The following is a 111,169-nucleotide window of genomic DNA, read 5'->3' on the forward strand; positions in this document are numbered from 1 at the left end:
ATCAGGAACGCCTCCCAGCCTGGGCTGCCAGTGGCAACTTCCTCAATGCCATGCTTATGTTAGCCTCTGAGAGGCTTAAGACCACTATTTTGAGTAAACCTGCACCCCCAAACCATAAAATGTGGGGAAAAGAGCTGGAGGTTTTGCCTCCAACCAGTCCATTGAGATTACTGCATCGACAGTCAGGATAGTGCAGCTTCAAGGCAAAAATTGTTACCGCTTGATGTGGCTTTGATAGACCAATAAGCGATCCACATTAAATTTACAAAATGTGTACAGTGGCAGCAGAATTGGGCACAAATGCCATTTTGAGCTCCTGAATGAAAGTGATATAAATCTAACAAATTACTTAATTCGTTTAAAACATGGATTGTCTTGTTTTTCTAACACATGAAAGAAAAAGCCTCATCTGGGCCAGTGACTTTGTGTGCTGACCAGCCCCGTCCTCCTTCTGTCGCAGCATTTTCTGCTATAAAAACCTTGCAACTGCTTTTTCCTATTCACGAAGGGAGGTCTGACCATTCCTATTTTTCTCCTTGCACCACCTTAAGCAGAAGCCTTCCTTTGCTTTCCCGACAGGAACAGAGAATCTGGCAGACTCAGCCTCCATCTGCGTGTGAGGAGAGGGTTAGTCATCTCAGCACTCTGGCTCCAATTCATCCCTCTGCCCACCCATCTTCCCTCTGCAAACTGCATCTGCCACCTCCAACACGCTGCTTGTCTTCAGAGTCTCCACAAGCAATCTTTCAAGATCAAGAAGAGTTGTCTCCTTAATCACAGCTCCCCGACACTTCAGCTCTCAGTGTTTCTATAGTCCTGAACTACAGACCCCTTTCTGCAGCTCTTTTGCCTTTCCTAGATTAGCACGTGGAACCCAGTGTGTGCAGAACTTCCCAAAGGGGCACGGCCTTGTCATCTGGTTCCTTAATTACAGACATCTTTTATTTGTTTGACTGTATTCTGTACACAGGATAGGAAGCCATAGTCTGGACAGTGAAACGGCTTGGCAAGGAAGTGAGACAAAGCTTTCTAGACAGCCCGCATTTATTCAACCTATATGCTGAATATATACTAAGGGGAGCTGGATTGGAAGATGGTGAGCGTGGTTCTTAGACTGGAAGAAGAAACATCAGTTATCTGCACTCAGCTGGTGGCACTACTCAGAGCTGAAAATGCAAGCTCTATTAATGAAAGTCAAGGAGCCCAGTGAAAAAAATGGGACCAATATTAAATATAAAGAAGACCAAACTAATAACAGCAGGTACAGCAACCAGCCCTAGAACTGACAGTGAACATATCAAAGTGGTGGAGAGCTTCTGCCTTTTAGGATCAACCATCAACAGTCAAGAAATATACTGCGGACTCAGCAGAGCAGCTATGGAAAGGATTCAGGTGCTGTGACATATCCATACTTACAAAGATCAGAACAGTGCAGGCAGTGATATTCTCTGTGATGCTCTATGGAAGTGAGAGTTGGACTCAGAAGAAGCAGGATACAAAGAATATTGACGCTTTTGAACTCTGGCTTTGGGGAAGACTCCTGAGAATACAGTGGACAGCCAAGGAAACAAACCGATGGATCATCGAGCAAATCAACCAGAGCTCTTACTCAAGGCACAACTGACCAGGCTCAAATTATCCTACTTTGGACATGTCATGCGAAGACCCAACTCTCTGGAGAAGACTCTAATGCTGGGAAAGGTGGAAGGAAAGAGAAGAAGAGGACAACCAGCAGCGAGGGGGATGGATTCAGTTACAGGGACGATGGGGGCACATCGGGAGACCTGAAGGACCCAGTTGGGGACAGATCACCCTGGAGAAAATCTATCTGTGTGGTCGCTAAGAGTCGAGACTAACCTGGACCAGAGAGCTTCTGGGACTGAGGGGGGACCCGAGCCTGTAGATATCTCCCTGCTCCTAGTCCAGCTCCTTCACCACTGCATTGCAGTGATTCTTCGTGTGAGCCCAGCTAAGACCCTGTTTGTATGGTTGAATCCTCAGGCTCCTACCCTCTCTGCCATTTCTCAACACTTGGCATGGGACATCTGTCTACGATGGCTTTTTCCACCCATTTTCTGGGTTTCTCCCATACGTTCCTCTCTATATTAACCAACCTAGCTGAAGCCATGACAACCTCACAGAGATTATGACCTCATTGCACTAATGACACCAATTACACAGTATATATCGTTTGCAGCATGTTGCACCTGAGACAAATTACATTACCTTGTGCTGTTTGCACAATGACCTCATCTGGGCTTCCACCAGACACCAAGAGTGGGTAGCAAAAAATCATCTTTTCCCAGGCAGCATTTCCAAAGCCTGGGGTGCAGCTGCCCCCTCAATTCTTTAACAATGCCTTCTGGGGTCACGGTGAGAAAATGAAGATATTTGGAATGGATGCCGTTAGCCTTTTATTTATTCAAAAGGCCTATAAATGCGCGAGGGAGACGGAGCCCAGCCGGAAGGTGAAGGAAGTGCAGGAAAGCACGCCTGGATCCCTCTGGGAACCACGTGGGGGATGGAGGCCTGCCGCCACCGTGTCATCTGCAAAGGTGCAAGCAGGCGCCGTTGATTTTTGGCAGCCAGCCCCCGCCCCACCCCCCGAGGCGCTCTGCACACCTGCAGAGGTAAACTCCTAGCTGAGGAACGTGGCGTTGGGACCGCTCCAGCGACGGATGAACTGAGCCACTTCACTGTGGCTGCTGGGGGGCTGTCCCCGGGTGGGGGGTGGCGCCAACTGAAGCATTCAGAACCCACAAGGGACAGTTTCTTGGCACCGAAGAGGCCATCTGAAAGCGCCTTAACCGAACAATGACAGCAAATCCTGTTTTGTGCGGTAGCCTGTGCAGAGACGCATTCTCAACCATGTCAAATTCCGCTACTTCAAGGATTGGCCTCCTCGGATTTAAGCCCCCTCTTTTTCATGAAGATGTAAAAACATGCAAGGTTTCTTTTATCCAAACCTATCGCCACTTTTCCATATCCCGGCCGATCATATAACAGGCAAGCGTTCCCCTTGCCAACAGCAAAAATAGGCTTGTGGCACCTTAAAACAAACATTAACTGTTGCTAATAGCTTGAAAAGGGGGAAAGGTAGGGGCTCTAAAGGCAAGAAATAAAGGTAGCCATTTCTCTATAAATACGGTGTTGCCACCTTCAGGGGCGATAGGGCCAGGTTTAAATGTAGCTCGTTCCTCAGATTCCTTCCCCTCCAGTTTAAAGAAATCCTGTGGCGGGCCTGTGTTAGAGATTGGCTGGCTGGATTGTGTGCTCAGCAGAGCCGTGTGGACATCACAGTCAGTGTAATTAGATTTAGGTACGCACATACCTGCTGTATTTCTCTCATAGCTGCAAGGCTGGAACTCAAGGACACCAGCTAAAACCCCAAGACTACAATATAGCTCCCAATGGGGCAGAGGGTTGTCCTTACAGTCAACTCCAGGAGTCTTCATAAACATGTCCAGATTGCTTCCTTGGAACCACTTTGCCCCTGCCTTCCCTGGAGATGTTTTCCACCTTCCCAGTCTCACCACCACCCCGGGATTTCCTGGTTAGTCTCCCATCCAAGTGCTAGACAGATCTGACCCTGCTTATCTTTTGGAGATCTGAGAGGTTGGCCATCCAACATATGAAACACTCTTGTATTAACAATAAAGTGCACTTACGTTTTAGTCTTGTTAGGGTCCTGCATATTTCTCTAGCTTGGTCCATTCCCTTTTTGGAACTTCAGCAGAGGGATCGAAAGTCCTTCACCTGCATTGCAGCCCTCCACTGTAAAGCAATGTCTGAAACTGGCAGTGGAGAATTTGCCAAACCTACCACTTCATAGCAGAAGGCTTGGATGTCTTGGGAAAAGCTTAGCTACAAAGAGCAGAACCTTAGTTTCCTGACCATTCCTTTTTTTATAAATTATGTTGAAGCAGCTGACTGACCCCCCATCCGCCCAGAGCTGCTGGGTGTCAGGCACCATATAAATTTAATAATTATTTAATAAATTATCCCCACTTTGGGGTATCCATTGAGGCATCCCCTTCATGGATCACTGCCTTGTCGTGGTGAAGGGGCTTGCGTAACTCAGTGAAGCCATGAGCTATACCGTGCAGGGCCACCCAAGACGGACAGGTCATGACAGAGAGTTCTGACAAAATGTGGTCCACTGGAGAAGGAAATGGCAACCCACTCCGGTATCCTTGCCAAGAAAACCCCATGGACAATGTCAAAAGGCTAAAAGATAGGACGCCGGAAGATGAGCCCCTCAGGTCGGAAGGTGTCCAATATGCTACTGCGGAAGAGCAGAGGGCATTTCCAAGTAGCTCCAGAAAGAGTGAAGCAGCTGGGCCAAAGCCGAAAGGACGTTCAGCTGTGGATGTATCTGGAAGCGAAAAGAAGGTCCGATGCTGCAAAGAACAATATTGTATAGGTACCTGGAATGTAAGATCTATGAACCAAGGCAAGGTGGATGTGGTCAAACATGAGATGACAAGATTGAACATCGACATCTTGGGAATCAGCGAATTGAAATGGACGGGAATGGGTGAATTTAATTCAGGTGACCATTATATCTACTACTGTGGGCAAGAAACTCTTAGAAGAAATGGAGTAGCACTCATAGTCAATAAGAGAGTGGGAAAAGCAGTAATGGGGTACAACCTCAAAAACGACAGAATGAGCTCAGTGCGTATCCAAGGCAAACCATTGAATATCACAGTCATCCAAGTCTATGCCCCAACCACTGATGCCGAAGAAGCTGAAGTTGACCGCTTCTATGAAGACCTACAACACCTTCTAGAACTAGCACCAAAAAAAGATGTCCTTTTCATCATAGGGGATTGGAATGCTAAAGTAGGAAGTCAAGGAGTAATCGGAATAACAGGCAAGTTTGGCCTTGGAGTACAAAATGAAGCAGGGCAAAGGCTAATAGAGTTCTGTCAAGAGAACAAGCTGGTCATAGCAAACACTCTTTTCCAACAACACAAGAGACGACTCTACACATGGACATCACCAGATGGTCAATACCGAAACCAGATTGATTATATACTTTGCAGCCAAAGATGGAGAAGCTCTATACAGACAGCAAAAACAAGACCAAGAGCTGACTGTGGCTCAGATCATGAGCTTCTTACTGCAAAATTTAGGCTTAAATTGAATGTAGGGAAAACCACTAGACCACTCAGGTATGACTTAGATCATATTCCTTGTGAGTACACAGTGAAGGTGACAAACAGATTTAGAGGATTAGATTTGGTAGACAGAGTGTCTGAAGAACTATGGACGGAGGTCTGTAACATTGTACAGGAGGCAGCAACTAAAACCATCCCAAAGAAAAAGAAATGCAAGAAAGGAAAATGGCTCTGTGATGAGGCTTTACAAATAGCTGTGGAAAGAAGGAATGTGAAAAGCAAGGGTGAAAGGGAAAGATATAAACAACTGAATGCAGATTTCCAGAGAACAGCAAGGAGAGATAAGAAGGCCTTCTTAAATGAACAATGCAAAGAAATCGAGGAAAACAGTAGAATGGGGAAGACTAGAGATCTCTTCAAGAAAATGGGAGATATCAGAGGAACGTTTAGTGCAAAGATGGGCATGATAAAGGACAAAAAAGCCAGGGACCTAACAGAAGCAGAAGAGATTAAGAAGAGGTGGCAAGACTACACAGAACTATACAAGAAAGATCTTAATGTTCCTGATGTCCAGGCTGGTGTGATCACTGACCTTGAGCCAGACATCCTAGAGAGTGAAGTCAAGTGGGCCTTAGGAAGCATTGCTAACAACAAAGCTAGTGGAGATGACAGTATTCCAGCTGAGTTATTGAAAATACTAAAAGATGATGGTGTTAAAGTGCTGCACTCAATATGCCAGCAAGTTTGGAAAACGCAACAGTGGCCACGGGATTGGAAAAGGTCAGTTTATGTTCCAATTCCAAAGAAGGGCAATGCCAAAGAATGCTCAAACTATCGCACAATTGCACTCATTTCACATGCTAGCAAGGTTATGCTCAAAATCCTACAAGCTAGGCTTCAGCAGTACGTGAACCGAGAACTACCGGATGTACAAGCTGGGTTTCGGAGAGGCAGAGGAACTAGAGATCAAATTGCCAACATTCGCTGGATCATGGAGAAAGCACGAGAGTTCCAGAAAAACATCTACTTCTGCTTGACTATGCTAAAGCCTTTGATTGTGTGGATCACAACAAACTGTGGCAAATCCTTAAAGAGATGGGGGTACCAGACCACCTTACCTGTCTCCTGAGAAATCTGTATGCGGGCCAAGAAGCAACAGTTAGAACCGGTCACGGAACAACCGATTGGTTCAAAATAGGGAAAGGAATACGACAAGGCTGTATACTGTCACCCTGCTTATTTAACCTATATGCAGAGTACATCATGAGAAATGCCAGGCTGGAAGAATCACAAGCCGGAATTAAGATTGCAGGGAGAAACATCAATAACCTCAGATATGCAGACGATACCACCCTAATGGCAGAAAGTGAAGAAGAACTAAAGAGCCTCTTGATGAGGGTGAAAGAGGAGAGTGCGAAAGCTGGCTTGAAACTCAACATTAAAAAAACTAAGATCATGGCATCTGGACCCATCAATTCCTGGCAAATAGAAGGGGTAGAAATGGAAGCAGTAACAGACTTCATTTATTTGGGCTCCAAGATCACCGCAGACAGAGACTGCAGCCATGAAATTAAAAGACGCTTGCTCCTTGGGAGGAAAGCTATGGCAAACCTAGATAGCATATTAAAAAGCAGAGACGTCACCCTGCCGACAAAGATCCGCATAGTCAAAGCTATGGTTTTTCCAGTAGTAATGTATGGCTGTGAGAGCTGGACCATAAAGAAGGCTGAGCGCCGAAGAATTGATGCCTTTGAACTGTGGTGCTGGAGAAGACTCTTAAGAGTCCCTTGGACTGCTAGGAGGTCAAACCAGTCAATCTTAAAGGAAATCAACCCTGACTGCTCATTGGAAGGACTGATAATGAAGCTCAAGCTCAGATACTTTGGCCACCTAATGCGAAGAGAGGAGTCTTTGGAAAAGACCCTGATGCTGGGAAAGACTGAAGGCCAAAGGAGAAGAGGACGGCAGAGGATGAGATGGTTAGATAGCATCACTGAAGCAATGAGCCTGAAACTGAGCAAACTCAGGGAGGCAGTGAAGGACAGGAAGGCCTGGCGCGATATGGTTCATGGGGTCACGAAGAGTCGGACACGACCTAACGATTGAACAACAATTGAGGCACACCTAGTACACATTCCTGGGCAGAGGGTTGGACTAGATGCCCTCTGCAGTCCCTTCCAAGCTTTATCTACAATGAAACTGGGTACACCGTTCCCACCTCACCTGCTGCTCCTGCAGATCAGGTGTTTACAGCGAGGGGAATCGTTGGGCTGGTTTGAAGGAACACAGCACACCCATCACAGAGACCCTGACTGCCAGCACGTCTCTGCTTATTATCATGGATCTCAGAATAACATTCTCCAGACGGCCCTCCCTGAGCCCAAGTTTTAAATTAATGATAAATATTACAAAGCAAGCAGCTCGCTGGAAGCAACCAAGCTTTCGGTAGCCAGATCTTCCCTCTGACCTCCCATTTTCAAGGGGAAGATTTTTCAAGAGCTGCCTGAGCTCTCGGCCGGAAATAAGGCCCTTGCTGAGTCCTTCTGCTACTGTTCCACGCTAAGGACAGACTCAGCTAGTGAAAACAGTGGAGAAGGAATGTGGGGGAAGACCCAGCCACTGATGCAAACCCTTCACAGCTCTCACCCTGCATGTTTGCTCACCTGAGAAAGGTCTCGAGGCTCTAAAAATAGCTGCAAGTCTTGATCTCTTAGGAAACCAACATCTGCAGCAGTTCCCACAAGACAGCACAGAAAAACTACCCAGAAGAGGAGATGCCTCAGTGCAGAAGGAAGGTGACAGGCTCTGTCTCAAACAACTGCCCAGAAATGCTTTCATTGCATTTGTCCCCTCCAGCGCTTCTTCTTTAAAAAGGCATTTGGAGCTTTCGTAAATAGGTTGATCACACCCCCAGCTGCATTTTCAGTGTACTTGGAACTTAATTCCATGTACAACCAAAGGAAGAATATATAATTGTTGTTGTTGTTCCTTCCACAAAGATCTTCAGGCATACAGGGGGGAAAGGAAGTTCTCCGTAAATAAAACGAGAGCTGAAACAAAGCCTCCAAGTTGACACTTTCCAGGGAAATACCAAATTTGGTACATGACCACACGAACCCCCAGCCAAAAGAGAGAAGAGCCCATTCATTCCTTTTTTAAAGGAGGCAGGTTGGTTGCGTCTTCACCTGGAGAGCACGCTGTTGGAGACTGCCGGCCTGCAGAGATCAGGAGGGTCCCCGAGAGACCAGTGATAGCTTTGAGTTCATTTGCTAAGCCTGGTCATACAGAAGATAAAGCTGTACGTGCAGGCCACCAGCATCCTCAGACAAGGCTAATGCTAACCATGTTTCCTGCTGGCACTTTGCCATGGCACGCCCTTGCCCTGGCAGCCATGGCGCTCTGCAAGAGAAGGCAAGGTTGGTAAGCAGGATCACCCACACTGTTCGCAAATAATGCAAATGATGTCCTTTGCAAGTTCTCTTTCTCGTTTTAAGTAGATGGTTTTTATTTGTGAACACAGAGATGAAGTACCAGGTTGAGCCACTTGAACCTCCCTTGTCTGGGTTATTTTGTTGGCAACAATGCAAACAGTTTAGCCTACAGCCCTGGAATTTCCTGCCAGTGTCCTATCTAAGTACTAAACCAGTGTTTTTCAAACTTGGGAACTTTAAGATGTGTGGACTTCGACTCCCAGAATTCCCCAGCCAGCATGGCTGGCTGGGGAATTCTGGGAGTCGAAGTCCACACATCTTAAAGTTCCCAAGTTTGAAAAACACTGTACTAAACAGACTGAGATCAGCTAAGGATTAACCCTGGGAGGGAGGCTGAGAGAGGAGGAGTATCCCAAAGTTTCCCAGGGCACTTGCATGTCTGAAGATGAACCAGAAGCTGGGTCTCCTTGGCCCCAGCCCAACATTTAACCACTACAGCCTATTGCCACCCACGAGCAAAAAGATTAAAGTGAAAACAGTTCATTACCTTATCATCACCATATTTACTACAATAAAACCTTGATTTTTATGGATCTCCGTTCAGCAGACGTCTGGGGCAGCAGACAAAATCTGATGTCAGATTTTACCCAAACAATGGAAAACTCTGTTCTTTAGTGAATCAGTCCAGAAAATGTATGCAACTTACCTAAAGTTTGTACAAATTATGCAAATTTTAAATAAACTGTGTACATTCTACCTAAATTATATGAGTTTGCTTTTAACAGACTGGCTACCCACTACCAAGTGGACTGTCAAATCGAGATTTTACTGTATTCCTATTTAAAAATCCCTTCTCAAAACAGAGGTCACCTGTCTATTTAATGGGCTCAGATTTGTAGTGAAATTTGGACAGCACCCTGAAGCACGAATCAACCTTGCAACTGCTACCTTCTGAGTCTCACTGCAATGAAACAACAGCAAAGCACGCATTTTCCAGACCTCAGATATAATCCAGATATATAATATATGCTGTGAACTCCTGACGATACTCTTGGTACGAAGCTCCCTTTCCAGTCTCCAAACCACAGTCAAGTGAAGCAGCACCAACTGAGTCCCCCTTTCTCCACCAGATGAAGAACTGTTGCTCCAACAAGGTGGATGGGGAAATCCATATGCTGAGCAGCTCCATGTGAGCATCGGACCAAGAAGACTCGGAGCATGGGTCTTGCACATCCTGAACTGACCTATTTCTCCATAACTTCTCAATCAGCCAAGGCTCTGCATTTCTATGCAAGCGTCTGGAGGCTGCGAGGGGGTGGATGTGGACCAAGGGACTGAGACTATTTCCTGACATGATGGAGACATCATGGGTGCGGGATGGATCTCAGGTACTTTTATCTCCTAGAGGGCCACAGAAAGAGCAGGGATGTACTTCAGAGGTTCTCCTAGACCAGTCTTTTTCAAAGTTGGCAATTTTAAGATGTGTGGATTTCAACTCCCAGAATTCCCCAGCCAGCAACACTGGTCTTGACTCAAACATCTCAGTGACCTCAGTGGCAGTAAATGCACCAACATACACCCTTTCCTGGACAATCTAAGTTAGTTTTATCCATGTTTGGCAAGTTCACAGTTAATTACTCCAGTGTGCTCTCTTGCATCTTTTGCAGAAGCTCCAGATGGCACAAAATGAGACAACCTTGGTCACCCATCTGTTACACTCTGCTCTATCAAGCCAGGTTCAAGATTATGCTTCATGCAAGGCCCTAAGCAACCCATCCAGAAAACACCCTTTAATGCTAGAGACCTGGTCAATCACCAAAATCATCCAGAGAAGTCCCGCTGCGTGAGCCACAATTGGCAAGGGTCCCCTTGGGGGTTTAATTTGAGGACTGACTTCGTGATGTGTCTCCTACACTGCGACCATACGCTTGTCAGGTTCGGTCAGCACGAGGCTTCAGGGAAGCACGGGGCTGCAGGGAAGCTCGCAGCCAGACCACGCGGAATCCACCGGCGGTAGCTAGCGGGGAAAAGAGGAACCGAAAGCGCCGCTAATTAACGGGCCACCTGCGCCCAGCTAAACGGGAAAACCGCAGCGGAAGTTTTTAACTATAAACTGATAACGGCGCGAGCCAGCAAGGAACGGGGCCGCAGGCAGCGAAACAAGATCGCAACGCAGCACAGTACCCGCGGGCTTGCACGTAGCGGGGAGGAACCAACCCAGCCGGAGGGGGACTGGAGATCAAGGACAATGGACTCTGACCGATCCTGCCATCATGAACAATCAAGGGGGATTATTGGGGGCCCATAATCCGCAGCTGCAACGTGATCGCGGGGCGGGAAAAAGCGCGGGAAGGGGGGAATATAACAAGTGATGCAATTGTACCAAGCCAGTCCTGGCTTTGCTTGTGACTACTACGTTACGCATGAGTAAACCTTCTTTGTGAACCACACGTGTCACGAGAGTTTCTCTGTCGAACGGGGCAAGCCTCACATAAAGCCAGGACTCATCGTTAGCGCTACCCGGTACCACCGAGGAGTGTTTCTTTTCTCAATACAGGCATGACCAGCGACGAGGAATCCGGGGGTCAGCTGGAGCGCGAGGAACCCAACCTCGAGGAGGAGCGGTCAGAGCCACCCGGGAGCGACGGGGCAGCGACCAGGGCCGGGCGCCCTCCATCCAAGCGGTGGTCGATGGGCGTGAACCAAGGGCCAGACGGTTCAGGTGTCACGATGACCCGAGGTTCCGGGTTCCGGAACCGCGAGTGGAGTGAGAAGTTCGCCCGACTAGAGGAGAGAGTCGAGCGGCGCCTAGACGCCATGGAAGCGATGCTCCAGACCCTGCTACAGAGAGTGGGACCACTGACGGTGAGCGATGGGGCGAGCAACAGGGGTGGCGGTCCGGCACCCCCGCCGGCACCACCCACGGCGCCCCGGTCGGAGGACCAACGGGCGGCAGACGCCCTGAGACTTCGAGGTATCACGGGGAAGTTCTCAGGGGACCCCGAACAGCTGCCGCACTTTCTGACGCACGTCAGGGGGTTCATGCAGAGGGGTGGTCACCTATTCGCTAGAGACGAGGACAGAGTATCCTACGTGGCCGAGCTGCTAGATGGCCAAGCAGCTAGCTGGGTGATCGGACTGTACGATGCCAACGCGGCGGAGCTACGGAGTTTCCCGGACTTCATGCAGGCGCTCCGGGACAGATTCGAGGACACATTGAGCGCCAAGCGGGCGGAGGACGACATCCTGCAGTTCAGACAGCGGGGCAAATCGGTATCGGAGTATGCCCTGGAGTTCCGGAGATTGGCAGAGAAGCTCACGGACTGGCCGGAGTCCCTGAAGGTGAAGTATTTTAAGAGGGGGCTCAACCCAGAGATCCTGGAGCGGGCACTGGGACGGGACGACCCGCCCACAGTGAAGGATTGGATCTGGCTGGCCGGAACGGCGGAATCGGCATGGCGGCAGATCCAACAGAGCGCGAGACGACGGGACCAGACGAGGGACCAGCCGAGGGAGAGAACCCCCGAGGAGAGGCGGAGCAGTCGGCGGCAGTCCACCGGGGGGCGAGAGGTGACCAGAGCCCCAAACCTGTGCTTCCGGTGCGGAGGCAGAGGCCACCGAGCGGCGCAGTGCCCGACGGAGCGGGAAGGAGCCCCACCACGGCCCGAAGTCAAGCCCCCGCGTGCGACCGGGAAAAGGACCGGCGACCGACCGCGGAAGGGGGCAGTGGCGGCGGTGACCGAGAAAGGACGCGGGGGGTGGTCGACCCCGGAGACGGCGTCCTCCGGAGAAGACTCGGAGACGGCGGGAAACGAGGCGCGCTCGCACTGAACGGCGTCCCAGTGCGAGCAGGGGAGTCGAGACGCGCGGACCCAATAGGAGATGAGGACTGCCCACCGTTCCGGGTGAGAATACACATCCGGGGGGTAAGATCCGGAGGGGAGGCACAGCTGCGGGCGCTACTGGATTCAGGCTGCACCCACTGCTTGATGCACCCAGCGGTGGTCTCGGGGCTCGGACTACAGCTGAGGCGCCTCCGGGACCCCATCTCATTCAGCTAGCTAGATGGCACGCTGGCGGGGGGGGGCCAGCTCAGTATTACACCGAGCCGGTCCAGATGACGATCGGGAGCCACCGGGAAGAACTGAGATTTGTGGTGGTCCCGGTGGCCGACTACGCGGTGGTACTCGGCTTGGCGTGGCTGCGGCGGCGGAACCCACGAGTCGACTGGACGGCGGAGGCAGTGCGGTTCGGGGTCGACAGACCGGCGAGGTGCGAGAGCAGAGGGGACTGAGCCGTGGAGACGGAGGTGGCCGCAACCACCGGCGGGCAAGTGGAGGGTCCGGTACACCGGGAGACGGGGCGAGAGCAGATGGAGCCTGAGACCCAGGCGGCAACGGCAGCAGCGGCAGCGCCGGGACCCCGGAGACCCGCCACGATCCCGAGGCGTGGGGAGGCGGCGGCGACTGACGAGACGACCGCAAAGCGAGAGGCCGGGCCCGGGGAACCCACGACGGGCGGCAGAATCCCGAGGCAGTATCGAGACCTGGCGGCAGCGTTCGGGGAGAAGGAGTCCGACCAGCTCCCACCACACCGGCCCAGTGATTGCGCCATCGAGTTAGAGCCAGGAGCGACCCTGCCTAAGCCGAAAATGTACTCCCTGTCAAGGAGGGAGATGGGGGCCTTGCGGGAGTTCATAGACAAGAACCTAGCGCGGGGATTCATCCAACCCGCGAAGTCACCATTAGCGGCCCCGGTGCTATTCCGGGAAAAGAAGGATGGCTCGCTCCGAATGTGCGTGGACTACCGGGGGCTGAACGCAATCAGCATGGAATACAAATACCCCCTCCCCCTGATGAAGGACTTGATGTCGCATCTATCTAAGGGGAGGGTGTTCACAAAACTGGACTTGTGCGAAGCTTACTTCAGAGTCAGGATCCGCGCAAAAGATGAGTGGAAGACGGCGTTCAACACGCCGCTCGGAAGCTACCAGTTTTCCGTGATGCCGTTCGGATTAAAAGGGGCCCCGGGGGTATTCATGCAGCTAATAAATGAGGTGCTGCACGACCTACTCTACCGAGGGGTCCTGGTCTACCTGGACGACATCCTCATCTACACCGAAACCCTGGCGGAGCACGTGAGCCTGGTGCGCACGGTGCTCCAGAGATTGCTGAAGGCACAGCTGTACGCAAAGCTATCGAAATGCGAGTTCCATCGAGAGCAACTAGACTACCTCGGCTACCGAATATCCAGCCGGGGAATCGAGATGGACCCGGCGAAAGTAAGGGATGTCCTGGGCTGGGAAGCGCCGCGAACCCGGAGGCAACTCCAAAGCTTCCTAGGGTTTGCGAACTTCTACAGACAGTTTATCCCGAACTTCGCCCAAATCGCCCTTCCCCTAACCGACCTGCTAAAAACCAAGGGCACTGGGAAACCCCCCAAGCCCAGCATGGCACTTGCGTGGACTGCAGAATGCCAGGGGGCGTTTGAGGAGCTAAAACGGCGGTTCACAGCGGAGCCGATCCTGCGCCATCCCGACCCGGACCGGCAGTTTATAATCCAAGTAGATGCGTCAGACGTGGCAACGGGGGCAGTCCTGCTCCAGCCCAGCCCGGAGGGGCCCATCCACCCATGCGCCTACGCCTCCCGCAAATTCACCGAGACGGAGAGGAGGTGGATGGTGTGGGAGAAAGAGGCGTACGCGGTCAAGTGGGCACTGGCCACGTGGAGGCATCTACTGGAGGGGGCAGCTGAACCGTTCGAGGTGTGGACGGACCATAAGAACCTCGAGGCCCTGAAGACCCCGCGTAAGCTATCCCCCAAACAGGCGCGGTGGTCCCAATTCTTTGGGAGGTTCAGGTTCACCCTAAAACACATCCCCGGGAAGCGCAACTTCCTAGCAGATGGACTGTCTCGCATGCCCCAGCACGCCAGCCTACAGGAGGAGATCGTGGACTCCATCATCCCGGCCAGCAGACTGGCTGCAAAGGCGGTGACCCGAAGCCAGACCAAGGGGGAGCGACGGGACGCGGCGTCTGAAGTAAGGCAAGGGTTCGCGGAGGCGGCGGAGCGGGACGCTTGGCTCAAGCAGAACCGAGAGGCGCTAACCAGCCAAGAGGGGTTGTGGTGGTACGAAGGAAAGCTGTACGTGCCCGAGGGTTGCCGATGGGAGGTCATGGAAAGAGCCCACGACAGTCGGAGCGCGGGGCATTACGGCTTCGTGAAGACGCTCCACTTAATCCGGCGGCAGTTTTGGTGGCCCACGCTCCGGAAGGACGTGGAGGCGTACTCGGGGGGTTGCCCGGTGTGCGCGACGGCGAAAGGGGCTAAAGGCAAACCTAGAGGGCTACTCCAGTCGGTAGCGGAACCCGACGGCCCATGGCAAGAGGTCGCCATGGACTTCATAGTGGAGCTCCCGGAGAGTAAGGGGAAGACCGCCATTTGGGTGGTTACGGACTTATTCTCCAAACAAGCGCACTTTGTAGCGTGCCGGCGAGTCCCCATGGCCGAGGGGTTGGCGAGACTGTTCGTGCAACATGTTTACCGACTACACGGCGCACCTCGACGGATCGTCAGCGATCGGGGCGGCAACTTCATCGCGCGGTTCTGGAGGGAGTTCCTGAAGCGGGTGGGGACGAAACAAGCCCTTTCTTCCGCGGCGCATCCGCAGACGGACGGAGCCACGGAACGCCTGAACGGGGGGCTCGAACAGTACCTGCGCTGCTACGTGGGGCACCAACAGGACGATTGGGCGGAGCTACTACCATTTGCGGAAGTGGCATACAACAACGCCGTCCACAAGAGTACCGGGTTCTCTCCGTTCAAAGTAGCCACCGGGAGAGACTTCGTCCCCATGCCGGAGTTGCCTCAGCCGGAATCCCAGATCAACTCCCTGGACGCCTGGTTCGCCCAAATCGACGCGACCCGGCGAGCGGCGCACGCAGCATTGCAAAGAGCCAAAGCCGACTACAAGAAACACGCGGACCGCAAGAGGCTCCCCGAGGAACCGTGGAAAGTGGGGGACCAGGTGTATCTGTCAACCAAAAACCTAAAGACGCACCAGGCATCGAAAAAACTCAGCCCGAGGTTTGTGAGGCCGTTCCCCATTGTAGAGATCATCAATCCGGTGACCGTCAGGCTGACGCTCCCGAAAAGCCTCGGGAAGATCCACCCGGTGTTCCATTGCAGCCTGCTAAAGCTGCACCAGCCGGGGAACGCCTGGCACAAGGCAGAGGGAGTGCCACCACCCATCATGGTCGGGGGGGAGCAGCACTTCGAGATCAACCAGATACTGGACGCCCGGAGGCACAAGGGGCAGACCCAGCTCCTAGTGCAATGGAAACATTTCCCCAAGTCCCACAGCAAATGGGTGAGTAAAACCCACATAAGGGCGCCGGACCTAGTGCGGGACTTTTACAATAAATACCCCGGGAAGCCGAAGTAGAGCCGGGGGGGGGGAGTTGTCTTCAGGGGGGCGGCATGTCAGGTTCGGTCAGCACGAGGCTTCAGGGAAGCACGGGGCTGCAGGGAAGCTCGCAGCCAGACCACGCGGAATCCACCGGCGGTAGCTAGCAGGGAAAAGAGGAACCGAAAGCGCCGCTAATTAACGGGCCACCTGCGCCCAGCTAAACGGGAAAACCGCAGCGGAAGTTTTTAACTATAAACTGATAACGGCGCGAGCCAGCAAGGAACGGGGCCGCAGGCAGCGAAACAAGATCGCAACGCAGCACAGTACCCGCGGGCTTGCACGTAGCGGGGAGGAACCAACCCAGCCGGAGGGGGACTGGAGATCAAGGACAATGGACTCTGACCGATCCTGCCATCATGAACAATCAAGGGGGATTATTGGGGGCCCATAATCCGCAGCTGCAACGTGATCGCGGGGCGGGAAAAAGCGCGGGAAGGGGGGAATATAACAAGTGATGCAATTGTACCAAGCCAGTCCTGGCTTTGCTTGTGACTACTACGTTACGCATGAGTAAACCTTCTTTGTGAACCACACGTGTCATGAGAGTTTCTCTGTCGAACGGGGCAAACCTCACAACGCTAATATTTCTTTTAGGTCTCTCTTCCTCCAGGCCTTCCCTGCATGAAAGTTGCAAAAATGAGCATGTTTGGGTTTAGCTTTCCTTTCCTCCCCCCATCATGGAGCGCACGCGTGCGTACACACCAGGCCACTGCAGCACACTCTGCGCAGGGCTGCTTCTCAAGACGACTCAGAAAATTCGGTGTGCACAAAGCAGAGTGGCTCACCTGCTAAACAATGATAGCAGATTCAACCAGCTGTTGCACTGATTGCCAATTTGTTTCTGGGTTCAGTTCCAACTACTGGTTATCACCTTTAAAGCCCTGAACAGGCTGGCTGCTGTTACTTTATTTTATTTATTATTACATTTGTATGCCACCTGACTCTCAATTATTCTAGGCATTTAATGACCACGTTTAATGACCACTCATTCAGCAACTGTTCGAACTTACAACAGTGCTGAATGACCGGGACTTAGGGCCAGTCCTCGTATTTATGGCCGTTGCAGCGTCCCCCTGGTCATGACATGATCACCATTTGCAACCTTCTTTCCCGGCTAGCAAAGTTAATGGGGAAGCTGGCAGGAGGTCACAAATGGAGACCATACAAGGTCCTCACTTAATGACCCATGGTGATTTGCTTAATGGCAGCAAGTGGAAGTGCCAGGATTTCCATCGCTAAGCGGTGCGGTCACATGATGTTGCGCTTTACAACCACGTCGCTTAGCAACAGAAATTCCAGTCCCGATTGCTGTCGTTAAGTGAGGACTACCTGTAGTACTTATAGGACTGCCTCTCCTGATATTGTACTATCTGGCCATCCTTGTGTTTTTTTAGAGGGGCTTGCTCAGAGTCCCCACCCCACATGAAGCGAGGGGGACAAGAGCCCAAAGATGTGCTTCTCTGATCGCTGCCCCACTCTGTGGAATGCCCTGCCTCTCACAGTATAGAACACCCCAAACCTTCTGGCCTGTGGAATATTACTTAAGATCTGGCTGTTCTTGTGGCAACAGGATTAGGGCTGCCTGCAGAGAATCATTAGACAATTATACTCCTTGATTTAATGTGTTGCTCTGGGTTATCTATAAATTGCCTGGAATCTAGGGAAATAAGTGAGCTGTAAGGGTGTATAATAAAATATATTCCTAAATTAATGCATATTAAGACTTTTTATTATAAACCACTTCAAGATGCAGTTGTGTGACAAGTGGCATGGAACTACAAAAAATAAACAAACAATCTGGGCAAGTTATTTGATGAGCTGGTTTTTGCTTCTGCTTTTATATTCCTTCCTCATCTTTCATTGTGCATGTTTTTTAAAGCTTTATTATTTTATCGTGTCCTTTATATTTTACAGTCTTGTAAACCACTTCAAGATGCTTTTGTACAGGAAATGATATAAACTACACAGTAAAATCGCAATTAAACAGACCATTTTGGGAAACGGGTGCCTGTTGAATTCAAATTCATGTCATTTGTGTCAAATTAAGTAATTTGCTAATTGAAATAAATGGCATTGCTTACAGTAAAACTTTGATTTCATTAACATCAGTCTATTTATTTATTTGCCAATTTGTATGGTCATCCAACTCCTAAATTGCAACCATGGGTGGCTAATATAGGAATAAAACAGAAAAAAAAATCCAACAAATAAAAAAGACAGAGAACATAATACAACTGAGACCAACCCAACCGTTTCCAACCATTATAAAACGGGCTCACCCAGCACTCAAAAAATTGGCCCATTATACTGCAAGTCTGCTAAACTGAGGTCAATTAAACTGAGGGTTTATCATAATTAGTAATAATAACAACAGACAATGAGGTGACAGGACAGACTGTAACACTCAAGCTATAGGTGGGAGAAATTATGGTTCTGAAGATTCCTCTATGCAGTCCGATTGGGCCAATACAGAAAATGAGTTAATAAAATGAATTAATATGCCCCCCAGGAGAAAAAAAACTAAATCAAGTAGGAACGTTCCAGCCTATCCATTCCTTCTGCTTGAATTACTCCTACCTTCTGCAACAGGGTTAAAAAAATAAATCCTACAGAAAGGCATACCATCTATTTTCCCAGCCCTACTGTAACTCACACAAATCCAAGTTTTAAAGGGCGGAGATTTGCCACCCGAATTGTCCCCTTCCTCTGCCAAGACCTGCTCAGGTGGCCCTCAAAGGGGAGATCGCTCAGTACTATGTTAGAAAGGGGCCGACACTGTTGTCCTAAGGTCATTTTGGATTTTTAATGCACACACACTTATCACAATAATTTACAGAATTCGCCGTCAACAGGCGGCGTGGACTCAATTAGCGGAAAAAAAAGAACATCCTTTTCTGAACCGTCCAGTGATGTCTAACAAAGGGTGGGAAAAACAACCTGGCTGGATTGGATGTTCCTGGTTTGAAAGCAAGATATTCTGCCCATCAAGCAACACCCATTTCCTCCCCAGCACCCACGTGACCCACAGAAGAGGAGCTGTGGGGAGACCAGGCCAAGGGGGAAAGGCCGCACGCGCTCCCAGAAGGAAGCATTTTCACATCTGCCTTTTGCAAGGAAAACAATTCTTCGAGAAGTGCTTTTCTAGGGCATTCGGGGAAGGCAGGGAAGGGCTGGCTGAGGCCAATCAAACAGGAAGCTGAGCAACTGCATTCAATTCTCAAACCAGGCAGATTCCAGCGAGACAGACAGCCCAGCCCAGCCGCCCTCCTGAGCGTCCTAAAGCCCCATCCAAGAAGAGGCTGCTCTTGGCCATAATGCCTTGCCTTGCCAGACATTTCACGTGCCCTAAAGGACAGCTCTTAACTGGGGAAATTCTTATTAAGATTCCTCTCCATGTTCCACGGACATGCAAAAATACAGCCTCGGAGCCCTGCACAGCATCACAGATGCCCCAAACTGCTGGGGTAAAGAAGATGGAGAGGCTGCAGAGGAGGGAGGAACAGAGGCTAGCCTTGTTAAGAAGGGGGAAAGGTGACAGTCCCAACGCTCCCCCTACAAGATTTGGTTGGCAACAGAAAAGAGAGGCCCTCGTTTGGGGTTCACTTTATTTAATACACGGAAGAGAAGGAAGAATGGTGTGGCCACCCCGGAACAGGACCTAGAGGAGACTCCAGCACCTTCACCCTTCCCTTTCCAAGGGCTGCGCGGCCTCCTGCTCCATCAATTATTTGGCAGGGCTCCGGCAGGCACAACAAGGAACACAAAAGTCTCTGTTTGGTTTCATTTCTTTCTTAAAGTCCATGGATCAGCACAAAAAAAGAAATTAAAAAAAAAAAACAAATATGGGAAATGCAACCCAAAGGCCAATCCAAGAGCCTGAAACAGGCATTACAACCTGGCGGCAACATCGCACGGTGGGGCAGCGAACCACAAAGAGAGTGATACGGCGTGGGCCTGCAGGCAGGTTCCCTTATACAAACCGCTGGACAATGACGGCGTTCAGGAGGTTGGCTTCCTTCAGAGTCTGGTCCTCATCCGAGAGCTCTTTGTTCGGAAAGGTGGTCATGAGGACAAAGCCGGTGGCGGCCATAGCCGGCCGGGCGTCCACAATGAAGAGCCGAATGTCACGGATCCTGCCCGGAGGAAAGGGAACAGGGACTGTGCTCATCGGTTTCTTTTAACAATGTTTATCTATTACTCTAAACCAGTATTTCTCAACCGTGGCCATTTTAAGCTGTGCGGACTTCAACTCCCGGAACACTGCTCTAAGCCATAATCCTTAGTGGCTGCCTTGGCTCTCAAAGAAACCCAACTAACCGTATTTGGCCTAGCTCAAGGGGTGAACCGAGGTTCTGAATGCATTCACCTACCACACCAAGCCTGGTTTGTGGGACATGCAAAGGTGCTGAGCCCACATCAAAGAGATGACTGTCCAGCCCAAACTAGTCTGCAAGGAATTAATTTAAGCACGTGGAATTGTATTTATTTACGGTCAATGTCCAGCGAAGTAACTACAACAGTTAAACCAGCACCTAAAAGTAGGCCCAGATACTTTAGCTCAATAAGAGCAATAAAGCCACCCTATAGACCTGCCAGTTAAAATTTAAAAGGATAAGAAGTAAGCGAAAGAGAATGAAACCGAACCATACAGCATGGAACAAAACAGATAAAATAAAAATAAAAATAGGGTAAGGTTAAAAGGAGTTCCTTTTCCTACTCATTGCCCATCAGCCGTGGTCTTGGCCCAAAATTCCGGCTTAGGAAAGAGGGCAGGGCACATGTTTGCTGAATGCTGATATGCTTAACAAGAGGCAACACAAACAAACAAACAAACATACATATATATCGGTCACTTCATTAAAACGAAACAAATTCAGCCAAACCTGTGCTCTGCGCAAGAGGAGACTGACATTCCCTTGTTACAAACTGTTAGAGACATATAGACAGCATGCGTTGGGGGGAAAAACACGACTTCAGTTAATTCCTGTACCCGTGTGTGATCTCTGTAAAGATGGAAAGAACCCTGGGCACCGCTGGAAGTTCGTCCCCATGCTTCGGCTGGTCCGACCGCTCCCCCTTTGCCCTGCCCACCCCCACCCCCGTTCCGCTCCCCCCATACCTGTGACTGTGGTTGAATTTCTGTACAAGCCGCCCACCGTCAGCAAGCCGGATCTGGATGTTGGTGGTGGGCTCTGTCTCATCGATGGTGACCAGGGATCTGGCCTTGGCTTCATTTTCTGCCTGCTGCGAGGGTGAGCTTGTGCCCAACACCTGGGGGGCAGTGCTGGGGGAAAGCAGAGAAGACGGGGCATTGTCATAAGTCTGCCTTGCAGAATACTTGAGTCCGTTACAGGGGATATGCGCTGAAAACTGCAAGGCTCGCTAGCTGAGCTGTGCTGTCACAGAACTGCCACAGCTGAATTAAAGCACCTGGGATGGACTGCAAGGAAAACTCCTATTTCTCTTATCGTATTTATCCTATACAGTACTTTTCAACTTGTAAAATTAATCGCTGCAATTTTATCAGGAGGCTACGTCTCAGTTGCCAGAATCAGCAAGCATGAGCTAACCTAAACCAGCCATCATCACGGGGAGTACAGCCAATTTCTTAGCATTTTGCAAAAAAGTCTTCTCCTCTCCTGCCCATCCATTTCACCCGGGCAATGTGACAGGAGTGGTGATTCCAAGTGACCCTAACCTAAAAATATGGCTTGGCACCCAGGGACCTGCAGAACCACCTTCACCCAGCTGAGCCAGTGCATCTGAGATGTTCTTCCCAGGAAAAGCTTCTGGTTGTACCCCACTTTTGTGAGGTCAGGAGAAATGAAGAAAAGGAGGCATAATTTGTCAGTCACCGCTCCAGCCTTAGGTTGGAGCAGTGTTTCTCAACCTCGGCAACTTTAAGAAGGGTGGACCAACTCCCAGAATTCCCCAGCCAGCATGGATGCTGGCTGGGGAATTCTGGGAGTTGAAGTCCACACATCTTGGTCAGGTTGAGAAACACTGGGGCAGAGCCTCCCCTTGGAATTAAGATTCACACCAAAATCAAAGTCAGTTACCACCCCTTAACAAAACGCCCATTTTTTTTACGAAGGAGAGGCGGTCTGCTTCCCACTCAACAGATCAGAACAACTATCGCCAACAGAATTGCTAAATTTTTCTATCTGCAGCGATTTCCAGATGAAGACAAAAGATCTCCCTAATCTTGGAGTGTCAACCCTGACTGCTCATCGGAAGGATCGATAATGAAGCTCAAGCTCAGATACTTTGGTCACCTAATGTGAAGAGAGGACTCTTTGGAAAAGACCCTGATGCTGGGAAAGATGGAAGGCAAAAGGAGAAGAGGACGGCAGAGGATGAGATGGTTAGATAGCATCCCTGAAGCAATGAGCATGAAACTGAGCCAACTCAGGGAGGCAGTGAAGGACAGGAAGGCCTGGCGCAATGTGGCTCATGGGGTCACGAAGAGTCGGACACGACTTAACGACTAAACAACAACAACAAAAATCTTGGAGTGACATTTTGTGTTTCAATTGCGTCCTATTTCTACTCTGTCTTATGTTTTATATTGTTTTACTGTATTTTATTTAATGTCTTCCTTACGCTGGTTTTAAGTCTTAACTGTTTAGGTTTCATGACTGTTATACTGTCTTAGCTGTATTTGGTCAGTTTTTGAATTTCTTTTATTTTTACTTTGCTGGTCATGACCATACATAATTAAATTTTAATTTGACTCATACTATCCCTCTTAATATTCTGGAGGCTGCTTATGAAAGGATTCTTCCCAAAAGCACTGGCTGTTGCCAATTTTTGAAATTTCAATTTAACCGTCCTCCATTCTGGCCTTTTGCTTCTGTTTTATCATCATAATCAGTTCTACTTCTTTACCATGGATATTTTAATTGGCTGCATATTGTTATTCGATTGCTGCGAATCCCAAGTCTTTTTGATTTGGTTCTATACGCATAAAATAAACGAATGAAATATTTTTTATAATATAGCACAAGAGTGCCGTTGAAAGAACCTGGTCAGCTGACACCCCACTGAGAGGCCTGAAAACTCATTCAGCTATCTGGTGGTGAGGAAAGTGGGTTCAGGCATCACGTCATTTTCTGGCCACACACAAGGTTCCACAGACAGACCTTGTATTTGACTGGGAAAGCAATCAAAGATCTTGCCTTTCACTTATTCCCATATTCTATAAAATTGAGAATAATCCTCAAGGAAGGAGCAGGAGCAGGAGCAGGGTGGAGGGGGGCTGCCTAAGCAGCTCCAGAAAATCCCTCTCTAACCATCTTCTCAGCAATGCACCTGAACATGGGATGAAACCTAAGACCTTATCTGTGCAGGAAATATGTAACTAGTTTAGTCAGAAGGACGGGTGCTGATTTTATTTGGAATTCTGTATGCGTGACTTTCAGCCCACCAAGGGTTCCAAAGGGAGCTGGGGGTTATACCCAGGGTCTGCTGCACAGTCCAGCGGAGGCCTTGGCCGCTGCCTGGGATAGGAAGGCGGCCAAGGCCTTGGATAAGATCGCACCCATGCGACCTCTCCTAGCCCATCGAGCCCAACACTCCCCGTGGTTCACGGAGGAGTTGAGGGTCTTGAAAAGGATTCAGAGACCTCTAGAGCACCGCTGGAGGAAAACAAAGACCAAACACAAGCTAGAGCCACAATTAAGGCCTACCTTGTGCCAGGTAGAGCAGCAAAATGTCTACATTTCTTCGCTCTTATTGCATCTGCAGAATGCCGCCCAGCAGCCCTGTTCAAGATGGCCCAACTCCTTTTGGGAAAGGGGGGCCCAGTGGCCCATTTACAGGGGCGCGCAGAGGAATTTTCTGGGCATCTGGGGGATAAAATCGCTTGCATCCGGTCCCAGTTGGATACCAAGCGTACAGCGTGGTCTATAGAGATGCCCAGGGTACGGACTTGCCCTGTTAGCTGGGAACAGTTTGATCCTGTTGTAACTGAGGAAGTGGGCAGGGTCCTCCGAAGGGTCAATGCCACCGTTTGCCATCTAGATCCATGTCCCTCCTGGCTGGTTAAGGCTACTCAGGAGGTGACATGTGGGTGGGTCCAGGTGATGGTGAATTCATCCTTGAGGGACGGAGTGTTTCCAGCAGCCTTTAAAGAGGTGCTGGTGCTTCCACTCCTCAAGAAGCCATAACTGGACCCCACTACACTGGACAATTTTCGCCCAGTCTCCCACCTCCCCGTTTTAGGGAAGGTGGTTGAGAAAGTGGTGGCACTGCAGCTCCAGAGGATCCTGGAGGAAACGGATCATCTGGATCCCTTCCAGTCAGGTTTCAGGCCCGGATATGGGACGGAAACAGCATTGGTCACACTCATGGATGATCTCTGCCAGGAGCGGGATGGAGATAGTGCAACCATCCTTGCTCTTCTTGACCTCTCAGCAGCTTTCGATACCATCAACCATGGTATCCTTTTGGGTCGACTTAGGGAGCTGGGAGTGGGTGGCACAGTTCTGCGCTGGTTCTCTTCCTTCCTCCAAGGTTGATCCCAATTGGTGTTGATAGGGAGCGAGAGGCCCAGCCCCTCCATTGTGGGGTGCTGCAGGGTTCGGTTCTCTCTCTGCTCCTTTTCAACATCTACATGAAACCGCTGGATGAGATCATCCGCCACCATGGGATGAGGTATCATCAATAAGCAGATGATACGCAATTATACATCTCCATCCCGGGTGAGGTGAGTGATGCCGTGGCCGCCCTTTTGCGGTGCCTGGAGGCTGTGAGGGTCTGGATGGGGAACAACAGGCTTTGGCTGAACCCTGGTAAGACGGAGTGGCTGTGGGTTAATGGCTCCTCTGTATCCAGGACTTTGTCATCTTTGGTGCTGGATGTGGTGGCACTGCCCCAGACAGACCCAGTGCATAATCTGGGGGTCCTCCTAGACTCACGGCTCCTGCTCAAAGAGCAGGTGGCAGTCGTGGCCAGGAGGGCCTTTGCCCACCTTCGGCTGGTGCACCAGTTACGCCCCTTCTTGGATCAGGCGGCTCTCCAGTCAGTCATTCATGCCCTGGTCATCTCTCGATTAGACTACTGCAATGCGCTCTACATGGGGCTACCCTTGAAAAGTATCCGGAAGCTACAGCTGGGTCAAAATGCAGCTGCGTGGATGATATTAGGCGCCCCTAGGATGGCACGTGTAATACCTTTGCTGCGGGAGCTGCATTGGGTGCCAGTCTGCTTCCAGGTCCCGTTCAAGGTGTTGGTTATCACCTTTAAAGCCCTACCTGGCATGGGGCCAGGTTACCTGAGGGTCTCATCCCCATTACATCAACCCATCCCACCCGGTCAGGCAGAGGGGGCATGTTGCTGATCCCATCAGCAAGGGAATGTCGGCTGGCGGGGTCCAGGAGGAGAGCCTTCTCTGCCATTGCCCCCACCCTTTGGAATGTTCTCCCCCAGAGGTGAGGCAGGCCCCCACCCTCCCAGCTTTCCGAAAAGATTTAAAGACCTGGCTCTGTCAGTGTACATGGGGTGATATGGGCTCTACCCGCCCCTGGGGGTGGTTAGCCCCCTGACAATGCTCCCTGGAATTATTTGCCAATTTTCTATCTTCTTGGAATTTATTTATTTCTAGGATTGTTTTTAGGTTATATTTTAATGAATTTTTATCTTGTTGTAAACCGCCCAGAGTCGTTTCACGAGATGGGCAGTGACAAATTTGGTGAATAAATAAATAAATTTAAAAATCTTGGTTTTCTTATATCCCCCATTCCCAATAAACTCCTTTTCACATCTAGAAATTTGGCTTCATCAGTTGGAAAGAAGAATTTCCCACTAAATCCTTCTCCACCTGCAAGACAACAAGGTGGCCCAGAGCCCCTTCTGCTTCAGGACTGGTATGACATTGTCTTCGTGTTGCTCCTTCCTGGATTTAGAGAGGAACACCCGAAGAACCTTCTTTTCTACGTCCCAAGGGCTGAACTGAAGGGAGAGCTCCCATTTAGAAGGGCTAAGAACTCTCTGCTGGAGAGACCAGGTGTCAGTAGGTTCAGACTGGCTGGTCTCAGCCTATCACAATTATTATGCTAGGGACCTCTTGGAAGATGGGGGTCAGCCAATGAGGTTTAAATAATCCCCTTCCCACACGTAACTGGGAGAAAAAAATTATTAAATAATATTAAAAATAATATTTATATTATTAAATACAATCCATAATTAACAATTTAAATAACATGATTATTATTAATATTATGTTCAATATAATAGTATTATTTTAAGTTTTATATGCCGCCTGACTCCCAGCAACTCTGAGCAGTTTGCAAATTGTTAAAAACATTTAAAAACACAAAACAATACAAAAACAACACAAAAGAACAGAGGTGGCAGAGGAAACAAACCTGGGTGGGAACAAGAAGAAGGAAGAAAGGGGCATCAATCGTCCTGGGCAAAGGCCTGGGCAAAGAGCCAGGTCTTCAGGGCCCTTTGAAACACCAGTAGGGAGAGGGCCATTCAAATGTGGGGGTGGGGAAACCTAATTCCAGAGGGCAGGCGCTACAGCAGAGAAGGTGCGCTTCCAGAGTCCTGATAGATGGCACATTTCCCTCCATCTTCATATTTCTCTAGCATTTTTTTTTAACAGACTCAAATGACACCCTCCTTAGATGCAACAGGTAGTTCTTGGAATCCTTCCTCCTGCAACGAGGGGGGGGAGAAGCACCCACAAGAGGGGACGGATTGACAGGCATCCTGTCTACTTACCTGCCTAGCTTCTGTCCTTCTCCAGTGAAAGCCCTGAAGGCACCCCTGGGCTTCACAAATTCCTCATCACGATGGTCCTCCAGATCCAAATTCACCTGCCCACCACGTGCCAACCGACGGAGCTCTGCAGGGACTTCTCTGCAAGAAAGAAAAGGAAGGAAGGCCGCTTTGGGGAGAAGTCCACTAACCACCCTTCCCAAATGAAGGAAGAGTCAACTTGATTCACAAAAAACGCCATTACTAGGATACACAGAATCCCAGGAAGGTCAGGTCTGAGCAGCTGGTGTGGCCTGATGCCAGCTATGGTTCTGACTCCCAGTGCACCAGTATTACCCCCGACGGATGGATTCCAGGAATTGAGAATTGGACGGATCTTGATAGCTCCTCAGCTCTCCGCTGTCTAGGCTAAATCCGCTTTTCCACAGCTTTAGGACTACATGAACCTACAAAAAAACAGAATTAAGCCTACAATGTGCAGAACCTCTCTGCCCAAGCAGTACAATGCCACCTTAAGCTAAGTCACAAGGCAGTACCTAAGGCTGCAGAGACTCTTTCAGCCAGATATTCTTGACTAGCTGGCAGTTAAAGAAAGCCATTTAAAGCCAAGTATTTGTTATCAATAAATCAATTTGATATGCAGACGCTAAGAAATGAGGGGAATAAGGAATTAGAGGTTCCTACATTACCTAGACAATGGAAGAGTGTCTTAACTTCTATAGCAAGAGTGTCAGTGGATCTTAAACTATGACTTACACAACAAAAAATAATATATAGAATTTATTGGACTCCATTACGTTTGTATAGAAAAGGACTAAGACAGCATTTTGTCGGAGATGTAATAATGCTTCTTTAAAACACATGTTTTTACAATGTCCTATGCCTATTAAATTTTGGGGGAAAGCAATAGACTACATAGATGTGACTGTGTGACAAAAGTTAAAATTTTCAGAGGATAATAGTCTCTTGAACTATATATCTAGTGCATGGAATCTGACATCTGGACAAGGTAAATGGATTCTCCGTGCCCTTACGATGGCCAGAAGACTGATACTGCGACACTGGAAAGATAAATGTGCGGCCCCATTCACTCAGTGGATCGAAGACCTGATTGCACTTGCTACTTATGAGCGGATTGCCTAGAAACGTAGACTTTGTACGGACAAGTATAATGGGACTCATTTATCCAAAATACAATGGGTTAAAAAAAAGTGTGATAGATACATTAGAAATAAATATATTTATGCTTATTATACTTGCATAATATTTGTATTAAATAAGCATGTATAGAATTGAAACTTACTGTTTTAACATGTTTTGTTTTTGCTTTGTTTTTACCTTCTTTTTAAAGCACCTGTTATGTGTGTTTTCTTCCTTCCTTGACAATGTATGTATTTCTATCATGATTATTTTTGTGTCTTGTTCTTTCTGTTATTATTTTAAAGACAATAAATCAAGCAAGCAAGCAAAGTATTTTGCTCCCTATAGACTGGATTAGGGGCTGTGCTAGGCCTAAAGTAAAGAGTTTTTAATTCATAAACATCTTGTATCCAGTCAGGCCGTGGTCTTCCCCAATCCAACGACTCTCCCCAGGGCTGGACCTTTTCCTAACCCTGCCTTACCTTGCAGGCATCCCAAACTCCACAGACTGGCACCGGTTTCTAAGTTTGGGAGCCTCAGACCTAGAACGTGCTATCGCCGTGGATTCGGCTCAAGGCTAGAAATACTCACATCTTGGGCAGCGTTCTGCCTCATTTCTCCTGCAACGTAAGCAGACTCTTCCTCGGGTGCCGCTCCCAAGCGGTACCCGCCTCCTGCAAAGGGCTATAAGAGAGGAAAGAACAGGAATCTCGGAATGAACAAGCAGCCGCCAACCAGTGTGGGTGGCCTTGCCCAGCTCTTCTCCACGAAGCCAGGACACTGTTTAAAGTCCTATCAGCCTTCATTATACGGGGCAAGGTGATGTTCTTTCAGATCCTCCAGCCTCCAAATCAAGCATTTAGCAACATGAATGCCAAAACACCTGGGATTTTGTAAACCCTTCTTAGAAGTAGCTTGTTTGGCCTTTTCGGTCCTAGCAGCATCCACAGGAAACAGATTATAGAAGATTAAGTACACTAGCTAGCGACCAATGCTTTGTATTCCTGTAACTCTGGAGATTATACAATTCATCTTGGCACCTTGTTGCTCCGTTTACCTAAAGCTCCTGATCATGATTTCGACGTTTCACACTCTTTCTAGCTTCTGCATTATGCTCTACCCCTCGCTGCTAACATTGTTCCTGCTCCCAGGTATCCTCAGCCAGGCCACCCCCCTCTGTGCCGAGCACAACCCCACTAGAGGCACTCCTTAGGGCCACCTGAAAGCAGATCGACCCATCCAAACCTACCGCCAAAGCTCTCGTGCGCACCTTTGGCCTGCTGCCTTCGCCAGGGCTCTTAGCTGCTCGGTCGACAGCCACTGCTCCATGTTCTTTGGCTCCCCGGAACAAATCCTCCACCAGCTCATTCGGACTCTTCTTCCTTGGGGGACCAACAATCTGCTGCCCGCTTCGTTCTGATCCACCAGCATAAAATCTAAACAAAAGAGATCAGGACTTGATCCCATGAAGGTGAAGTCCTCATCCGAGGCCCTTTTCGAGAAGCACAGCGTGATTTTCTGCAATGCAAACCGAACTGCTAATACAAGCATGAGGAGGTTTGAAATGAAGCAAGTTCCATCACTTTAGCTCTGTCCTATAATGTCCCCCATCACAAACTATGGATTCGGGGGGGGGGGGGGCATAGGAACTGACTAAAGTAATTCCTATACAACACATTTCCACCTGATTTTCAGCAATGTTATTTGCCAATATTTAAATGAGTTGGGAATACTATTTTGACAAAGGGATTAAGGAAGATTTTCATCCAACGTGATCCAGGTTTTTTGGAGCATTTCTGGTTATGGCATAATTTTCCAGCCACTTTATCTTCTTTTTCACTTTTACTTCTTCATTATGCTCGTGATTATTAATGTTGAGTTTAGATTACATGGTTAGTGTTGTATTCCCTTTCCTCTTTTAATTTGTTCAATATAATACATTTTTTCTTAAAAAACACAGCCAACAGTAGAAAATTTAGGGAGTTATAATCTGAATGTATCTGGAGGCCATGTGTCTGCTTGGAGAAGGCAGCCTTAAAACAACTGTGCTTGTTAATTCTGCAATGTGATTATCCTGAGTATTATGAGCTAGTTTTGAGTTCATAAATCCACATGTTTTATTTATGTGTTGATTGATAAAATTACTGCATTACTTGATTTTGGACATACAAAACATAATGTTCTATTTGATGCAGTGCATCTGTTCTGAAAGGTCTTTGGTAATGATTATAATGGTTCGCTCCCATTCTCTTCCCTTATTTTACTGTGAAATGTTATAAGCAGTACTACTCCCAATATTTAATGCTCTGTTGCATACAGGTCCTATCGTTTTGTGAAACAGAGTACAGCAGTGTTTTTCAACTTGGCAACTTTAAGATGTGTGGACTTCAACTCCCAGAATCCCCCAGCCAGAATCCCCCAAGAGAGCATGCTGACTGGGGAACTCTGGAGTTGAAGTCCACATATCTTAAAGTTGCTAAGGTTGAAAAACATTGAAGTACAGGAAAAAATATTCTCAGCATCCTTCACTGACACAGTTCAAAGGACTGTTCTTTTTCTTAGAACCAAAGAATCAAAGTTATATCCATGGCTGTCAACCTGCCAAGATTTCACAAGCACAAAGAAAACACCCGTTGTGGCTCTGGACATAACATTTAATTTCCTGAGAATTGCTGCTCTCTTTCTCTGATTTTTGAAAGGTTTGGGGATGTATGAAGTATTATGCAAATATAGAGGACAGAACAAGGCAGTGCATTATTAAAAAAATTAAAAACCATTTCAAAAACACCCAGTTCAGACAGGCTGCAGAACTGATTCTTTTCTTGGTGCAGAATTCTAATTTATCCATGAGCACAAAGCAACAGAGGCGAGTCGTACAGCAGCGATACAATCCTGTCGACCCTAAAGAGAGCAGAATCATTTACTATGCAAATTCTGGAGGGAATGCCCTGCAAACAATGGCAGGAAAGGTTGCACCCTGGCACAGCAATGCTTCAACAACTGACCAGGCAGAGGAAATCTGCTCTCGAATAACATTTTTATCACCAGGAACATTTCCAGAGACATACTTCCCCACGCGGACCTTTCCAAATTCCTCATTCCCCCACCCTAAGGAAGGAGGAAAATCAGACATCTGACCAGCGACTAACCTTTGTCCTTCTTCTTCTTCCTCCTCCTCTTCCTGAGCATGAACAAGATCACGGAATGATGTTACCCTGTGGTCGCTGGAGAAACAAAAGAAAATATCAGATGAGTTCGCTGCCTCCTCCAGGGGGGTTTCTCTCCTCCGAGGCTTTAATGGTCTGATCCTGCAGCCGCTGTGCAGGATGAAAACGAAAAAGGGTCACAGCATAACACCTAAACTGTAGCTGTAATGCAGAAAGCACAGCTGAAGCAGCCACCAAAAGGTTCTGGGATAGTATCCCATGTAACACGGGCTGCCAGCTGGGTTCCAGGTCCAATTTAAGGTGCTGATTTTCACCTATAAATCCTTTCATGGCACCCGGATTCCTGCAGCACCATCTTCTGCAGCCAGCTTTGGCCCGATCAGTTCAATCAGTGTTTTTCAAACTTGGCCACTTTAAGATGTGTGGACTTCAACGGCCAGAATTCCCCAGCCAGCATGAAGAAGAATTAAACTGTATAATGTGCTAGTGATTCCTATGCTTTAATACAAAAGTCACTGTCTTAACTAGTTTCTAAAGTCTGCATGGACTTCAGGACCAACTCAGTACAGGTATAAAAATGGCACAAAAGCATGTTCCATATACCAGTGTTTCTCAACCTCAGCCCTTTAAGGTGTGTGGACTTCAACTCCCAGAATTCCCCAGCCAGCATATGCTGGCTGGGGAATTCTGGGAGTTGAAGTCCACACACCTTAAAGCAGCTGAGGTTGAGAAACACTGCTCTATACCATCACATCCTCAGCAAGCATCATTTCCCCAGAAGCCCAACATCTGGGAAATTCCATTTCCTTGAATCCTAGAGATCCCTAGCAGATTTTTCTCTGCTCTCAAAGACACCATTCCAATGTTTTCCAGCAGAGAAGGACGCCTTGGCATACCAGCATCTAATGTTGATCCTCGCAAAGACAAGAAGGTTAAGTCACCTGGGTGTGGTGCCTCTGGTAACGGAGCTGGAAGTTGGTTGCGGGAGTGTGATGATGTCTTCATCGCCGCCATCTTCGTAGAAACTGGCCAGGGCGATCTGAAAAGAGGAACGGCATCATGCTTTAAGAAAAGACATCTTCCTACAGCGCCTTCCAGGAGAGGGAACCAACCTTCTATTATCCATGTCAACTTCAGGACGGGGTGGGACAGGAATGTCCCTTGGAAAAATACTGTCTGGATAAAGTTTTGGTGGCGGTCGCTGCCTGTGTTGTGGCCCAGGTAAACTGGCTAGGCCAGGATGAAGCACTGGGGGACACCAAGGATGAGAACAGCATTAAGAACACTGCTGCCCATGGGGTGAGTATGCCTGTGTGTGTTGAGACATGTATCATGACACCGTGAAGCCAAATCTGCAAATTATGTACTGGTATCAGACACTGGACACAAGTGTGTAGTGGCAGGGTTTGCACTCTGACACTGCTGAGCAGGGGCCATTCCTCTGACATAATCTCCCCTTGCTGTGGATGCTCATGCTCAAAAAGCTTCCAGCCGATTGGCCCAAAGCTGATGTCACGCCTCCTCGATAACGTGTTCTTAGCAAAACCTTGATTCCATAGCAAAAGGATCTGCATTCCTCAAAAAGTCTCATTCCCCCCCAAAGAATTGATGGAACAGTGTTCAACAGCCTTCCCCAACCTGGTTCCCAACGTGCTTGACTGCAACTCTCCATCTGGCAATCCTTCCAGCTGTGAAGTAAGCCAGCACAAACACCAACTTATCTATCTTTGTAAAAGTGTTTGAACTACATATTGGTTGGTGGCAACCACTGGGGAAGCTAAAGGGGTTGGGCCCCACAAACTAAACAGCTAAACACACAAAACCCAACCTAAAGGGACTTAAAAAGAAAAGGAACGTTTGCCGAAGGTAAACAGAGTGCCACTGCAGAGCAATGGCCCAAGTGGCAAAAGAACGAGGAAAAGAATGAATTTCCCATCCTTTAGTAAAGAAAGGCCTTGAACCACCGCCAGAAAAAGAAATGCATCCATAAGGAGGCAAGAAGGGACAGGAGAATTAGCAGAAGGGCTTAGCAACAAGATGAATGGTAGATGAACAGAGAGGAGGGGGGGAAAATAAGCAAGTATAACCAACTAATTGGCTGGGCAAATGACTTACTTTGGAGGGAAAATGATGCAGTAGGGTTTCACTGGGAGATGGATATAACAAGCACTGAAAATTCAGGGAAGTCATTTAGACTTGCAATGGTCATTATCACACTGCTCTATTTCCTTAGGAGTAGAGACAACTAAAGTTGAATTGCACCCACTCTGAAGGGAGCATGCACAGGACTACCGTCGCAATTGGCTTTTGCACTCAACTGGTGGCTTTTCACTCTTACCCCAAAAAATGGCTATTTTCTAATATATTTTCTATGGTCCTGGTTTTGCGGGAGAGAAAAGAGAGCTGAATTCAGTTATGTTACAGGTCATCAATTATGATTTCTCTAAGCATAGTCTTTCTCAACCTTGGCAACTTGAAGATGTGTGGACTTCAACTCCCAGAATCCCCCAGCCAGCCATTCTAGCTGGGAAATTCTGGGAGTTGAAGTCCACACATCTTCAAGCTGCCAAGGTTGAGAAACACTGCTCCAGCATGACAACAATTTCGGCCTTTTTTTGCAACCCTAACCGCATGTGACTATTCTCGTTTGGACAAAGCAATTCTTCCCCAGGCAAACAGGTTTCTTTTATTTCTCAAACCAAATGGAGAGAGGATATTTTTTAAAAAGATGTTCTGTGGAACTAAAAAGTCACACGCTAAAAAGAGGTGTTGAATCTCTCACTTTGGAAAGATACAAAACAAGTGCTTTAAATGGTATCTAGATTCTATTTCTGGCAGAATCACCCTACCATATTAATGACTGAATGTGGCGTACAGCCATATTTGAACCAGGAAAACAGGCTCTGCCATCAAAATCACTGGATGCATTCATGCAAGATGCTTAACCAGGTCGGTAAAAGATCTAGTGCCTGCATTCAAACAATGTGCTATGCTTAAGGAGTTACACTTCTGGATTTGTGTGTTGTGTGAAACCAGGCTGGGTGGTTTGATTATGGCTTAGGGTCTCTGTTGGCATAAACTGTGGTTAATTGAACCACATTTACTAGCCTAATTTTCTGGCTTCATACAATGCACTGGAACGTAGTTTAACCTTGTAAACTGGATTCTCATAACGCACTGAGCCACAGTTTAGCAAACTACATTTTAGCCTCACACGTTGTACAAACCAGCCAGCATGTTGTGTGAAACTGGAGAACTGAGTAAACAATGAAGCATTCTTATAGAAGGAAGGTGACATCCAATGTTATTTAAGCAATATTCTGTTTGTGTTCCTAAAATACAAATTTTATCTCAAGTGCGGGTCAGGACAGTACATTTATGTCTTGATTGGTGGGATACAAAGAGCGATATGTTGGTTGGAAAGGTAGTTTCTATATTAGAGATCCCACCTTCCATCAAAGAGTATAAGCGTGTTTGGGGTAAAACGGAGCTTTGATTGCACTTGGGACACAATATAAACCAAGTGCGCAAACTGAGTGGTCCTGCTCTTACTGTTAGCAGGCAATGTTGCATATGGCTGTAACACAGCCTGTACCGGCGTTTTTCAAACTGTGTTCCAGGGAAGCCTGGAGATCTGTGAAAACTGACAGAGTTCCATGAGAAACTAAGGGCAAAACTTTTTTAAAAGGTTCACTTGAACATAGCTAGGGGCATCCACAGCAAATTTTCCAGGCAGGGCTTGTTCTCCTATGAAAAAGCTCCATGGCTACCCTTTTGCAGATTAGGGATTCTGGGAATTTTAACTTACACAGCTTGAAAAATTTTGAAAATCCCTGCTCTACAGCTTCTCTATCTTACTAAAAAGCACTGTGTGGAAGCCTCAATTATCCATAATGGGCAACAGTATTCGTTATCTCCGAACCATGGCATAGGGAAGATTGACACTTGGAATGTAGGAGCAGTAAATAGTAAACAGCATGAATTAACAAATGAAATGAAAGAAGGGAAAATAAAAACCTGTAAATCTCTGAAACTAAGAGAAAGGGGGATGATATCATAGATCTAAATGATGGCCTAACCTTGTGATCAGAGTTTATGAATACATGCAAAAAAATAAAGCTGCAGATTTAATTATGAATGAAAGGGTAAAATATATGTCAGAAAGTATGAACTGGTGTCACCTAGGTCAGGGATTTTCAAACTTTTCCAGACCACAGTCTTGTTAGTCAAAAAATAATTCACCAGACCCTCCTGATCAAGAGGTAAAACAATAGAAAAATGCCTGTATTCAAGATATTTTTTTCTTTTTTTCTTTTGCTGTTAGTCACTCACAGAACCTCATTAAATTTTGGTGGAAGCCAAGGTTCCCCAGACAGAGATAGAAAATGGATGCTGAATGAATGTGAACTGAATAAAAGAGTGAATATGAAAGAAGGTATTGAGGTGACTTGGTCATATACAGAGAATGAATGAAGATAGATATGGAAGAAGAGTGAAAGTGAGCGAGAGGAAGAAGTTGTGGTTGGATGGAACTGACGACATGCTCCAAGAGGAAGGTAAGAAGTTTAAAGAATATAAAAAGCCGTGTACAAAGAACTGTAGGTATGTGGGGGAAGCAAGGATGGTTTGCCAGGGTAGAAGATATAATAAAGTATAGAGAATGCTATCAGTATAAACCAAATTTAGCCATATTCCATTTTTTTAATCACATGCCTTTCTTTTTCTTACTATTTCTTACCCTTTCTGCGCTTTGCATAACATTCCTTATCTTGAAAGGGATAGTGTGGTAGGGATGTATTTACGTGTAGACCTGCAGTTTGGAAGCATGCACATGGAACTCTCAGTTGTCCCCAGTTGTCTTTTGAGGTTTATCCCCACACTGGGAGACATCTGTGTTTTTAAGGCCTGTTTCAACCATTGCAATAAGGTCTTTTGGTTTCAGCTTAGCATCTTGCATGACACCCAACCTACATTTTGCTCCTAGACTGGTTTCACTCAATACACTTAACCTGGTTGCCAAATAAATATTTTGTTCTGGATTCTGACAGTACATTGAACCCTAAAGTAACTAAACAGTCTGAGTTTACAGTACACGAAGCCACAAAAAAAGCTAGCTGAAATAAAACTAACCAAGATTAGCCTGGTGTTCAATTACAGCTGCTAGGTCTCCACTTGACCTGATTAAGCAGGATGCGCAACCCCATGACTTCAAGTAGTGCAAAGGAGCACAGCTTCTATCAAGAATAGGTCCCTGATAGGCCTCAAATGATTCCAGTTGTGCTGGAAGGAACATCAGACACATATATGTTCAGATATTTTTCCACAAGGCTATACTGTTCTAGTCGCTGTATCTCAAGCTATCATCTTAGTACATATGTTGGAAATGCAGAACCAATTGTAGCATTTTTCAGAAGAATTTAATGGAGTACCAGCGGCTGGCCTGGGAGACTCCCTCACTCTGGGCATGGACATAATTGGAAGAGTCTCCAACTCCCTGGGAGCAGAACCTTCGTAACAAAAACCAAACCAGTTCTTCCTGAAATGCATGTTGCCAAACTGCAACTAGTTGCAGCTGATGCCATGATGATCCAAGTGTTGCATCTGGTCCAGGCCAATGCCAGCTTCCCTCCGTTTCAAAGACAGAGAAGCAAACCTTTTTCAACTGCCAAATCTTTCTCAGGGATCTTCCCGGTGCAATCACTTTTAATGGGGTTCGATCTGCTCTTTGGGAGCTGCATGACACATGATTTTTAAGAAGGGCTGGAACGTGACCTGCAATTTTAATGATGAGGCAACCCCCCCCACCAAAAATGGGTGGGGAGCAACCACGGCCCTCCCTCGCCTCCCTCAACTCTTTGCAAATCAAGCCCCCAAACGAGGCTGCCTTTCCGGGGGGCGTGGGGAGGCAGAGGCCTCCCCAGGCACCTAAACTGTACTACATATCCCATTATCCACGGACTGGCTGTGCTCAGACAGGGCAAGAGAGGGAGCTCGTCCACCTCTTCCTACCATCTTGCCCAGCTGCCAGCAGAGGGCCCTGCGGGGAGGGGAGGCCTTCCATGCAGAATGGGGGGGGGAGTGTCCGAGAGGGATGAAGGCGGGAGAGGGCCGGGGAGGGGAGGCAGGCAGGCAGGGGCAGGACCGCCCCCGAGGCCCCCACTGGGAGGCGGGTGATGGGGGTCGAGGAGGGAGGGCCTCCCAGTGGGAAGGGTCCCGCCAGCCCCTTCCGAGCTCGGGGAGGGGAAGAGAAAGGCGGGAGCCCGACCTCCCCCCGCTCCCCTGGGAAGGTGCGGAGACTCAGGGGACTCTTCTCCCGCTCCCGCCGAGGCTACCTGCAGGTCCCCGCCCGCCGACTCCAGGAAGAAGCGCGCCCGCTCCTCCTCGGCCCCGGTCACGGCCACGAACTCCCTCAACGCCTCCTCGCGATCCGCCATCTTGCCCGGTGCAACCGTCAAAGCGCTCCGCCCGCGCCGCTCCAGCCGCCAAGCGCCGTTCGCTGCTTCCGCCCGCCCGTGAAGGCCGCTTCCGCCCCTCGAGCCCTTCCTTGTGGCTCACTCAAGCCCCTCCGGGTCGAAACAAAAGCCTTGCGCGTAGCTACCGGCCGGGGGAATAAATCGGAGGCTGTGGGATTGGGGAGGTAGATATGTCGGTACTCAGATTGGGCCGCCTTAATCTCTGCTGTCTGTCTGGGAAGTCAAGGAGTTTTATTCCCTGCAGATTTGGAAAGTGGCATCTTGAGAAGCATTGAGCTAGATATAAAATGTGCACCCACAGCTAAGAGAAGCATCATTTTTGCAATGAACTGAGCATTTCTGTTCACATGACCCACTGAATCACAAATGAAGGGGCTAGCTGGGTCAGCATGTTGCGCAATCACAGCCTAGGCGTGCTCATGCAGACATTGTCTCTTGCTGCGTTCTCATGTTCTGCTTCATGTGATTTGTTTGGTTTGGATTTAGCTACTTGTGTTATCAGTTTATTCTTCATGGATTGACTAATTGATTGATCACTTGATTGATTATGTGCCATCAAGTTGGTGTCAACTCTTAATGACCACATAGATAGATTTTCCACATGATAATCTGTCCCTAATCTGGTCCTTCAGCTCTTCCAACCTTGCTCCCATTGCCACTGTAACTGAGTCCATCCACCTTGCTGCTGGTTGTCCTCTTTCCTTCCACTTTTCCCAGCATTATGGACTTCTCAAAGGAACTTGGTCTTGACACTGATTATGTGCCATCAAATCACTGTTGACTCTTAGTGACCACATAGACCTTCTCCAATCCCCAACCTGGCCCTTCACGTCTTCCAACAGTGCCCCCATCGCACATGGACCCCCAACAGTGAGTCCATCCCCCTTGCTGCTGGTCTTCCTCTTCTTCTCTTTCCTTCCACCTTTCCCAGCATCAGAGCCTCCTCCAGAGAGCTGGGTCTTCGCATAACGTGTCCAAAGTAGGATAATTTGAGCCTGGTCAGTTGTGCCTCGAGGGAGAATTCTGGATTGATTTGTTCAATAACCCATTTGTTGGTTTTGTTGGCTGTCCATAGTATTCTCAAGCATCTTCTCCAAGCATCAATATTTTCCTATCCTCCTTCTTCAGAGTCCAACTTTTGGTTCTATAGAGTGTCAACTAAAGGGTTACTTCCATTTAATTGAATTCAAATATCTATATACTGCTGAATATATACATAGTACATCTGTATTAGTACTATTAAACCTAAATTTATGAAAATTTTATACAAGGTTGTATGGTGTTTTGTATTCCAGTGGTATATCCTAGTAAATCCTATTTTTCAGAGTACATATCTTTGTATCATTTTAATAGGTTTAAACAAGAAAACCTGTGCAAACATATACATGGGAGAAGGAAGCACCAGGTACACCCCCTCCAGCTCATGAATGAAAGGTGGGGCAGAAATCTAATAAATAATCTGCATCCGTTTGATATACAAGATCTTGGAGATGTGTGAAATGTAACACGCTGCCCTGAAAAAATTGATAATTGATTCTAAAATTAGTTCCTGTAAAATGTGGTCTCCTAGGCATCAAAGAACTTCTCTTTTCAAAAACGCATTCCCCAGACACTGCCATCACTTCTCTCCTTTCATTATCTCCCCCACCAGAGAAGGATCTTGGAATATTTTTGTTTTGAAATAGTGTTTATTCTTATTTGGACTTATTTATATTGCTTGAAAGTTGCTTCAGGTGGAGTTTCTTCCTGAAAAGTGAAATATAAACAATTGTAATACATAAATATTTGTTTTCATCTTCCAGTTGTGCAGGTACATTCACTCAGTCACTTTACATCTGGAAGGGCTGTTTTAATTGTAATCTGCCTTGAATGTTCTTTCTGAACAAACAGGCAGCATGTCAATCTCATAAAGAAAAGGTGCCTTCTGCATTGTCGACTTTTCAAGCAGGCACTCCGAACTAAAGCAGAGGCCGAGTCTATATTCCTATCTCTATGTTTTTGGTTTTTCATCCCTCAAGCTCCGCCTGCGCATCACTCTATCCTTTTCCATCTTCCTAGGGAAGTCCCGCCTTTATTCATCGCAAGAGGTGGGAGGGCCGGCGCATGCGCCCCGAGGGCGTGCGATCGGCTGTTTACGCCTCCGCAGCGTGTGCCGCCGGCGGTTGGTGGCGGTAGCGGTGACGTAAGCGGAAGGCGGGACCAAGTGGGTGGAAGGGGAAAAGGGAAGACACGGAGTCCGGCAGGCCGCCGGGATGATCCTCTGCGGTGGCCGGAGACCATGGCCCAGCCGAGGCCGCCACGGCTGCATGACAACGGGGGACGAGGTACGTAGGCTGGCGCTTGCTCCGGAGCTGGGCCGCCCGCCGGCTCACGATCTCAAGGGAGGGCGAGGCCTTCGCTGAGGTAACTTGATGCTGTGAGGAGAGAAAGGGGGCGTGGTCCTGGAGGACCCGCCCGCTCCTCCTCTGACGGAGCAGCAGGAGCCAATCGGAAGCGGCGGCTCCGCGAGGAGGCGGGCAATGAGGGACTTATTTGCCCCCTCCTTTTCCCAAGACTCAGAGGCAGCCCCGGGGAGGACGGCCGGGCAGGCAGAAGTTCAACCGGGCAAGCCTTTCGGCTGTTAAAGCCTCTGCTTCCCGCAGGGCGTGGTTACCAGATGGCTTCTCTCGCACGCCTTGTTGAGAGGGGGAAGGAGGCCGCTGCCCCCTCCTGTTGGGCCCCCCCGCCCCGCTGCCCAGAACGTGGGGCAGAGGCAGCTGCCGTCCTTCCGTTCCTTTGAACAGTGAAGAATCTGCTCCCCTGCGGCCCGGTGCTGCAGGTGGCAGCGCGGCCTGCCAGCCTGGCGCGCAGACATCGCGGGGGACCCTCAAGGGCGGGAGCGGAGCGGGCGGGGAAGCGCCGGCGCTCTTCCTCCCGCCCACCGCAGGCCGGCCGCAGGCCTGCGCCGGGGTTTCCAGGGAGCCGCCTATTGTGGCTTGACACGACCCGCTTAGTGGCAACCTGCAGCTCTTGGGGCTGAGATATGGCCAGCTGCAAACCCAGTTCGGGCCATCTGTCATATCTAACCCAGGGCGTTCTCCTCAGAACCCTTACTATCATTATTATTATTCTTCCCGCCTTTTTAATAGGTATTACTCAAGGCAGCAGACGCGTCTAAAGTTCCTCTGTCCCTGGTTTCCTATTAAATCTTTTACACACGCGACAGTTTGTTTTTGCTGGCCTTGCATACTGAGGGGGGAGAACTAGAGTCCCCAGCTGTCCACCAAGGGGACGCGGGGGGGGGGGAGAAAGAGCGCTGCCTCCTGCAGGCGCCAAGGCCGGAGGGCTTCTGGCCTGCTCTACGGACCCTCCAGCAATTTAGCGGTAAACGCAGGTGAGGAGAGCAACAGGGAGTGTTGTAAATCAGTTAGGATTTCCTTGGCAGAAGCTGGAATCAGCATATTGTCAGGAGTTTTGCACTTTGGCACGTTTCTTGCTCAAGTTGCATTTTTAGGCGTTGAGCCTTTGCTGAAAACAAAGAGTAGTGTTCTAAATTTCCAGGTCTGAATGTGTGTGTGTTTTTAATAGCCATTTCAGTCACTGTAATTGTCAGAGGAAGAGTTGATGCTCAAAAGGCACTAATTCCTTTGATGCTAAGGAAATATCTGTATCCACGCGTCTTTGCAGAACAACTGGCCAGAGTTTTATGGTGGCGGTGAGCTGCCAAGTTGAAATAATACAGGTAGTTCTCGACTTACAACCACAATAGGGAACAGAATTTCCATCACTAAGCAATGCGGTTGTTAAGTGAGTCGTGTCCAATTTTACGACCTTTTTTGCCATGGTTGTTAAGTGAATCCAGCTTCACCAATTGACTCTGCTTGTGGGAATTCCCCTGGGAAGGTTACAAATGGCGGTCATGTAACCCTGGGATGAAAGGAAGGCACTTTTTTTCAGTGCTGCTGTAACTTCGAACGGTTGTTAAATGAATGGTTGTAAGTCAAGGACCACCTGTAAGTGCAAAGTACCCTTGACCGTTTCAGGTTTCTGCTTCTTTCCATCCATTGGGGAAATACAAGGATCTAATGCTTCTCTTGGCTTCTAACTATCCATGAACATTACCTTCAATTCAAATGTTGATACTTACCTACATTGATAAGGGGCTGCAAACAGTAAGAGATCATGCTCATTGAGAACTGTGAACAGCTGTTGAAGCAGGGGTGTCTACAGAGGGGGCCAGAAAAATCAAGTTGGTGGCCAAGATAATGCAATCAAAGCCCCCTCCCCCCTTTTTTAACATGTGTCATGCATGATGCACATTCAGAAGGGCTGGGGCTTCAATTACACAGCTGCAGCTGTCATCTTGAGGTTGTTGACCCCACACCCCCAGCAGCCCTGCATTGAAGCAACTAGAATGGTTGCCTGTCAGCTACTGGTCAAGTTTAGAGCTGACATCAAAAGCCTTAAACAAGTTGGAGTGACGTCTGCTTCTTGGGTTGCTTTTCCTTTTTTGGGGGGCAGGTTGGGACTATTTTCCTTTTTTGGGGGGCAGGTTGGGACTATCTTCTATTAAGTCTTTTAGGCACGTGATAGAGCAGTATTTCTCAACCTTGGCAACTTGAAGATGTGTGAACTTCAACTCCCAGAATTCCCCAGCCAGCCATGCTGGCTGGGGAATTCTGGGAGTTGTCCACACATCTTCAAGTTGCCAAGCTTGAGAAACACTGTGGCAGAGGCTGATTTTTTTCACCCACATCTTCCTTGGGTGAATGTTGTTCCCTCCCCAACCTCTCCTTCCTTTTAAAATACATAAATTTCATGTTGAATGTTTTTAACTAGCCATCATTGTATTTGTTTCTATCTCATTTTCTCTTTTATTTTAATTACATACACTGCTTGGAGGTGTTTTCGCAAACAAACGTGGTGCTGAAATGTGTTCACCTGATGACATCCCATAACTGACCTTGGGGACAGCATCTTCACTTTGATGCTAGGAACAAAAATACCATGCTTTTCCATTAGCAGGGCCCTAGAGAAGAACAGGCAGTTAGGACCGGCTGATCCTACTGTAACTCTGGTGCTGCTTCTTTCTCGTGGGTCATTAAGCTGATGGTTCACTACGTTGCCTTGCTAGCCCAGCAAATAAATCCGTAATTCTCTGGCCGAGATTTGAGAAGCTGAATGCAAAGAATCGATTCAGATAGTTGACAGAAACGCCAACTCTGTTTCTGGCTCCGGGCCTGCCCTTTGCTCCGGCAATCTTGCAATTGTGACTCCCAGCAAATGGTGGCTATTGACATTTAAAAAGCCCTGTCACGAGATGACTGAAAAGCTTTTGGAGCATTAGTACAAGAAAGAGCTCCTGTCTCGATGTGATTTATTTGGTGGCTCCGTTGGAATTGGCAGAGCTATTAGCGAAAGGCATAATGTTTGAGTGAGAAGAAAAAATGGAAGGCGCTTTAAGAAACCATTGTAGATACGTCAGAAGGGCTGTCATCCTTAGAAGGTGGAGCAGAAGTTGTTCAGGGTTGTTCCAGGAGATAAAAACAACAGGTTTAACTGACAACATAGTAGTATTGTTGAACAAGAGCTGTTGAACAATGGAAGAGATTGTCTTGAGAGGTGGTACATTCTCCTTCACTGGAAGAGTTTAAACCAGTGCTTCTCAACCTTGACAACTTGAAGATGTGTGGACTTCAACTCCACACATTGTTGAAGTCCACACCTTTTCAAGCTGCCGAGAAGCACTGGTTTAAACAGAGGCTGGGTGTCTACCTGTCAGGGATACAGTGATTCCTGTGCTAGGCAGAGGGTCGATTAGGCTGGTCTATGACTGTAATGAAGATTGATTTGGTTTGACTGGGTGATCCCTTCCAACTCTATATTTGCGACTGTTTTTTTTTTTTTTAATTTGGCATTTGACAGAGTTAAAGAGAAAATAATTTATAAAGAAAAAGGAAGGCATACTGTATGTTGTTCATATAACTTTATAACTTCACATAACCACCCAGCGTCTCTGGAAGTTGGGCAGCATATAGATTTAATACATAAATAAATCTGGTTCTGAGCTTCACTGATCTTCTGTGCTCTGGGTTTTGGATTTTCTTTCTTTCTTCCCCCCCCCCCCCCTTGGATTCTTTGGATTCTCTCTTTTTTAAAAAAAGAAAAAGTATTTCAGGCATGTTTTTGCTGGCTACATTGACAGCTGCATTGCCATAGCTCGCTAACTTTTTTTTAGTTGTAGTTAGGATTGACTTTTTAGGTGGTTTTGTATGTGGTATGAACCCAGAAAATGAGTTAATCCAGTAATCAGGATAAACATATTATGCAAATCTTTGATGTCTATCTCATCTTGTGTCCTATTTTTTTTCTCTACATGCTACTTCTGCTGTCATCATATATTGCCATGTAGCAACTAGGGGAGACAGCGTTCATCTTCCTGTTTTTCAATTAGGAATGGCAGAAATGGAAGACAGGATTGAAGTTAAAAATCCCAATGATGGGATTTTCCTATAAAGCAAATTCAGCATGGTGCTATAAGATCATGAGATGAGGCTTAGCTGAAAAGAATTCTCCTGCTTTAGGCATCTCCCAAATTGCAAAGCAGTTTTTGGGCTGACTAAGGTCAGTGAAACAACATTATAGCATCAGTATTCGTCCTTTTACAATTTGTATTTAACCATTTTTCTGTTCATTTGGCCTACTTATTCCGAAATGTATTTGGGTCAAGTATCCTGATACGTTTCAGTGTTATATTCTTTAGAACTTGTGAAATTCACACCATCTCACCACCCACAGCTGGACAGGCCGGATAGTTACATATTCCAGTTTTTAAGATGCTTTTGTAAATATCAAGGATTCAAATAATTTAGGTTAGTAGGTGTTCTAACAAATCCAGGCTAAATGACAGTAGTTTCCAGATTAAACCCTTCCAATCAGACTGTTTGAATATGAATTCTAAAAGTGGACTTTAGGGATGAAAGTAGGACAAAGGGAATGTTATGAAAGAGGCTTTAAATGCAAACAGGTTGTGCTACTTTGTTCTGGACTCATTCAGGCTATTGTGGGGGGTTTTTTTCCAGTAGTTTCCTTGTCCTGGTGATGATGAAGCATGTAAAATAAATAGGTGATGATTACCCACTTTTTCCTGGCTTTAATCGGGATGTGTAGCTGCAAATCGTTATTTAAATGCAAAACATCTAGGCCAGTGTTTCTCAACCTTGGGAACTTCAAGAGGTATGGACTTCAACTCCCAGAATTCCCTAGCCAGCATGGCTGGCTAGGGAATTCTGGGAGTTGAAGTCCACACATCTTCAAGTTGTCAAGGTTGAAAAACAGTGGTCTAGGAGCATTGGATACTTTTCACCTTTGCTGCTTTACATTGTTAAAAATAAATTAAATCTCATTTTTTTATAAAAGGTGGATGCTGTGTTCCTAAAAAAGCATTCTTCTAAAATGGGAATGTTTGTTTTGTCAGTTGCCTTTATGGTTATGAAGCAAGGATGTGACTACATTCTGAAAATCCATGTGAGGTGGCTAGACTGATGTCTGTTGGACTTCCTTTTTGCCCCTGGCGGGCTTTGATGTTGAGTTGAGGCCAGTGCCAGTTGGTGGGAGAAATGGGACTTGACTAATTCGTACTTGGGTTTTACTGTATGTCTCTTTCAGATTTTGACGCAAAGCAAAAGAGAAAAATAGCCGAGATCTACCAAGTGCTAAACAATGAGCCTGTTGACATTGCTCCCCTCCGGCGCATGGCTATCAGCGAAGGAGGTCTCCTCGTGGATGAGATTCGCTGCAAAGTATGGCCCAAACTGCTCAACGTGAACATAGATGACCTGCTCCCTACACCAGGTGAAGGCCCCTGGCTCTTGCCACCACCTGCCAAGCCTTGGAGCGTAGGGGTGGGGTGTGAGCCCACCTACATCGAGGGCGTTCCAGCAGATCTCTCTTCTGTTGCTTCTCATAAACTCATGGTTGTTTTTTGACAGCCCTTCTGACATGTGTAGGCTATGAAAAGCAAATCAGAAATCACTAGGATCTTAAAGAATTTAAAATGTCCAGAGTCCTGTAAGAGTTTCCGTAGTTTTAGGCTGTACAGATGGCAATGTCTATACAGAGTCCAAGTGTGTATGACGGATGGCATTGTCATGGTTTATTTTTTTCAGTGAAGAGGAAGCTGCTTTGCAGAGATTATAGGGGGAGAGCCGTGTTAGTCTATGGTGGCAAAAAATCAGGAGTCTGGTAGCACCTTTTCCAACTAACCAATGTTATTAAAAGGCACAGGTTTTTGTGAGCTGCAGTGTGTGCCTTTTAATAAAATTGGTTAGTTGGAAAGCCAAACTCCTTGTGATTTTCTGCTTTGCAGAGATGTCGGATGATAAAGCGGTTCTCACTTGAAGTCTTTATGGTTTAATTGCATATTTTCTTAGCTTCCGAGCCTTTCTTTGTAAGTATAATTAACTGTAACATCCTTTGCTGTTCCTCTTAGAGGAAGAACTTCGGGAGAATAGCAAAGATTATCAGCAAGTATTGTTGGATGTGAGGCGATCCCTCCGACGTTTCCCTCCAGGTATCGTGAACAATCAATCCTCTTTCTGACCACGAAGCTCCTGAGTGTCTTGCAGAATTACTTCAGTTGAGACAGGCTCATTTACTGCAGCATCCCCCAGAGAAGCATAAGGGTTACAGTTCTGCAGCAGCCTGCTGTTCGTTCTGCAGCTCTGCTGACTCTTCCTGCAGAACGGTTGTTCCCAGGCTTCCTTGCTAAAAAACCAGGAGAGCTGAATGTTCTCATGTTACAGGATCCCTTCCCAGCTTAACCTAGCACTTGCGATATTGTGGCTATAGCAACACCCCAGTCAGTCTTTAGAGAGGCCTTCCCCTGGTTTATCTGCCTTGGGTTTCCTCTTGGCCAGTGGGGTATTGCTTCAGCAGTGCTAAACGGGTTGCTTTTAGCTACTGATTGCAACGTGTTGGGCTGCTCTTAAACCACAAGTTCTTATCATGCTATTTGTTTGCTAACGCACCCAAAGTAAGTCATGCTTAAAACTGCACTAAAGGTTTTGGTACACCCTGTATAGAAAAAGGACCAGGTTTTTGTACTTGTTACTCACCGAATCAGGAACTGATCTGGCAGCCCAGGGCATTTGGAGCTGAAACATTAGGAGCCTGTTTGTAAAGTGTAATTGTTGAACCATAATTCTTCCTGCACAATGGCTAGTAAAAGTGTCTCCCATTTGGATTTGCAATTCAAATCAACTAAATACAGAAACATACTGTACAAAGTGTTCATCTGCTGAATGTGACTGGGGATTGCCCTCACTCGGTAATGTGTGCAGCATTGCATTTCCCTGTCCTGCTGCTCTCAGAGCCCGTTGCGACTTGAGATGCTAGAGCAGTGTTTCTCAACCTCAGCAACTTTAAGATGTGTGGACTTCAACTCCCAGAATTCCCTATCCAGCCATCTTAGAGCCAGATATCTAAAACCTTCTGCCTTTGCCATTTCTCTTTCCATCTGGGCACTGGAGCTATATTGATGCTTCATGAGGCCAAGGCTGTCTTTTGATTGGAGGAAAAATAAATTATATGGGAAGTGTGCTCGGATTCCTTGGATCATAGGATATCCACTATCAGGCAGGGATGCTGAAAAACTAGCAACAGCTGACTAGACTTTGTTGCAGAAGAATCAAGGACAAGAAGCAACATTTTAAGCAAACAGCGCCTTTGCTTTCACAAGTTCAGCCGTGCAGGAATTGTGTGCCATATTTTAAGGATGATGATGGGAATGACGACATCATAAACCCAGAAATCTCCTGTCAATTTTACTTGCTGCTCTTTAGCACGAATCCAGAAAGATAGCAATAGGTCGTCAGTCCTAGCCTGGCAGTTCCTATAGGGGAATAGGATTCGGATAAGCTGGTTTCTCTGCTTCTTCCTTCTTGCATTGCCTCCCTGTGCTCACTCATTCTCTTTCCCTCCCCCTAGATATGCCAGATGAGCAAAGGGAGGGACTGCAGGAAGAGTTGATAGACTGCATCCTGCAAGTTCTGCAGCGCAACCCACAGCTCCATTATTACCAGGGCTACCATGACATCGTGGTCACATTTCTTCTCGTCGTGGGGGAGAGAGTGGCCGCCACCCTTGTGGAAAAACTTTCAACCCATCACCTCAGGTACCCTTTTATCTGTCAGAATATCTGTAGCTCAGTTTGCAGGCCTAATCATAGCTCCTGGGTTGCTGGTCAGCATGAACATTTGGTTCTAGAGACAGGGTTTGGTTTCTGGTTTTTGCTTTTTAATATTGCATTGCTTACTATAGAAACCAGGAAACAAACATAGATACAAAAGAAATATGAGAATGAGAAAAGAAATAGATCTAATGCAGTGCAGGTATTATACAAAATAGCTCTGGTTTAAACAACACATACCCACGCAGAATAATATTTCATCTTGAATCTTTCCAATTCAAAAGCAGAGAGTAAACACATCCTGTGCTCTCCATCCTGCATTTAAAATCCAGAATAGCAATATTTTTCCACTCTAATGCAACAATCCTTTTTGCTACACTCGTGTATAATATGATCCAAACTTCTTTCTAAATCTTTACATAGCATATTTTTGGTATCTAGTTCCAACATCATGTTCACATCTTTAACCCTTACTTCCTTTCCCAAAACCAAATGAACAAACTTCTGAACTTTAAACCAAAACAGGACAACCGTAGGACACACCCAAATCATGACTCAACATCCCCTCCACTAATAGCAAAATGGCTGACCATCGGCCTTTCCTAAACATCCTTTGAGGAGTACAATAAACTACTATTTTCTTGAATTGCAGTTTGCGTCACTTGTACTGTGTCCTTAGTGTTGTTCCTTCTCAGTGATGTCGGGGGAGGCAGGGTGCGGCTTCACCATTGTTGCATTATAGCTTGGCTAATCCTGTGTTGGTTGCAGGGATTTTATGGATCCAACGATGGATAACACCAAGCACATCTTAAATTACCTGATGCCCATTATAGACCAAGTGAACCCGGATCTCCACGATTTCATGCAGAGGTAGACTAAGTTTGGGGACTTCCTTTTCTTTCAAGTATCCAACAAACCTGGGGCCCTGGAAATCCCGTTGTTGCTGTAACTGGAACTGTGCTGGTGGTTTCCTTGGTGCTTGTCCTGCAAGGTTCTTGGTAGGAGAAACAGAACTTGGTGAATGCTATGAATCTCTTAGTGACTTCCAGACCTTCCCTACTAGTATGATCTGCTGGATTCTGGTTCAACCTGGGCCACCTTCATAGAAGATACCATGCACTCTTGTTCCTAAATTGCTCTTCAGATCAGGAATTCCTGTGTAATATCTAAGTGAGTTATCCTGTAAGCGTGTTAGAATCAGCATGTCTTCAGTGGACAGAATAGTAAAAAACACTCCATTCTTTTCTCATCCAGATTTCAACATCAGTTGTTCACAAGCGTGGAAGTTTTTGTTTAGTCCCATTCCCAATGTTTCGTGCTAAGATGTGGTTTGAGGTAGACATATTTTGTAAATTAAGTCACAGTGGCTAGATTCACAGATTCTGCAGAGCTCTCAGACCCATTGCCTGAACCACAATGGTTGGTTCACACTGTACATAAAATGTGAGCAAACCACATGTCACTTAGCACAGAACACGACTCTGCAAAATAATTTTTTCCACCAGGCTGTGGATTTGTTTACTTCTTCACTCCTGCTGCTTTGTAAAATGCCCTGAAATGCAATTTTTAAAAAATTTGTTTGCATATTTGAAGCATTTTAACATGCCTATTTGAGCACAGATATACCCATCAGATAATGTATACCATAAAATTCACAATCCAGTGACATTTCTAATGAATTTTAAATCTCTGGAACCATTATAAGAAAAATATTAACCCTTGGTTTTAAAAATGCCTATTGGGAGAGAGAAATGTTAGTTGTACCTTCCAAAGAGAGGATATTCTAGGATCTCTGGAACCAAGCCAAGGCCTGTTTTGCAGAATACGTACTACTTATGCACCAAAATGTTTCACAGAGTGAAAAGAGGCTGAAACTGGGATCCTGGGTCACCAAAGAACAGTGCAGTCTGTTTGTGGGAACTGTTGTCTCTTGATAGAGCCCTTTCTGGGCCCGACACTCCACAGCCACCAGCAAGACTTCCTCTCTCCAGCTTCAGTCATTGGGATGGTGCGTGGGAAGTTTTTCCGAAGCAAGGAATTTGGGGTTTGGTCTCTGAAGGGAGTTGATGCAGCTTGCCTGGTGCAGCAGTCCCTTTCTAAAGCAGGACTGGGATGTCAGGCAGTTGGGCTGGATAGCTGGTCTTGGGGGTAGGGTTGGTAATCATTTGGGAAACTTCTGCTGCTTCTGAATGTGATTTTATAGGGACACATTTAATTTTTATTAGTGTTAATGTTTTGAACTGAGCAAGAAGTTCCTATGACTCCTTACGGAGTCCCCCCCCAAGAATTTAACCTCAAAATTGGGGTGGGGGTAGCTGTGGATCCAACTGGTACCTTCTTTTTCAGGCTCAACTGGTGTTTCCCTTAAAAGAAAAAGGGAAACACCAGCTGCAGCCGTGTCTATGCTCTGAGGAAAGGAAAAAGAGTCAGATCTGTTTCCTGGGTGGCAGGCTTTTCATATGGAACTTTCTTTCCTTTTTTGCACAGGGCCGAAGTGGGAACCATCTTTGCCCTCAGCTGGCTGATCACTTGGTTTGGACACGTCTTGTCTGACTTCAGGCACGTGGTGCGGTTATATGACTTCTTCCTAGCCTGTCACCCGCTGATGCCCATCTACTTTGCAGCAGTGGTAGGTGACAGCAGGGAAAACGAATTGGACCAAGCATTGATTTTAAACGGAGAAGGAGAAGGAGAGCCATTGTGAATAGGACCAAAGTTTTATTGGTCTCTAGTCCTGTGATCCCAGAGGGGCCAACCAGGAGCCTCTCAGAACCCCAAAAGGAGGGCATGAAGCATAACAGCATCTGACTCAACCTTTTCATCAGGGAACATCCCCTTCCCTTCCCTTCCCTTCCCTTCCCTTCCCTTCCCTTCCCTTCCCTTCCCTTCCCTTCCCTTCCCTTCCCTTCCCTTCCCTTCCCTTCCCTTCCCTTCCCTTCCCTTCCCTTCCCTTCCCTTCCTCCATCTTCCTACCTGAACTTACAAGACACGCCAGTTAGAACTGACTCGGAGTGGCATACAATTTTCTGTCAGCCACGGCAAAAACATACAGGAGAAAATAGTATCATCATATAAGATAATCAATAAAATCACCTATATAAGAGCCAAAAACAACAGCTCAAGGAAAAAAATATCATTCGGACCCAAGGCCTGTTTAAATAGTGAGGTCATATATATAGTCATCATGACTATATAGTCTTCATAACCTTATTTTCCATGAATTTGGCTTGTGCATTTTAAAGCCGTCCCAAGCAATAAGAACTGTTCCAGCTTATAGCAACATATTGTACACGTGGGCGAGTAGTGGTTTCTTTTATCTCTTCTGAATCTTTCAACATTCAGGTTTTAATTGATGGTATTCAGATGTTATTTCTTCACAGCTGCCTTTTCCACACCCTAAACTTCAACATTTCCACCAGGTCCCCCTTTATACTTGTCCTTCCTTCTGGAATAAAAAGCCTCAGCCTTTCATATCTGCTTCTACTGAACTTCACTGAAGTTTTTTTAATGCCTTTTCCCCCATTCACAGAAGAGAGATGCTGACGTGCAAAGCGGATATACCACGTCCAGACATGATTCTGCCCCACTGAAAAGGGCAATGTAAGGGATGTCCATGCCTAGTAAGACAAGGGAAGAGCCCTTGTGGTAGGCTTCAGTAGAAGCCTTTGGACTCCTTGTCATAGACCAGGAAGAGGGAAACGCTGGTGCTGCCAGTTGGCCAAAGTGAGTTCCTGGGTGCTGCTTCTCTTTGCAGATTGTGCTCCATCGGGCATCAGAAGTTCTGGCCTGCGACTGTGACATGGCTTCCGTCCACCATCTCTTATCCCAGATTCCCCAGGATCTTCCTTACGAGACACTCATCAGTCGGGCTGGAGACCTCTTTGTTCAGTTTCCCCCATCAAAGCTTGCTCAGGAAGCTGCTCAGCAGCAAGCCGAGAGGTGAGGAAAGGCCCCTGGAGTTTTTGCCAGGCAGGGTCCATGCCGCCATCCCTGAAGGAGGACTGAGATGAGCCTTAGTGGCACTCAGTCCACGTGTTTGCTCCTTGCCCTTGGAGAGTAAAGAGAGAGGAAGGGAGGGGGGTTGACATTCGGAACACTCTGTCCTCCTATTTCCCTTCTTCCCAGTAAAAGCCCTGTGAGATAGGTTGAGATGGAAGAGTGCGAGCTGCTCCCAGGGCTGAGGGTGGACCTGAACCAAGGTCTCCCGACTCCTGATCTGGGACCTTCTGGAATAGGTCCTTTAGAACATCCTAGAAACTGATTTCAGCTGCCATTCTTGGGAGCAGAACCAAAGTGAGCCTCCTGCTCAGACCAGGATTAGGATTAGGAGAGCCAGTGGAATGTAGCGATTAAGGTGTTTTCACTGGGACCGGGAAGACCCAAGATCAAGTGGTCACTCAATCGTGGAGCTCCATGATCCATGTTGTGGCATGCCCTGCGTACCAGCTTCTCCCTGGACAGAAAAAGTGGGGTACAGTATAAGGGTAGCATCAGACCTGGTTGGCATTTGGATGCAGAATGTGTGTCCATATAATTGCCACCTGTCGAGCTCAACCTGAAGAATTCTCCACCCCCAGCTAGGTGGCCATGTCTGGCTGGCATTATCTGAGCTCAGTAGTTAAGCTTGTCCAGGCCCGGTTAATACTTAGATGGGAGGCCACCAAGGTATGTATGTATGTATGTATGTATGTGTTTGTTTGTTTGTTTGTTTGTTTGTTTGGCTTGTATGCCGCCCATCTCCCCCACGGGTGACTCTGGGCAGCTCACAATAAAAAAGAAAAAACACAATTCTCTCCAAGATGGCTAAAAACTATAAATAATTAAAAAACATATTAAAAATGCCCTTAAAAACCTCCTCTAATTTTGGCCCTATAAAAACCTGTAAGATGCTGGGGGGGGGAACCCATCATCCCACCAGCCATCTCCACAGGTGCGGGCCCCCCTCTGGCCCCCAGGCCTTCTGGCAAAGCCAGGATTTAATACCAGGGCTATAGGCCAATCTGGGAAGCTGAAAAAAAAATACCAGAAAAAGGTAGTTCCATGTTGCTGTGGAGAAGCCACATGGACATTCCAGATGGCCTGGAGCTAAGCTTGATTAAGAGGAGTTTTCCTGTTATTTCCTTAGTAATAACAAGCGTGCTCAGGAGCCGTCTGCTTCTCCTTGCCATTGTCTGTGGTGATCTAATCCTATTGAGGTGTCCCCAAAGGAAAATTAATATTGTGAAAGGGCCCCATCTGTGAAATGACTAAGTATCCAAGATAAAGCAAGGGTTTGGATGCTCTCATGGGGACATCTTATCCCTGATGTTGGAGGGAGGAATTCCCTTGTCTTTCCTCCTCAGAGTATTCCTTATTTATTGCACAACCGAAGTCCATCAAGAAGTCCCCTCTGTTCTCTACCATGGGAAAGATTCTCCCCTCTGAGGGTTTCCAACAACATTCCTCACCTCCTTTTTCTTCTTCCCATTCAGAACGGCGGCTTCCACCTTCAAAGACTTCGAGCTGGCTTCAGCCCAGCAGCGGCCCGACACCATTCTCCGGCAGCGCTTCCGAGAACGACTCCGAGCTGAGGAGAGCGCCAAATCACTCTTGGCGACAAAACCAAGGACCAACCGCTTTGTCAAGCTGGCAGTGATGGGGCTGACGGTAGCACTGGGGGCAGCAGCTCTGGCTGTGGTAAAGAGCGCCCTTGAATGGGCACCCAAATTCGAACTGCAAATATTTCCCTAGGAAGGAAGGAAGGCACTCCCTCTCTCATCTCCTGCCAGATGGTCCACAGGCTGGCAGCCATCTCTGCAGAAGGCAAGCTTTCAGGGTTTTCAGGGTAGCGGCCACAAATCAGTTCTCTTCCACGAGCAGCCTTTGGAATAGAGGAGGACAGTTGCCTTGGGCTGCCACAGGCTGGATGGTCCCAATTTTGCTGGCTTTTTTGGCCAGCTGACCCAAGTGGCAATTGACCATTTTGTACTCCATGAAGACCTCTTCTGTCCTCCGGCTTCCACTTGATGAAAAGGGAAGACATTTATTCAGAGAAAAGCGGTGGTGTTCCTGCAGTTTTAACTGAATGAGAGACCTGACTTAGATAAGCTTTGGGAATCTCAGTACCCTCTCCAAACGATTCCATTGTCTGTCTTATCAAAAATGGAAGAGGGCAGCTAGTTTCTGGGCAGTTGCAACAGCAGAACTGGACTCCTGCTGGCTCTCCTTTGGACATCTGCTGTGTTAGCTAGAAAGGGAGCAGCAGGAAAGTGGGTCTTGTTATAGCATGGAATAGATCTTCTTGGGACTTTCAAAATGTCTGTTGCTATCAAAGTTGAAAATCAGTAATAATTACCCAAATCAAAGTGGGATATGCGGAACTTTCCCTGACAGAAAATGGGAGTTTCTCTTTGCCTGCATGAAGGACTCTCACAGAGATGGTTCACTTTATCCCATGCACTCTGTCAGTGATTCCCCACTCCCCCACTCTACTTCCTCTAGAAAAGCCTCTCACAAGTGTCCTTACCCAACCTTTGCTACTTTTGGCAAACAAGTTCTTGGCCATCTTGGAAGCCACCAGCCAAGAGTAAGCATCTGAAGAGTAAGAGCCACCCCCCCTACCTTCAATGCCCAAGCCAAGGATTGCTCACTTTGTCAGGTTGGCACCAGCGGGTAATGCATTGAGCAAAGAGAGGATGACTGGACAGCTGAGCATCGAGGTTTGCAGCAAGCTCATCCTGCCATGTTCTTCAGGCTGGAGGATGAGCCCACAATGTCCTTCAGAAGTTCCACCTCATGGAAAGACCTAGAGCTCAGCTTTGTGTGTGCTTCTTTAAAACCATTGCACTTAATTCTGCTGTGTGCTGAGATTGGCTTATACTGGAAGACAGGTGACCAGGGCACCCACAGCAAGTTGTCTTTCCCATGTGCTTGCTGGCCTTCTCTTCTGGACAAGCTCGGGAGTGATGCAAGAAGGACTGTGCCTTCCTCCAGGGGTTGGATTGGGCTTGTGGATCTAAAGACCACCTTAACTAAGAAGCTGGATGGACTTGAACCTTTTCTTTGCAGTTGCAGTTGCAGTACGGTTGTTCAGCAGTTTCTAGGCAGATCAGCCATTTGTCTCCCAACTTGTTTAATGACGAATTTTGGACTCTACCATACCTCTGAAGCTGGAGGGGACCATTGGTACTCTTTCCCCAAAAACTGGGGTCTAAATACAGTGTCATATCATGAGAAAGAACTGGGCGTGAGGTGGTGCCATCAGAAGAGCAGTGACGAAAAGGGATGAGGCAAGTCATGCTGTGGCCAAGAGGAGGCCTCTAAGAGAAGGGGGCCTGTGTAGGTGGCTGGGGAATCCCTGAGCTCGTGTTCAAGAAAAGCACTTTACAAAAATCAGTCCTAAAAGAAGAATGAGGCCATGGCAGAGAATGGCCTTTGTAGAGAGAAATACTAAGGCAGGAAACACTCCCTCCCTTTCTTTGTAGTGGCCTATTGATTTCTGGTTTGTTAGAGTAGAGGCATTTCCTCCTCCTCCTGCTGGATCTGTTATAGTAACCAACCAAAACTCCAGATTTTAGCCCTAAAATTTGCTGTAACTATAGGAAGTGAAACATGCAGTGATTAGAAAGAGAAATTCTATTTCATGCTTTCATTGTATTTTGTAAGAACTGTCTTACCAGTTCAGCTTCGGTCAGCAGAATCTAGCAGTGCTATTTTTGGAGAAGGTTTTGTTAAGGCTTGAGTAATTTCCTCTCCCTCCCTCTCAACCCACACCCAGAGTCCTACCCATAGAAAACCAGGCATCAAGGAACATTTGGCAAAAGGATGCTCTATCTTCATAGGAGCAATTTGGACTTTGCCCTGCAGTCTAGAAAAAAACTTTGCCCTTGGATTTTGCTGGTTATTCACACTTCTGTTGGACAGAGGAAAGGACAGTGATGCACATCTGCTGAGGACCTGGCCTCCTCCAAGGGTGAATTAACTGGGACACCACTGCCAGGGTGAAGCTGGGAAGAGGGGAACAGACGAGGCTTGGAGGCTCCACCATCTGTAGGTGACCCTTTTCCTTTGCTGCTATTCAGGCAGGAGGGTACACCTCCAGGGGTGTGGGCTTCTGGCCTGCCTGGTTACCAGTTTCTGACAAAGCAGCCTGGCAGCATTTGCTCTGAATACCAGCTGATGGGACACTTCAACTTTACGTGATCCTGTGCTTGTCAACAGAGCAATTGTGACCCTAGAAGTCCGTGGCTTGGGCCCACTGCAGTTGTGTGCCCACCAGTCCAGAGCATCTTGCCCACCTGTCACGTGCTTAACTTCACCCCACAGTGGACAGGCAGGTAGCAAAGCCCAAAAGTTGAGTTAGCAGAGAAAAATGGGGATACCAACAGCCCTCCCGTCGTGCATGGGAATTCCTGGACAGTGTAGCTATTTTGTATACTCTATGTACGTATGTAACATGTAGATTTGTACAGGGCTTGTAATTGTATAAAATAAATAAATGCGGTATTAACTTACTAAAGCACAGGTTGGCAGTGGGCTGTTTTTCAGGAAGATGCCACAGCTCTTCCCCCGGCCACATGAAATAACCAAGGCTTTTCTTCCTTCCCACCCTTCCTCTTCCTCCTTATGCTTTGACTAATCAGTCTTCTATTTCCAGCCTCCCTGGAAACAGGCCCAGGGCAGCTCAGCCAGTGCTCAGTGCAGCTGGGAGACAGTAGCCATCAGCCTCCTCACAGAGGTGAAGGAAACCATGGTTGTGAGATTGTAAAGGCCCCAGTTGGGCACGCTACATGGCCAGCCTGTTTTGGCCAAGGCCAGCCACGTGCCCCCAGGAAATCTTATTGCAGCAGGTTCCCTGGGCTCTGATCTCAAAAGCAAGAACCTTGAGAAATAAATGTCACTTGGAAAGAGTCAAAAGCCACTGCAAAAAAGTAGAATGGAATCTGGAATGTTTTATGGGTCTATTGCAGTGTTTCTCAACCTTGGCAAGGAGGATGGGTGGACTTCAACTCCCAGAATTCATGCTGGCGGGGGAATTCTAGGAGTTGAAGTCCACCCATCTTCAACTTGCCAAGGTTGAGAAACACTGGTCTATGGCCACCAAGGAACTTCTACTGCATCTGCCATTGGTTCGCCTTCAACTTTTAAGTTCCATATTTAAGTTGCACCAAGCCTTCAACCAGCTAGCATGGAATGGTTAGTTCACTCTCCAAATGGGAGAAGGGGTCAAAAAAGGCAAGATGGTGGCTGCAATGGAAGCCCTGCCCCCTTTATTTACACACAGCTTCAATCATCAATTCCCCCATCAAAAGGGGGAAGGGCTTCAATCATACTGTTGCAATTGCTATCTTGACTCTTTGACACTCCACCAGCACCACGCACACTCCTCAGTACAAGTAGGGTGAGGTCACATTTATAACAAAGCATAAACGACTTTTATGGGAAGAAATGGCAAACCGCGAAATGAAGACCCAGCGAAGGGATACTTCGCTGATTGCACAATGCCCTGAATTAATCAAACAGGACTGTTATTCACCCAACATACCCAGCCACAAAATCTAACCAAGGTTTGCATAAATGCCATGGCTTAATCTTTCTGTGAATTCTGAAATACACCATCAAAGTTCCCTTTGCCATTTACCGCCTGGAGGGTTGAAAATGCAAGTTATTTATCTTTTAATCATTTTCTGAGGCAAACTTAACACTTTTGTCACAAAGCACAAATATTGTACGGAATCAAACATAGCAGTATCAAAGCACTGGATCAAAGGGAATCACATAATCATGGTAATAATGAATGTCTACCAAAATGTTGAGGTTCTTCTGATACCATAGCTGCTTAGTAATCTTATTGGAGGCAAAGAGAAGAAAGGTGAGCTTTTACAAACAGCTAAAATGACTTCTGCATAAATTCCATTTCATCATCATGGACAGATAATTTGGGATATCTTTATCTTCCCAAATCAGAAATATTTATCTTTCAAATAATGTTATCAATGTACACACCTAAAAAAACATTAAGTAAAATCAAGTCCAATGTTCCCCAAAGGACATCATGTGACATATCTTTCTTGCACCTAAATTCTCTTTTTAATTTTCCAGGTATGTTCCAGGTATGTTGTCTAAGACAGATATGCTAATATAACATTCTAAATCCCTCTAGATCAGTGTTTCTCAATCTTGGCAACTTTAAGAGGTGTGAATTTCAACTCCCAGAATTCCCCAGCCAGCAAGGTTGAGAAACTCTGCCTTAGACAAATGACAGATGTTCTTTTTAATTCTTAAATGTCGATTTTGGTCCAAGGAAGAGGTCTGAATGATGAGCCCTGGAGGAAAACCTGGCTGGGGAATTCTGGGGGTTGAAGTCCACACCTCTTAAAGTTGCCAAGGTTGAGAAACATTGCTCCAGATTGTCTCTGGTTCTCCAGGCTTCCCAAAAGTATTTGAAAAACTATTGGTATCTCATTGCATCCTCCCCATCGTTTTAACACCTCTTGGTACTATTTCCAGTAGTTAATTCACATAATGGTGTATTTAAAAAAGAAAAAAAGGACCTTTTTAGCAATTTCACAACAGTAATTCCCAGCCCTCCTTATGCTATTTTTGCTATCATATCTCATAGGACATCATGACATACATCTTGTTGAGGATCCATTCTGCAGACTTCTCACTTTCTCTGGAAAGATTCTGTGCCAACCTTACATTAAATTTCAGAAACTAGATTTGGGTGCCAGGAGAGGTGACCACAGAACCACAGAGCTCCATCTGACACTGATCCAGTCTGAAATGACAGGAGTTATGTTGTAGCTGGGTGACCTAAAGAAGAAGCAACATCTTCTTGGCTTATAAATATCCTTAAGGTAAAGCAAGCAAAAATGAAACATATGCCAAGTCAGCGTATTTTGTAATGCAACCATAACCCGCAAGTCTGGTTTTAATGCAGCAAGTGACGAGCATCTGTGGCTTTGGTGAGGTCACACAGATCAACCCTGAAACCTTGACGGACGCACAACGTAATGCTGTTTGTGCAGATGAGCAAGGGAAGAATAAAATTGCTGCTGCTCCCTACGAAAAGGGCAGCGCAACTTCTCAACTGAAACCAACCAACGAGCAAAGCCTCTGTGCACAACAGATGCAGGAGGGCGTGAGGAATACGTCCCCCGCACCCAGCCCTGAGCCACCTTCCACTTGGCCCCGTCACCTCATCGGTTGACGCAGGAGAGGTCTCTGAGATTGACCCGTTGAGAGCCAAGGGCCCCGATTCCAACAGTTCCTGCTCGCACTGTAGAAGATGTGCCCAATTGTCCAGAATTCACCTTGGCCACCCTCCAGGCCTCCGTCCTCCCACACACACGAACTGGCTCTATGGACAGTCCAACGGTCAGGAGTCTCTGTGCCCTTGGATCAGTGGCAGTTCTGACAATGCGGATGACAGGGGGTCCCATTTACTTTGCAACGGCAGCCCCCGCTGGTGTCACCCGAGCCCTGAGGCAAAAGAAGAGCAGAGCGTGAAAAGGGGGTGCAGGATCTGCAAGTACGGGGCCATCCCCCCAAGAAAAGGTGTACGTGTCACATATCTGAATTCAGTGCCATCTTACGTTTGACCTGGGGTAAAAGATGTAGGTCAGCCATTTGGCACCTTGCTGTCTTTAGTGAAGAGTGTATATGAGGGGGAGTCTGGGGACCCCTATTTATAACCAGATGGTCCCCTCAGGGAAAGCCTTTACCAATCAACCATAGCATCGCATAGTCTATCCCAATCTCCTTTTGGCCATCTGTGATGCAGCAACGTATAAAAGTGTTGGGGCTTCAATCACACAGCTGTGGCCACCATCTTGACTTTTTTGACTCTCCCCCACCCCCTTACCTAGTGGGATGTCATGAGTTATCCCAAGGCCACCTTCAGTAGATATTACAGATGGGGAAACAGAGGCAGTCAATTACAGTAATTCAGGACTATCATATTGGGGTTGCATAACTCCAGACAACCAGCAGGAGGCAGCAATACTGTTCTTTGCTATCCTGTGGACTTCATAGCCCAGATCCTGTAGAGCAGTGTTTCTCAAACTTGACAACTTTAAGATGTGTGGACTTCAACACCTAGAATTCTGGGAGTTGAAGTCCATACATGCTGGCTGGGGAATTCTGGGAGTTGAAGTTCACACTTCTTAAAGTTGCTGAGATTGAGAAACACTGATCTAGTCCAACCCTCTGCAATATGTACGAATGTGTGGGTTATGCATAATATTATTCCAAAGGACACAGTTGGGAAGACCGTGCCCTGGGCACCCTTGTTTCTACACTCGGTCAATACATACGGCTGGTCCCCAGCGTGGGCCTTTGGTCACCCAGCAAATCTCTGTGTGGCAGACAGTGCAACGGATCCAGTCACAGCCATCTTTCTTCTGGACGATGATTCTGCAGGTGGGGCAGTACATGGCCTCCCCATCCTTCACCAGTCTCTGAAAAGGGAACAGAGCTGTCCAAACACCAGTAGCTTGTGCCAGCCTCTTCCTAGTAGAACCGGTGGGGTGGGAGCGTGAGGAAAGGGGCCAGACCTATAATCAGTTTATACATGGAATCAAAAGGCATGATGCAGATTTTGCTAGGAGTTAGCAAAAAAGAGATGGTATGCCTAAATTTCCCCAAATTCCCTTTCTCAAAAGCCAGAGACAAAAACATAAGAAGTTTGTCAGGGAACCAGGATTTCAGATAGTTGACTAGTGGCATATTTCTGCCTCCTGGTGACATGACCATAAAAAGCCACAGAAAATGTGAATGAGGTTGACTAATATAAGACCATTGCCCAAGTTCTTCTTATGTAAAACCCTACGTGCTTGACACCAGAAGCAAGACAGGCCTCATTCAATTGCACTGTAAGATGGGTGTTATGGAGGGCAACCTCCATCTGCAATGGGCTGACTCACATAACCAAGTTCCTATTTCATTTAAGTTAGCCCTCTGCATTTTGGCAGCCACCAAAGAATTGGGGTAGCAAGTATTTCCTGCTAGCGTAGCATAGCTTGAGGAAGGAGTAAGTGAATTTAAAACTGTGTTTTGATACTTCCTTTCTCCTGGAAATTGCTCAAATTGCCAGATCAGATTGTCCCATATTTTTCTCACAGCTGGGCTCAGCTAACGGGTAAAACCTAAACTAGGTTAACTTGTATTCCAGGTCTCTTGTTCGCGGGACAAGCTATGTCCAAACAAATCAACTGTACGATGGCTTAATGTGGTGGCCTGGTTTACACACCACTAACACAGAGGGGGATTCCCACAACACTTTGAACAAAATATGACCCAATTCATTTAGTCAGGTCTTCCACGTTTAGCAAATCCAGATGATACATCTGGCAACGGGATTGGGCTGCTCCAATATCACCAAAAGAGGTTTCAGGACTGACAGAGATTAAAGAGCAACTCTTGGCACCCCAGAACCTCACTTAGTACTCCAGCTACATCAACCAGATGTTCTCCAGATGAGTAAGACACAATGCCCATTGATGTGGGTGGTCCAATATCTCTAGAGCACCCTGAAGGGGGGATGCCATGCAAGTCCACAAGGAACTGGGGAGCTGCAAATCAACTGGGATAAATGTCTGAAAGAGCTCTTGATGACACTGGGTTGGTGAATCACACAAGTCTGCTACGCTTGATGGGCCGCACCCTGGAGGGAAGGGAGTTTTCTGCAAGTTGTTCCCTGCAACCCTGCCTTTCTCACCAGCAACACTTCAGTGGTCTGTTGTGCAGCGTGGTCATTCTGCGCTCGTATTCGGAGATCATCCTGGTATTCCTTGCAGTTCATGTTTTCATGAATAGCCTGTGGACAAAACACTGCTTGGATCCTGGTCCATCATCAAGCCTAAGTTGGCTTGTATTGACCTTCCCTTAGCAGAGCCCTGCCAGTACTCCACCCCTTAAGGAACAGGTTCCAGATGTTAATATTGGGCAGGAAAGAGAGGAATAATATGTCCCCATGCCAAGAAGGGCCCAGGTGAGACCTTTTCCAACAAGGGTTAATCCACCTGGAAGGACAAATTTTCCGTCCGCTAAGAAAGGAATTAATGCTGGGATTTCCATGGGATCTAAGCCCCGTCCCTCTTTACAGATGTCACACTGCAACACACGTAAAAAGAGGAGCAGGGCTTCAGTCATGCGGTTGCGGACACCCTCTTGACTTTTTTGATTCCTCCCCGGGTGCCCCTTCTAAACCAATCTGGAACAGGGAGAGCCTTGTCATCTGCAAACAGAATGGATGGATGGACCTGTCCTTCGCACACCCCTTCTGCAGCATGTCTTGCGTGATGTCCTCTCCAGAGGTGGGACACTGCTCACCTGACACACCAGGCAGTTCAGTTTGAGGCATACAGGGCAGGAGAATTCATTCACATCGTCTTCATAGAAGCACCAACCCCGACAGTCCGTAGTTTTGCAGTGGTAACTGAACCGGCTGCGATTCTCAGCAATGGAGATGCCCAAGTCCAGAAAGCGCTGATATTCAGCCTCCGTTAGGAGCTATGGATGAAACAGAGAAGACTTTAGAAAAGATCGTTGTAGGCAGCTCCAGTTCCTCATTCTAACTGCGCTTGACAACTGAGGAACCTGCCCCAGGGACAATCATGATTGATAGTTTAACCTGTGGAGCCCACCCCAGTAGGACACTGCAAAAATGGCTGAGAATAAATACTAGAGTTGAGCTAAAATGGAGAAAACAGTTCAATGAACAAACACTACTGAAAACCAGAAACAGCCATTCTAAGACAACAGAGAAAGGATGGGGGATTTATGGTTCTCCACGTCTGGAATACTCCATGTAATGTCCCACTAATACAGGTAGTCCTTGCTCACCAATGGTAATTTGGATCAGGAACTCTGTTGCTAAGTGATGTGGTCGTAAGGCATGATGTCACATGACAGTTCCAACTTACAATGGCAGTTCCCACAGTCCCAGTTTCCAGCGTTAGGCAAATCCCAAGCGGTCACAGCATCCTGCAGTCACACAGCCGTGACTTGCAACCTCCTCCCAGCTTCCCCATTGACTTTGCTTGTCAGAAGCCAGCAGTGAAGGTCACAAATAGTGATCACATGGGAGGCTGCCACATCATAATTACAAGCCAGTTGCCAAGCACCCAAATTGTGGTCATGTGACTGCAGGGACACTGTGACAGCCACAACTGTGAGGACTGGTCATAAGTCCCCCTCATTCAGTGCCATCACAACTTTGAATGGTCGCTGAACAAGTGGACATTAAATGAAGACTACCTGTATATCCAACCAACTGGGCACACATTGTTCCCACTTTGTATTGCTTTAAATTTTTATTCATATATATATGAATATATGTTTAAAAATGATCTGAGAGCGCAATTTGGCAAACTGGTGTTTTCCATCTTTCTACTGTGATTATATCTACGATGTCTCCCCTTTTGTGATAGCACCCCCAATGCACTGTCAACATTCCAAATAGGTTCTCCAACCTAGGTGGTTGGAAACCCTAGTCCAGATGTTGCTAAACTACAAACCCCAGCATCCTTCACCATTTGGGTGTTAGTAGTGGTGCTGGGTATCATCTGGAAAGCCACAGCTTTTCTATTCTGGGGCAGTGGCGAGAAATGTTGGACTAGAAGTGGGGATGAAACACTACTCAGCTTTTTTTGAGCTCCACTTGGATACCCACCGCTTTGATCTCACGGTCCAGCAACTGCCAAGGACAAGAGTAGTTGTTGTCAATGTAGGGGCATTTGACCTCCGGTTCTGGGCTGTTGAGGATGGTCCCTCTCAAGCAGTCCCTGGGGGGACGGAGAGAAAGGACAGAAAAGATTCTTATAAAACTGGACCACTCCTAGAACTTCCACAGATCTCAGATGTGGCCATGAAGAACTTTGCAAACTTGGGCACCTCTCTGTCACCAAAAGCTCTGAACTTAAGTAGCAAAGTCATTTCACTTTCACAAATAGCTCTAGGAGTCCCTGCGGTTTTAATTTCTTCTCCCAATTCTTTACTTCCCAAAAGAACTGCGGATCCCCAGAGTCACCGTTCGGCCTTTCCTATTTATACCCCACTTTACCACCACATAGTACTCATGTAGGGCCTGCATTTTATACTTGGCAATCAATGGAATTCTTTCTTAATGGCTTTCTTAGTTCTTGATCTGCATCCTTGAATCACTGCCAATGCAACTCTCAGTTCTGGTCTCATCCAAGAGAAATCTGAGAACAGAGGTAGGAACTAGCAGTTCCCACACTAGGGAGATCAGTTATATAAACACATCTTAGCTGTCTCCTAAGACCATCAAGAGATCATCCAAGTGTCCACCTCTGCCTTATGACCAGCACTTGGCAACAAATCCTGAGCACATTTTGGAACCAAGAGGTAGCCCTTCTGGGAGGCTCACTTGCAGAAGGAATGGAGGCATTCTCGCAGGGTCACCCCCTCTCCAGGCTCCAGGTTCACGAAGCAGATTGGGCACTCAACAGCTTCTTCAGAAGGCACCAAATTCTGGTTGTCCCGCTGCAGGAGTTGCTGATAGTTTCTCTGCTTCTGTTGTTCCTTCACCTGTACCCAGAGAGAGAAGGGGGGTGGGGGACTTCTTAGGTGTGTGGCTTTTACAGCCTAGATTACATGTGAAGTCTGAAGAGGCATGGCCCATTCTCTTCTCCAGCAAATAAGGATCAGGCTGCATTCACACAGGTATGTAAAAGAACTCACTGAGACTGAGAAACCAAAGGGATTTTTTCAGGACATCACCAGATGTCCTGAAATGGATGTTTCAATGGCAGGCATATTTGGGGAAAGAACAGTTAGCCCTTCGGTTTGCATTGTGAGAAAAAGAGGTTCAAACCATTCACACAGACTCTGCCTTAATGAATTAACTCATAACTGAGGATGGGAACTTCGCTTATTTAGTTTCCGAGATTATATCCTGCGGAGCCCTGTAGAAGCCCTCTGTTCCCAAAATTCAGAAAGTTACTATTAGCCACAGCAGATGACTCTACAAACTCAAGATAGCAATCCAGGTTTCTAAACATGGAAGCCTCTTACGACCCTCCACCTTCCCTTCTGCGAACCAGAGTCCAGCTCCTTGTCTCCTCTAAAACACTGCTCTGGGTGCCTGGACCTCCCAGATCAACCTTCCACCCAGATGTGGCTGGCCAGATCCTACCCCTCACCTGCTCATACTGGCGTGTGGCCTCTTCTTCCCTTTGAAGCCATTCCTGCTCCTCTGCGTCCAGCTGATAGTCTTCCGGAATGGCGTAGTCCAGTGGCCGTTCAGCGCAGCACATTTCGCAGCCGGGGCGAGTGGGCTTGTTGATAAACGTACAACTCGTGCACTCCCAACCGACCTAGGAAGCCACCCACGCAGGAGAGAAAGCAAAGGAATGTGGGGCATTCAGGAGGCCAAAGGGCAACGCACTTTGCAACTGTCAGCCCCATCAGGTAGACCAGACCAGGAAATCAACTCCACCAGAGACTGGAACTATTTTTACGGAGATGGGTTTTATTAAAAGAATCTTGCAAGTCTGATTGTGCTGCACCTCCTCCCCCTTCCTATAGCCAGGTGAATCAGGGAGGTGTCTTCCTGAGTCACTTCCAAATGTTGTCCCATTGCTCTGGGCTCAAAAAATGTTTCAGCCCCTTTTGCCCAGGGAACAGTTCTTGCATATTTCTGTCAAGGTCATCGTCCTCATTCTCTGCAGCGCCCACTTGCTTGCAGGTCTCTTACCTTTGGGGGCTCGACAGGGAGAGACAGCACGGAACTACTCCCCTCCTCGTGCACTTCCAACGTGATGGAGGGCTCCATTGGTGTTGGGGAGTCCAATTCGGTCGTTCCCCGGGCCAGCAGGATGCCTTCTTTAATGCCTAACTCTGATGACGCCACACAAGGGAGAAAGGAAGGCAGTCATTTAGGACCCATCTAAGGCAACAGAAGGGCATCTGGGCAGGATAAAAATTGGTAGGAAGCTCCCTTTCAACAGTTTATTTTATTTATTTATTTATTTATTTATTTATTTATTAAATTTATATGCCGCCCATAAACAGTTCAATTTATTGGTCCATCCAGCTCCAAACTAACTGCCCTGCGTTCTAGTAGCCCCTGTGGATTTTTTAAAATTAAATTTATTTCATACTTCGAAAGAATATAAATGGAAAAGCAGAAAGAAAGAAAGAAAGAAAGAAAGAAAGAAAGAAAGAAAGAAAGAAAGAAAGAAAGAAAGAAAGAAAGAAAGAAATAAAGAAAAGGGAGGGAGGGGAGGGGAGGGGAGGGAGGGAGAGGAGAGGAGAGGAGAGGAGAGGAGAGGAGAGGAGAGGAGAGGAGAGGAGAGGAGAGGAGAGGAGAGGAGAGGAGAGGAGAGGAGAGGAGTGGAAAGGAAAGGAAAGGAAAGGAAAGGAAAGGAAAGGAAAGGAAAGGAAAGGAAAGGAAAGGAAAGGAAAGGAAAGGAAAGGAAAGGAAAGGAAAGGAAAATTATCCCTATTGAACTTTAATTTGAACATACTGAGTTAACACAATACAAATCACTAGGAAAACAATAAATAGTAAAGAATACATTAGATCAGTGTTTCTCAACCTTGGCCACTTTAAGCTGTGTGGACTTCATCTCCCAGAATTCCCCAGCCAGCAGGGCTGGCCAGGGAATTCTGGGAGTTGAAGTCCACATGTCCTCAAGTGGCCAAGGTCAAGAAACACTGTATTAGATTAACACTGAAAGTTATAGATTAAATCAAGGTATGATTTTATAAATAAGAGAACCAGAGCTTCAGATGTGGCAAAAATCCATACATAACATTACAATCCGAGAATGGTTTCGTTAGAATTAAATTCTGCATCAGATATCCGTTTTATATAGGACATTGAAGCCTACTCCCTCATGGCTTCAGACTTTCCCAGGAACCTCTGGGTCCCACTGACCCCTGAGCAGTCACTGGTCCTGCCTTGATCAGCGATGACGTGATGGGCCCAGGGTTCAGGGGTACAAAACCTACCACGGAATACCTAAAGACGATCTGTGGCAGAACAAGCAGAAAAGGTTGGGCCATATATCTGGTCCGGCATAAAGCAGCTACCTATTTTCTGACAATGAGTTCCATGTCAGCTTGAAAGTAGATCGTCTTTTTATGAAAATACAGAAGAAAAATTCTGACTTTTTTTTTTTTAATGCAGGTGCCCTGTTGAAGGAGTAAGCTAATCCAAAGACCAGCCTCTTAGCTTTGCAGAAAGGCCCTAGCGGCACACGCTGGAGCTGAAAAAATATGCCATTCTCAGTAAACAGAGCGCATGCAAACCCTGTCCTTGTTTGGTGATGAATGAGCCAATCTATGGCAGTTGGTCTGTCAGCCTAGCGAGAATGGGTTTGCAAGCAGATCAGGGACCCTCGATCGGATTAGGGCTTGCAGACCCACTGGAGCGTCAGAAATGGAAACAAGGTCCCTAGACGGTGATTCAGCTTCAACAACTGGGTCACGGCAATGCCCACGTGCTGACTGCATGACCCGGTCATCCTCCAGGAGAGACTCCTGCGAGCCCTAATCCGATCAAGGGGTCTGCGAGCCCCCATCCTGCCATGCCCTGCGTTAGCTCCTCCTAAGAAATCAGCAAGTATGATGGAATGGAATTATGAAGGCCAAGCTCAGGGAGACAAACATTTTCTTAGCTCACCGGAACCGCATGGGAGGAACAAGAGGATGAGACTGGCACCTCCCTGAAGAATTCACACTGTTGTGGCTGGAGAACTTTGGGAACTGGGGTTTCAGTCTGGGAAGATTCTTGCTAGAGGTTGTAGCTAATCAACATAGCTGGACTGAATTGGCATTGTCTCTTGGAGTTCCTTGGGCTAGGCCTGACAGCAAGCCTAAACAAACCATGCTAGGTCGTTGTTGGGTGAAACAGGTCACCCTATTTGGCCACCCAGCCCTGTGACGGTTTGGGCTTCGGAACAGAAAGGCGCTGGGGTTTGTTAGCCATCTTTTACTGTTCAGGGTGGTGTGTGAACCCAACCAGCAATGTCACTCTAATTATGTCTTGGCCAAATATTTTTAAAGCATTTCTTTATCTGTCTGTCTATCTCTCTACTACTAAAACTCTTGTATCTGTAACCTTCAGTTGGGCGAAACGGTGCGCCGCAGGGCCACTGTTTTGGAACCCAGGTACCGCCAGTGGGCCAGCATGCAGAGCGCGTTGTGGGACTGAAATGTGGCAAGGCTGTGGCCGCTTCAGCACTGCTGCGCTGCCGCCGCGGTCACCCCAGGTCACGGGATGGTCATGGGCGTGTCCCCGACCTCTTCCCCACCTCTCTCTGTCCCTGCGCCCAATCGGCTGGCAGCAAAGCCCAACAGGCGAGTGGCGATTGGCTGCCTTGGAACCGAGGCAGAGATTTGAAATCTCTCAGCGGCAGTTGGTGAGGGGAGGAGGAGGGAGCGGCTGGGAGGCTGCTGGGGAGGGAGGGCTGGCTGAGGGCAATGGGTGAGCCCTCTTCCTCCCTGGAGGGAGGGGCCCTTGGGGGCATGCCGGGATGGGGGGCGGGGGGTGCAGTTTTCCTCAGGGTCCGCGGCCCCCTGGGTTCCCCCTCCCCCCAGCAAAATGGCAGGTCAGCCAAGGAGGAAGGGGGAGGCTTCACCGGGGCTCTCCTGAGGGGAGGGGGGAGGGGAGGGGAGGGAGGGAGGGAGGAAGGAAGGAAGGAAGATTTCCAACGCTCCCTGCCGGCTTCCCACAAGCAAAGTCAACGGGGAAGCCGGCAGGAAGTCGGAAGTCGCTCACATTCCCCCTGCTTTTGTGCCGGGGATCAATCTGTTCCTCTTCTTCGGTAAGGAAATAATTCTGAAAGGATGAGCCAACCGGTCGCGGGTGGTCTAGTTTATTACATTGATTTAAAGAGTGCCTGACTCCAACCTAGTCTGGGTGTTTTAACAATAAAACGTCAGAACAATAACATAGAAACAAACATATTTTTCATATGAAACGACATAAAAATCTTACAAGGGCTCACCCGCCACCCTGCCTGGGAGAATACCCAGGTTTTCAAGGACTTTCGAACATCATCAGGGTGGGAGCCATGTGGGTCTCTGGGGAGATGCTGTTGCAGAGACAGGTGCTACCACACTGAAGGCACGCTTCCTGGGTCCCAACAACAGGCACCGTTTAATGAGGGGACCTGAAGGGCACCCCTCTGCCAGATCTCAGCAGATGGGCAGAAATGACAGGAGATAGGTGGTCCCTCAGCTCTCCAGGCCCCCTTCTACTGCCACTTCTGACCAGCTCACCTTCCAGCTGCCTGCGTTCATGGTCCAACTCAACCGTTTCTTTGTTCAGCTTCGCAGCCTTGGCAGACAACAAGTAGAGGTACGCCATGTCCCCGTTTCTCTGGATGCCGTGATAGTGGAGAGTCTCGTGGTCCTGCGGCAGCCTCTGTCCGACCACCCACTTCTGGATGCTGGGAGGAAAACCATAATGGAGAAACATCTGTCCAGGAAAGAAAGGGAGCTGTAGGAAACCCAGAGAAGATGTGCCTCCGCCTTCCCCATTCCTGCTGCGGTGAAACCCAGAACCTTTTGCCTCCATGACCTCTCCTGCAGACACACATGATCCAGAATTTTGTAGCTTTTTTACACGTCCACCAAACGTGATAAAATGTCCCTTGTTGTTCACATTTCCAACATAAATTTGAAATGCCTTTGTACATTTTAGACAATTTCTCTGGTGACATATACCAATGGTACATTGTTTTATAAAAATTCTCCTTAAGTTTAAAACACAATGTAAATTTCAATCCTTTCAACTACATATTTTCCCATTGTTCCATCTGTATATTATAGCCAAAAATTTTAGCCCACTTTATCATACATTCTTTCACTCTTTCTTCTTCTGTTTCTAATTTCAATATATGTTTATACATTTTAGCAATTACATGTTCATCATTTGTACACAATTCTATTTCAAACTCAGTCTTAAAATGTTCATAAATTCTTTTGTCTACTTTAAATCTTTCTAATAACTGTAAATAAGAGAACCATTCACAACTATATCCCTCTGCCACCAGATCTTCTCTTGATTTTATTTTATGTTCCCCTTGACAAAGTTCTGGTATCTCACGGTAAGTTAACCACTTGTGTTTTCCTGTTATTTCTCATCTATAAAATGCTTCTTGTGCAGAGATCCACAAAGGTGTTTTTGGGCACAACCTGGGTTTGTATCTCTTCCATATTCTCAATATGGCACGTCTAACAGTGATTTTTAAAATCCACGTTAACCTTCACTTTGCTGTACCACAAAGATCCATGCCACCCAAATCTCAGGTTGTGTCCTTCTAACTCCGAGAGCCTTCTATTTCTCAGCAGCACCCACTCTTTCACCCAACCCAAACAGCAAGCTGCAAAATACAATTTCAAATCAGGAAAACCCAATCCTCCTCTTTCCGTCTCATCTTGTACCACCTTATATTTAACTCGTGGCTTTTTCCCTTGCCAGGAAAAATAAAAAACAGATTTAGATATCTCCTTCTGCCACTGTTAAATGATGCATCAGTTTTCAAAACTGATATTGCCTGAAACACAAACATCATTCTAGGCAAGACATTCATTTATTTTATCACAGAAATTCTCCCCAGCAATGACAGCTGTAGTTTTCCCCATCTTAACATATCTTTTTTAACTTCATTCCATGTCTTAACATAGGTGTTTTGAAATAACATACAGTTCATATTTGTCAGTGATACCCAGATATTTTATCTCAATCTTAAAACCCGTTTTATTCATCAATTCTGTTTGATCTTCTATTTTCATATTTTTTGTTAACATCTTCATCTTCTGTTTATCAATCTTGAAACCTGCTAATGCACCAAATTCTTTTAATTTGCCCATTAATATTTTAATTCCCTTTAAAGGATCTTCCAGAACCAACACCAAGTTATAAGTTTCTTTTTTAATCTTTACTTCCACAACCCTCTCATCTTGTCTTATATCTCTGTTCTGAATTCAAATACACACACTGATTCAGAGGATCTTAAAGATTAATATACAATTGAGGCCAGAGGTTTTTCTTTTGGGATTGATGGACAAACAGTTGGAAAAAAGTCATGGAACTTTGTTTTTGTACATGATAACTGCAATAAGATTACTATATGCACAAAGATGGAAAGATTTGGCACTCCCCACAGCGGAGGCATGGTTGGTGGAGATGATGGAACTTGCTGAGATGGCTAAATTGACCCATCTGGTTAGAAAAAGAGACAATATCTACATTTATTGCTGACTGGAAACCCCTTATGGACTTTTTGCAGAAAACAGAAAAAAATTAACTTGTGATTTATGGTTTTCATGATTAGACAGGCTACATTATAGAAAGAAAAGAATTATGTTATAACCATAGAAGAAGAGGTAAATTTATAATTATAACTGCTGTAAAGAAGACCAGAAGCTACTTCTTTGTATCTTTTTTCTTTCTTTTCTATTTTTCTTTTCCTTTTTCCCCCCCTTTCTTGCACGTTTAGCTTCCTCTTTGATTTCTTTCTTTTTCTTTTCTTTTTCTTACTTTATATTAGTTTGTCTTCCTTTTTAAAAATCTTTAATAAAAATTCCCCCCCCCCCCAAAAAAGGTGCCCATGATGACACCTTTGCAGATGGTGTCCCTTGCCAGTCAATCCAAGATCACCCAGCTGTCTGACCCAAATGTACATGACTGGGCAGGATCTCCAGCAGTTCATACCATGTCTTTGAGGGAAGCCATGGTCATGGAAGGTTTGACCTTTAGGAAAATGGGAGTAGTGATCATCTGGGCATCTTCCACACCTACCCACAGCCTAGAAGAAAGGAGAGGCATCGTGAGAAGGTCACTCACCAGGTCTGCCCCCAAGCTCTTCCCCCCTCCACAGTTCTGTTAGCCACCGACTTGTTCACTCTACCAAGATCAGCGGTCACCTGTCCTGAACCCACAGTTGTTCCTGAATGTGCGTCCTCCACCTTCTCCATCCCAGCTGCGTTTCTGTTAAGCAGCCTTGCCTAACCTAGCACCCTCCAGGTATGATGGAGTACAAGTCCAAGAATTATCAGCCGCGAGGATTTTTGCCATGGTGGCTTGGACCTCTGGCAGCTGTAGTCCAGGACATCTTTGAGGATCGAAGACCAGAAATAAGGACCTTACCATGCAAAGTGATAAAAAGGTAAAGTCTTCTTTAAGTCAAACTTGGCTCCCAACAGGCCCATCCATATACCTTTTAGGGGCAACGGTATGGATGTAGTTTGCTACTGACTTCCTCCTTGATTTTCTTTTGACTTCCCAGTCTACCTACAGCCTTGGGATTTGCTGATAGTCTCCCATCCAAATCCTAACCAGGTCTGATTCTGCTTAGCTTTCCAAGATCAGCCAGGGTCAGTTAGAAGCTGCCACTTGCTCTAAATCTAAGCTCAAAGCCTTACTATTATTGCAGCAAGCCTATTGCTTTTTGCTAGTTAGTAGTAGTAGGAACAAATGGATATTGGCCAAATAACATAAAAACTGTTGCTATTAGGGATATCAATACTACCCCCTTTATCCTGATGGGAAAGAATGGCAAGTTCTCAGCTCTTCTTTGAGCATCTTCAACTTCCAAAATCATGTCTTTGACATCCCAACCAGGGCTGAGCGGCTCCTTGGAGGTCAGAGAGGTCAACTTTATGGCTTGTGGAAGGAGATGTCTTAGCAGGTAAAGGGATGGGCTGGGTCAACCCTGTGTGGAAATCCACTTTCCTGGGTTTTTGGCAAGCCAGTTGGGACTCTAACTGTAAAGGAATTCAGAGCCTGGGACAGGCATGAGCAAGCCGTTAAGGAAGGACTTGGAGAAGCGATGGTCCAGTCCAGAGGCAGAAGGGAGCGTAAAAAGAAACTCAAAATAACCCCACCTTGATTTTGTTCAGTGGAAGATGGGACAGAGAGAAACTTTGGCAGGCTTTCAAGATTCTGTTGCTATACCCTACAATAAAACAGCATTCCTGGAATCCTTATGGTGTCTGTTTCTCGACCTGGCCTACCTTGAAGGGCTGCCAATAACACAGCAACATTTCTGTTTCCCACCTCAAAACGATGGGCAACCAAATGCTGAGGGTGCCATAGCAGTAGACTCCAAAGGTTTGGAGGCCACACGATTCCCCCCACCCAGCTTAAAGAGTTTGGGATGAGTTTAGGGCACTCCTGGAGAATCGGGCTGTCAAAATCCACATTCAGCACTGCATCACCTCCTAGGCCATCACCTAATGTCTTGCTTGGGGTAGGCGTCCGGTTCCAGCTGCACCCTGATGGGGACACGTCGCTCAGCCAGCCAGATGGCACATTGTTGGGCCACCTCTTCCTCCCCGCCTCTGATCGCCTCCGCCAGCCTCAGGGCTTGCTGCTCAGCTGAGGAGGAGAGGAGCCAGTTCAGCTGCAGGGCTCCTTGCCACAGGACCCTGCCCTGCCCCCCGTGACCCATCTCTTTCTTTCTTTCTTTCTTTCTTTCTTTCTTTCTTTCTTTCTTTCTTTCTTTCTTTCTTTCTTTCTTTCTTTCTTTCTCTCATTCCATTTGTATAGCCGCCCATCTCAAACCAGCGACTCTGGGCAGCGACATTTCTTTATTTATACCCTGACATCTGCATCTAAAGCTCCATAACTTAAGGGAGATAGCCAGGCATGGCGTCCCCAGCGGGCTTAAGAACGTCACCATGCAAACGCCAGCCTTAGGTCTGTGTTTTCATGCCCATTCTGTGTTTGCAGAGTGAAAGCCAGTTTGGTGTAGTGGCTAGGGGACTGAGAGTTCTGGTCCTCCCTTTGGCATGGAAAATGGATGGGTGATTTTGGGCCGGTCGCTCTCTCGCAACCCGACCCAACTCCCAAGGCTGTGGTTGTGGGGAAAAGCAGGAGGAAGTGGCACTAGCGATGCTGCCCAGAGTTGCACAAAATAACAGTGGGATAAATAAATAAATGTTGCTGCCCCCCCCCCCCCGTCCCAGGTGGTGGTACAGAAAAGTCCTTTTGAGTCCAGCCCAGCAACCGAAAATGACAAGGGAGCAACACTGGCTGAGAAGCAGAGGTGAATTCAGTGGTCCCCAACCATCTTCACGTGTTTTTGAATACGGGTAGAACACTCTACGAACTTCCAAGATACCTTACCTGCCTCAAGTGCCCTATTCACATAATATTAAGAACAATATTGTTACGCTGCCAACAGCCATTTCAAAAGCTGCTCTGAAGCAGCCTTTTCTTTTTTAAGAGGCTAAATCTCCTTCGAATCAGTTTTGACTCCTGGGGACTTAACAGAGAGACCCAAGTTGCTGTCTTGTCAATAAAACAGAAGCAATTTGACACTGCCTTCTTCCTGGGGGGTTTCTGAGCTCCCAGTTTATAGCCTTGGGTTCTTCTGGTGGTCTCCCATCCAAAGACTACCTGGGACTAATCCTGCTCAGCCTCTGAGCTCACCCAAGATCAGCGAGGTGCTGCCATGCCAGGGCAAGAACCAAAAGCAAATCCAGTTCTTCTTTAGTCCCCAACAGCATGGTGCATTTTTGTTAAGATTCAATTTAAGAGGGAGAGCCAGTTTGGTGTAGTGGTTAAGGGCACTGGACTAGAAACCGGGAGACGGTGAGTTCTAGTCCCACCTTGGGCACAAAGCCAGCTGGGTGGCCTTGGGCCAGTCATTCCGTCTCAGCCCTAGGAAGGAGGCAAAGGCAAACCTCTTCCGAAAAACCTTGCCAAAAAAACTGCAGGGACTTGTCCAGGCAGTCGCCAGGAGTCAAGACTGACTCGGAGGCACAAAGGAAAAAAAACCTATGTTTGGGCCCGTTTAGAACAAGCACGCCTTTTATTCAACAGTGGGAAGAAACACCCGTAGAGAGACCTCATTTCTGCTCCATTTCAGCCAGGAGAGCCCAAAAACAGAGTCCCCGCTGGCCATTTCGGTTTCCTTCGCACGGCTCCCCACCCCATCCCACCCCATTGGACACCCAGCTCATTCGCCTGCAGCCTCACCTTTCCTCGTTGCCTCCTCCATGAGCTTCAGCAGCCCCAACTCCTGAAGCAAAAAGAACAAGGATCTTTGGGGCTGAGTAGGATTGCTCCAACCCCCACCCTCTCCTCACGAGCAACAGGCCTCCTCAGCCCCAAGGAATTTCGGCACCAACTCCACGGGGTCGCCAACCCCGAGATCGAAAAATGCAATTTAGGCCCCGGAGTCCACCTTTCTGCTCGGGGCAGGGATCCAGATGAAAGTATCTTCAGGAAAGGAGCCTCCAGCGAAACGAAGCCCACCTCTCTCTGGGTAACCAGTTCCACGGTTGACTTGAAGCGTTTCCTGACATCGATCCAGGATTCGCCTGCTTGTAACGTCAGTCTGTGTTCCCGAGTCCTGCGCTCTGAAACAAGAGAAAACAGATCGTGACTTTGTCTGGACGCCTTTCCAGGTATACAAAAGGTGCTCTCTTGTTCTCCTGTTCTTTGCTCAAGGCTAAACCCGCCCAGCTCCTTCCATGCCTCTTCAGAGGTCTTAGGTCTAATCCCCCGTTTGGTTTCACTGCTCTCCTCCTAACCTGTTCCAGATTCTCTGAATCCTTCTTAAAAGTTGGCACCCCAAACTGGAGCAGGCCTTGGGGCAGGCGCTGCACAAGCCAGAAGCAACCAGAGCTCCGACTTCCCCAGATTTCGAACCCTGCTTCCATCGATTCAGCCCAGAACCGCATTTTTTGCAGCTGGGCGCAGCCCCGACTCATATTCAAGTTGCAAGACTTCAAATCTACATGGAGAACAAAGCAATGAGAACTGGGGCCCCTTGAGACCAATGTTACCGACACAGACAGGTAGCAGCCCTCCGGGAGTCCCAGCCCCTCCTGGGGGAGCCACTCATGGAACTTGCAAAGCCTGCAGGAGTATCCGCAGAGGGGTCAAAAAAATCAAGATGGTGGCCGTGACGGTGTGAGCGAACGCCGTCTTCTCGACGGTGTTGAATCCCTTCCGAGGATTGCCAACTTTTTTACTGATTGCTACTCCTGTGCTTTTCAAACCAACCTGGACTTATTTCCATGGCCTGAAAATCTGTTTTGAAAGGTCCAGGGCGTTGCACCTCAAGCTTATTCTACACTCTTGGAGGGGCGCATGTGCTCCAACTGATCCTTAGTTACGGATGAATGAAAAGGAAAACAATAAAATTGCTCCCAGAGAAATAACCGACACTGGCGATAATCCACTCATTGCAAGCTGATCTTTTCAAGCCAACAGCTGCTTAAGAAGAGTTCTGGGTAATTTTCCAGGTAAAACTTAAACACACAAAACTCTATACACAAATGTACCAGTGACACTACATAAGAGCTTGCATCGTTTCTCTCTGCGCAAAAATAGAGACCTTTACTTCCCTATTGTTTCCATCAGTTTTATTTTTCAGTGTCCAACTTTAAAAAAATATCCTTCGAGTCTACGTTCTTTTTCTGAGTCGTTTGCAAGTTCTTAGAAAAGAATCACCGGTTGCACCGAGAAACAAAATGGAACAAAACCACGCCCAGATTGCCTAACTCATCTGAGGAAAAAAACAGAAGTTTTATTTCATAAGTCTGAAGCTTGGCAAGAAAACGCCACGTGAGTTGGCAAGTTCCGCATCAGGCCGAGGGAGGCCTGGAGTTCAATCTGAAGGGAATTTCCCAGGCATCTGTTCTGCTTTTCCATCAAGAGACCGTTTGAACCACGGATACCTGACACCAATGGCTATCATGACATCATTGTGCAATTGTTGCACGTCCAAACAGTTTATTTGCACAATGGTGCATGTGGCTTCACCCCATTGCACTAGTGCATGAGTGTGTCTGGTCCCATTCCAATGTTCTGTTACACATGGAAGTGGCAGATGGAAACCAAGTACAGGTAGTCCCAGATTAAGAAAGCCCGGTTTAAGGATGACCCATAGTTAAGAACGGAACCTATTGTAGCAAAATTCGAGTTAAATACACAGCGATTCAAGTTAAACACACAATGGTTCAAGTTCATTACACAATACGACTTATACCAGTGTTTCTCAACCTTGGCAACTTTTAGAGGTGTGGACTTCAACTCCCAGGATTCCCCAGCCAGCAAAGCAAAGCTGGCTGGGGAATCCTGGGAGTTGAAGTCCACACCTCTTAAAGTTGCCAAGGTTGAGAAACACTGATTTATACAGCATTATACATCATACTGTTCTGGCTTATATGCAAATTCGACTTAAGGACAGACCTTGGAAATGGAGCACGTCCTTAAACTGAGGACTCCCTGTATTTCCCAATCTTTGCCTTTGGCTTGGGACTACAATCCCGATCATTCCAACCAGAATGACTATTTGCGGGTTGTAGTGCCAACAGCAAAGGGGGAGAGGGAGAGAACTGCTAAATGAAAACTTTTGTTCCGGCTTTTGGCAGAAAACAAAAGGAGTAATATAGGCACAGGCGTTGTAAGAACTTAGAAAGTCCATATTTCTGTGGGATCCCCAAGGTCACATATGAATGCTTTAATGACTCTGGTTGTTTTTAACTGATATTATTTTTTGAGCAAAGAAAAAAAGAAAGGAAACGTTTCCCAAACAGGCTGGATTATTCTCCAGCTGACAAAACAGGCGGCTTGATGGTTTTATATTTTATAGTTTTTATAGTTCTGTGTGTTCTTGTTCTGAGTCACCCAGAGTTGTGTTTTTAGATGTGCAGCCATGCAAATCTAGAAAGAAAGAAAGAAAGAAAGAAAGAAAGAAAGAAAGAAAGAAAGAAAGAAAGAAAGAAAGAAAGAAAGAAAGAAAGAAAGAAAGAAGGGAGGGAGGGAGGGAGGGAGGGAGGGAGGGAGGGAGGGAGGGAGGGAGGGAGGGAGGGAGGGAGGAAGGAGCTGAACAGCCCAGCCCTTTCCTGGAACAAGGGGCAGCCAGAAGGAAGTGACTGGTGGTTCCCCCCAGCTTGGGTTCCCTTCCCACCAAAATCACTCACTAGAGGGAAAAAATACCGCCAAGCATCAACTCTTTAACATCTGGTGGGGTGGGGTGGGGTGGGGTGGGGTGGGGCAGGGGAGTGAATGTAGGTGGGGCTTAGAAGAGTGGGATTAGCCCCTGCCAAGGTGCCCAATTAACAGGTTGCAGGAGCACGGGGGAGAGCCCCCTCCTGCTTCCCACAATGCCCACAAATTGCCAGCCAGGGTATTCCAGACACGGGTTTAGCGTGCTTTCAAAGGAGTGTTACACTACGTCGGAACTAGCCCAAGCGACGGGTCGAGGCGCAGAGGAGGGTCTGCAAAGAGCACCAGGGACATTCCCTCCTGTTCACCCAGCGCGCCTCTGGAGCTGCAGCCTGTCGGTCCGGCCACAGCTTTGGGAGGGGTGCGCAACGTGGAAGAACGGATGATGCACAAGCTGCCCTCCGCTAGTACCACAAAGGAGCGGACCCGCTGGCCGGAGGAGGCAGTCAGCAGCAGCAGCCTCAGGAAGCAAGCTGACTGACCGATCAATTGATCAACTGGTTACCTGCCATCCAGTCACTGCTGACTCCGCTGCAGAGCAGGCAAAAGAAATTAGAACAGGAATAAAAGCTGTAAGAAGTCCAGCCACGTGAAACTCTTTGTTGACGAAGCTGCAGGAACCTTGGTGACAGGACCAGGAACGCCCAGCGGGCAAACCTCGCCTCCCTTTCCCAATTAAATCAACCCTCTGGGCACACGAGACTAGCGGTTAAACCCGCATCTGTGAGGAGCCCAGAAGCACTCTGAAGAGTCCGGAATTGCACTTCTGCAGATGTCAAACCTCTCCTCCAAGTCAAGCCCAGACGGCCATCAGGGCAGCCCCTAGCGATGGGGGCGGAGTTGGACAGACCCCCAGCTGTTTGAAGCTGGGCAAATGCCACCCCCGAGGAGAAGGCGGCGCAGGCGCCTCTAAAACTGGAACTGCCTCTGCCTTTCCCCGGCAGTGAGACGTCGGTAACTTCATGAGGACCGGACGCTTGAGAGCAATTCGCAGGGCAGACCGTGCACAGTGACTGTGCAGCTGCCGGAGCGGCAACCGGGAGCCCGGCTGCAGGCTTCGAGGTCCCGGGCGGGGGTGGGGGCGGAACGACCCCCTCCCTCCCAGGGCCGAGCGTCACCAGCCCAGCCCCCCCCCCCCCGCTCCGGCACGCAGGCAGCGAAGCCCCGGGGAGGTGGGGGGGAGGCCCGGGTGGGACAGCGCGCCTTGCCCGGCTGGGGGAGCCGGAGAGGAACGGGCGGCGCCGGCCCCGCAAGCCGCCCCCTGGAAGTGGGGGCGGCGAGCGGGGCCGGGGCAGCAGGGGCGGAGACCAGCCCGGTGCCCCCGGGCGGCCTGGGCCTCCCGCTCGCCGCCAACTCGCAAGCGTGCGCGCCGCTCGCGGGGAGAGCCGCCCCCGCGCCGGGACCCACCCGGGCGGCGGGGGCGGCGGGGGGCCTCCGCGAGACACTGACCTGCGGGCGCCGCCGCGGCTCGGGCGAGTTGGAGGCAGCCGCTCCGCCGCTGCCGCCGCCAGGAAACCGAAAGCGAAGCGGGCGCCGCGGAGGAGGAGGAGGAGGAGGAGGAGCGCGCGCGGCTTCCGCGTCCCCCCCCGCGGGCAGAGGGAATCCCCGTGACGTCACTCGGCCGGGCGGCTGGGTCTGCTCGGCTCCCGCGGTGCCTCCTGCGGGCGGCGCCCCTCGCCCCAGCGCCTCTGTCCGACCGCGCCCCGTGGGCAGAGTCGGGCCGGATTCGTGGGGAGGCGGCCAGCCGGACAGTCCCTTTCTGGGGTGCCTTTTCCGGTCCCCCAGCCCAGCGGGCAGCTCTGGGATCACCTGGTGGCCCCCCATCCGCATCCCGACCCAGTCCGGTCCCGCTTCGCTTTTCGGGGTTATTCCGTGGGCGAGGTGCGGGCTCGACTGTGTGGAGCTGCCCCTTTTCGGCCTGAAATGAGCCCATTTCCAGAAGTAGGGGATGGGCACCAGGCGAAGCCATCCAGAGGGTGGGAAATTGGGAATATGGCTATGCAGGGCAGCAAGTTCAGCATTTCAGGACTGGAGCCTTTGGCCACCAGACTCTCCCAGCTCCCCAGCCCCATGGAAAGATATTAAAATCCTATGAAAAAATTGAGGGGTGGTAAGATTTTGACCCCTGAGTAATTGACACCTTCCCAAAATATCTCAACACACATTATTAGGTCTAGGGGGAAAATGTTCCATGTTAAAGATGTCAGCGTTCTGTTAAGTCATCTCCCCAAACTTTGGAATCTGACTATTTTTGTGCAATTTATTTGTGTTTGAAAAAAGTTCTGACCAGCTCTCAACCTGTTGGTCTTTCACAAATTGCTGAAAACCTGATGGTTCTCCCAGGCCTTGGGGTAGGATGGTGGTTGAGCCCGTGTTTTTTTGCTTTAAATAGGTTTTTGGGTTTTTTTTTTCATACTATGAGTTGGTCTTCTGTTCAGCTGTCTTCTTCTCTTTAATACTGTACGTGTTGTTTTTTAATTTACTTCATTGTAACCTGCCCAGGGTTGGTGGCCTTGAAATTGGAATATGAAGTTAAATTAAAAGGCTATTTAAAATGTATTGGCTGCCCAACTCCAACGGACGCTGGGCAGCGTACACAACTAGAAAAAAACATAAAAACGGCTAAAACCATTAAATCAGATGGACAGCCCAGATTAATTCTACTGATCAAAAAATGACAGTATGTATGTCATTTTTGTATGTCTCCCTTTGGCAGACTTCATATTTTATAACAATAAGTAGAGTATAGAGTATCATTTTCTTTTTTTAGAGTTTTTTTTATATTTTAAAACATCATTTAACATTTAATATGTGTCTGATATGCCCAAATATCCTAAAGTTGCCAAGTTTGAAAAACACTGGTTTAGACAGCTCGGACCCTAGGAAAGCTGCAGGAACAGGACCCAGGCAGAACCCCTCGTTCCAACTCAAAAGCACACAAAAAATGCTGCAAACACTAATCAGCTCATCTTTTATTTTCCAAAAGACAGAAAAATAAGCAAACTTGCTCTTAAAAGAGAGAGAGAGAGAGAGAGACTGGGTTCCCATAGCACACTAAACCCAGATTAATAAAACACAGCAGCTGGGTTCACACAATGTACGTTCCCATGGAAATAAACTATAATCTGGCACAAGGTGATAGCCAGGGTCGCACACCAGGTACATACAACGCTGGGATCTCACACTGTGCGCCACCATAAACAGTCCACCCTAATTTTAGCCCTGGTTTGGGCGTTGAACGAAGGCTGCACGTTCAATGCTTGATTGTGGAATTAACCCATTTGCTGGTTTCCCACAGCCACTGAACTCTAAATTGTCCAAGTGGTGTGCGCATATACTGTACTGAGCCCCCCCAAATCCAAACCAAGGTTAATCCTAACCAAATTTAGCCTGTGGGCCACATGCCTCTGCAGAGGGCAAGGGTGGAAAGTGACGTCATGCAGTCGTAGCCTCATCATACAACGTGCAATCATTTTCAGGGTTGACGTAATCAATACGCTGATGTAATCTGACACCACGTTGCATGGGACTTTACGGTGGCTTCTCCCAGACAGGTGGTGTGGGGCCCAGCAGGTGCGTGGTGGCTCCCCGTGGCTCTTGCTATTTGGTCAGTGATGAAAAGGCACACTGGTGCTTGCTACACACACCAACGTCTGGGTAATGGAAGCGGTCAGTCGAAAGGATCAGAGGAGAGGCAGCCGTTGCACAATCCCTGGTGGGCTTGGGATCTGCAGGGAATTCACCCCCCGGGCCAAAGTTTGCTTTTCCTTTCTTTAAAGGAGCAGGTAAGAATGAGCCATTAAACCCACAGGCTATCTGCAATCCCTGTTCTTAAGGCTGGAGAATGCACTTCATTTGGGTTTGGGCCAAACCCATCATCCCAAAAGCCAAGGTCCAACAGGTCGCGTGCACACCCACACAGACGCACACACACAGAGGAAGCATAAAGCAGCTTGGAAGGTACAGCGAGAAGTTTGTTCCCAAAGAATTCTGGGAGAGGTAGTTTGAGAAGCATGCTGGAAATTCGGCTGGCCAGAAGCCACAATGGTTCTCAGGGAAGGAGAGCGGACACCTCTTTCTCCTCCAGTTACTGTCTCCTGAGGCATCCCCTCTAGATGAAGCTGACTGGCCTTGGGGCTCCCCATAAATCACAGTTCTTCCCTGGGGGAAGATGCTCCACCTTGGAGTGGAAGAGGTGGTAGATCTTGCAGGCAGAACCAACATGCCATGGTTTGGCTTGCCTGGGAAGGTGACCCTTGAGCACCCGTGACTAGTCCAGCTCAATTCTTGGAACTCATGGACAAACCAAGAATAAGCCCTGCAGAGTTGGGGGGAGGGAGGAGGAGCTCAGATGCAACCATATCTTGCTTAGCAAAGTCATCAATGCCTTCCTTGATGGCTATGCTTCAGCCCAACCAAGTTCTATTATGGCTCTCTTCCTACAACATCTCGATTTTTGGAGTCAGAGAAAGAAACTTGAGGGAGGGGTTGTCCAGAGCTGTTATGGGGAGGATCCTGAGGCCAGGAGGAAGGACCAGATCTTGATGACCCCCAGTCTTGGCTGGGTTTTCAAACCCAACCAAGAACTATGGGCTCACATGACAAGGACCTTGTTTCGCCACCCTCAAAACCACTGTTCCATCTTCACAGGCTGTGGTTAAAATCAGCACGTGTGCGCACACACACACACACACACCCAAGTTGACACAATCCTGGGGTGCAGCAGAGGTGGAAAACCAACCAAAGCAAAGTCACCAAGCTTAGAAAATATGGTGGACAGCATTACAGAAAAGGGAGGCATCTTCCAATGTCACAAGGCCCTTGATGCAATGGGCCACATTTCTGACTCAGAGGGTGAAGGAAGACCCTCTGGAGCAGTGTTTATCAACCTCAGCAACTTCAAGATGGATGGACTTCAAGTCCCAGAATCCCCTAGTCAGCCTCCTGGCTGGAGAATGCTAGGAGTTGAGGTCTACCCATCTTGAAGTGGCCAAGGTTGAGAAACACTGATTAATCCAACCACCCTCCTAGTGCAGGTATCTGTCCTAAGCACAGTGGGCCACCTTGGCCTCTTCTCTCTGAGGCTACCCCCTCCTCCCCATCAGAAAGCATCAGTCCCATCCTGCAAATCAGCCTTTTCTTTGGCACCAGGGAAAGTGATCCCAATTCTCTGCAAAGTGTGGGTCCCTCAAAATTGGGCTCCAGGGGATGGGGAGCGGTTCTTTCAATCCATCCCTTCCAGTGAAATCGTGGATCCTGAAATCCAGCCATTGGATGCTGAAAAGGGAAGATCTACAATTGGGGCTTCCCCCCAGATCTCCTTCTCCAATCATCCAGGGGGCTCCACGGTCCTTCTCCAGACCAGCAATACAGATCCCGAATTAAAGGTGCAAAACAGCCCTCTTTAAGAGCAGGAAAGTTTGCTGGTGACCACCAAACTCCCCAAGGTTTCTTTGGCATATGCTACAATGCAAAGGGGAAAGGGGCATGGGCCCCCCCTCCCCACGTTTGGGGGTAAAGTGACATCTGCCCCATGGGAGGGCAAAGATGAAAGGTCCTTGTCCACCAAAAGGCACTTCCTAGGCTGCTGAGATACGGCGTCAAGGAGGCAAGGAACCGTCCATCTTCCTTCCATGCCAGACGCATTCCTTCTTCTGCACTTTCCCCCTCAAGGGCACTTCAGCTGGCTTCTTCTTGCAGTTTGTCCGAACTCTTTTTCCAGCTCCCCACTTCAGGAACCACTTGCTCTAGTCCCTGCACGCCAGGGGTGCTGACCCATAAGGCCTTGGGGACGGGGCTAGAAGCCAGCCAAGGATGGAGGAGGATTCCATGGGCGGTCAGCCTTTCGGCCGGATCCCTTCGCAGGAGGCACCGGATAAGGCACTGAGCTTTGGGCGAGAGGTCGTCTGGAACAGTGAAGCGTCCGCGACAGATCTTGCCAAACAGCGAGGCTGGCTTGGTATCCTGGAAGGGATAACAGCCCACCAGCAGTGTGTAGAGGACCACTCCCAGGCTCCAGATATCGGCTGCCTTTCCAGAATAGGAACCCTTGAAGCTCAGGATCTCGGGGCCCACGTATGCCGGGCAGCCGTGCTTGTCCACCAAAGCATCATCCAGACCGAGCAGCACCTGGGCATCTTCCAGATTCTCCAGCAGCAACCTGGACCTGGGCGAAAGGAAGGGGGAGAATCCAGAGTCAAAGATCAGCTCCTGAAAGGCTGAGCAGTAGCTGTTGGGAGTCCGTGCCCCTAATTCTGCAGCCAGAAAAATCTGAATTCTGCAACTGAAATGCATTAAAATGTCTTTTGAATCATTTTAAGCAATGGGAGGAAAATCCATGCCATCATTGTTGGTTATTGTTTATTGTTAGTTATTAAAGATAGTCTTCACTTAACAACCACAACAGGGTCCGCAAAATGTGTTGTTAAGCGGGGCGGTTATTAAGCAAGCCGTGCCCAATTTTACAACCTTTTTTGCAGCGGTCATTAAGCGAGTCACCATGTCCATTAAGCAAATCACGCAGTGATTCTGGAGTTGAAGTCCAGACTTCTTAAAGTTGCCAAGATTGAGAAACTACACTGCACTAGGCTGATTCATCAACGTGCAGTACCCTACAGATCAGGTTTGCCCATTGAGGTTAACCATCCCCAAGCAAATCAAGATTCAAAATAACCGAGTTTGCACGTGGGGTGAATGCGGCCACAAAGGCTTTCACTGACCCAGCTAAGCAAGTAGTTAGTTGAATGCAGCCATCAGCTCCTTGCTAGGGAAAAGAAGGAGCAGGTGGGTCAGTCCGTCACGTGGCTCTGCTGCCCACGTATGGGGGCACAGCTGCAACACACTAAGACAGAGGTGCAGCTCCAGGGCTCTCAGGCCACAGACAGCCCCCACCAACTTTCCAGGGTGATCTTCAGACCTCTGAAGATTATTACTTTTTTTTTTTTTACCAAATTCTAATTTTCTTAATATACGCAACTGGAAAGTACCAATAGCACAGCAAAACCTCATTCTAACGACGTTATGGAGAAGGAGGCACCCATTACGCGGGAAGATCCGTTGACCACGGAAGCGTGTCACCGTAGGGCTTTGTGTCGTTCTCATAATTACACCACGATGCCAATCATGTCACGTGCATCCGTATGTGCCATTGATGAAATTCATGTTATATCAAATTTAGACCCATTGTGTCATTTGGATCATGGTGTCGTGCTGCGAATGACACAATGGGCACCCTGACCTCCTGATGCAAGTGACCTAACTTGGGGCAAGTGGATGTAACCGGAGTCACTCGCATCAGGAGGTCAGGATGCAAATTTCATTTCTTGTCCTGAATGTCATAAAATTAAAATACGTTTAACAGCCTCGTCCAGACCTCCTTGGATGAACAGGCTTGTTAGTTATTCCAGGGAGAGGCTCAGAAAGAAATGCAATCTATTTGATCTAAATCTGCTAAATGGGAGGTCTGCTAAGGCGACACTTCCCTGCAATGATATTTAATTTTAATAATGTTTAAATGTAAATGAACTCAAATCTAGTTTTGTCCTGCAACTTTTTTGGCCTAAGAAATAAGCAGGCAGGGAAATGAAAGAAAGAAAGAAAGAAAGAAAGAAAGAAAGAAAGAAAGAAAGAAAGAAAGAAAGAAAGAAAGAAAGAAAGAAAGAAAGAAAGAAAGAAAGAAAGAAAGAAAAAGAGAGAGAACTGTTTTTCTCCGACTCTCACCGTTCTCTGTTAGCAAAGACAAACTTCCTCAGCTTGATGTCCCGGAGAACGATGCCATGTTGGTGACAGTGGGCAACTGCTTCAGCCATCTGTTGGAAGAGAGCGACAGCCTCCAGCTCTGGCACACGCTTGCGCCGTCTCACCAAGTCATGCATGTTGTCCTTCCCGGGCTCCAAAAAGACATAAACGTTCTGGTCTCCAACAATGACCTCAGTCACACGGGCAACGTTGGGGTGCGAGGGGAGAGCAGCGTATGGAGCCATCACCTCTGGGTAGCTCTTAGCTGGATAAACCTAAAAGGGAAGAGGAAGACATGAGGAAAAAACCCAACCATAAGTTACTTCAGTTTCAGAAGATCTCTAGGACCAAGGGCGTGTGCAAGACAACTCAGCCGGGGTCTGGGACATACCGTGTCAGCTCAAATTATACATGGGCTACCAGAAAGCCGGATAAAAGTTCCATTCCAGACCACGATCTTCTCCATGTGCATGAACTGTACCCAGAATGGGCAACTCGCGGTCCTCTAGATGTTCTTGGGCTCCGATTCCCATCAGCCCCATGCCATGGATCAGTGAGGAAGGAAGTCATGGTCCACCAAACATCTGGAGGACTGCAAGCTGCCTGTTTCACCTGGTATTAGGAGGCACATCATTGCCAACCCGAAGGTCTCATTGAGTCTTCAGAGTGTTTGATATGCCTGTCCTCCATGTTCTTTTCTAGGAGTCACCACAGGAGAATTTTGAAGTGGTCCATCTAGGGACTGATCAAGTTCCTGCTTGTGGAACAGCTCAAACAGAGTGAGGGCTGAGGGTCCCATTTCATGCTAAGCTATCCTGTGGATCATTTGGTTTGGGCTCAACGTGTTGTGTGAATCCAGCTGCTGTGGTTGGCAAACTCCAGTTTATGGTTAAATGCAATAGGTGAACCCAGCCAATTGTGGCTAATTCAGCAGATCATGGTTTAAGACCAGAGTTCAATCAGTCTAAGAGCTAGAGGCAATTTCACACAGCCTGTGTTCAAATGGGGAGGGGCAAGACTTGCTTGCTGGATAGTTTTCAAGGATTAATAAGTGTTTGAAGCCTCTGCAAGGCCTTGGTTTGCCCTGACCACCTTCAAAAACTGCATGAAAGGGCAAAAATGTTGACACTACCAATTCTGGTCTCCGCAGATTTCAAAAGGAACATATCTTTGCAGATAGCAAGGAGCCCATGGGCTGTAACTTTCTGCATCCATAGTTTAAAACTAGCCATGGGTTAGCAGAATGTGCAAAATATCTTAGAGTCAGGCCAAGCTGCTGAATAAGGGTGGTACATGTGCTATGAACCTCTCTGAGAAACTGTAAAAGCTGAAGGCAAAAAATCAGGGCGAGTCTGCTAGCCCCTTTTCCAACTCACAAACTTTATTCAAAGGCTGCTGCTTTGATTTTTTGCCTACCAAGACTAGCACAGCTCTCCTCCTCCACTGTAAAAGCTGAAGGTATATAAACCCTTGCACACACCAGCCCAAAACTGATCCTCTCAAAATTACCACTTTAACTCAGTTCCCAGAGGGGAGGGGTTTACTAACAAGGATGAGAACAGTTCATCTGGTTTTCTGCTCCCCCGCTTAACTCCCCGCAAACCAAAATGGGCCAGATACTTTTAGCCCTGCCTCTCACATGTCCTGTACACCAGGGTTCCTCAACCTTGGCAACTTTATGACGGGTGGACTTCAACTCCCAGAATTCCCTAGCCAGCCTGGCTGGCTGGGGAATTCTGGGAGTTGAAGTCCACCCATCTTAAAGTTGCCAAGGTTGAGGAACCCTGCTGTACACAATGACACGAAAAGGACAACATGACATCCCTAGGCAAACTCCAGTCTTTTGCGCTTGCGTCCCATCATTCAACGCACGTCCGTAAGTCACGGAGGTTGCACTGCCATGTCACAACGCCTCACCCGCTTCCATTGACATCCCATCTCAGAAGGAAAAGGTGGGTGGTGAATTGCAGCCCTCCGCTGCCACACAGACAGGCATTCACGGGATTATGGCATCAGATTTGGGGACTCGGATGAAGATCATGCTTGTGCAGGAAGATTTACACCCTCAACAGTTTGTATAAAACACTTTGGTGTGTGCCAGAACACTCTGTTCGTGGTGGCCACCTCAGAACAAAGAGAGGCTAATTTCAACACCAAATAGCTGACCTAGTTTCTACATGTGACCATCAGCTCATCGGGGCACGGACGTTGCTCCAGAACTGTCACATTCCACAGCTGTCTTGTGAATTATCAATAGGTAATTATTTCTGGCTGCAACTCCTGTCCACCTCGCTTTTCATTATTCTGTGCAACCAAAAATGTATATAAGCTCCTCTCTCTGGATCTCCCTATTAACTAATGATGTGAACCAGAGTCCATAAAAGCTGAGGCCACAGCAAACCCCTTGGGTTTGTCAAAAAAGCAACTTCACTTTGGGGAATCGGGGGGCAGAAGCGAATTCCTATACGCTGAATTACTCAGGCCCTGCTTAACCTAGTTTGTGAAATCGCCCTTTGGGGGGGGTTCCACAAACATAGGCTAGCCACACAGGCTGGGTTTCCACAATAGAATGCAAACGAATAACCCAGGGTAAAATTCAGATTAACTTAGTTAAACATGTGGCACAATTGGAGCCATAAGCTGATTCTAAACAGGCAGTCCCCACCATGTGCAAAACTATTTCGGAGCGTGCCCTCTAGCCCAGCCGCCTCCTACCTTGCAGGTAACCTCTGCCTCGGTGTGTCTGTTCACAGCCCGGTAGCAGCGCCCACCTTCCGTGGGCTCCAGAAGGATGTAGGGGCCAATGTGAGCGATGGTCAGGCCCTGGTCCGCAGCCGGTGGGCAGTGAGGCAGGGGCTGGAGGCAGGGCGTTGGCCCCAGCACCTTGTCCAGACGTGGGCGCTTGGGCGCTGGGCTGCCCGCTTTGGATGCTTTGTCAGAGCGCAGCCGCCTTTTGGGCACATGAGCCTCCGCAAGAGGCTTTTGCACAAGCAGGCTCATCTGGAAAGAGCGCAGGGGAGAGGAAAGAATTATTTATTTATTTGTTTGTTTGTTTGTTTGTTTGAGCAATTTATATGGCCGCCCGACTCACCCGCAGTGACTCCAGGCAGCTTACAGAAATAAAACCCCAAATACAAACCCACTACACCCCCACCCCCCAATATTAACTGAATTAAGTTCAGTTCAAGGCGTTTCAAGTCAAAGAAAGTCACAGCTGGCCAGGATTCAGTTCCCATTCCTAGCTCTGGGTCTGGTCCCTGGGATAATGAGTCCTTCCCTAGAAACTGAGACCAGGAAACTGGGACATCTCCGTCTCCTTCCTTCGCCAAGAACCATGCACAGAATCAAAGGGCTGAAAGCAATCATCCAGTCCACCCCTTCTCAGCCAACGCTGCTAGGTGTGTTGTAGCTTAAAAGCTTAAAAGCCCCTCGCCTAACCCTTCCTCCTTCCAGCTAGTTCATTTTAATATTAACAGGCTAAATCAAAGGTACCCACAGAAGAGAGGACCAAACTACTACGATGCCCGAAAAGCTCATACAGAAAATGCAGTGAGAAAAAACCCACAACAGTGATGAAAAATGACAGCAGTGATCAGCACCAAATATTGGTCTCTCCCACCCCAGCTTCCTCAAACAGGACTGGAAGCTGGTTCCCCTCCTGCAGCTCTGCCAAGGAAAAGACCTGACCCCATTTGCTCTAGAACAGCATTTCCAAAGCTCAGTAACGTTAAAATATGTGGACTTCAACTCCCAGAATTCCCCAGCCAGTTTGCTGGCTGGGGAACTCTGGGAATTGAAGTCCACACATCTTAAAGCGTGCTGGTTGGGGAATTCTGGGAGTTGAAGTTGCCGAGGGTGGGAAACACTGATGGCCCCAAGGTGACCCCAGCCCCCATGTGCCAACAGGGCTGCAAGAACAGGAGCGATGCAGAGCTTGGAGCAATGAGGCTCCCGTACAGGAGAAATCTCCTGTAAGCACCCCATCCCTGACTTCAGACATTTTTGCTAGACATTGCTACTACACTTTAAAGCTCTTTTTCGTAATGCCAGTTCATTTTGCAACCCAAAGATCCACATTTTTTCTGCTATTGTTCCCTTCTTCAGATGAACACTGTTCTGTCTGGTATTACAGGTAGTCCTCGTCTAGCGACCGCAATTCAAACAGGCAACTCGGTCGTTAGGTGAAAATTACACGACTGCAACCACGCTTACGATTTTATTTCAGTTTTCCTTTGCTTCTTGCTACTTCCTTCAGCTGAACTGGGGTTCTTTCTTTTTCTCTTTGGGGACCTCTTGGTATGCGGTAAAGAAGCAAGCGAAAATAATAGTCACAAATGTGAGGACTGGTCGCGAAGTTGTTTTTTTAAGCACTGTCATAATTTCAAACGGTCGTGAAACAAGGCAGTCGCTAAGTGAGGACTACTTGCAGTCCATTACACTATCCTGGGCAATGCATTCCAGATCCTAATTTTGCCTTGTGGGAGTCAACCATGGTCCAAGCCAAACACCGAAGATAGCAGTGTCTGTTTGCTCCCCACAGCCTATGATCAAGGAGGTGTTGTGTGAGATGATGGTGTGAACACCAGCATTCATCCTCTGGGCATGCAACGAGTGTGAGTCAAAGCAGCCCCTGTGTCAGAGGCCAGAACGGCTGAAGAGCAGCTCTCATAATGCAGGAAGTTCCTGAGTAATCTTACACAGAGAAGGCAAAATGCAAATCCACTTATAACCGCTGTTTAGAAGATTGGAAGCTGGCTCTTCGTAATCTTTTCTTTCTCTTCCCCCCCCCCATTCTCTTTCTCTTTCTCTTTTTTTCTTATTTTCTTTCTCTTCTAGCCACCATTTTTCTTGCTTTCCCTTATCCCTTCTCTAAAATTTGTATTGTTTTTATCTTGTTAAGAAATGTCTTTCATGAAAATTATAAAAAAGAAAGAAATGGCTCCCAATAAACCCCGAGCCCAGCGGTCCCGGGCAGCCAGGATGATGCCCGAAGACGTGCAGCATATATTAAAATACCCGAGAGGGTTCAGCAACGGGGGCTGTTAGTGCTGCAGCAACGGCTGATGCAAAGAGACAGCAAGTTCCTCCGTTGTCTGACTCAGGAGACTGAGTTTCCTGAGAAATAGTTCTTTCAAAGTTACAAGGAAAGCGCTCTGTACGTGCTCAGAATCCCCCTTTCTCTTATTCGTTCAGCAATGTTGGGGCCTAGGCTTTTATCTCCCTGTCCTCCCTGGCACTTAACTATAAGCCTCTGCTACGTACGGCTATAAGAGCAAAATGCAATCTTGGTTTTCCTCCAGGGCACGCCATTCAGACCTCTTCCCTGGACCACATTTAAGAATAAAAATCCACATTTAAGAATTAAAAAATCCACATTTAAGAATCAAAAGAACATCTGGCATTTGTCTAATGCAGTGTTTCTCAACCTTGGGAACTTTAAGATGGGTGGACTTCAATTCCCAGAATTCCCCAGCCAGCCATGCTGGCTGGGGAATTCTGGGAATTGAAGTCCACTCATCTCATGCTCATTCTTACAATGCTCATTCTTACAATGATCTTGTAAGATAGGATTAAATTTACAAAATAACATGCAGGAGGCCTCGCAGAGTCAGTCAGGTGTAGTGGTTAAAGGCCCTGGACTGGGAGCTGAGAGACTCGAGTTCGAGTACTGCCTCGGGCACGAAGCCAGCTGGGTGACCTTGGGCCTGTCCCTCTCTCCCAGCCTGAGGAAGGAGAAGGCCAAGACAAACCCCTTCTGGAAATCTTGCCAAGAAAACTTTAGGTCCAGGTAGTTTGAAAAACCCTGCTTTTGTCCAATTTCATGGAGGATCCTCCTGGTTCAAAGTCACCTCTTGGGGCCAAGCTCACACTTCACATCCTTGCCCAACAGGCTCCCTTCCCCTCCCATGTCAAGCCAGAAATAAAAGTAAAAGTAAAAGTCACTCCAGTCCAGCTTGACACTGGTGACTCCACAGCAACAGTTTGATAATAGCCTTAGCAACAATACAGAAGTGGTTTCCTCTGGCCTTCTTCCAGTCCAGTATTTGGACTTTCCAGTTGACCCTACAGCGCTAGGTTACCTGGTGGCCTCCCATCCAAGTACCAAACAGAGGTAGAGTTTAATTCCTGGTGACTTCCGTGCCCACGTCCATGGATTTTTCTGGACAGTCATACAGAAACAGCTACCGTTTTTCTGGGAGGGCTTTTTGACTCCCCCGTCCACTGTGAGTTTTGGGCTAAGGGAGGCCCCTCCCTTTTACCTCCGTGGTGGAAAAGAAGCATCTGTTTGCATGCAGGTGTTTTGACCCTTAGGGTGCTGCCTTCCCCATTTTGCTACAGCATCTTCTGCCCCTCATTGGTGGGGCCCAAGGCGCATGGGTGGACGGCACGACAGGCAGCTGCACCTCCTGGCGCTCCTGGCAAGGATGAGCAGGTAGCTCTTCCAGCAAGGCAAAGGGGGAGCCTCACGGCTTTCCCTGATTTCTTACGTGGCTCCTTCCAGGTTTCCCATCCAAAGCTCTGGCAAGGTGGTTGGTCAAGGCCAGTTTAGGTGGGATGAGTCACCCAGGCAGTGGTGCAAGAGGCTGGCAAAGCCCCATGCATTCAGTCACCTGGGGCGAGTTCATGACCACCTCCAGGTGATCAGAAAGACAAACAACAATCAACCGCGGCGTGCACAGCAATTGACCCCCAGCAATTTTCTTTACAAAGTCCCTGAGTGTCATCCATGACTAACAAAGATATGCTGGAGAACGGATTTTTATCAGCTATTTGCTTTATTGGCCTCGATTTGCAGAACTGGTTTAATCCCTCTCTGTGGTGCCCTGAAAGCCAAGATCCCGGTTTGGCCTGCCCTTTGCCTCTTCCCGGTTGCCGAGTGCGCTAGTCCAGGACAACAGCTAGCCCCTGTGAAGCAACCCTCGAGTCAGCCCGGCCAGGCCCGACTTCTGCGTCTCCTCGCCCACAGGAGCCACGACTGCTCCCCGTGAAGGAAGCCAGCACATTCATCGGCAAGTCACTGGTGATGCGTTCCTGAGTGATGTGCCTGGGCTGAATCAGCAGGTCCAAAGGGTTCCTGTTCCACCTCGGCGGAGCCATTTGTCCGGGGAGATGGCTGAGCAGCCCCATTTTCCCTGCCCTGACAATCTCCTGGACTCCCAAGCCCATCTTTAGGATAATGCACCTGCGGCGCTTATACGCTTTCGCTTTCGTCTCAGAGAAACACTCCGGGAGAACGCGAGGCGAGGGGGGATTTCTGCGTCTCTCAGAAACCGAGTCCTCCGCCGGAGATCAGCCTCCTCCTCCCCTCTCCTCGACCCCCCCCCCCTTCAATTTCTAGCCCCACCGAGGCTCAACCTGTAGAGCTCATGCTTTCTGCTGTTAGGAGGAGAAAGGGGTCCCAGCGCGCTACGTGCGCCGATGAGGAGGGCAGAGGCGGCTGAATGAAGAGGGCGCCTCTGAGCACGGGCAGAGGGGAATCGCTTCGGCTCGCTGTAGCAAAAGACGCCGGGGGGTGGGTCTTCGTGCACGGGGTTAACGAGCACAGGGATCCCAAGACCGCAAGGACGTGCGAAGTGGCCGGCCCGGGGCACCGGGGACCGGGGACAGAGGAGGGGCTGGGAGAACCCCCCCCCCCCGCTGCTTCCACGGGCGCTCCCGTCGCCCCGCCGCCCCGAGACGCAGCCCGGGCCGGGCCCCCCACCCGTTTCCTCCCCGCTCGGCGCGCCGTCCCGTACCTTTGCGCCGGAGGCAGCGCGCCGTCCTCTCCGGAGCCGTTCGCGGCCGGGGCTCCTCCGCTTCCTCCGGGCGCCTTCCCCGCTCTCCGGAGGAGCGACCCAAGGCGCCGGGAAGACCCTGCGCGGGCACCGGCCCGATGGCAGCTCAGCGGCGGCGCGGCGCCCAGCTCCGACCGAGCCAGCGAGCGCCTTTGTCTGCGCCCCGCGCGCCCGCCGCCTCTGCCCGAGCTGCCGGGGATGATGTAACCCCGGCCGCGGCGGCCGCGGCGCCGCCTCCCCGCGCCGCCCTCCGGCTCTGGCTCCGGCCCCGGCTCCGCCTCGCGGCTCCGGGAGGCTGATGCTGCCGGCCGCGCAGATTGCACCAGGGCCGCCCGGCTCCGCCCCGCGGATTGCAGCCCGATTGCGCCAGTGGCTCGCGCTGGCGTGGCTGGCGGGGGAGGGGGCGAGCGGGCGGGGGGCCGCGGCTGAAGCCCCCCCGCCTGGAGGGGGCAGAAAGGACGAGCGGCGGCAGCCCCTTGGCCGGATCGCTGGGTGCACCAGACTCCAACTCCCATGCCACGCCAGGCCGCCTGCCTGGGGATGATGGGAGGAATGGTTCTCCACCTGGTCGGGAAAGGCCACCTCCGTTCCTCAGAAAGGAGGGGGGGGAGGGCTGGCTGGGCTTGGACGGGGGGTGGGCGAAGGCAAAGACCTCTGCACGTGCTTAGAGGCTACCGGAGGGGGAAATCCCTGCGAATTCTCAGAGAAAGCCCGAGGCTTGTAAAGGAGAGGTCCGGGAGCTGAACCCTGGAACTGGTTTAGGAATCGAATTAAGCTTGGCTTTTGGGGAGGGGAGAAATAGGAAGGGGGAGGGTGACAAGGGAAAGCGAAAGCCCAGCAGGGTGTCACGACGGACAATCTTTCTGCCCATCCCTGGTCTTGAGATCAGACCAGGGGCGCCTGGTTGCGTTTGTCTGCACGGAGATCCTAAGAGCCGAAGGGCCGTGCGCGGCTCGCAAAGCTGTCCGCTGCCTGAGGAATTTTTTCTGAAATTGAGAAATTGTCATTTAAGATCTTAGGTAGGTAGGTAGGTACGTAGGGAGAGAGAGAGAGAGAGAGAGAGATTTTTATACATTACAGAACATCAGTTTTCATGGCTGCTATTTATTGGTGAAATGATAATGCTGAAACATCAGGACAGACTCGTTATGGGAACACTGGCCAGACTCTCTCTAGGGCTCCAAAGACCTCTCCTCCGTCTTCCCCAGGAGATTTTACTGGCAGGTCTCCTGCCCCCCACCCCTCAAATATATCATGGGGCCTGGGGGTCTTTGGAAACCGCAGACATTCTTAGATGGCTCCACTACGATTAATATTCTCTCTCTCCATGGGGTTTGTGTATTTTAACATTTAAAAAGTTTAAACTTTTTGATGATGTTGTATTTTAATAATCACTTTATCTCTTATCATGATTGTTTTTTATGTATTTGTTGTTTTATTTAATTGTTGTACGCTGCCCAGAGTTGCTTTGTATGAGATGGGCTGCTATATAAATGTGACATATAAATAAATAAATAAATAAAGCCCCAAAGAATCATTCCGGGATATTCTGTGCTGGGGAGCATTGAATGGAGACCGATCCTCAATTAGGACTGAGGTTGGAAAACCGAAGAGGGAAAGGTGATAAACTCCTAAAACAGAAGGGTTGGAAGGGACTTTGAAGATCCTGCAGTCCAGCCCCCTGCCCAAAGCAGGAATCCAGGACTACAATATCCAGCCTCCATCAAAGAGAGTCCCCCATCCCCTGATGCTGATCATTAGGAAATTATTCTTCATGCTGAATCAAACATCTTCTTCCTTGCAACGTAAACTTCTGGTTTCATCCTCTGGAGCTGTTTGAACAACGGCCATGCCAGCCCAAGATCAAGGTGGCCTTTCTCTAGCACACTTACCATTCTCTCAATTTGCACACCACATTTGCCCAACCAAACTGGCTGGTTCCTATGAAGCTAAGCCACCTGGTTACAAGCAGCCCTTTGTTCTGGTGCCTCTGATGAAATGGGTTCTGTGAACCGAGGCAAGGAGGAGGAACCTGAACCTGAAACAAGAGACTCCACATGCCAGGCCGAGGTGCCCACGTTCAACCTCTCATTTTTGTCTAAGATTTTGTCTAATCTTCTGCTTGTGCAACATACACACGCACACCCCCTGCTGTAGATTCCTCACTTCTTCAGGCTCTGCTTGCTGTCTTGCTTTCTCCCGTCCCCTTTTCAGCCAAGGCTCCCATAACCTGACCGGGGATGATGGGAGTCCTAATCCAACCCCTGGAGGTCAGCTGCCTGGCTGGGGAGGGCTCTCATAGCCCGTGGCCGCTGCTTGCTTCCCCAGAGAGAGAGAGAGAGTCAGAAAATGCCCAGAGGACAAATCGTCTTTCTGGGGCTGAGTCAGCAAAGGTGTTTTTGCCCTTGACCGGAAACTTTCAGAATGACTCTACAGGTTGCAGGGCGTTTGCCTTGGAGAATGAGACTTGCGGGATTCCCAGCCCAAATTGCAAAACCTTCTCGGAGATTAAACATGTTGCTTCTGAGGCAGCTTTGCCACTGCTGGGGCTCCCATGGTGGAAGGGCAGAGCCAAAGCTAAAAAGCATGCAAGGAGGGCATTCACCATTAAAATGATCTGTGCCCTCCCCGACTCTCTTTAATTGGGCTTAAGCCGTTAATTCCTCTATTAAATCTGGAAGCAACTAAACCTACACCTGTGTTTCTCAACCTTGGCAGCTTGAAGATGTGTGGACTTCAACTCCCAGAATTCCCCAGCCAGCCATGCTGGCTGGGGAATTCTGGGAGTTGAAGTCCACACATCTTCAAGCTGCCAAGATTGAGAAACACTGCCTTACACAATTTTTCTCTTCATGGGTCTGTTTATGGTTGCAAAAACCAGACACCTCCTAAACGAGGCATTTTCTAGAAAAGGAGTGGTTTTTCTCAAGGGTCTCCCGTCTGCAATTTTTGGGAATAGATATTTTTTAAAATAATACTGAAGCGGCTTGCGTAATCCAAAGGGCCTCCTGAGCCTCTCAGAAGGCTTGACCGATTGAATCAATCAAGCCCTGCACAATATACAGAGCTATAACATCATAACAGGAAGCAGGAAAGGCGGGGGGGGGGTGGCAGGGAAGATCGATGTCTGTCTCCAAGAATGCATAGTCCAAACTTCTCCAGCACATGACAAGAGTCTTCCGACTCTTTCTCCGCTCGCCCCCACCCAGGGCACAAACCCAGTGACTTTTCTTTTGCTATGATCCCGTGATGTTGCATTTGTCCCCAACCCAGATGTGAGACACTCTTAAGTCATTCTTAGCTGTATGGGTGTTCAAGCGGCATTTCCTCTTGTGTGCTTATCGAGGTGAATAAAATCTGCTCGGTGCCATCCCGTTTCCTTGGGAGGAAATTGGGGGACTGGTGGTGACCGGCCACTGAAAAATTGTGGCAGGAGAAGAATTGGCCACCAGGATAGCAAACGTCCTGCCAGTCTAGCTTTTTGCTGACTCTGGGGGTGTGGGGTGGAGAACAGTTCAGCTTAGCAATGGGGACCGCCCTTCAGACCCCTTACTTCATAAAAAATTCTTTATGATCTTTCCTAAAAACTTCTTTTATTAGAATCCCCACATCCGCTGGCTGAAAAACCTGCTTTTAAAAACCTGGCTGCTATGGCTTGACTCAGAACTCCCCCAAACATACAAGCCAGGTTCGCTGAGCATCCCAGCCCAAGCTTTGGGACACTGTTTCTCAACCTTAGGAACTTTAAGATGCGTGGACTTCAACTCCCAGAATTCCCCAGCCAGCCATGCTGGCTGGGGAATTCTGGGAGTTGAAGTCCACGCATCTTAAAGTTCCCAAGGTTGAAAAACCCTGGGGGAACAGGCCAGCCTTTAAAGTTTTACAGAAGACCTAAGGGTGAAAAATGGTACTTAAAGTTCCTCCATATACGAACTCACAAAGGCTGAGTCCCAAGATGCTTGCCCAGTTTGTTTAAGAAACCCAGAGGTTGCATTTGCACAACGTTAAATTTAAAGAAATAAATAATAATGTGTGACGTTTATCCCTGAATGCCAACCCCGATCACAGTTTAATTCAAGCTTATGCCAAGCTTTCTTTAAGTCAGCATCACCCTTTGGGGAGTTTGCTTTGATAAATTCCACCTTGTGCTCCCAGCCGTCTTCAACCGGTGGCTCTGGGCGGCTGTGAGCAGAAGGTAGAATTTATCAAATTTATTAACATGCCAGCTAGGCACCTAGGAGGCAGAAATCTCCCCTTTCCTGCAGCCGCTCGCTGCCTCCCATCACTCAGCTGGGTCTTTGGCCAACCTGCCGATGGAGCAAGACACCGTTCCAGCAAAAGGTGGGCTGCAGTTGTGAATCCTTCCTTGGCAAGAAGATCCTTTTTCTTTCTCTCCGGGGCTTTTGAGGTGAACCTGGATGGTTGGGTTTCAACACACTCTGAACCACAAACTTGTAAGGTGCCATCAAGTCACGCTCTGCTTCTGGTGACTTCATAGACGAAATTTATTTATTTATCATATTTATTTAACAAATTTATTTTTATTTATTTATTTAGCAAGTGTGTTTATTTAACATTTATTTATTTATTTAACAGGCTTGTTTATCTAACAAATATATTTTTTTGTTAAATTTGTTAAATAAATAAATAAATATGAAAAATTTATCTAACAAATGTATTTTTATTTTTTTTTGTTAAATTTGTTAAATAAATAAATAAATAAATATGATAAATAAATAAATATTTATCATTTAAATATTTATTCGTATTTGAGCTGAACTGGCCTCTAGCAGTAAATATTTATTTATTTATCATATTTATTTATTTAACAAATTTATTTTTATTTATTTATTTAGCAAGTTTGTTTATTTAACATTTATTTATTTATTTAACAGTTTTGTTTATTTAACAAATTTATTTGCATTTATTTATTTAACAGGCTTGTTTATCTAACAAATGTATTTTTATTTTTTTATTTAACAGGTTTGTTTACTTAACAAATTTATTTGTATTAATTTAGCAAGTTTGCTTATTTTGTTTAACCATTTTACTTTTATTTATTTATTCAGCAAATTGATTTACTTATTCGACAAACTTATTTATTTATTTAACTTGTTTATTTCTTTCTTTAAACATTGAAATTTATTTAACTGTGCCGCCCCCCGCCACCCCCCCCACTCCCGCAGCCGACCCAAAAGGATACCCTGGTTGATGGTATTGAAAGCCGCCGAGAGGTCAAGAAGAGCCAGGATGGAGGCACCGCCCCCATCCTGCTCCCACCAGAGTTGTTGTTCAGTCGTTAAGTCGTGTCCGACTCTTCGTGACCCCATGAACCATATTGCGCCAGGCCTTCCTGTCCTTCACTGCCTCCCTGAGTTTGCTCAGTTTCATGCTCATTGCTTCGGTGATGCTATCTAACCATCTCATCCTCTGCCGTCCTCTTCTCCTTTTGCCTTCGATCTTTCCCAGCATCAGGGTCTTCTCCAAAGAGATCTCTCTTCGCATTAGGTGACCAAAGTATCTGAGCTTGAGCTTCATTATCGATCCTTCCAATGAGCAATCAAGGTTGATTTCCTCTAAGATTGACTGGTTTGACCTCCTAGCAGTCCAGGGGACTCTTAAGAGTCTTCTCCAGCACCATAGTTCAAAGGCATCAATTCTTCGGCGCTCGGCCTTTTTTATGGTCCAGCTCTCACAGCCATACATTACTACTGGAAAAACCATAGCTTTGACTATGCGGATCTTTGTCGGCAAGGTGACATCTCTGCTTTTTAATATGCTATCTAGGCTTGCCATGGCTTTCCTCCCAAGGAGCAAGCGTCTTTTAATTTCATGGCTGCAGTCTCCGTCTGTGGTGATCTTGGAGCCCAAATAAATGAAGTCTGTTACTGCTTCCATTTCTACTCCTTCTATTTGCCAGGAATTGATGGGTCCAGATGCCATGATCTTAGTTTTTTAATCTTGAGTTTCAAGCCAGCTTTCGTACTCTCCTCTTTCACCCTCATCAAGAGGCTCTTTAGTTCTTCTTCACTTTCTGCCATTAGGGTGGTATCGTCTGCATATCTTAGGTTATTGATGATTCTCCCTGCAATCTTAATTCCGGCTTGTGATTCTTCCAGCCTGGCATTTCTCATGATGTACTCTGCATATAGGTTAAATAAGCAGGGTGACAGTATACAGCCTTGTCGTACTCCTTTCCCTATTTTGAACCAATCGGTTGTTCCATGACCGGTTCTAACTGTTGCTTCTTGGCCCGCATACAGATTTCTCAGGAGACAGGTAAGGTGGTCCGGTACTCCCATCTTTTTAAGAATTTGCCACAGTTTGTTGTGATCCACACAATCAAAGGCTTTTGCATAGTCAATGAAGCAGAAGTAGATGTTTTTCTGGAACTCTCGTGCTTTCTCCATGATCCAGCGAATGTTGGCGATTTGATCTCTAGTTCCTCTGCCTCTTCGAAACCCAGCTTGTACATCCGGTAGTTCTCGGTTCATGTATTGCTGAAGCCTAGCTTGTAGGATTTTGAGCATAACCTTGCTAGCATGTGAAATGAGTGCAATTGTGCGATAGTTTGAGCATTCTTTGGCATTGCCCTTCTTTGGAACTGGAACGTAAACTGACCTTTTCCAATCCCGTGGCCACTGTTGCGTTTTCCAAACTTGCTGGCATATTGAGTGCAGCACTTTAACACCATCATCTTTTAGTATTTTAAATAACTCAGCTGGAATACTGTCATCTCCACTAGCTTTGTTGTTAGCAATGCTTCCTAAGGCCCACTTGACTTCACTCTCTAGGATGTCTGGCTCAAGGTCAGTGATCACACCAGCGTGGACATCAGGGACATTAAGATCTTTCTTGTATAGTTCTTCTGTGTATTCTTGCCACCTCTTCTTAATCTCTTCTGCTTCTGTTAGGTCCCTGCCTTTTTTGTCCTTTATCATGCCCATCTTTGCACTAAGCTCCCACCAGAGACCATCCAAAATTTATGGGTTTGGTGATGAGAAAGGGTAGAATATGGAAAGAAGGGAACCGCAATGGAAACTTAGAGAGAGGGGATAAAATATTATTGCATGTATAACGGCTATAAAGAAGATTGGAAGCTACTCCTTTATATCTTTCTTTTCTTTTCTTTTCTTTTCTTTTCTTTTCTTTTCTCTTTTCTTTTATTTCCCTTTCTATCTCTTTTATTTCTTTCTTATTTACTTATCCCTTTTCTTTGCTTTCCTTTTTGAAAAAAATTGGTATTGTTTTTATTCTGTAAGAAGATTCTTCAACAAACATTAATTTTTAAAAAAGGGGCAGGCCTTCCACACGCGAGGTCAAAAACTGGCGGTTTTTGGTGCAAGGTGGCGGTTGTGATGGTGCAATCAACCCTGTTCCTTTTGTACGTGCGTCGGGCGTGCAATTGCATGGATTCGGCCACCATCTGGGCGTTTTGGACCTCACCACGGGCAACGCTGCCTGGCCAGGAGCCAGGATTTTTACTGGCCATTGAAAAGCAGATCCCCTTCTTGCTTCTGGGGGAGCAGGAAGCATTTGAGAGAAGCATTTCTGTCCAGAATTACACAACGGCCGCGGGCTGGGCTGCGTTGCCGACCTCAGGCCTGTGTGAAAACCAGAAATCTTGTACAGCTTTTCAGGAAATGTACATTGGCCTCTATGGGGAGCGGATGAATGCATTCCTGCTGCAATTGAGATTTCAAGGGAATGCCCTGGGCTGCATCCCAGGGCCGTGATCTCTGGTTGCCAAATCCAATACAGGACCAAGTTCCCACACTTTTTTATCAGTGGCACAGAAGAGGGAGGGTCAGGAGAAGTTCAGGTTGCCATCGGTTAGCCTGGCCTCTGCAGCTGGGCTTTAGCAGAGGGTCTGCATCTCTGCATGTTGGGGAAAAAGATTTATTTTTTATTTATCTTTATTTTAATGAGATTGCTATTCAAATGTCTTAAGCTCTACTGCAGTGTTTCTCAAACTTGGCCATTCGAAGACATGTGGACTTCAACTCCCAGAATTCCCCAGCCAGCATGGCTGGCTGGGGAATTCTGGGAGTTGAAGTCCACATGTCTTCGAGTGGCCAAGTTGAGAAACACTGCTCTAAAGGCTGAGGTTGGGGGGAAAATCATCCATTAACGTGTGCCAGGGTGGTTTAAAAGGGAAGAAAAGGAGACAAACAATATTACCACCCGTGATGAACCGGTTGATGGGCAATGTAGTCTTCCTTCCTTTCTCAGGGTGAGGGAGGGAGGAAGACCCTGGCATGCTTGAAGCAACAATAAAGGTGAAGGGGTTCTTCTGATCCAGGGCTGACCGTCTTTCTTCCACTACGGCAGATATCTCAAGCCTGTCCTGTTGGTGTGATGTGCAGGCTGGCTACCCCCCAGGCGACTCTCTGTTTTAAAAAATGGAAGCCAACGAAAAGCAGTTGGATGCTGTTCATTGACCAGGTTCCTTTTCCTGGTGGTCAGGATTCCCCATGGCCTGGTGCCCAGCAGGAAAATAATGGTTGAGTGCCCCTTCCCTTCCCTTCCCTTCCCTTCCCTTCCCTTCCCTTCCCTTCCCTTCCCTTCCCTTCCCTTCCCTTCCCTTCCCTGAATTCTTGGCCAGGATGTCTAAACAGAAGCCACAAAGCAGGAATCAAAGACAGGAAGGGAATGCCATCATTCTCGGCTCCTCCTGGACCAGAAAGGCTCCAGCGAGAGAGAGGGATTGATCCCCAAAGGAAAAGATAATTATTTGTTATCTTCGCCCCTTTGCCCTCCCCCCACCCCCCCTGCCCTTGGCCAGGGTTTACTCCTTTTCCTTCTTCCATTGGAGCTGCCTGCAGAAGGAGACATGGAAGCGAACAGGAAGAAGCGGGTCCAGCTTTGCTTCCTGCTTTCCTGAGACAGGAGAAGGAGAACAAGACGGAAAGGAGGAAGAGGAAAAGGGAGGAGGAGGAGGAGGAGGAGGTTCTCCTGCATCATTCCAAAGGTTTTTTCCCCCCCAACCTGGCATCTATGGGAACAGGTGACAGGGGAGACAGGTTCAAAGTAGAAAAGCAGCATGCAAGAAATGAGTGAAGTCTGTGGGCATTCAAGAGGAAACAAATGATGTCAGAGGAGTCATGACATCATCACGCAATGCCCACTCCATCACAAACTTATCAATCCCACAGCAGGCCTTTTGGTCCCTAAATCTGGCAACCATGACTTTTGAAGAACTGGTGTTGGGGGCGGGTGTGTGTGTGTAATGGAATGTGAGGGTGGCCTTGGAAGATGGGGGGGGGGGAGAGATGCCACCCAGGGAACAATCAGATGAAAGGAAAAGGAGCTCACAACAGGGTAATGGCCAGAGAAAGAAACTTAGGAAGGACCCACCCTAACTACTCAGGTGGTAAATAGGGGAGAGTTCTGTGCGTTCAGACTTGCAAGATTCTGTTCACGTCGCCTTACAATGAAGTAGAATTAGCTCATCTGGTCGTGTTTCCCGTCTGGTCTACCTGGGAGGGCTGACGTCCATCTTGCAAGTCTCCTGCTCTCTTCCAAAGAGAGGGATCCTGAGAATGGCCTCCGAGCCTCAAGCAACCGCCGAGCACCCGGCTGCCGCGTTGTTGCAGCGCCAGCAGCCAGTAGACGCGCGGACGACCAGTTTGCAGAACGCCACGAGGCAGCTCGCGCAGCAAGTGGGGCAGGACCTTCCTCAGCCTGCGGCGGCCCCACCGATGCGCCTGCGGCCCCACGGCAGCCTGTCGGAGAGGCTCGGAGGGGACCAGGATCAATCGCAGGCGTTCGTCGCTCAGTGGGAGATGTTTACGGCAGGCAGACCTGTGGAATTCCCCACGGATCGCACCAAAGCGACTTCCGAGGTGAGTTTGCAGGAGGAAGCGGCAGCGAGCAACGACCCGGTGCTGGACAACGATCCAGACTCCGTGCGTAAGCCCGAGAGACCCTGGGGGGATCCCATGCTGAGAATCATGGCTAGCTGAGAGATCCGGAAGCTGAGGCAGGGACAGAGGGGAGTGCGGGAGTATATTTCGGACTTTAAGCTACTGGCTGGCGACCTGGGGTGGAACGACGTAGCCCTGATTGACCACTTCACGGAAGGGCTGAACGAGGACCTGAAGTACGAGCTGCTGAGACAAGGCGCCCCAGGTAACCTGGATTGGCTATTTCAGCGTTGTGTAGTCCTCGATGCCTGGCTGGAAGAGGTGAGGCAGGAAAGGAAGGGGAAGGAGAGGAGACCCCACCGCCTGCCCTTCCCCCTGCCAGCCCTCCCGAGGGCCTCCAGTGCGGGACAGCCCCTGCGGATCGGGGCGGCCAAGAGGTCCTTGCCCCCAGGGGAGATGCACAGAAGGAGAGAACAGGGGCTGTGCTTTTACTGCGGGGCCCCGGGCACATCGCCAGATCCTGCCCGATAAAAGCGCCGGTGGCTGCCCGGCAGCGAGAGGCAGAACTTGTAGATCAGCAGGGCGCGAAGCCGGCGGATGCCCAGCTCGCCCCCAAGCAGCGCCCGGGGGAACTTCGCCGGCTCCCTCCCCGGCGCTCCGAAGGGGCCCCTCCGGCATTTGCAGAGAGCTCCGACAGCCGGCACAAGGCACGCGGGTCGCATAATAGGGCGACGCAGGCGCATTTTGTTCTCACGGCCCCCAGCCTGTTTCCCCTGGGAACTCGGGAGGGGGGATGAAGCTGAAGGGGAGGGCGAGGGAAGGCATGTGCGGGTGGCCCTGGGGGACAGGGGAAGAGATGCCGCCCGGGAAACGATCAGATAAAGAGAAAGGCGCCCGCAACTGGGCAGCGGTCACAGAAAGAAACTCAGAAAGGATCCTCCCTAACTTATCAGGCGATTTGTGCTTTCAGACTTGCAAGATTCTGTTCATGTCGCCTTACAATAAAGTAGAGCGAGCTCATCTGGTCGTGTTTCCTGTCTGGCTTACCTGGGAGGGCTGACGGGGGGGGGGGGGCTCCAGGAACAGCCGCTAGCAGTGAAAAACCTTGCAGGTGGGACTCCTGGCTGGGTATTATGGTGGTTGCAGTACAGCATCTCTAGGGACTGCTAGGTTGTGAAACACTGAGTGGAGAATTATTATGATGGTTTAATAGGTTCGCCTGGTTCACACAACACGCTAAGACCATGCCTAAACTGCCCCCGAACTACCCAGCTGCATTTTAGGTTCCTGTGCAGAGATGGCCTTGCAAGAGAAATTCAACAGCCGTTACGTGAACACCAGCGAAGTCCTGGAATTTGGAGGAGGGCCTGAGGAAGAAACCAAGATTGCCCCGCTTTGATCTACTACCATTGCTAGTACTATACAGTATGCTATTACTTCTACTACTAAGCTATATTCTACCACTCCTGTTACTAGTGTGCTATTTCTGTTGCTCTTTTGCTACCACTGTTGCTAGTATGCAAGAGTGTTGTGCTCTGACAGACCCAAGTCTCTCTCTCTCTCTCTCTCCTTCTGGAATTTCTTCTGCATTTTCTTTCCACGGCCAGCTCGTAGACTTCTTGCACCCTTTCTGCATTGTGCCTTGTCTTGCTTGGCAGCTACAGGCCTTTTCCTCTTGTTTGGACCTCCAACACCTGCTTCACTTGGCGGCGGCTGCAAAACCACACGTCTCCTCTGTTCTCTTCATGTTTCCCCCCTTCTCCTCTCCCACCTGTTGCAAGATTACAGCTTCATTGGCACCTCTGCGGTGCTGACGCAGGGGAGAAGGCTCAAATAGGAGGGGAGGGGCCTGCAATTCTTTCTCCACAGCCTGTTCTTCCACAGTGATTTCTAGGACATATCCATGTACAGGTAGTCCTCGACTTATGACCACAATTGGGACCGGAACTTCTGTCGCTAAGCGAGACGGTTGTGAAGTGAGTCACGCCCAATTTTACAGCTTCTTTTGCTGTAGTTGTTAAGTGTATCGCTGTGGTCGTTAACTGAACCTGGCTTCCCCCATTGCTTGTCGGAAGCCCCCTGGGAAGTTCGCTGTGAGGGTTCTTTGCTTTCCAAGGACTGAACACACCACAAACATAGCAAATCTGTAGAAAATGCTTTATTGCAGCACTCATCTTCCCCAGCTACAAGCTATTGGGCTGGCTCAAGTTCACCCATCTAGGACTTGCAAGTTGCTGTTGCCATGTAAATATGTCTTTAATACTCAGTCCTTTACACTCAAATACTCCGTTCAAACAAGAGTCTCAAAGTCTATAAAATAGCGTGCAACCTTTGCCTTTTCCCAAAAGTTCTTGCACTGTTGGGACGAGGGGCTGCCTCAGGGTGTCTGTTCCTTTCCTAGTTGCTGCCAAGCTCCAGGCCAAGTTGCTTATAAATTGGTTTAATAAATAAATACTTTTAACATCCTTTTATTCTTTGCTTTATCTTTATTTTTATATTTTTAATGTATTTATTGACTGTCTTTAGCTTTGTTGTACACCGTCCAGTCGCCTGTGGTTAGATGGGTGGCTGTTTAATAAATTAAAAGAGAGAGAGGTGTGGACTTCAACTCCCAGAATTCTGTTGAATTCTGTTGAAGTCCACGTATCTTAAAGTTGCTAAGGTCGAGAAATACTGCTTTATACAAACACCTCCAGCAAAGGAGAGTTTTTGTATAGCCAGGAGTCTGTTGCATTGCTCTGACCATTAAGAAATTTCTTCCTGGTACCCAGCCCCAAATCCACATCTGTATAATTTAAACCCCTCCCTTCTTGTTTTCAGGAGCCGCTGCTCAGGACTCAACTGTGGAGTCCTTGGGGTTCTCTGAGCTTGGTCGTTTTCTCGCAAACGTTTCGTTACCCAGCCAGCACTGAAGATGTTACCTAACCTCAGAGAATCTGGGCTATAGGTGGAAAGCCGAGGAAGAAAGCCCCGCCATCTGCATCCCATTTTTCTGCCCTGCGCTCAAAGAGGTCCACACACGTTTCCATGGGGAGAAGTTCTCCTGCCTCTGAATCGCAGAAACCTAAGTTTGCTCCCTAAAAGAGGGAAGGAGGGATCCAGACGCATGGCTCCCTTTGCTCAGAGATCTCTCTGTAAACTGAAGCCAGTCATTCAGTCGCTCAGGTCAGCCTACCTCACGGGGTTGTTGTAGGAATAACATGAAGGGACACAAACACACACTCCACTCCAAACTGCCTGGAATTCTCAGAGGAATGCAATAAATTAAAAAAAAAAAGTGCCCCCCCAAAGCCAAGATTAATCCAAGCAAATTCACTCATTTCAGTCTTTATTGATCCAAGCTGTCTTTCTCTTCACTTAAGCAGAGGAGCGTATGGAGGCAGAGAGGTTCTAGAGAGATAACCCCCCCCCCCATGTCTCTGATGGTCTTTCCCCACTGCTGAGTTAAAGTGTCCTCCATCCCTCCTTGAGTCAGAAAATGGCACGGTCCTAAAGTTGGCTGTCCCCACGGCTGACCCCCCTCCCGCCTCGGTTCCGTCTTTTCCAAGTCTCTGTCGAATGCCCCCTCCTGACTGGCATACCTGCCCCTCGTTCCAGGCCAGGCGATTGGTTTCTCTGCTGGCTTCGCTGCCCTCCTCCTTCCACTCACCATCAATCAACAGGGAGACATCCGCCGATCAGGGCACTGAAGGAGGAATGGGGAGGGTCTGTCTGCTTGGCTCCCCCCCAACTTGGGCATCTCCCAAGTTAAAACAAGGGGCAATCACGGAATGGAGGGCAAGACCCCAAAGCAGAAAGGGGGAGGTAGACCCTGCCTTGACCGTGGAAGAGCCAGGGAGGGCCAGGGAGCGGAAACTGATCGGCCACTGGCAGCCAGTCACTTATTCAAGGCGGGGGAAGGAGAAGTGAGTGAAACTGGCCAGGACAAGGAAACCGCCTGATAAGCCCAGCCAAGCATCCCTTGTTATTTTCTGCAGGGAGGAAAAGTGAGGCTGCTGCAGCTTAAGGTCAAGATAGGTGCTTAACGTGGAATGGTGCCTGTGAAACAGCGGGGCTCTGCTCTGCTCTACTCTCCCCCCCCCCCCCAGGAAGGCTGGAGCAAAGTTAATGTCTGAAAAAGAGACGGGGGGACACGCAAGAGCAAGTGTGGGTGGAAAGGGCACAGGTGGGGGGAGAGGGGCTGCGGAGGAGACTGGCTAGTGACTGGAAGGGAGGGCCTTGCTCACCCCCCCCCCCGTTGCTCCCAAGGCCCCCTCCAGCCCCACCTGCAACAGCGCCCTGACCTCCGTCCCAGGCAAAGGGTGGCAAAGCAGAACAGAGCTGGCACACCAGGCTGTCCTTGGAGTGCGGCAGCCGAAGGGCGAAAGATGACTTTTATTTGATGATTGCTTTTATAGCCCCGGCGATGAAGATGTTAAATGATGCTGCCTTGTTTACTGTGGGCAGGGCAAGTTCAGGAAAGGGGTCCAAGGATTCCCCGGCTTTGTTTCCATCTCCTTCCACCCAGCATCTCCAGCCAGGAGGCCAACCTCCCCGCTCTCCTTAACGTGGGATGGAGCTGGGGTGGAAGGCAGGTTTGACCTACGGCTAGGCTGACTGGGGTAGCCGTCTGCCAAAAATCACTCCTGACTTCGCACCAGTGCCTTGGACGGGAAGCAGCTTAACTAATGACTGATTTATCTTGGGGGGGGTGAACTGGGGGGGAGAGGGAAGGAAGAGGGGTTCTCCTGATGCACCACACAACCCCCCTCTCCCCCCTTGTCAGTGATTAGGCTCCTCTGGAATACGGGTTTAGCGTTCTTCTGAAAGACCACTAAACCCTTATTCAAAAAGGACCCAACCAGCCAGTATCTCCCAGGGGGCAGGAGGCTATGCAGGGAGGCAGCAGAAAGGGAGATTTTGTGCTTTCTCCCACTTTAGAGCACTGACCACCCCGCCCCCCATGCTCAACCGATCATCGGTCAGCTGTTAGCAGGGCTGAACTGAAAAATCCAACTCAGAATAATGTTTGAGTTTCTGGAGCATGATTTCAGCTCCCTGTTTGTTTCAAACGTTTGAAAGACAGTTGAAAGCCCGTCCTCTGTACATGTGGGAAGTTTGTAAGTGACTGCAAGGTACCCTTTCAGCTCAGGATCTCATTGTGCCTGTCTTCTGAGAATGAAAATACCCGATCGCTTCCTCAAATGTCGTTCCGTTTTCTTTGCACGGTTTCTGTCCTGTTCCTCACTGATGGGGAAGGTCTCCTGGTAATGCTTGTGTATGGCAGGTGAACTAGAACCTCCAGGTTGCAGAGCAATCTACCTGTGAGCCCTGGGGAGGGGTGGCACCCTTTGTCCTACCATGGATGCTCCAGTGAGGCGGTCAGAAGGAAAGTGTGGCTGCCTTTGGGGTTGGAATACAGTTTTCCACCTGCAGGGCTGGGCCCGATGCCGGGTGCGCGTGGACTTTACGGAGAACCCTTCCCCTCCCAGTGCCAGGAAAAACCAGGCAGCTGGGCCTGGCGGTCAAAGAGGGTCACGCTTTATGCAACAAATACTTGCTTGAAAGTACTGGCTGTAGCGAGTTAAGAGTTTAAGGTGAATCTACAGCTCCCTCTTTGGCTGGACGCTCTGTAGCCAGGCGGCTCGGAAGGGGGTGGGGGTCGCAGAGATGATGGTGCCCCATTGCTGGGGGGGATTCTCCTGCAAGATGGGGGACAGCTGCTCTTCCTTGCCATCTTCGCCCTGATTGCCCCTTGGGTTCATTCTGCCAAGCCCGCAGGACAGAACGCAGGCCCCCAGGAGCACCCCAGCCACGGTGCACAGCACCACCCCCACGGCTTGGCAAATGCCCCGGGCACGGTTGTACTCGACAGCCTGCTGGTCCAGCACCACGAACTCAGCTTCACCAATTCCTTCCAACTTGGGGGGCAGGAGGTACCCCGTGGCTAGCGCCACCGCCCCGGTGAGCAACAGCAGAGTCCCGGCCGAAAGCGTCACCTTGAAAGGAAGAGGCAGAATGAGAGGCGGCGTCCGCGTGCGCGCAAGTCCGGAAGAACGGTTTGCCATGCAAACCAGGAGGATTTCAAAAGCTCAGCATGTCCAAACCAATTCCGAAAAGGGTTACAACTCCATCCCGCCCTAGATTTTGTGTGTCGTTTAAAGCAACCCAGATCCCGTGTGACTCTCATAATTCAGTGCAAAGTTGTTCAGTTCAGTGTAAGTGCAACGGAGGAACTGGGACTTGACCTGGGGATAAACAGGCAGACGATAGCTGTATAAAATGGACCTTTTGTTAGGAAAAACAAGAGTCAAATCAGGGGCATCCCCAGGGAGGTCAAAAAAGGCAACATGGCAGTGGCATTACATGGATGCCCTTGAGCTAAACGATGGGAAGGCTGCACACCTGGACTGTACTTAACCTGCAACAATTGTTCCCAATCAATTCAAAACAATTAATTGTTTTTAGCTTTGTTGTACACCACCCAGAGTTGCCTTATTAATTATTATTATTATTATTAATTATTAATAATAATAAATAAATAAATAAATAAATAAAATGCACAACCTGTATATATTTTCTTCTGGGCGATATTTCAGCAGTACAACAAATTTGTATATGAAGGCATAGAAAAAAACGAGGTATCACTAGGAGCACACATTGCAAAAGGCTTTCCTATCCTTTCCTTTTTCTCCTATCAAGAGACAAAACTGTTGGTAAACCAAGGTTAAGGGGGAAAGCTACCGATCTGGCTTCAGCCCATTTCTCAGAAACATAATTTGAAATTCCTCATGGTCTGTCTTCCCAGTGCTGAGAAGAGACATTCCTCTGCATTTTTTCCTACCGGGTTCTCATTCAATTGGCTTCAGATATTCTTCCAAGGGGAAGAAAATTTTGCTGAAATGCTGCTGGATACAATGCGGAGTTTTTGCACTTAAAGGCTGAGTTTGCACAAACTGGTTGCACAATCAACCCAGTTTTTGGTGGTGGTGGTGGTGATGATAATAATAATAATAATAATAATAATAATTATTATTATTATTATTATTATTATTATTATTATTCAAATTAACGCAATCAAGGCCAGAATTGAAAAATCATCAAATGATTCAAAGGGCAGATTGTGCAAAGAAGCAGAAGAAACATTAGATCATAGAGTCAGCACGTGCAAGAAGATTGCACAAACTGACTGTAAACAACAATATAACACAGTCGCCAAAATGATTCACTGGAACATCTGTAAAAATTATAATCTGCCAGTAGTGAAAAATTGGTGGGAACACATTGTTGCAAAGGTAGTTGAAAATGAGCGGGTTAAAATACTGTGGGGTTTCTGAATACAAACTGATAAAGTTTTGGTGCATAACACACCAGATTTAACTCTGGTTGAAAAGAAGAAAATATGGATCATTGATGTGGCAATACCAGGGGACAGTAGAATAGAAGACAAAGAACTGGAGAAGATCATAACGTATCAAGATCTGAAAACCGGAGTTGAAAGATTATGGCACGGTGGTCCCAGTGGTTATCGGTGCACTGGGCGCCATACCAAAAAACCTTGGACGGCATTCAGAAAATCTGCGCATTGACAAAATTTCCATCGGTCATTTGCAAAAGGCCACCCTGCTTGGATCCGCACGTAGACTACGCCGATACATTACGACATCGTAGGTTCTTGGGAAGAACGTGATGCAAATGGAGGCCAACACCAGCTAAAGAACTGGCAGCTGTGATTTCACATTGCTGTGCAAATAATAGTAATAATAATAATAATAATAGATTTATATTCTGCATGTATTCTGTGCAACTCAAGGAGGCCTACATAATGCTCCCTCCTCCTATCTTCCCCACAACAACAACCCTGTGAGGTGGGTAGGGCTAAGGGGGACTGACTGGCCCAAAGTCACCCACCTGGCTTCCATGCTAGAAGTCACGGCCTCCCGGTTTCTAGCCAGCGCCTTCACTGCTACACCACGCTGCTCTTATAATAATAAGCTAATTTAACAAGCAGGGCTTGAACCTCAGGCTAAGCCCAAAACCAAACAAATCAAGGTTATCACTAACCAAGCTGAATGTGTTGCATAAAGGCAGCAATTCGCTCTTTCAGTGACCTGACTGAGTTGCGTGAACACAGCACTGAGGGGCGAGGGGGCAAGGGGCGTGTGTGAAGGGCCCGCCTTTCCGTGCACAA

The 111,169-nt window shown here is 48.1% G+C and overlaps 5 protein-coding genes across 11 annotated transcripts in view; 1 reads left to right on the forward strand and 4 right to left on the reverse strand.

Moving 5' to 3' along the window:
- Positions 1 to 17,729: 17,729 nt before the first annotated feature.
- NSFL1C (NSFL1 cofactor) lies at positions 17,730 to 37,547 on the reverse strand. 2 transcript variants are annotated; one of them, XM_007442475.4, is made up of 9 exons: positions 37,387 to 37,547; positions 31,996 to 32,093; positions 31,037 to 31,111; positions 29,137 to 29,323; positions 28,479 to 28,571; positions 27,084 to 27,193; positions 26,751 to 26,888; positions 21,142 to 21,306; positions 17,730 to 20,155 (listed from the first exon to the last, which is right to left on the reverse strand). In XM_007442475.4, exons 1-9 carry the CDS (start codon positions 37,486 to 37,488, stop codon positions 19,993 to 19,995), a joined length of 1,131 nt encoding a protein of 376 aa, XP_007442537.2. In that variant the 5' UTR covers positions 37,489 to 37,547; the 3' UTR covers positions 17,730 to 19,992. The 2 variants fall into 2 exon arrangements, with proteins under 2 accessions (XP_007442537.2, XP_007442538.2); XM_007442476.4 differs by having other exon boundaries at positions 29,158 to 29,323; positions 37,387 to 37,546.
- Positions 37,548 to 39,709: 2,162 nt separating this feature from the next.
- TBC1D20 (TBC1 domain family member 20) lies at positions 39,710 to 56,192 on the forward strand. Of its 2 annotated transcripts, none has more exons than XM_007442478.3 (8): positions 39,710 to 39,851; positions 45,175 to 45,360; positions 45,998 to 46,078; positions 47,494 to 47,680; positions 48,464 to 48,565; positions 50,183 to 50,324; positions 51,450 to 51,634; positions 53,167 to 56,192. In XM_007442478.3, the coding sequence occupies exons 1-8, from the start codon at positions 39,806 to 39,808 to the stop codon at positions 53,423 to 53,425; spliced, it is 1,188 nt and encodes a 395-aa protein (XP_007442540.1). In that variant the 5' UTR covers positions 39,710 to 39,805; the 3' UTR covers positions 53,426 to 56,192. The 2 variants fall into 2 exon arrangements, with proteins under 2 accessions (XP_007442540.1, XP_088009568.1); XM_088153442.1 differs by lacking the exon at positions 39,710 to 39,851 and adding an exon at positions 40,083 to 40,900.
- Positions 56,193 to 56,784: 592 nt separating this feature from the next.
- On the reverse strand, positions 56,785 to 79,187 carry RBCK1 (RANBP2-type and C3HC4-type zinc finger containing 1). Of its 4 annotated transcripts, none has more exons than XM_088153579.1 (14): positions 79,071 to 79,187; positions 74,848 to 75,022; positions 74,640 to 74,682; positions 72,890 to 73,034; positions 71,370 to 71,463; positions 68,930 to 69,128; positions 65,397 to 65,539; positions 64,843 to 65,016; positions 64,068 to 64,228; positions 63,351 to 63,462; positions 62,009 to 62,188; positions 61,395 to 61,493; positions 59,992 to 60,135; positions 56,785 to 59,158 (listed from the first exon to the last, which is right to left on the reverse strand). In XM_088153579.1, exons 3-14 carry the CDS (start codon positions 74,659 to 74,661, stop codon positions 59,078 to 59,080), a joined length of 1,554 nt encoding a protein of 517 aa, XP_088009705.1. In that variant the 5' UTR covers positions 74,662 to 74,682; positions 74,848 to 75,022; positions 79,071 to 79,187; the 3' UTR covers positions 56,785 to 59,077. The 4 variants fall into 4 exon arrangements, with proteins under 4 accessions (XP_088009705.1, XP_088009704.1, XP_088009703.1 ...); XM_088153578.1 differs by lacking the exon at positions 79,071 to 79,187 and adding an exon at positions 75,197 to 75,360; XM_088153576.1 differs by having other exon boundaries at positions 56,786 to 59,158; positions 74,919 to 75,022; positions 79,071 to 79,098.
- Positions 79,188 to 80,580: 1,393 nt separating this feature from the next.
- Positions 80,581 to 93,380, reverse strand: TRIB3 (tribbles pseudokinase 3). Its single transcript, XM_088153822.1, has 4 exons — positions 93,095 to 93,380; positions 88,074 to 88,358; positions 85,341 to 85,633; positions 80,581 to 83,787 (listed from the first exon to the last, which is right to left on the reverse strand). The coding sequence occupies exons 2-4, from the start codon at positions 88,356 to 88,358 to the stop codon at positions 83,301 to 83,303; spliced, it is 1,065 nt and encodes a 354-aa protein (XP_088009948.1). The 5' UTR covers positions 93,095 to 93,380; the 3' UTR covers positions 80,581 to 83,300.
- A 13,867-nt stretch (positions 93,381 to 107,247) lies between these two features.
- The window catches only part of NRSN2 (neurensin 2), a 10,727-nt gene continuing 6,805 nt past the window's right edge, over positions 107,248 to 111,169 (reverse strand). For both annotated transcript variants that reach the window (XM_007442399.3, XM_088153504.1), the window contains one exon: positions 107,248 to 108,977. In XM_007442399.3, the coding sequence (XP_007442461.2) occupies positions 108,582 to 108,977 (396 nt within the window). In that variant the 3' untranslated portion in view covers positions 107,248 to 108,581. The remainder of the gene's footprint in view (positions 108,978 to 111,169) is intronic.

Source organism: Python bivittatus, unplaced genomic scaffold (assembly GCF_059951505.1).
Source record: "Python bivittatus isolate LINGU-HERP-01145 unplaced genomic scaffold, Pbiv_v1 ctg000700_np1212, whole genome shotgun sequence".
In the NCBI taxonomy this organism is placed as follows: Eukaryota; Metazoa; Chordata; class Lepidosauria; order Squamata; family Pythonidae; genus Python; species Python bivittatus.

Excerpts from the sequence above, each read along its gene's own strand:
- NSFL1C (XM_007442475.4), bottom strand. The coding sequence starts at position 37,488 with ATGGCGGATCGCGAGGAGGCGTTGAGGGAGTTCGTGGCCGTGACCGGG. Across the intron at positions 31,112-31,995 it reads ACCAGAGGCACCACACCCAG|CGACCACAGGGTAACATCAT; the intron begins GTGACTTAACCT and ends TTGTTTCTCCAG. Across the intron at positions 29,324-31,036 it reads GAAGAAGAAGAAGGACAAAG|ATTTTATGCTGGTGGATCAG; the intron begins GTTAGTCGCTGG and ends TCTTTTGTTTAG.
- TBC1D20 (XM_007442478.3), top strand. The coding sequence starts at position 39,806 with ATGGCCCAGCCGAGGCCGCCACGGCTGCATGACAACGGGGGACGAG. Across the intron at positions 39,852-45,174 it reads GCATGACAACGGGGGACGAG|ATTTTGACGCAAAGCAAAAG; the intron begins GTACGTAGGCTG and ends TGTCTCTTTCAG. Across the intron at positions 46,079-47,493 it reads CCTCCGACGTTTCCCTCCAG|ATATGCCAGATGAGCAAAGG; the intron begins GTATCGTGAACA and ends CCCTCCCCCTAG.
- RBCK1 (XM_088153579.1), bottom strand. The coding sequence starts at position 74,661 with ATGGAGGAGGCAACGAGGAAAG. Across the intron at positions 73,035-74,639 it reads GGAGGAGGCAACGAGGAAAG|CTGAGCAGCAAGCCCTGAGG; the intron begins GTGAGGCTGCAG and ends TCTCCTCCTCAG. Across the intron at positions 63,463-64,067 it reads TGCCTCCATTCCTTCTGCAA|GGACTGCTTGAGAGGGACCA; the intron begins GTGAGCCTCCCA and ends CCGTCCCCCCAG.
- TRIB3 (XM_088153822.1), bottom strand. The coding sequence starts at position 88,358 with ATGAGCCTGCTTGTGCAAAAGCCTCTTGCGGAGGCTCATGTGCCCAAA. Across the intron at positions 85,634-88,073 it reads AGGCAGAGGTTACCTGCAAG|GTTTATCCAGCTAAGAGCTA; the intron begins GTAGGAGGCGGC and ends CTTCCCTTTTAG. Across the intron at positions 83,788-85,340 it reads GTCTTTGCTAACAGAGAACG|GTCCAGGTTGCTGCTGGAGA; the intron begins GTGAGAGTCGGA and ends CCTTTCGCCCAG.